Source organism: Thunnus maccoyii, chromosome 17 (assembly GCF_910596095.1).
Source record: "Thunnus maccoyii chromosome 17, fThuMac1.1, whole genome shotgun sequence".
NCBI lineage: Eukaryota > Metazoa > Chordata > Actinopteri > Scombriformes > Scombridae > Thunnus > Thunnus maccoyii.
Window position 1 is genome coordinate 27,632,338 of NC_056549.1, and position 144,179 is coordinate 27,776,516.

Genomic DNA, 144,179 nt, shown 5'->3' on the forward strand with positions numbered 1-144,179 from the left:
TTGAGCTGCATTTGCTTTGACAGCTTGATGGGTCTGCCCACAGGTGACTAAGTGTGAGAGATGTTGGTGGTTTGTGCAAGCTTTGTCAGATTTTGTGTGGTTTTACTCTCTTTTGACAAGGGCACACTGCTCCCTAATGGTATTAAATGCTGGCATTGGATGTGAATCATGTTGCAGAATCGTCCAATATGAATGTAAATCCTAGGAATACTGGGTATGACTGAGACTTATAGAATAACTTATAGAAAAGCAGGGTTTTTGTCCCAATGTTTCAAGTGCCTTAGACACAAAGGGAGCCACAGATCTCAACAACTGGGCCAACAGAACTAATCCCTGCCTGTTGATGTGTGTTGATGTAGTTAATCTTTGCATGGTTTTTGGCCTGGCTGCTAAGGAACAATATAAAGTGGTGAAGGACACGGAGAACCACTTCCATTTCCAGGTTGATGTGGCTTGTCTCCTCTGGAGCCCACATTCCTTCTCGAGCTTTAGCCATGCACAGACACACCTTCAGAAATTGCTGACACAGAGTCTGTGACCACAAATACATGAGGGAGGATCTCCTGATGTTTCATGTCCTAGCCCAGGTGTGTAAACCACCTCTGTGTGCTTTGCACATGTAAGAGTCTCAGAAGTGCTGTCATTAGACTGACAAGAAACATTACAGCTCTTACTGTATACACAGGCGAGGTTCCACCTGCTTTCCTGGCTAGCCCTTGTTCCACTAGCATCTGTCAATGGGGTTTCTTCTCTTTCTTAAAAGCTAAAACATATTTTTGAGGTTTTCAATTCATTTTCCAAGCAAAATGAGTATCCTCTGCTAGCTTGGGAACCAGAAGAATATGCCGAGCTCTTGTTTTATTTGCTCTGGCAGATACATGGAAATGGGTGAAAATCTGTCTGAATGGGATCCCTTCCCATTCAGACAGATTTCCACCAATCCTGGTGCCTGATAAGCCAATCACAACTGTTTATTTACATGCGTGGGGGTGCTCACATGGGGATATCACACTGTGATTGGTCGACGCCGCTAAACTCCATCGGAGCACCCGATTGGTTAGTGCAGGACCCGTGACTGACCGTCTGCAGAGGTCCATCCAGCGCAATGTACCAGGCTCATGATACTCAGATCAAATTGTCAAACTAGGCAGTGCTGATCAAATATGAATCAACATAATGTTACTGCATCGCCTATTTCCCACCTCAAATGTTTTCAGAAACATGTTTTAGTGTACTGTTAAGCCAAATATGAGAACGTTTGTGAGCAGGCTGACATTTTTTCCTTCTTGAAAATGGATGAAGCACCACCCAGCTTGCATGTGTCACTGGTGGTAGGTGTGGTCCAAACTTGAAAAGTCACACATTACACATTTTGTTGCTCTGATTGGTTGTAGGTCTACCCAATTGCGTCCAGAGGCATTTTGGTCTCTTGATATTAGATCGAAAATGAATTTAGGGGTTCCAGACTAATACACATTTGTCAGTTAGTCTGGCGATAATAGGCTAATCCTCTGCTGTAATGGGTACCGACATGTGAATACCTCTGCATTTTAAGTTAAGTTAAACAATTTTATTTCTCTATATAGGATCAGGAACCACATGAAAAGTCTGAAAAAAGTACATGTTAATTTCAGAGCTCTCTTGCTGATAACAGATGCCTGTTGCTGTTGGAAGGTTGATGAGAGCTGAGTCTTTGGGATGTAAAAACCAAAACAATGACCTTAAAGAGGCTAAAACAGCCCAGTAGATCTGAGAGCAGCTGCAGAGTTGGGTGATAATTCTATGTGGGTTTGTTACAAAGTTGACATCAAACACTTTTTAATCCATCATTAAATTAAAAAAATATATATATTAGTGCAGCTGTAAAATAAACGTAAAAGCTCCATACTCAAATATACTAAAATAAATGCAGTTCTGCTTAAAGGCATTGAACAGATAAACATAGATAAAACAGTCACAGTAATGGAACTGGATACTTGCTCCAAGTAGCTAACGTAGTAGTGACCCACAAGTGTCCAGTAGTGATGTAGAGGTTGTGCAAAGGTACTTGTATAAAGGATGGAGGTTTAAACATATCTGTCTGATGAGCCGCTCAATTTGGACAGTATATGTGCATTGAAAATGAAATATACAAATGAATTTTCAATTTTCAAAATTAATTCTATTTCTATTTTATTGTTGCTGTAATGTCAAGGAGGCGAAACTGAAGAATTTTACTCTCTTATACTTGTATCTCTTGTGTCTCTTATTCTTGTACCTTTTAAAACCTGTTAAGGTGCTTACAAGCATCAAGTACTTTATCTATATCAAGACAATTTTTTAGAATTTTGAGCTTGCATTTTGTCAGTGAACTCTTGTATCTCACCTATATTACATGCTGTATGCTATGCTTACATCATGCCTGGTAGATTGCAGTGTTTCTCTGTAGTGCACCTTGATGGAGTTGTGCACTCAAGAGAATTGTCAACATGAGATCAGGGTGAACTACACGTGCTGGAGTATTACTGTAGCAGATGTAAAGATCAAAAGGCCACCGTTCTCTGAGGTCCACAAGAGGAAGTCCACATGTCAGTTTGATTTTCTATGAACATGTCTCTTTTACTGCACTAAGTACTGTACTGTATATCCAACAAAGTAGAAATACATCTGAGCCCCACATGGCTCCAGACACAGAGTTAAATTTACTTGATGGTCTGTTTCCGGGTATGTCACTGATGGGAACTTTTAGGGCTTGTAACTTGTGACACTTGACAAATGAATTGTGGTTTTTGCATTTTAATGTTATGCTTGACATGGTACAGTATGTTAGGTCGGGAAGTTGAGCATACAAGGGAAAAGCAATGGCCTAAAGGTGATCTTGTATTATGTATTATGTATATTTTTGAAACAAAAATCTTGTTTTCAGTTTACTGAATATAAAAAAAAGGAATAACTGAAACTGAATGACACTAACCCAAAACTTTAAATTCTTAACCTTTCACAAAATAAACAACTCACAATGTTAAAAACAAATTTATACACCCAAATCATTTCAGCTGAGTCCATGGCCATATTTCCTGTCACACTAAATGACTCAACACATCAATGAAGTCCACACTGCTGTGGACTGTACAAATCCACAATCATTAAATCCACAAGCGTCTCAACCCTTCTTTCTGCAGACTTCTACAGACACAATGTAGAAATACATATAGTATGCGAGGCTTGATATTGAACAAAGAAGTCCGTGTGAATTGCATTCAGAACCATTCAGAAAATGATAGCTCAGCTTGTAGTGCGGAGATGGTTAGCATGATAGATGCTAGCTGCCATGGTTAGCAAATTTTGGTCCCCTTCTTCAGGTGGCTTTCCCATATTGAGGAAATCAGTGTTATTACTAGCTGAATGTACATTTCTATGAGAGCTTATCCCCTCATGTCAACTCAAATTTTACAGTCCAAACTTCTTAACAGTTCTACAGTAAAAGTACTGCACATTTATTTATTACAAACAAGAAAAAGAGCCAAAAACCCTTTATTATAGGTGTGTAAGGGTTGTCTATTTAAAAAAACAAGTATCTAAACGATTATAGATTCACCAGCGAGTACACGTGTACTCGTGTACACGTTCCCATTCCTAATTTGGACAGCCCGTGCTGACACTTTTTTCATTCCAACCCAGAATAAACACACATGCATGCAACTTTTGACAGGATTGGTGTGAGGTAATGTTAACCTTTTGACAGCGTTAGTGTGAGGTAATGTTAATGCAGTGTTACCAGCTGAGCTGAGCTAACGCTAACTTTATACCACGCACACTGGCTATAACTCACTACACTACACCAAAACTAGTCTAACATTGTTCACCCAAATTTAAATTTCATGACACCATGAAAATGACACAAATGTTGTTTAGCTGTTTAGCTTAACTTTTGCTTTATACGTTTTGCTCCAAATAACCTCATGACAGTTTTGACTGAATGGCAATGACGTTTATTTTGTTAGCTATGCTATCTTTTTTTTTTCCTGGGCACAACTTTGGCTCCCCCCTCACGGTAGCACCCTAGGCGACCGAGGCACCCCCCTTGAACTCAGCCCAGAAGCCTAGAACAAATATACTGACATCAATTACAGAGTCAGGATCTCAGTACTGGTCATATCCATGGTATCGACTGAGGTCTGAAGTCTTGTCAAATGAGGCTTTGCCATTCACAGGCTCTGCTGCTAGTGGGGCAACAAAGTCTTTAGAATAATTATTACTTTTGTGACCAGGCAACCTGCTGTAATCATGCCCAGCTTTCATCAGCGCAGCACTGTGAAGAGAGATCTATTTTTGTATTAAGCGTGTATGGGCCACCTGCATTCACTGGACTCTGTGTATCCGGGCTTCAAGGGCAGAGGCCTTCACTAATAGATTTACTTCTTTTATCCCTTTATATTTGTCATCCAGTGCAGCACTTTTTCATTTGAGGATGCTGTTAAATCAGTGTCATCCTGGGATGGGGCCAGTAGGTCTTTCATCAGCACAGGTCTGCCTGAGGAAGCGGTGACAGATTTTTTCTGTAAACTGTATCTGAAAAGTCAGAGACTGGCTTCATTGCTGCGGGATGTGCTGCTGACCAACTCAAGCACAACTATGTGCTGCCAGCTCGGCTGAGGTGCTGATGGCGGCGCTCATCCAAAACTCTTTACATAACTGGGGCTTGTTCCAAAAGTCACTCTACTGTTTTTTGCCCAGTGTCCTAGCAGGTTGATCCTGGCGATGACAAATACAGGCTAAAAACATTCATAGGCTTATATAATGTACCAAACAAGACAAATGCAAATAAATCTAGGCTATTCCAGGAGCACATAACCTCCTTAATCCAAAATATTTGGCTGGATTTTCTTTGACAGTTAATAATGAGGAGGACTTCATTACCACCACTGAGTTATGTTGTAGAAGTTTAAGCTCAATCTTCTGTTCCTACAAGGTTTCCTGACTCAGGTTGTCTGCTCATGCTATTGCATTTGTAACTGTTACCTGCCATGATGCCTGCCGTGATGCACAGCTCTCTACCTTCCAATCCTGTCGCCACACTTCAACTGCAAATCCAGGCAAACTATCTGCAGAGTGACTTTGGCAAGAAAACACTGTTTTGAACCATTGATGTAAGACACTTGGCTTATATAAGTACTGAAATACCTGTTATAGGTTATGCTTGCATATTTATGCTTGACCACATGTTTATCTGAGGTCACTTTTACCATTTTCTACATCATCTTCATGTTAAACACTCATCATTCAATGAGATATTACAAGAATACAGTATATTTTGATGTGTATGTTGTACTGTTTGTCTGTTTGTAGCCTGTCCTTAAAGAACATATTTACCACTGCACAAGAATGCATGTTCTCAACCCCTTCAGAAAAGAGCTTCCACTGTCATTGCCATCAACTATTTATTGGTCTCAGCCAATAAAAATACAAAATATTTAAAATTTGAATTTTTTTTTAAAAACTTTGTGTTTCTTTCAACTAGTTGTTTTTGTTTCTGGCCTGCTAATTTATGTTTTAGTTGAGTCAAACTGCTCTCATCACCCTTGTTTCCAGCCACAGCAGGCAGTTGCTATCAGCAAGAAAGCTCAGATAAGCCCACTGTACAGTACTGGCCCAGCGCAAAATGGTAGATATACAAACTTATTTACTAGCTGGTGAATATAGTGTTGCATTTAGCAGCTAAAGAACCATGTATTTCCCCAAGGAACTGGTGGAGACCAAACCTGATCTAAAAGGAGAGTGAATATCGGTGGTCAGAAACACAAGTCTAAATAATCACTAAACATTGTTCCTTTCTGCTGGATGAGTGAATAGATAGTAGTATTCTGCCACATTAACCATATCAGCTTTATAAGGCCATAATATTTCATGCGTGATTTTCAGCCCTGCCCCCAAGTGGCCAAAAGAAAAAATGATTGATGCAGCTTAAGGCTTCAGTTTAGGTGACTTTAGTTTTAAGTGATTTGTGTGTACAGATCACGCAAAGAATTAATTTACATTTAAGAAAAATACATCCGAACATTTTGATGTCATTATCAAACTAAAAAGAGAGATCAAGGGACAAAGCTAATTTAAACAGGGCCACATGTGAAGCACACAAGAGATGCTCGGTATTTACCTGGCAAAAGCGTTGGGGAGCTATGTTTACAGTAATAAACTGATTGACACTGGTGCAGAGCAGCTGTTTGGTCAAACATGAGAACAATCAATAGGGACTCTTTGTTTTGCTCAGCAAACTGAGCCCCGGAGTGGTCCTGTAAAATTTGGTACAATATTTGACATGCTAATATTGTTTTGAGTGATCATCATTTCCCAGTAGGACCACATAAGAGGGTAAACAAATATGAATTATGTGAGCGGTACAAACACTTTGGAGAGCCCTCGGGAGATTCCAGTGACACTTTATGCATGTACATGCTGCAGCTCAGCTTCTGTCTCTTTAGTTGCATTTTAGACCGACCTTTGTGAAACCTGGAATTATTACAAGTTTATTTTACATTTTTGTTTGGTATGGGTATTCTAGTGGAATGCCAGTAATATTTAGCATTGGCTCATTCAGATTCAGCTGCATGGTGACCTCTCTCTGCTGATGTCTTACAAACCTGAAACACCAGTTCAGTATTGTCAGAGTTCCAAAGAGTGTCACAAGGTTCAGCCAAAGTGGGTATGTGAAGGCCAGTAGCAATATATTTATGGCTCCAAGCTGCTGAGAGTCAACATTTTGTGCCAGTATGGAGAATGTCTGAATTTGAACATATTCATTCCAAGTATGTTTTAATAATGATAAAATAAAAAATAATAAAAGCACATTGTTTTTCATGTTGAAAGAGACTCTGAAAAGACTCAAAGTCCAAGCATAAGACCCAAGAAGCTGCAACGCTCATTACACACCACAATACAAAATCGTGATGATTGCATTTTCTACCAATATTGAGTCTAAAATGATAGGATTTGCAACCTGTCACTGAACCCACAGTTACCAACTGTATCACTGTGACTCTGCCAGTCATCTGCAAAAGAGAATATAGCCACTGCATTGCATTAGCCTGGTGAGCTAACGCTTAGTAATTAGTGTAATATAGCAAAATATAGTCTGGTCTTAAAGATACAGGAACTGGATGGGTTTGGTCTCGGCTTTCGGTCATTCGGAAAGCCTCAGGGTGGTTCTTGAGGAATGCCTATGGGGTCATTTCAATCCCAGGGGTATATCCCTTCAGAGTGTAAATGTGTTTAATAAATTTCATGCCGATCTGTTAAAGTTGACATTTTCGCCTGATGAGGACAGCTCATTGGAAGAGTTTATTCTCTGGGGACTATGAACGGGTGGTGGTTCTCGAAATATCTTGCTCCGAACTGAAGTATTTGACCAGACAGAAGGACCAACAGACGACAAACATCACCATGCTTAGTCATCACCACCAGTATGTCATTACACATTGTGAATACTGTTTATTTGTTGCCCATTTTAGGGAGGTACCGCCATCTTATCAAGGTTGGATAGGAAGCAGTGTTTAGTTAAAGGCCAGTATTGGCAAACCATCATAGCAGTGGTTTGTGTCTGGAGCAGCACTGGTGCAATGGGAAGCTAGCATTTGATGAGTGGACTGCAGAGAGTCAAGTTGCCAGAGGGCTTGAAAGCCCAGGATAGTGGCACACATCAAATTTAATATCCGTTCTCTGTGTGGATATCACAGTGACGAAAGATGAAGCAGACTCAGTCACATCGAACTAATGGACAGGCCGGGCTGAGAGCGGGAAGCTCCCAGTCCAACCCCCCAAAAACACAGCTCATCACATCAACGCATACATAGAAAAACCCCACTCCCCAACACAACCCCAGGAAAAAAAAAAAAAAAGTAGGAATAAGAGGTGAGCCAGTAATCAGAGAACACTTCAGAAACTTAATCAGCATCGCTTGTCTGATGAGGAAGAACACTTCTGGTTTTTGTGGGCAGGAGCCTTCATTAATCATCCTCAAAAGAAACACCACTCCACTGCAACTTGAGTTGAGGACCCTCTTTTCCGCCACAGACTATATAGAGCAAAGCTGAAAAAAAAATTGGAAGAAGAATGAGGGGAAAAAAGCTATTCATGCTCTTTCCAATCAGTCCAATCAGCTTTGGTCAGCTTCAATGTCCAGAGGTTTAATGTTTCAAATGAACACCAGACATCTACATGTGGTGGTTTGATTGTTTTGTGCACATTCCCATGCCATATTTCTGAAGAAAGGACTTTCCATTACAATGTTGACAGTTACAGACACATTACCTTAGATCCTCAGGCTGTACTTTTTCTTGAAGTAAACTTACAAAATAACTCACAACATGCACTGTGGCAGGATATCTGTACCTATCACGCCACTGAGGGTCAAAACTCTGAGTGTAATTCATTTTGCTTTTTTTTTTTTTAGGAATGAGATTTCAAAACAAATTACATCCTCTACAACATGAAGTGGCCTTTAGAGAGTAAACACATTCAGATGACTCAGAGAGGAAGTTTGGCAGTTCATCCATGACCCAGTAGTCTGAAGAGTGTTATATTTCCAGGACACGCACTCATGAAGAGATGCAATAATCTGATTTAACCCGGGAGTAGGATATAATTAATATCACACTGTTATTTAATTAAAACCTGAGCATGAATAAAATAAAGCCACTGATGATTATTATTTGCAAATTATCACACAGCCAAATTTCAATATAACCTGAACTTAGATTGATTATCTCAAAGAATGAACGGGTATTAACTCTGATTATTATTTACATTGTTGTTTTTTTCTCATCTGTACACATGTATGAATTTCTGTTACCTATACCTAAGATTAGAGAATTCATCCTCATTTACAATTTGTATATATTCCTGCAGATACAGTATTTTAACCTTTTAAATGGATGGCACTCTGGTAGAGGAGGTGAATGATGTCTGTCCTTCCTTTGTGAGGAACATCAAGGTGTCCTTGAGCAAATCACCCCCCCAGTTCCTGCAGTAGCGCTGCTCATTGGCCAACACAAGAAAAATGTCATAATGTGAAAATGATTTCTGATCTAATGTGAAAAAATTTGATTGGTAAAAATAAACACCCCCAACCCCCCATTCCCTACACATTACATGGTGTGCTGACTCTGTGTTATGGGTGTATAAATAGGTAGAAGTCTGTCTGCAATGAGGTGATGAGTACAGTTTTAGTTCAATAGTCAGCGCAGTCGTCTGTGATCTGGGAGACTCCAGTTCGAGACCCAGTGAGAGTACCTCCTTCGTAAGGTAGTTTATTCATGAACACTTATTGTAACACTTTAATTTTCTAAAATTAAATGCGTAATACAAACAAAAACAGGATTTTAAAGCCTCTTTCCACTTTTATTCAAATACAAATACAAATAATTTGCTGCCTCCACAAATACAGATACAAATACTGGGCTCCCCACACATCCCTAATATCCACTTGATATGACTAACTCAGACTGCTGAAGCCTCATGTAAGCGTCAGATCAACATTTAAATGTATTTTTGCATAAACTGACTGTGTGGACACACTGTGGATTTTTGCCCCCCATCAATTACACCTGTATTACATCTGTATTTGCCTCCACAAATACAGATACAAATACAAATACCGGGCTCTCTGCACATCCCTAGTGTAAATGTATAAACTGTATATATACATGCATGTTCTATGTATGTATGTGTGTATGTATATAAGGATATACATATATGTGTTGGTCTTTGCGATGTACACTATTCCTTTATCAGAGAAGAGACTCATTTCTCATGATTATTTCTGGAACACCTCAGATTTGTCATGTCCGGAAAACCAAAATATATTTTCAGTGCACTAGCAGATATAAATATAACACTGAAGGCAATTAAAGGTCAGCCATCTTGTGTAATCTTTAAAAGGCACCACTTCATTTAATGGCCCATTTAAGATAATTGAGGATCCTGACAGGATAATTGACAGCATGCATCAGTATTGGTATCCTGGTTCCAGACCTCTGAATTACCTCCCACATATTTCATTTAAATAGGTCTGGCATTATGTTCACTAACAGCTGTTCCCCCAGGTTGAAGAAACAATCTACACAATCAGAATTTTGTAGGCTGGATTAAGAATGGGTACATCATTTACATACAGTTAGCCATCTACCAAGCTACATCAAAAAGCAGCAGAAAAATGGCAATTAACAGGAAGCTGTACAGGTTGCTGAATGTCAATTTACATAAAGTTACATCTTTCTTTAGAAAAACTTTAACTGCTTCCACAGCTTATGTTTTTTACTGAAAATGATAGTGGTGGGACAGATATGAATCACTCATAAGCCCTGTTAGACTGTTTTCAGGGTGGCCAGTGAAGAAAATCTAGCATCTTTTCTCAGTAGTTGGTGGATGAAATCTTGAAAAGGATGGCAGAAAATACTCTACTCAAATGAGATGCACATGTTGCATAGCATAGCAAGCAAACATCAGATTTCTGAGTCATCTCCTCAGAATCAGATGTTAAAGGCTTCTTTCTAAACTCAACATACTGGACAATTAGACAGGGAGATGTCCAGGCCCAGATAAACATCCACATGTTGCATTTGTTTGGCCACTGATTCATTGTTTACTGATCAGTTTTGAAGTGGGGTGTGGGGGGGGGGACTCAAAGGTCACACGACAGACAGAGACAGCTATAACTGTTTGTTGGTAGTCTTGCTAACTCCTCCACTTGTACTGTAAGAAGGTAATAAGTGATCATTATTGCAGTATTGTTGTCTTTATTGCATCTTTTTGTCTCTTGTCTGCAAATCTTAATGATGTTGGTTTCAGATCGTGTTTCCAAAGGACCGCAGTTGAAAATTAGCTGGCTGGCTAACACTAGCACATTTACAAAAATGTTGATTAATGTGTGTTATTAATAAATTAATTCAATTATAAATTTAATAATAAATGAAATGGAAATGAAAAATAAAATGAAAATTAAATGAAAAAGCACATAACAACTGCTTTTGAAAAACGTAACTCATTACAGAACATTACAAAAAGAAAAGTGCAGTGTGTCAGTCGACCTTCCGAATTTCTTAAGTTTTCACAAAGCAGTATCTTACCACTGTGATTAGACTCTTATGAATGAAAGAAAAGCTATAAATATAAACATGTTCATTATGATCATTCTTTAATGTTTGGTTTTGTCACCTAGTAAAGGAATGTCTAAGAAATAATGAGGGGAACACAGCTCAGTGTCAATGTAGGAAAAAAAGATAACAAACATCATTTTCAATAATAATTCAGACTGAAATGTGACTTTTTATTTAAACTTCTAAAACAAGTTCGTCAAACCCACCGTCAGTGTGATGTATTGTTGTTGTTGACGGTGACAGTGGGATCAATAGCGGGGCATGATTTGCACGGGGGAGGACTTGTCAAGACTCAGCTTTAGGTAATGGGGGCGACGCTGATCTGAAGACGAGGCAGACATGCATATCAGACACACATGCATAAAAGATTGAATAATGAGTTTGTCTTTGTACAGTACATCAGAGGCATGTCAAACGCTCTTAATAAGACCTGATATGAGTCTCTTTTATATGTTGCCCTGCATCGCATGTCAGTCTGACGTGACATCCTGGCATGTTTCTCATACCCCATTATGTAACAAAATCCATATTCTCTCTAAAAGCCATGTCCTTTTCTATTGATTGCACTGTGCTCTATGAGGACTAGTTAAAATGGTAATCATCAGTTAAACAGAGGCCTGAGGGCCCCTGAATAAAATAGAGCCTTCAGCTATACTTTCTCAGCCTGTGGACAGCACAGGGGACCAGCAAAATATTGATCTACAAAATATCAGCGCGTCCACAAATTCAGTGGACTCACTTGAAAGACTTTAGCGTGAATCTACAGCGCAGGTTTGTTTCTTTATCGTTCTGCAGATGCTTATTAATTTCCCGGAGAGATTTTCAATGAGGCAAAATTTAATTAAAAATCTGATTAAAATTTCACCTCAACACACCACTGAATCTTATAAAGGGAGAAGCAGCGCAGCCATATTGACCATAACACTTTCTCTCTGATGCCCTATAAAAGAGTTTGCCCTCTCATGAAGGGAAGTCAAGTCTGAGAAGTCTTCGAGGAACCTCTCATGTCTGAGGTTGAGTCATTCTGGTACTCTTCGCCCTCTTCATTTTTAGTTCTCTTTTTTTTTTATCAGAGAGGCTGTCTGCTGAATACTGGTGCAATCACCAAGCCACCACTGACCTTCAGTTCAGCTTTTACCACTTCCTCCTAGCCCCTATATAACCCACATTTATCAGACCATAGCTACTTCATATTCATGACACGGAGCAATCCTCAGCACATAAATAAGGCATTCCTATAAAACACTGCAACAATAACTGACTTCCATTTTGGCCAAACCTCAACCCATGTGACCTCTCTGAAGGGCTCAACTTGTTTGTCAGTGGTTTTTATGCATAAAAAGGACTAGAAGTGTACCACTGAGCCAGCACCTCCTCAAGCTTGCAGTTTCCATGACACCCAACAATACTAATGTTGAATGGAAAGTTGATGAAATGAACAAAGAACGGATGATTTTGCTATTCTTAGAGCATTACTTATGTTTAAACATCTGCCATGAGGGTGACCCTTGAGGCCATGTGGTTATTAAAGATGAAAGGATTCATCCTCTTGCGATAATGAGAATGTCTAGTGAATCATGGCAAAATGTATCTTGTATGCACAATTGTCATTTTGGTGTCATGGGGGCACCAGAAGGAAGTCTATGGAGTGGAATATCCTCTTGGGACCATGAATATCCACAGTAAAGTTCCTTTAAAATTTGGTGATTCATTTTTGGATGGATTAACCCCATAAACTTCACAACATTTTCTTCAAACTAAACAACAATAAAATATGTTGTTTCCCATTACCTTCAAAAATGACACGTTAGAGTTAAATGATCTAATGCTCAATTCATCAGGATGTGCCACTCTCCTATTTTACCAGTGTTGACACTCATCAATTCTCATGGTGACTCCCAGGATTGGAACATCCTAGCCACTGTAATGTACTTGGACTACTTCTTCTGTTTGTATGGCGCATCCAGCTACAGGCTACAGGTATCCGTTCACACACATCAAATGACACAACACTACATGATGCTGCATACAAGTATTATAAAAATGATTTGTTTTCGAGGAGAAACAAAAACACATGTCAAATATTGCACAGGTCAGTTACATCACTATCTCAGTCTCTCTCCTCTGCTCCGCTGTTACATCTATCAGCAGGTCTCAACAAGGGGAGTCACATCCACCTGCTACATGATGCACATTTCCTTATTTGGACATCACTCCCGGAGTTGGGGGTGTTACCCAGAGATAAAGCTGAGTTACTGACACACGCAAAGTGCTTTTAAGGGACTCTCCATAACCTGTTGTTGCCCTTCTCCTTTCCACAAAGTTAGGTTGTAAAAAAAGGCAATAAATGAAAAGTGCAAAGCAATAATTGCCTTTGAAGTTCCTCCCTACACATAACACAGTGTGCTGTCTCTGTGTTATGAGTGTATAAATAGGTAGAGGTCTGTCTTCAATGAGGTGATGAGTACAGTTTCAACTCAGTAGTCAGCGTAGTCCTCTATGATCTGGGAGACTCCAGTTCGAGACCTGGTGTGGGGACCTCCTTCATAAGGTAGTTTATTCATGAACGCTTATTGTAACACTTTAATTTTCTAAAATTAAAAGTATAATAAAAACAAAAACAGGATTTTAAAGCCTCTTTACACTTTTATTTGAAAACAAATACAAATCATTTTGCTGCTTCAACAAATACAGATACAAATACAAATACTGGTCTCTCTGCACATCCCTAATATACACTTGATATGACTAACTCAGAATGTTGAAGCCTCATATAAGCTTCAGATCAACTTTTAAATGCATTTTTGCATAAATTGACTGTGTGGACACACTGTGGATTTTTGCCCCCCATAAATTACACTGAAAGTGCATTTGAAGGCTATCTCTTAATAGCCAATACGAACAGGAGGAATGATTACAGCAAGGAATACTTCTTTCACTATTCATATGAGCACCTGACTGTTGTTTTAAGATATACTTTTTTTCCTTTAAGATTTGGTCAGGTTTAAACCAATAATTACTTCTATAGGGAAAGATCATGGTTTGGATTAAAGCAACTACTTCGATGAGCACCCTCATGGTTAAGTAGTTAAGATACTGAACAGCAGCATCAGCAGTTAGAGCCTGGCCGGTGACCTTTGTTGCATCTCTCTCCAGCTCATTTTCTGTCATCTCCAATACTGTGCTATGTAATAAGGGCAATGCCCAAAAGCTATATTTTTTTAAAGTAACTATGTCATTAAGGTTAGAGAACCTTCACCATCATGGTTAAAAGAAAAACTACAGTACAGTTCTTGATCTAGGAAAGATAAGGGTCATGATGAAAAAAAAAAAAAGAACATTGACTGTTGGAAGGAACAGCAGCCTCCAATGTCAAATCATACACAGTGCAAGTCTGCATAAATTCTGTGCAAACATATACTGTTCAAACCCACAGAACCTGTTTTTATACCAAATATGTCAGACTGAAGAGTAGGAGGAATGTGTATGAACACAAAACATGCTGAATAATTAGAATTGATAGAATGATGCAGCCATAAAAAGAAGTCTTAGGGATTCAACACTATAAAAAGGCTTCAATGGTGAGTTTGAAAAGCTGATACAGAGTTGTATTGTATATGATACGGTCAGACAGAGAGGAATCATTTTAACAACCTTAAAGTATTCACTATATGTTAAGTGGTTAACTATGGTGACTATGGTAAAGGGTTCAGACAAATCCTCACAAATCCTCAAATATCCATATCAAATTTCACTGCAATCCAGCCAGTAGCTTTCTCTGGACTAAAGTGTTGCATGGACAGATGGTCCATTATGGTATGAAGACTGAATGTGAAGGAATAATTAGAGGTCATGTGAATGCTTACAAAGCAAAGGTAAAGATGCAAACAGATTCATTCTTTGATGTGTTACCTGAGTAAAAGTTGCATCTGCTGAAAAACAAGACTGCAGTATAGGCATCATAATGTAGCTGTACTCTCTCAAACATTAAAAGAATTACAAGCCTTAAGCTCCTATTATAGCACACAGGATGAGAGGAAAGTGCCAAAAGGGATCATTTCAAATTTCACATCAACATTACAATGCATTTGACTAGTATGACATTGATTAAAGTAATGCTCTATCAGAATTTCCTGACTTTGCAGGGTGATAAACTGCACTCTCAGCAGAGTACACCTGTTTCTCATGCAGAAAAAAAACATTTAAGAAGCTTGTGTTGAGAGGTGGTAATATATCTGTCACATTACAAGATGCTATTGTTTTTCTAGTGACCTCATTGACATCAATAACTGTCTTCAAGACATAAAATCTTGGAAAAACTTTTTTCAGCTCAATGAGAATAAATCTCTTTGGACCACAGTATTTAACCAACATTGTTTCTCCTAATCTTGGCCCATTGTTCTATTTTGTTAAGTCACATACAAAAAATCTTGGAGTCATATTCAATTCAACATTAAAGTTTGACAAACAAATCAATTCAGATGTCATTCAGCTCTGCATATATATATATATATATATATATATATATATATATATATATATATATATATATATATATATATATATATATATTTTTATTCTTACTTTTCTTCTAATCTTTTTTTGTCTCCTTTCTTTTGTTTCCCTCTCTGTGCTGTACAGCACTTTGGATCAACTGTGTTGAGTGTTAAGTTCTATATAAATAAAGTTGAGTTGAGTTGTGAGAACACTTCCGCAATGAATGTACAATTTGCACTGTACAGTCTAATTAACCTGTTAACTTGCTATATTTGTAATGATTTAACGAACTTTTAATGCAATAACATTTTTCCATATTCTGTATGAAGCTTTTGTGTTTTCACTTCATTTATTAATTTGATTTGTACTGAGGAAATGCACTAAATGTAATCACCATTGCTTTATATAAATGTTTTTATGGATATTCATTATATGATACTTGTGTCCAGGTAATATTGGTTCACTTGTTTTGTTCTAAAGCAACGACAGAGCAATTTATAAAGTTTACCTGACACATGTTATTGGGTCAAACTGTTGAAATGAAAGTATGTATAGACTATGAGTAAAATTCAACCACTGTTCTTTAGTACAAGCAAAAACTATTGTCCTAATTGATCATTCTACATGTACAACACTGGACTTTACAATCCAGCTATTATCATAATGGGTACTTAATGGACTCAAATGGTTTGAAAATGAAAAATGCAATGCATGTAGGTGTAATGTATAATTTTACTCTAGATTTTTAGATTATATTGAGAAACATTTCCAAACAGTACTATCAGAGAAATGTTGAAAATGTTAATTTCATGCAGTGCATTGTTTGGAGACGACTTTCTGACTTGACTGTTTTCGGTTTAACAGGAACAGCTTGTCTTTTGTCAAACTGAACGCATCAAATATCACATAGTGCCTGGCTGGCATGCTGCCTTGTTACAAGAACATTTTAGGTTTCCAGCCCATAACAAATAGTCCCTGTGTAACCATGTAAACACGGCTACTGCTAATACTTTCAAGTAATTTGTCTTAAAACAAATAAGCAAAATAATTGCCAAATAAATTCTGGTGAGCATATTGCTAATTATAATGGTGACATTTTCTGCAGGATATTATTATTTGCTTGTTTTTCAAGGGTTTTACTACTTCAGATCCTTCTGAACTCTATATAGCCTGAGGACAACCAGCAACCCGCCCTCACTATCTCCCCTAAAGCTTGACCCTCCTGCCTGTACATTAGTGATAATCCATCACTCTCCAAAGTATCTAGCAAAACACTAAGTGTGCTATTTCAAAAGCACAACTGGACATTGTTAGGAGCTGGCAGGGGAGATAACGCTCTACTGCATTCCAGGAGTCGGATACATTTTATACTTATTTAGTCTTATGACAATTTTTGGTAATTCTCTAGAACTATCCAGTTATTTATCAAAAAATATTATCATTAAAAGGTATCCAAATGTATGTTTTAGTTTGGATGTGAGTGGATTTGAGTAATCTCCACCCAAATTTCAACCTTTGTATCAGCAGCCAGACCACATTGGTTTCTGAGCTACTGCATTAATCCATGTTCCATAAGGCTTGTACATAGTATGGTCTGTGTGTTTTCCTGAGCATAAGAGTGAGGGGCAGACAGAGGAGAAGACACTGAGGGAAAATTCATGAATAATAATGCATAGTAGGGCCCTGAACACTGGCTATGAGACTTTTATTAGTGTGGGATAAATCCATACGTAAGCCTTCTCTGCTGGGAGCCTTGCTCTCCAAAGCCGGTGTCATCTCCTTGCTAACAGAGCTGGATCTAAAGATGGGCCTGGATGTGCGCAGGCCCACTCAGATTGACAGCTTGCCCACCCTATCAGATTCATGATAATAATAATAATAATGGCTTTAAATGTTTGTTTTGTTTTATCTTGAGAAATTTTAGAATTTAATATATGTAGCTGCTAAAAAATGAATAATATTAAGACCTTCCTCTTTTATGTGACTGATGTTACGCTACATAGCGTTACGCCTTGTCAGAAGGCGGTTTCGTGTAGCTAGCAGCTAGATGGAGCTACATCTAAACAACTATCTTTGAGCTGCTTAAAAAAAAACAAAAAAAAACACACATCTAGAGGATGAAGCATGTGTGGACCAGGCCGTGCCTAAAGAGGAGTTGTGGGATTGACTTTGCTGATGCTGAACACTGTGTTCATCCAGCACATCAGACGGAAAATGGAACAGGAGAACTTCCCCACACTAATGGAAGTACTGGATAACTGCCCTGCGGACATTTTTCTCCAATATGAACAGTCTATTAAGGGCTATCATAACCCATCCTCTGACATCCTGAGAGACTTTTCTCCACAACAAACCGGATCCAGACATGCCTGAGATCATCCACTGGATACCTGCTTTTGTCTTTTGAAAGAGAACGAATTGACACTTTGGATTACAACAACATAATAACATTTTCAACTTAAAGCCCAGAAGGCTTCACCTTGTGTAGGCATACAGTATCAGGCCACAGGTAAGCCAGTGTTTTTTTTATTCTGGACCGCCGTGGCATGTTATGACTGCGGTTTTTGTGAGGAAGTTCTGAATTGTGCAATTTGTGTTAGTAGCTCCTCTCTTAACAAAGGTTATGCAGTGTTGGATTTGTCATTATCGTGTTATTTCTTCTTATATGTACAGATAGTCATTCATCTGACTGGCTCATTGATATGTCTGTGGCATTCTGACACATGAGTACTAGGCATACTAAAATTCACCACTGGTCCACCAGTTTTTTTTTCCCCATATCATTTTTATGCATATCTAAGCTTTAAAAAAAACTCAGGGTCTTCCAGATGTTTCCAGGTGCAGTCATTAGCCATTTTCTGTATGCTTTGGTTTTAACAGACACAAAGAACATACAAAGAAAATACCCCGCAGAGAAACAAGACATCTCTCTGCTCTAACTTTTTATTATTGTTTCTTAAAGCTTTAGTCCAATCTCTGATGCAACACTAATGCCCCCTTTCCTGGCACTGTTCAAGCTTGGCTACAGTGAAATAAAGATATTTTTTCACTCTGAAACTGATTGATAAACCTCTGATATAAATGGTTGCCAGAGCATATCAGACAACCATGAGTTTTATATGCATTTTCAGCCTGTCAAAGGCTGGTACATCTTTGCATTTTTTGTTGACACTGAACAGAACAGACAGTATTTTTGACTCATGCCACCCTGTGAATGGACATAAAAGCATATTTTTCATGCTCAAGTCAAAAGCTTCAAGAATCTTTGAGGAAACACTTCAGCATATCCATGGACAAAATACACATGAAGAAATAAAAACTTGTAGCTTGTGGCTTCAAGAGCATTGAAAGTATCCATGCTTCCAGCAAATAATCAGAATTAGAATTCACCTTCAGACTTAATGTGTTTCACCTTTATTTAGCCATGGACGATGTGCTGAGCACGTCTGCTCTTTTGCAGTAATGTCCTGCCTCACATTCAAACACTTACACACATTCACACCGGGGAGTTACAAAATGCAATCAGGGTTTCCTGCTGATGACAGTTGAACACGTTCACCAAACCAGGTGGAGGTTAAATGCCTTGCTCAAGGGCATCTTTGCTAAGGTGCCTTTAAGCAAGGAATGATGAACTCTCAAATACTAAGTAGCAGATGTCTTTCATTAAGTGTAGTAATTTCCTTTTCCAGTCCCTCCAGGAAATTGCAATTTTGTGATCTCAATAATTAACGCAAATTCAAGAAATCTCCATAATATTTGTGAGAGCTTTCAATTTTCTTAAAGTGCAGCAACTTTTCCGCATGAAATGGCCACATCAACAGACCACTTGTGATTTGGATTTGTTGCATTTCGTGTTGTGGTAACTTATGTCATCAAATGACATTTAGCAAGAGTTCAGGTGCATTCAGGTGGAAGATGGACAAATCTCACCTGCCAACAAAAATTACTGCTACAGACCGTGCAAAGCATTTCGGAATTATTTTGTGGAGGGAAACTGTACTCCTTGTAACATTGTGGTAGACCACAAGCGGAAATCTTCACTGGGCAATCACTTTTCTACTGCAAACTGTCTGCAATGAATAAACAACATAAGCAAATCACTGTCACACATCCAAAGTCGATGCATCAAGGCCTGTGGCAAGTGTTTCTAGAAGCAAGGTGAGTGCAAAATTCAAACTCTTGGAAGAATTAATAGCGTGTGTGTGTGTGTGAGAGAGAGAGAGAGAGAGAGAGAGAGAGAGAGAGAGAGAGAGAGAGAGAGAGAGAGAGAGAGAGAGAGAGAGAGAAAAGAGAGAGAATAAAAGAAAGCTCGGTTTAAAAACTACTAAACTGAACAATTTTACTTAATTCCATCTGTTATTTTTGTTTTTAGAAGTGTGATGAATGGATCCTCATCTGCACTGCACTTAACATTCCCTCCCTAAGAAAAATTTCTGAAATTTTAGCTTCAAAGGGATATTTAGGAGCAGTATATCAAAAGGAAAAAGAAGAACTAAAGATCACATCTTGCAGGAAAACCTGTGAAACCAGTGATATTTGATGAGACTCCAGATGTAGAAGGGAGGTGTGTGCTAAACACACAATCTGATATCACTGTGTTGGTGTTGTTCCTACGACATCATAATTAATGTTATTCCAGGACCATCATTGCCACTGACCAATCACATTGTTTTGATGTCATAGCCTTGCAAAAGACTGGAAAAGGCGTGACTCCTTGCCCGCTCACACACACACACTGTATACAGTGGGGAACAGAGGGTAAGCATTAAAAAATAAATCCAACTCATTTATCTTTATTTAACAGTGTTGTGGCACAATTTACTGTGTTGCTGCTCTTGCTGCTGTCAGACTGTTTGTTCTGGCAGTTTGAGCTGCTTAAGGCTACTGTGTGGATACCACAACATGGCTAACCAAGCTAACGGCTAATAAAAAGTACATTAATACAACTGCTTTGGGGTTGATTCTTACTATAAACATTGATATTTTTAATAATGCACCAGGTTAGAGGGTTTCTTGTACAATTTACACCACTAGTTATCTGAGAAAACTTTTTTTTTTTCTACCTACACATGTGCAGCTATGATGCACCAGCTCAACAAGGGTCGAGTCCTTCTGCCCCACCTGTGGAAAAGAAAAACAAAATGCTTGTTCTTTTCTTTTCTGTTCAGTTTGCTTTGTATTAATTCTATCCAGGTAAAATTTTGGTTTGATAACATTGTGCTATTTTAAGGAGTAGATCGGTTTTTGTTATAGTAGTGAAGTTATACTTAATACGTCTTATATGATGGCCCAGGACAAACTTTAATATGATGGCCCAGGACAAACTTTAATATGATGGCCCAGGACAAACTTTAATATGATGGCCCTGGACAAACATGTAAGGTAATCCTGGGCAAATACTGCTAGCTACATAGGTCAATTTAAGCCAAATTCCACATCCATGGGCCAGTTATTATATTTAAAATAATTATTTTCATTTTCTCATTCAACCCAATGTCCCAATTCCATTTGATTTGATAGGGATATTTCAGTTGTAATACCAAGTTTGCTTGGATATGAAACAGATTCTCAGATGACTAGTGCTGTAAATTGCAAAAGGAAGCCACTAACCTGGTGCATTATTAAAAAAATATTAATGTTTACATTAAGAATTGTCCCCAAAGCAGTTACATTAATGTATTTGTTAGCTCCGTTAGCTGTTAGCTCCATTAGCTGTGTTGTAGCGTCCACGTGGTGGCTGTCAGCGGCTCAAACTGCTGGAACAAACAGTCTGACAGCAGCGGGAGCAGCAACGCAGTAAATTACTGTTAAATAAAGATAAATGAGTTGGTCTTATTTTTAATGTTTACCTTCTGTTCCCCACTGTACATGGTATTCATGTGAGTGGACAAGGAGCCACACTTTTTCTGGTCTTCTTCACTGAGTCGCAAAGCTATGACATCACAACAATGTAATAGGTCAGTTGCAATGATGGACCTGGAACAACATTAATTATGATGTCGTAGGAACAACACCAACATGGCGATGTCATGCTGCGATATGGTGCTGTGCTAAACATCCTCCTGCACCACTACAGAAGACTGAATCCGGAAATATCTTGACCTACCTTGCAGACACCATATTCCTCAAGCAGTAACAGAGCAGAACACTCTTATATGAATGTTTTTGTAACAGAAGGCACTGTTAAACAATCAATTGCCAATAAAGGCACCAGATCAGAAAACGTGGGTGCTTTTGTACAACAATGACAGTTTTGACTGTTTTGTCGCAGGTATGTGGAGACTTGTTGGATTTTTCCTTTAAAGAACAAAAGTCAGGCTCATTCATTCCACCCTGCAAGACAACCCTAGCTGCCATTTCAACTCATCACCCTCCTTGTTTCTTTAACTGGACTCCAGCTTCCTATAAAATCATCTGACTGTTGCTGTTACACACACCCTGCAGATGTGGCACGCAATGTCCGATTCAATATTTCTTGCAAGAAAACGTGCTTCGGCCGTTGTGTACATTCACAGTTATACCTGCGTTATATTTTATGAAGACAGCCTTATTGCTTTTCTTCACTGGAGGCGGTGCAGGCAGCATGTGCAGTGTGTGTGGGCCTTTACACCGAGAGCCATTCAGACAGGGGGGCCTGATGGATGCTGGGGGTGTTAATGATCTTCCCCACATTGTGTGTGACCGGGGCACAGCTGGGAGACTGAGAGGAGTGCTGAGGCTGTTTTGGGGTCTGGCCAAGCACAGGTGATCCAAGCACAGGTGACAGCTCCCGACTGCATATGCAACGCTCCGAGTTAGCCGCTAAGTTCAGTGCAAGCAGCCTCATTTTTTGAAAGGCCTCTTTTCAAAAACCTTACCATAAAATAGAACTGGACTTGTAATCATTTAAATTAGCCCCAGTGTATAGAATAACTGCAGCAAAATATGGAAATAGAGCTGGTCAGTTTTCAAAAATAAAAGTAAGATTTTCTGGCATTTATTGACGTTATGTATACCCAAAGAGGAAAAAAAAGTCATGACCCCTCTGCCAGGAAGTTCATGCAGAGTCATGGTGTGAGGTAAAAAGGGAGGAATTCTAATATGACATCTTGCACAGGCCTGCCTTCACAAAATCCAGTGTACGACCCCTCTTGACCTCCAGGAGATCACCCACTGGCCTCTGTCAGTTCCAGCCACAGTGATTTATGCAGCATCAAAATAATGTGAAGTGTGACGCCTCTGAGTGTCAGGGTTGGACGGTGTTGCTGATGGGTGAAACAGATACCCCCGCTTAGAAATTTCTCCACATCTCAAAGAGGCCATTAGTATTGTTTTGAACTCTTAGCCCAAACATGTTAAATGATACAAGGCTTTAAGGGAGACGGGCAGCTACAGTGAAGGTAGTGACAGGACATCCTTTCCTCTGGATGGACTGACCTGCGTGTCTGTGCTAGCGTAATCTTGACAGATGGTGAAAGGAACAATAGAGTTAGTGTTGAACGGGTACACCGGTTTTGTCTGCCTGAGGCTGTTGTTGGCTTGTGGATATGTCGAATTCCCCAAAGCTTTCAGTTTTCATGACCATTTCACCTTGAATCTTGGAAAAGATGCAGAAAATCATGGCACATTAACGTGACTCCATATGGCTAGATAGCTGAGATTTAAATGAAAGGTTTAAAATATAATATGAGTTTGATATCCAGTGTTGGGGAAGCTACTTTGAAACTGTGGCTAGTGAACCTACAAGCTACTCTTCAATGGAAGTATTTAAGCTACAGTAACACTAAACTTGTTGAAACTAGCAAGATACACTTCACACTAAAAAGTAGCTTAATACACTGAAGCTATTTCACATCAACAAATAGGCCTATACACTGTTAAGCAATATTATAAGCAAATGCACTAGTTATTCTGTGGCCTAATTTATTCATTTATTTTGTCATGCCACATTGTGGAAAACATAGTATGGTGCTAGATATGTCACATGATCTTGAAAAAAGCTACTGGGAAATGTAGTTAACTGAAACCAGTCTGCTAAAGTTGCATTAATTCATTTTTTGGCCATAGAGGCAGTCAAACAACAGCCTGAAAAACACAACCTTTTGCTTTATAAACGTTTTAATTAACTGGTTGGGGATGGAAGTAACAACTCTGGAGCGTACTTGTACTTTTACAGCTCAACAAGAGGTTGAGTGGACTGGTTTTAATATGCACTGAGGATGAACGAGCAAAGAAGTTGAACCTGAGCAGATTGTGGAGGACTTTACGGTCCTATATTTTCTCAACCATAGAACTTCCCTATTCCTGTTCTGACCCAAACAGCTGATCTGTGGCGTAATACAGTGCATGGCGTGCGTAGGAATATGGATGTTCTACAGTTTAGAAAATGTAGTGAAAAAGGAAAGGGCTGTCTGACGGCAAGGTACAGCGATGAAAATATAGTGTACACTTAAACTGATACTGATTTTCTTTAGGTGGCTAAAATACGTTTTTCTGCCGTCCCCGTACACAGCGGTACAGTGCTTAGCTTCCGTGCTGGTACTCCTGTTAGCTTCTCCAAACTAGGAGCTTGTCGACCCAAAGAACCTCATACAACCCCACTTCAAAAAATATGAGCTATCCCTTTAAGAAGTTTATATAAATTTATCTATCTTAATAATGCACCTGCTACATGACAGCACCCATTGAACGGTGGGGTGAACTGGAGAAAGAGAGACCGTAGCCAATTCACATAGAAAACGTTTGCTCACGGAACAGATACACTTCCATTTAATTAAATGTATCAATCCACATTGAGACAGTCTCACCAAGACCCCTCACCTTTTTTTATGCTCTAAGTCTCTTTCTGTCGCGTTTAATGAAGGGTAATGTGAGCAGGCAGCTGTTTAAATCACACAAATATCCTGCTCTAAATGTGTTAAATGTATTAATGAATCAATAACTACAAACACTGTTGATTTCTTCCCATTGAAGCTCACATGCTAACTCCCAACTTCCCAGGAGCTGCAGCTGACAGACGGCTGCTTCTGTGGACAGAGACGCTGAACGCAGGTCGAGTGAGGAGAGGCCGCGGAGAGGCGCAGAGTGTGGATGGACTGTTGTGCTCACATCAGACGAAATATTTTTCTGCTCATGATAATGTGTGAGAGGGACAGAAGTGACTCTACAGCTGACGCATCCGAAGTATTTCTATTTTGGTAGTTGCCTTGACAATGCATGCCCATGAATTTGGGGGAGGCGGAGGTTCTGAAGGAGCATGAAGAGAGGGGGGGTATTTGTTTGGGTGTTTAGTTCAAATATCAATCTTTCTCTAGAATGACTGACTCTACCTTCAATCAGTAAGAGCACACTGTTACGCTAAAGTTCCAGTGTAGCAATACTGGCTGGGACTGTAGGAAAAATGGGTATAAAAAGGACTAAATGTGGAAGGCCTCAGTAGGGGGCCTACATCTCATTTTTGCCCCTGCTGCTACTGGTGAAAATGGAAATCAAAGTGATGAGAGCAGAAAACAATGAGCTGAAAGAGGCTAAAAAGCTCTGTGGAGCCGAGAGGAAATGCAGAGCTTATTGTAATTCTTGTAGGTTCAACAACAAGCAACATCTTTCACATTACATGTAGCCTTTTGATAAATTATTAATATCATTAGTGGAGCTTTAAGGTCTTTGCGTCAAAACATCTACAGTACAATTCCTGTTTACAGAAGACAATAAGTGCTGTGGACCACGCGCTATCGAGGACCTCTCCAAACCATGCAAAATTAATGAATAGCCCAGCAGAGATAACAGCGCTACATTTTTAATGCACCTTGTCACCAGTGGGGCTACCACAGCATTCTCCAGAGACATCGATTAGCAGGAGATGGAGTGACAGATGACGCCCCCAGGGAGCGGAGGAAAAAAAAAGAGAAGAGCGCTGTTGTGGCTGTTGTCCACTGAACACACTCATCGATATGTCATTAAACAATGACAGCACCTCAGGCTGTTTAATGAAGTGTTTGCAATGTGATTTGGTTCTTAATAGCAGAGGCATTAAGGAGTATCAGGTCCTGGCTATGGCTCCTGTATACTAAACAGCAACCCATGCCAAAGCCTTATAATGCACAATTACCAATACTGTCAGATTGGATGGGGAAGATGAAGCACTGAGTAGGCAAAGCGGAGTGCTACGCAGTCAGAAAAAGAAGACACTCTGCATAACTGTTTCACCTTCAACTGTTATGATATTAATTATAGCCAGACAGCAGGTATTAGATGCTAACCTGTTGGGAAAAAAAAAGAATAAATAAGCAAAGCAGTCCTCTGGTATTATGCTGGTCACACACACAGCAGGACTTGACTTTGGGCCAAAAATTTCAAGGTCCACCAAAAGGGCACCATGAACAATGGTATGTGTTTTGTGGAATAGAGGATGTATCAAGATAATGTTTGTGTTCCGGGAGCTGAAAGATTAGTTTTTTTTCTTGTGCAAAAAGCCGAACACTACTCTGTGCACCAGGTGAAGTAATGGAAAAAGCAAAACAAAAGAGTGGAATAAGGTGTTTCTTTGGAGATAAGGAACTGTTTAGCTGAAACTGCATGTGTGGATTTCTGTGCTGATGAGTGATGTGTGTTTTTCATGCTGCTTCATTAGTCTTTCTGCATGGGGCATAGCATTCACATGGTCCGGGAGCATTGCATTAATTAAATGTAAGGAAAACCCACAATGAAACATACTTAAGAGTTGAAGTGATAACAGGATAAGACTTTTATATTGCATTAGTACTGATTGAGTATTAAATAGCTGTCAGTTTTTCTTCTGCAGCTACATAAAAATGTCTATAAAAGTGATTGAATGCATCTCTGATTTTTTAATGTCCTGAGGGGTATGCCCTGTGCTCTGAGTCTAGTTCTTACAGTGTGTTGCTTTTATTTCTTTTTTTGCATTGTTATTCAAGGTAACATAATTTAAAATTAACAGATCAATCCTGTAAATGCATCTAAATACCAAAACTAGCTGGATGGGAATTAACAGCATTTTAGCCTTGATTATTGAAAAAGAAGAAGACCCTGGCTATTGGTTCAGTCCATTATCATAACACTGAACTCACCAAAGTAAATTACTGAGATCTCAGAATGCAGCAATTTTGCAAAATATGTCCAACAGGGCATGGAACTGTTGGTTATGTTGGTAATAATCCATCCTTTAACTTCTGTTTCCAGTAACTTTGACTAACCTGGTTACTTGCAACATGAGATAATTTATTCTCTCCATAATTTTGACATATTTAATAAATCCAAAGGAACACCATACTTGTAGCCCATGTGACCAGCGAAGGTACTGTAGGACAGAAAGTTTAGTACATTTAAAGGAAGGAAATGTATCTGCAATTTGCCATTGACAATCATCTGTGAAATGGGACAGTAACACCATTTGCAATCCACGTGTCAGCAGTGCTCTCAAATTGTTTTTGTGAAATCAGTCTGGTTGTCTGACTGCTCGGCCAACCCGATTTTTGTGATGTTGCATTCTAAGATGTCATTTTTGGTGAGAACAGTCACGCAATATCTGTACAGCTGTTTGTATAGGCTACACAACGAATGTATAAAAAAAAAATGCAATTAAATTTATAGTGACTGTTCATGGTCTCCAAAGGATGATTCTAAACATTTTTGGTGACCCCTTGACCTTTCTCCTAGCACCACCATTAGGCCAAAATCTGAAGTACTCTAGAAAAGTCAAATATCTTACCATGAAGTGCGGAACACATGCATGCTCCCATGAGGACGAACCTTTTTCACCTTTCTTGCACCACCAATTCTATTTTTATCCACCATTTTGTTCAGACAGAGCCAGGCTGGCAGTTCACTCTTGATTCCAGTCCTTATGCTAGGCTAAGCTAATCAGCTCCTGGCTACATATTAACCATACAGAGAGAGTGGTATCAATCATCTCGTCTTATTCTTGACTAGAAAGCGATTAAGTACATCTCCCAAAATGTAGTATACATTCTGCCTCCAATATTTTAAATTAGCAATAATATCAACATGTTCTTCTCATTATGATGATGAGGATTATCTATAGTTTTACCACCATCGTTGCCACCCTCATCATAATTAGTAGTAGCAACAGTTCTAGCTATCTATGTGCTCATACACAATGAAAAATATTACCATCAGGTATTATTAACCAGAGCAGAAGCCATCTGAGACCAGACACAGTTCTCTGTCTGGTCATCCTAAATAAAAACCTGTCAAACTATTAAGTGAAATATAGTAAAGTATTTTGTACGGCTGCACAAACCCATTCCCAGAGCTCCTCATGATCCACCTTTCTCTTTGCACAGTCTGGCTGAACAATCATTTGCCAGAGATGATAAAATGCACATTGCTCACTCAGATAAAACACTTGTCATATAATTGTAAATCATAAAAGAAGAATGCATAGGCCCAGACTGGTTACACAGTCTATACACACAAATAAAATTCAACTGATTATGACTTATATTGCCTATTAAAACATTAACTGCGGCATATAGTGATATAACACATGATAGGATATATCCAACGTTTACTGCAACACTTTAACAAGACAATATGAATATCAGATGATCGACATGAACAGGCACAGCCCTGTTGTAGACTTTTATTATGTATATATCAGCTCTGACAGTATGAAATCAACAAGATGATGTACTGTAGCAGAGCTTCTACTCTACTCTCTGCTTTAAAATAGCTGTTGTACCATATGGTTTTCATGTTTAAATAGAGATAATGCTTATACCTCATCTATTGGATGCATTCACAGGCATTCCATGGTCCCCAGAGGATGTATCCTACTGACTTTATAGAGATTTACATATTGACTTTTGCTCCAGCGCCACCATGAGGTTCTGAGATGTGTAAGTAACTATTGAATGGGTTGCCATGACATTTTGACATTCATGTCCCCCACAGGATGAACGGTAGTAACTTTTGTGTTTCATTACGTTGTTAAAATTTTATCAGTGAAAACATCACATGGACAACTGCTGGTGACATTTTTATGTTAAAATACCATAAATTCTCATGAATACTAGCAGAGTTAAAAAAAAGAAACAAAACAAACAACAACAAAAAAGGCTGATAAAAAACACTGAGATGTGGTGGACTCACATGGAACATCTGCAGCCCTGAGTTTCTTTTTTTAATGTTTTCACTAATTAATTCCTGTTACTTCTACTCTGATGGGTTTTTTTTTTCCAAACAGTTATTTTTTTTTATGAAACTCAACACTTCCTGCACATATTGCAAATTAAAGCCTACCAGCAATGGCACGTATTATGCTCTTTGAGCAGCTTTTTTTTTGAGAATTTATGTTATGAATTCTATGGTTGTAATGTTTGGTTAAAAGTTTTGCTAAGACAAAGTCAAATGTGACACAGTCAATAACTGTAAGCTGTATATTAGCTTTTATCAGCAGAGACTGTGAGGCTGTAGGCAGGCAGATTGTGAACGCGCCACTTGCTGTATGATTAACTGGGGTTTTCTTTCTCAGCACTACATCAGGACACAGACGCAGTTCATCAATTTTCTGTAGGAAGAAGCTGTCAGCATAATTAACCACTTCCTTTTTCTCCACAAATAAACAATCATTACTCATGTTTTCATCTGGATGTACATGTGGTGTTCTTCAGCCGAAAATAGAAATAAAGAAAAATAACATTTTAAGAAGTTGGACAGAAATTTAACTCGACTGTTCACATGATATCAGAACTTCTTAAATCTATTTAGTCTGGATGATGGTGCCTGTGTGGGGAAAAAAAAAACGTCCCTCTTGCTTCCCACTCCAGCCACACGATAATTGTGCAACCGTCTAGCGTTCTGCCAAGTTACACAAAAGCAAACACTAAGTAAGCAGATTCAGTCTGGGAAGGCTGCATTCAATTTGTCCTGCGATAACTGGACATGTTATCATTTGCGGTACAAGCTCGCATTTCTTTATAAATCTCTTGTCTCTATTAGCGAACGCTGACAAGCTGTGCGACTCTCCGACAGAATCGTGTGGTTTGTCCTCATTGTCATAAATTACAATAAACAGGCAGGTGTGAAGAATGAAACACCTGCTGGGGATTTTTTATACATACATAATATATGCAGTGACCATACACTGTCAATGTGCCAGCAGCAAAGTCTGTGTGTATGATAGAGACATTAAATTACAAGCAGTCAGCCTGTTGCTTGCATGACATTGTCCAGCAGCTTCAACACGTGTACAGTACGGCAATGGCCCATATATTTAGTAAGACCCCGAATGTGTGGTTTAATCAGATTTCTCCAAAACCACAAACTCACATTTCCAAACCAATGGCAATCATCTGTGTGATTTAATTATAGCAGCTGTTGGTTTAATGTAATATGGCATTTGGTACATTAGGTACAGGAAATGACCAGCACCACAGAACAAATAGATGGATAATGAGGGGGGATTATGAATGTGTGCTGTAACTACAACAAATGAAAAACATGATGGAGGAAATATCAACTACCGTACATTCTGAAGCCTCAGCAGCAGAGAGAACCAGGCCTTTATTTGAAACTAACTGACAGCTACTAGTACGTCTCCCTGCCCATTATTAGCAGGCATTTCATGTGAAAAATCTAAACAGGAAGCGTTGGTGGATGAAAAAGGCATGTCTGTTAAAAAGAACTCAGAGTAGTAAAAGAGTATACCATGATTGTTGTTGAACTGATGGAATCAGTGCTGTGGAAATGTACCTTATGCTGATTTTATCATGTGAGTCATTGTTGTAGGCTATAGGTAATTCCACCTCCCTCGTTGCGTTTTATCACGTGGCCTTTATTTGTTTGTGCTCACAGCTATTATTTGAGACTCAGCTATTCTTTGAATGCTGGCTTTTATGTGAGAAATGATGGTAATCATACCTGCCGTATGTACCTGTAAGTATTATTAATTTTTGTGAATAAGTACTCCCTCCTTGGATCTTTTGACTTTCACACCATTTTGAGCACAATACACCTAAAAACACTTTGCATAACATTATAAAGAAAGTAATACGGTAAAGACAGCAAATAAAAGAACCTCACAGAGTACTAATTTCTGTATGTTGTACAGAACTTCAAAATATAAAAAGTATATGATGTAATAAACAACATACTGATGATCTGGAACACACAGAGCTGTATTTGTCAGATATAGTCACTTCAAAGATTTTAAAATCTTATAATAAGCATATAAAAGATAGAATGCATCATACAGCAGTATGGTTAAAATGAATTTCACCTTGACTGCAATAAAAAGTGTCTTATAATCCCATAAGGGATAGGGCATGAGATAGCAAGACACTCATTTCAATTCATTCATTCTTTCATTTATATTCAATAAATTACAAAGATGGGGGTCATTCTGCATAATGAGTACTTTTACTTGTGATACTTTAAGTACATTTAGCTGATAATACTTCCATAATTTCACCTTTAACATATCATATTTTTGGATTGTTATTTCAGCTTTTACCTCCACCACTACTTCCTGTAAATCTAGCCAACAGGTGTTGATATAACTTGCTTTGGAACAAACTAAAGGCAGAGTGACTAACTAACAGAATAAAAACATTGTTCATATTTCAGTATGGATGCAGACCATTAAGGCTCACTTTATATTGCAATAGTTACAACAGCATATCTAGCTGTACACTATTAGCATAACTGTCACTTTTGCACCGATTTTAGTCCCCATTCTCTCACAGACTTGTCCCACCAGGAAGCTCCACAGTAGACAGATGTCTCTTGTGAATAAAAACGATTGGTTCAGTTCTTTTCTTTTTTTTATAAAGAATACTCATATGCTTTCTGTACAAGGAGGGAGTTACTGGTCTCTGTAATCATTCCTACTGAAAAAGACCATAAGTTTGGAGGATGCCTACTTAATTTTGCTATATAGCTGAAGCCTAGTATTAGCTTTGGCTGGACTTTGGAATGTGCTTTTGCTCGGAATAAGGACTATAGATTTTGTCCCCCATCTTAGACAGACTGAGATAGACTGGGAAAAAAAAGAGCAAATGTATACTTTAAATGCTTCAATACAGAATGCATACTTTTTAAAGAGCCTACACTGCATTCAGTAAAGTACATCTGTTGTTGTTTTCCGGTACCACAAATTCCTCCTAAAAACCACATTTTTTGTTTGATCTAACAGGGTGCCCTCGCTACCAGTAAAACATTTTGCAGAGAACTGTTTATTTTAGGTAAATTAAAGACATGGAGGAGTTGCACGACATAAATTGCTTTGCTTTGAGCATTCTGAGCTATTCAGCCTCTCTTTTGAGTTAGATGTGACCAAATGCTCATCAACCACCACATTCATACCCTTCATGTCCTTTGACAAATAGCACTGATCACATCGCGAAAGGTCTCATTTGGCAATCTGGTGCATCTGGATGATTGATTATAATGATAGCTAAATTGCAAAGCATAAGTTGCTCCCCTCCATTGCAATCCTCCATATGCAATGAATGAGATGTGATGTAACCTTTTGTGCCAAATATAACTTCCTTAGAGGTTGCCCACGGGGAAAAATGAAACACTTTCAGAAATGTGCTTCCAACTTGTGAGCCTTTCAAATAAAGAGAATGGAAGTGAATACAGTGTGGAGGATAGCAACGGCATTTGGTGGATGCGTCTCAGCTGTTTTTTTTTTTCCCCCTCTTTTTTTCCATTAACAACTCCTAAGAAAAGAGCAGAAGTTTTTGAGATTCAGTCCAGGTCAGTGGCTTTGCGTGCATTGTCTTCAGCATAACACTCCCTGATTGTTCAACTTCTGGGCTGTTTTCTCAGCCTGACCGCTTACGCTTGTGTTCATTTTTTATAAGACTAATGGACTCCTACACTGCCTCTTCCTTGTCAATATTACCTTCCGTGCTTCCTGCCTTATTTATAGACATATGTTGCCTCCGGTAATGTCCATTGTCTTTTCGGGAGAAGCACGCAAACAGCATAACGTGAATGTCGGCTGTGGGCCAATTACCCCTTTTTTCCTCCGACCACTGATTCAGCTTTTCCATCTCCCGGTCACAGCCGCACAGCTCTTGGCTCCTCCTGACGAAACACCCACAAGTGACCCAAAAGTCACTGGCCTGGCTTTCCATCATGGCTTGACCATATGAAAACACATTTAAGACTTGTAAACTGACCTCAGCTGGGCTTTTAGAACACATGGAAGCTAGATTGGGTGCTGTATTTTTATCCATATATCACTGCTGCTGTTGGTTCAGTGGTTTCACAGTTGTTTTTTCTGCACAGTTTTAGAAAGAACATGTATTTCGTCTATTTCAATCCAATTAATCTTTAGCAGGGAATGTTCCTCGCTTTGTTTACTTCCAGTTTTGATTCTTTTTTTTTTTTACTGTTTTGTTGACTTCAGAGGTATTTCGATACACCAGCCAAGCAGCCTAACTTCCTCTTTTAAGTACTTTATGAAAGGCCTTGCCTATTTTCCACAACAAACCCAGAAGAAATGTTAATGCAGTTTCCTTTTCATTCCTCCTCCCTCACCTTCTGTCAGCCTTCTACTTCCTCTTTCACTTTTAAACACATCCTCGAAGATTTCCTTGGACATTATCTCTCTTTTTTTTTTTTTGCTTGCTGCCATCTTTCTCATGGACTGTTTTGATATGTGTTCCTCTCTTCTCCTCCCAGAACCTACGAGGGCACAGACTGTCTGCTGCCTTCTGGGGCCCAGCCTTGGGCTTTCTTTATCCTGGCTCCATACCCTGCTTCTCCTCCTCATCAAGGATTCTGTCCACATCCAGGCCTGCCCTTGCCCTCCCTCGTTCCTTTAACCCTTCTAGCTCAGGTTCAGCGGCTATAAAGGAGGCGCACTTCACCGGGGCCCGCTATCGATCCATATCACACAGGACACACCACTCTCTTTGCTCAGCAGCAAGGGCTTTTTAAACTGTTTGTGTTCGGCAGCAAGGTCGTCAAAGCAGACTTGTCAAGGAGGGAGCCATGATACCTTGACTGGTGTGTGTAATTGTTGTACGCAGCTGTGTAGAACTGTATGTGTGTACACTGTCCTGAGTGCCTGTGTGCCTATTTTAATGTATGCGCATGAGGATGAGAAAAGATGGAGCCATCATCGGTGATGTTATACACCTTGTGTCATATCATGACATAAATGTCTACATGCTCTAAGAACCAAGTGGCAACCACAGTGACTGGATGTTGGAACCTATTCTGAGGGCCTTAAACCTGAGATACAAACATACATTAAAGTACATTTTGCTGAGATTTTCAGTGCATGACTTTTATTTGTAATTGGGTATTTTTATACTGCAGTACTTTAGACTCTAGAGTTATCATAATTACCATTATCTGACTTGTAAAAAGTGTTCATGTTAACATTCAAGTCATAACTAAAACTGGGTAATTCAGATACATCCAACTTGGCTGCTAATAAGAAATATCATCAGCCCAAGTCTATTATTAGTTAAGCCAACATTTAATGGCAGCCTGCTCTCACAAGAAAAACAACAGTATAGGTTGTAAATTCAGTCAGCAAAAATGATCTTTAGTTATGTAGTATGTATAGACACTAGGGATGCGCAGAGGGCCCATTATTTGTATTTGTATCTGTATTTGTTGAGGCAGCAAAATTATTTGTATTTGTATTCGAATAAAGATGGAGAGAGGCTTAAACATCCTGTTTTTGTTTTAATTAGGCTTTTAATTTTAGAAAATTTAAGTGTTACATAAAGTCTTCATGAAGCTTGTTCATGAAGCTTGTTCATGAAGCTTGTTCATGAAGCGTATGTCAGAAGGCTCAGCTTTATCTCTGGGGAACATAGATAGATGGTAAAAAGTGGACTTAGCTCCAGGAGACCGCTGTTTGCTTCCCGTTTCCAACCGTCATGTTCTTAAGAAACCATAACCATGATTGTCATAGTGTTTTCTGTTGCCATGACAACAAAGGTTGCCTAACTTGAAGGTAGTAGAAACTTAAACCAAAACCACATTTAAAGTGTTCATTTTAACCCAAACCATGATCTTTCCCTAACCCTAACCAAGTGGTTTTCGTGCCTAAACCTAACCAGACCTTAACCACAGCATTGTCATATCATAAAACTAATAATTATTTTCTAAAAGCGACCATTTTCTGAAGTCTTACAAATATGCACAAAGAGAGATAAATAAAAGTATGTTTTACTTCCTAATTTGCCTTAACTCCAGTGACCAAGTCTATTCCATTCAGACAGAAACTTTTCTGCTGTAAGTTAAGTTTGCATTTCATGCTTAAGTCAAATTCTTTCCATTGTCACATAATCCTCTCACAGTGGAGCAACGTAATCTTCACATTGTGTCCACTAAACATAATCTGTTCCTCAGAGTTTGTCTCATTTGAACACAATTTGCGAGGCTGCTGTTTTACCAAGCGATGATTGTGATCACCTCAAGAGTTCCATGAACTCTGGTTCACCTTATAATGCTTTGTCAGTGCAACGCTAAGTGCTATAGAAAGACATTGGTGATTTAGAACACGGTGAAAATTATCATTTCTAGCAGCTGTTGAACGATTTGTTTGGTTTGTATACAAGGAGATGAATTCCCAAAAGGCAACTATAAAACACAGTAATCATTTCCCAACTCATGTCTACTGAATGTCTTGAAACCTTTTGTTCAGATTTCTCCCTGTAGTTAAAAAAAATAGCCGGACACCCATAAACCTCACACATTACAGCGCCTGCAGCCTTTGAGGACATACCAATGTTGCACTTCCTGTAACGTGTGGTAAATCACATCTTCTTCTCTTGAGTCGGGGTAAAGTAATGACAGGGTTCCACCCAAGGTGAAGGACATACTAATTCACTCTGGCACGGCATTGTTTTGATGTAGAGATAGCTGCAGTCAGAGGTGAGTGATGGAGCTGTCCGGCGGGAATGAGAGGAGGCCGGGCCCTCTGTCACAGCGGGACAGACAGATGGGGCATCATGGGAAACATGCCTGAGATCATAAAGGACTCTACGGGACATAATGAGAGACTTCGGGGTGGGGGGAAAAAAACTCCCAGGAAGGCATCATTTAACGGCTGTTAAAAAACAACTCCTGGTGAGTGAGTGATTTCCACTTTACACCGTGATCTCTCTATCTGCTGCCCTGTTGCACCATCTCTGACAAGACGTGCACTCGAGAAGACCTTCCATCTGCCGGTAAGCAAAGCAGTCTCCTTTTTGTCTTTGATTTGGGTAAATGACATCTTTACGAGGTTGCATCACAGACGGATGGTCCACCTCTGCACATCCATCAGCGCCAGAGCAAAGGGGGGATTGAGTTTCCAGACTCTCCCAGCGTGTCTTGCTCTCTGTCTGTAACACCCCTTTATGAGTCACCTTGTCAAAGCCTCTGAAGCCAGACAACCTTATTTTACTGTATGGACATGTCTTTGTTTCCATACTCACTGGAGAGGAAGATTTTCAAGGTCTAAGGTGGAAAAAAAAAAAGATAACACCTTTGTAGGAAAAAGCACATCTGTGGCATTCTAGGTCAGCAGAAAAGAAGAAAAGGGAAATCAAGAGTGTATATTGTCTGCGTAAAGAATCTGAGGCGTAGAATGTGGCTTGCATGGCCTCTTATCTTGAATACACTTTTGCCGTTTTTATATAGACATCCAGCATTTATCAAGATTAATTCCCACTCTGCGCTGAGTCCTGCGGAGAAGCTTAACTTCTCCCCCAATTCTGATTTCTCTAAATGATAGACCTTTTTCAAAGCCCGCCTGAAGAATTCAGTGGCACACTGGATTTCAGCGATGGGGACTTGCTGTCACATATTGATGTGATCATTATCAAATTAAGCACATCTCTTGTGATATAGATTCATACCACCCTAACAGGAGCAGCAGCCACAGGGCACTGCTCACCCCCCTCTGAACCCCTATCACTCTCGCTTCCATCTGCCTTTCGCATTACCGCCGCTCATGCTGAAGACTGGAAAGGTCATCCATGAAATGCTCGGTGTGGGATTATTCAGCTCGCTGTTCCCTGTCATCTGAAATTGGAATTTACATTACTCACTCACCGGCCTTCAGTGCAACAGCAGAGGATATGGTGCTATGTTGTAAATGTGGCACTCACCGTTTCACCGTTCAAATCCAGCTATAAGCACTCGAGCACTTCTACAAAAGCTTTGTGTTTAATACATGAATTAAGTGTCTTCAGACTTATCAGTAAGCCAACTCACCTTACACCTCGTCTACACCGGCCCTGGAGCGAAACCTGCTCGACGGTATCAACTTCAGGCTTCAGTTAGTGTCTACACTGGCGTCCGTCTGGAGTACTTTTGTGAACTCAGCTGTGTTTTGACAGCGCTCACAGTCCATTACACCATCAGTCTAGATAGACTAGAAGCCTTAAAAGATGCCTCAGGTCACAGTTACTCATGTAAAGCATGAGTGAAGACATTATATGGCATATTGATTCAATCTGAAGTGCATCCTGGTGGCATGAGGGTTCATTGTAATGTTCCTGGTTTGAATCTGACTGGGAACTTCGTTACTTGTCATCTTGCTTTTCCCTCCCTGAGTTTCCCATCTACTCTCTAATGAAGCTTTTAGTGCAACTTGTCTCCTTGATATAATGTTTATATATATAAATTGTTTTCCCAATTAGGCTGCGGTGGCAAACGTTATCGCTGCCTGGATTATGTTCACAGGCAATGTTTTTTCAAATGAATGAATCGCTGCATTTATGTACCACACTGAAGTCATAGAGAGGTGGTTGAAGTGGATGGTGGAAGTACAAAGTTCTGGGCATCACATCTGTGTTTAGACAACAAAGCACTTTGGTTAAGGTTAGTGAAAGATGGTGGTTTCAGTGAAATCTTTTGTGCTTCAAGTCACTGCAGACTTTTTTCTGTATTAAACTAAGCCAAGTCAAGTCTTTGATCTAACCCTAACTTTAACCATAACCAAGTGCTGCCTAAACATAACCATAAAAAAGCTTCATAATGCTGTAGTTACTAACAGTGAATGCTGTATTGCAAGATTGGATAATTAACAACATTTTCTCATTATGATGATCCAGCCAGCATTATCTTTCCTTCAAAACATTAGGCTTTTGAAAATTAGTTGTAAATATAATTTCTATTATCCAATCATTTTACCCAGGTTTGTTTGAAGGGAAGGCCTATCATCCAATGACCATCTTAACTGTATTTATTTTGAATATATTTAAACCAACTCATCTGCATCATCTCCCTGCTGTCACTGCAGCTTCTCTCCTCCACTGCCCCTTTACCACCGGTGTCAAGGCCTCTATGGATCCTTAAGGTCATCTCTGTTCAGTCGCCATATACACAGCTCTTTCCCCAAAAATCCATCTTATCGACAGGTCAAAAACAAAGTCTAATCAAAAAACACCTCTGCTTTCTTATTCATTTGTGTTGTTTTTTCCTGATTGGACTGCACGCTGTCCAATAAAAACAATGAACCCCTTGCCAAAGAGCTGAAGTGCATCTGCTGCATGTGAAAGACGACTGAAAAAAAGACAAGCATCTGGCGTAGACACACCATGAAAGTATGGAGGAGCGTGTGATACCACAAGGCGCTGTCATATTTATTATTCTTGCTTTTATTTTCAAGAGTCTAACCACTGGACTGTTCATTCATGACAAACCATCAATGTAATGTATCTAGCAATGTATATACTGTGTGTGTGTGTGTGTGTGTGTGTCTGTTTTAAGTCTTTCTCTTATTTTCTTCCAGGCCCCTCTGTTTTCTGTTTCTATGCTTTCATGAAGAGAAGTTGTAAAGCCTCAATTGCAAATTTTTCATTCAAGTTGAAACATTTTCAACTTTCAAACATTGAGCAAATTCACATATATATGAGTGTGCGTCTACTGACTACATAGAGAGTATAGAGTCATGCATCACATTCAGTCACAACATAATGTAAGAATAAATCTTATTTCTTCTTCACATTGACATCTGAAACACGAGCACCTCGCGGGTCAATAATAAAGATGCATCATCCCTCCAGACTTCATTAAAATCACTTCAGTGATGTGACAGTTATTGCTTTTGAAAGTTTGCAATTAAATTAACCTTTAATTGTAGTGCCCCCAGTTGGCCAATCACTGTCACTTTAAAGGATAATGTGTTAGGGTGTGTAGCACTTTTCACATCAGGACGTACAATGCAAAGTAGTTTAAAAATGTTTTCTTGTATATGTTGCAGCACGGAAATGTATCTGTGTCTGTCAAACGCTCCAGTTAAACGCTTTGATTTTTTTCTATTTATTCCTGACAACAAAAGCAAATCTCAACACCCGACCGGTGGTGTTGATGTCACATTTGACAGACTGACAGATACAGCTTGATCTTAAGTCCCCATCTGAGCCATTCTGTGAGGGTTACAAGGGTCAGAGCTTTAAGACCCTGTCAGTATTTCTGTTACTCTAGAATGGAAAGTGTCTGAGAAAGAGATAAGAGAAGTGCGAGCAAAGAAGTGAGGTAAGGATGTTATTTTTTTTTTACATCTAGATAAGCGCATATTGGATTGAGCAGAGGAGGAAGGTATGGGAGACACGATATGATTCAGAGGGGAAGAGGACGATAAAAACCACCGGAGCAGTTTAGGGATTGTGGGCCTCGCTCAGGTGCACACTGGGAAGTTGTTGTGCTGACAGCGATGATCGGGAACTGTTATGACATCTCATCTTGGTGATCACAGTCAACTCTGTAGTAGCACAGCACTGAGTCGTTGTAGCGTTTTCTCCACAGAGAATCCAGCGACTCCAAATCCAAAAATCCTGCAACGTCGCCACTAGTGCCACTGCTCATCTGTGAAGCTCTGTGTGGAAAACTCACAACAGCTGCAGTACACGGGGAAGAAAATCTGTCTTAAGTAAGAGTTTCTTAACATACATCTGTTCACACAGTTTCATAGCATACACAGGTTTCTATAGTGAAATCATTTTGAACTGATAAAATAAACAAACATTCAGTAATTAATTGCATTTTTTATATGAGGTAACTTCAATTTCCAACTGTTACTGGCTGAAAAGCAGCGTTTTACTGCCCTCTGTGGTTAAAAGTTTCAAGTTTTTATTCTGACCAAGAAGTAAGAATGTCTGATACCAATCTGATACTTATGTTAACACAGCAGCAGAAGATATGACATGTTTTAATATGTATCTGTCACATTGAAATATCAGCTATAGCCTTCTGACTTTGGCACATTTTTCACAGGCTACAGAGATGTATCACTCACAGTGGTGTTATAGAGAGGAGGTTGTTCCCTTGATCTTTGGTTGAGTACAGACACAAACACACAGCGACGAGTTTAATTTTCTCTCAAATTTTCATTGTCATACGCAGTGAAATGCTGCACTGAAGGCTGTCGTAAAGAAGAGCCACTTTGCAATTCCAGCAGGCTGAGTAAAGAAAGGATCAGCATTTCATCAGATTTATTTTAGCTATCCTTTAATATATACCAGGATCAGCCCTGATACTGATCCTTATGATCAGCCTGAGACATCTCTAGTAGGGATGTGCAGAGGGCCCACTATTTGTATTTGTATCTGTATTTGTTGAGGCAGCAAAATTATTTGTATTCAAATAAAAGTGTAAAGAGGTTTAAAAATCCTGTGTTTGTTTTTATTACGCTTTTAATTTTAGAAAATTAAAGTGTTACAATAAGTGTTCATGAAGTGTTCCCTTGGGAGCACTTCATTTGTGTCAGTAGTTCAGCTTTATCTCTGGGGAACACCCCCAACTCCGGGAGTGATGTCCAAATTAGGAAGTGTGCGTCATGTAGCAGGTGGATGTGACTCCCCTCGTTGAGATCTGCTGACAGACGTAACAGCAGAGCAGAGGAGAGACACTGAGATAGTGATGTAACTGACCTGTGCGCTGCTATTTAACATGGTTTTTTTTCCTCCCGAAAACAAATAATTTTTAAAATATTTGTATGAAACAAATATTCGTAAAAAAAAACACTATTTGTGCTTTGCCGAGTAACGTATTTGTATTCGGGCACACCCCTAATCTCTAGTCAGAGGTGTGCTTTTTTGCTCCTGTAACCACACCCAACAGTGATATCAGGGGTACTAGAGTACACCTGTACATCACTGCAGTTTAAACCACTAGAGGTCAGCAAAATCAAGATTTACAGGTGTTAAGTTACTCTTTAAAGCTGCGCTAATTGATTGTTTTGTGCCTTTTATTCAATTATATGCTGAATAGTAAACATTTTTGACACAGCCCATGACTTTCCTGTCAGTTACGCTTCACCTATCAGCACAAGAAAACAGAAGCTTGAAGAGCTATTGTGAAGAATTAGCGCTAGCATGTTCTAGGCTCACTAATGTGTTAACAGTTAGCTCGGCAGCTACAGCAGTTCACCGGCTAGTGCTGCAAGTACGTCAGCAAGCTTCTAGAATCACGTATTTCGTGAAGCCGTGGATTAATTCTCCTGTACCACCTGTGACCAGGCCGAACCTGAGCAGAATATCTGAAAACAGCGATATGGTTTTGCAGGGCCTTTAAGGTTTATGAAGCTAACAATGGTAGTATATATTTATGATCCACTACTCTCTCTTGTAAGGATACAAGCTACCCCAACCTCTCCACTAGCAGACCATATTGAAAGACTTGGATTATAGCCCCTGAATTAGAATAATTACAAAATGAATGCTTTGAATTATTATTTTTTTCCCATTGTGACATCACGCTAGGGCCTAGCTGAGAGTGGCTCATTCAAATAGTGCAGTTTTATGACATCAAAAAGTTGATGAAACAGTATTACTCGGTTCGTGCTTTAAAACTGTTAAATAACATGTGTGACACCAAAATCCATCCCAAGACTTGGCTATTTTTTAATCCTCGCTCTCTAACTGTAAAAGCATTCTGTGCACTAAAACTTCAAAAATATTTATCATTGAACACAGTCAAGCAGAAAGACGGAAAGGGACTTCGCATCTGAAATCCACGCAGGATCTCGTGCCAGAGTAATTACAGTCAAAGTGGGCACTCTTCCTCCAAGTGCAATGCATTAGCTCCCCAATAAATAATTCATAAATATGCAACCCACTCGCCCCTGCGATTACAGTACAATGAAGAAAAAAGTAAAAGTAGAGATAGAGAAGCATACCTCTCTAGCTTTTTCCCTCTGTGTTTTTCACCAAATGGAGTAAGATGGACATGTTTAGCTCTCTGTCTTGACAGGTGGGATACAGGGCTGAACTCAGGCCTGTAAATGTACAAGGGAAGGCTGTACTGCAGGGATTTCTGCGATGATGGAGTAAGTGGCTTCTCTTGGCGGTAAAGCATACGGATCAGCTGTCCCTTAGACAATACTCCCAGCTCTTGAGCAGAAAAGTTGTTTTTTTTTTCCACCCTCCTCTCCAGATAGAAACTGATAAAAATAGCTCAATTCATTCTAACAGGAGGGTTTTTTTCTCTAACACAAGACCATTTTCTGGGATAATCCATTGCCTCTACGTATTATTCTGGAGTACCTAAACGGACATAAATTACCTTCAACAAAGCATAGTTTTGTTTTAAACTTTGAATCACTTTGAATTCACTTTCCTACATTCTGTAAATTTAATACAGAACCTTTCTCTGTGATGCTGATGTTCTATTGCTCATCTCTCTGCCTCAATATTCAGTATTTCACTCCACACAATGACAGAATATTTGTTATAACAGCAACCACTTTTACGAGCAATCCATCTTTATGATAATATCACACAAAGTAAATGATCTGGAAAATCATAATGTTTTTTTAGGAACAAAGGACAGGGCTGATACTGTTTATTCCTTCATCTCTTGTGCATTTTACTTGAGGTATGTATCTAATAGGGATGTGCAGAAAGCCAAGTATTTGTATTTGTATCTGTATTTGTTGAGGCAGCAAAATTATTTGTATTTGTATTCGAATAAAAGTGGAAAGAGACTTAAAAATCCTGTTTTTGTTTTTATTTCGCTTTTAATTTTATAAAATTAAAGTGTTACAATAAGTGTTCATAAATAAACTACATGATGAAGGAGGTCCCCACACTGGGTTTTGAACTGGAGTCTCCCAGATCATAGACGACTGCGCTGAATACTGAGATAAAACTAGGGGCCACTAGCAGGGCTTTTTATTGTACTTTAACCTGTTAGTGCAAACACTCTTGTTTTGTATTGTATTGCACTCAGATATGGACCAAAAAACCTGCACTAAGACCCTTTGAATGAATTGATCTTGGTGTAGTTCTGGAGCAGTTCATTTGTGGTGAAAATGTGATCCGATCTCAATTTGACCCAACTGAAAGGCATCCTCTGCAATCTTGAGCTAATTGGCTTCCATAGCCAGGTGCACTGTGCATGCTGGGATGTGGATGAAGAAAATCAGCAGTTGCTCTCAGCTAGCCATGGAATGAATCAAGGTCCATGAATTCAAAAGCTAAACTACAATTCAAACAATCTCGTGGTCTGTGTATGCGCTTTATATAATTATGCAGTATTTTCTGATAAGTTTGGTAACCATGGTAATAAGTATGTTTGTCTGACACATCAGGTATATTCAGGTATTTCTTTGAAGGCTTTTTATGACACCAGAATTTGATTTCCTCCTCCAGGTCCATGTAGCACTGACAATGTTGGATGACGTCACATAAACTGTCCAATGAATGAGTTACCTGTCAGTCCATGTGACTTCATATTTATATCTCTTGGTTTTCTTTGTAATATTTGGACCAGAACTAAAAAGTAACAATGTTGTTGTTTTTTTCTTTGATCCAGACCAAATAAGATGAGCCACAGGTATGTATGAATGTGACCTTTGACATTTAGGTGATGTACAGATCAGATTTAGTAAATCATTAGAAAAATACAGCCATGTCATTTCTTTCTTTCTGGGGTCTAGAGAGATTTGTCAACAAAATGCACTGTTACCAAAAAAAGTTGAAGTGTACATTCCCGATTGTCAAGATTTAGCAGAAAATGTGTTGCTCTGATAACTTGCCAAAGTTAAAAAGCCCCTAATTAAAGCTTTGGCATCTGATAAGACTACAAACCCATTGATGTATTCATTTCAACTAGAATTCCAGGATAATGGTTGATCATCTGTCGGTACCTGAATAAACACACCCACTCTTTTTAGTCTTTATTGCTGCCATAATCTTGTTTAAAGTTGTTGCAAGAAGAATACTTGATTCATATTTTCTTGTTTTCTTGTTAGAGGCTTGAATTTAGGTTTGATCAGTTTTTTCAAGACTTGAGAAATTTTTGTGTACGAAATAGATTGATGAGAAGAAGAGTGATGCCTTGTGATTGATCATAGTCATCATTATTAGATATTATAAATCCTCCCTTCATTAAATAGAGTAATACATTTCAGGGCAGAGGCAATATGAGCCTGCTTGGAGGCCATGAGGTTTAAAGCAGAGGCCACTGGATTGGTTTCACGAGTTTGCTCGTTATGTGTCTGCCTCATGTAAACCGCTCCACTGAACACAGCTCTCAGTACTCTTTCCTCTCCCATCATTCTCATAATAAAGACCCTGACTGCGCTATCAGAGCCTACCAGATCTTTATTGAGCCTTTATTGAACTGTCTAACACAGGGAGCTGCATTTGGACAGAGCGGTTGCTATGTCGCCCCAAGGAAAAACCCGCATGTCCTTGCTTCCCAGCGCCAAGGCTGACCTTGATACAACTGGGTTAAGGTGAAGAATGAAGACATGCAGGATCTTCCTCTCTGTCCAAGCAGTGAGGTGCGGCTGAATGATTTGATTTTACTTTCATGGTCATTGTCCACCCATGTGTGAAACTTGGCTGCAGCTGCAGAGCCTTCAAGGCAAAACAAGCTTCAGACCTCTCAGCAAGGCCGCAGTATGCTTTCTGTCAAAGCCTGGGGCCTTTTCCTGCTGCTTGTCTGGAAATTCTATTAAAACAAGACAAACTCCTGTTTGCTCACCATTGCAGAGAGAGATATCTAATGAAACACTTGTGGAATGGACTGTTTCTATATTTTCTTTCCCAGGTGCACCAGGCACAAATAATCACCACCATAAAGAGCGACTGAACACCCCATTTCAGCTTGAACAGCCAGCTACAGACTTTATTGGTCTGGTATGACCAGTAGCTTACGGTGGCTAGTGTTAGCTAATGTTAGATAGATATTGCTGTGTATCCAACATTACTGAGTCAGTTTGCTGATTTGACTCGACTTGTGCTACTGTTACACAATGTTACAACATGGCACAGATCAATATTTCAAGTTTCAAGCTTTTTTTTTCGCCTCACCAGACGTTTGTTTCCTCATTGTGGTCCCATTCCACTCACTCTCAGTCAAGCCAGCTGACTGACTTCATGTCCCACAAGAATCTTGGTACCACTAGGCTATAATTGTCACTTGTGGCTACAGTATCTGCTGCTCAGCGTAAGTTACATATTCTCATTTCCTTCTGCATGGCACTTACAGAACATTTGTACACTAAGTTCACAGACACATTATATGTTCTTATATTTACACTATCTTGCAAGAAACTTGCCATTGCAGGGAGGATCAACCCAGATTTTGGGACAGGCAGCGGGACCGAAGCTGAATTGACAGCAGAGACCCCCTTTTTTTTAACTCTTGCAGAGAGAGCTGTATTGATTGGCAGCGCTGCACATGATAGTACATTTGGAGAAGATTTCCTATCACAGCGCAGATGGGGGAAAAAAAAAAAAGATAATCCTAACAGCAGCCTCACAAGCTGTGCTGAACACATCCTTCTTAAACCTGCAGGAGCTGCCCCCTTTAGTTCCAGTGGCAGCTTCAGGAGAATGGTAAAGTGCACCGCAATGTGACAGCCACTCACAATCGGACACGCTTAGGGACAGTTGCAATGCTGGCGACAAGGTTATCAACATCTTGTGCAGATTGCCGCTGGCACTCTGCCTCCCTAAAAGGCCGCTGCGCTGACCTTGCACTGACCACAATCCGAGGGGGTTTTTAGTCGATCAGAAAGGAGGAAACAGGCTAATGGGCGCTGCACAGTGGCGAGATGTCTCCCTGTCACACTTCATCTAGACTGATGCATCAGGATTGTTTCACCGCTCAGACCGGGCAATTACTGTCCAATTCCAATCTACTCCTCAGCCCCACTGTAATGAAAAAATAATTAAGAGGCTGAAAATGAGTTTTCTCATGAAATGGTTTCAGTGGTTGAACACAATCGTACTTGGCAGATGGCTACGCGGGTGTGTTTTAATACAGCAAAGATAGTTAATCATGCACAAGGTGCATTTGGCAACAAACTTAATGCCATTCCTGTCAGCAAGAGAGATAGCAAACAGTAGATATATTGTTATCCTCAATGTTCAGTCAGCAAACATCCATCTGTAATGCTATGGTTTAAAAAAAGGCTAAGTCACGGTGCTGTCAAGTTGAGGTTATTTATACAGAACATTTTTAACAAGCAGGGGTGTCATTAAGTGCTTTAGAAAAAAAACGGGACATAAACAGAGACAAGGAGAGCCAATGCAAGAATCTTAACAAGTATAGCACAAAGTCAAAGAAACAGAACCTGAATTTGGATTCTTTTTTTCATTTTCATTTAGTCAGTTTCCATTCACTTCATAGGCCAGTTCAAGGTCAGAGAGGGTCAGGTTACATCAGTTATCAGTGGAACACCATTAACACCTTTGAGGAGTGACTGCCTCAAAGTGTGCATCATCATCCCCCATTTGAATAATTATCACAATGCCTTCAAGTGTAGCTATTTGGACCAGCTATAAACACTTTTGCCTTTAGACGTGTTCAGATGACACTTTGTACAAACTAGTTGGTTCAAGCCAAGCGGCATCCTCTGGGGTTGAAAAATGAAGCCAATGTGGAAGTGCCAAATACTGCAGTTCCTTGAATGGCCACTTGAGGCTCCAAAAGCGAGTCAATCCCCGTAGACCCCCATGTTAAAATGCCCAACTTTACAACAGAAATAAACATGTGTACAGCCTGGTACAAAAAACAGTTTTGGTCTCTGTAGCTAATTTCCTCTTTCATGACAACTGTACGGGGGGTGAATTTTTTTATAACTCACCCGTTTAAATTTTATTAAGCCGTAAAGTTATGCATAATGAAGGACATGGCTGCTTCGAGTGACAGGGCTGCCAGCCGCTAGGAGGCTTGTTTCAGCCATTCGGCCCGCCTCTTTGCCCATTTTTGATTGGCTGGGAGTTAGGCAGAGTCACGTACTGCCAAGATGGCGACGGCCGGAGCGGCTCACTTTGAGCTTCAAAACCGCTCTTCAGAAACCAACGGGTGATGTCACGGTAAATACGTCCATATTTTTATACAGTCTATGATTCCAACACAAGTAGAATACCATGTAGGCTATATTATAAAAGTTTTACATTGCAAGCATTGAGACGGGAGAAAATATCACTGGGGTATTAACTTTCTAGGAATGTAAAATCCTGCCTCATTGGAGTATAAAACTGTTGTACTATGATTTGGGATCTTCTTGGATACCTCACGTTCTCAACAGTACCTGTAGCAAAAGGCCCACACAAACACAGCCTCTTGTGTTTTTAGTGCTGTTGGGCAATGAGAAGGAAGAAATGACCATCTACACCCTAGCAAGGTCATCAGTGGAAGAGAACAGTGACAAGGACCACAGTCCATGTGGAAAGTGGGAGTAAAAAGGAATACTGACGAGAAATCCCGAAGGAACAGAATGTGTAAAGCTCTCATTAGCTAGTTCTAGTTTGATCAATGAAGTTGCACGTTAAGGTTTGTTTTTTGATTTTGATTTATGGTTATAATTACATTTGGGCTTGTCTATGGGTATATGTTAAGCAGCAGCCATGCCACACATAGGGATGATATCCAGGGGAATTTGACAAAATAATTTTCTTTCTTTTTCCCTCATCGTCTTTAAAAAAAAGAGTTTGGTTTTCTGATTGTTTTGGAGAATAAATGTGATTTTTCATATTTACAACAGTGTACGATAGTACTATTGAAACTAATAGGCTATCCCTGAAAAGTCAAACATATTCTGTAGATTTCTATGATGTTTCAGACTGTAACATGAAAATCCAGTTTGAATATTATGAGCGCCACAATATTTCCTGTATTGGACAGTATTGAACTATACAGGTGTTCATATATTATGTCCATCTCGTGAACATGCCACAGTAATTTGAAAGACTGACAGCTAATCTTGGTGTGTTAATCAGGTTATGTACACTCAATTTCAACCTTTATATGACTAACATAACCTTGTTAAGGTGTTTACATAGCACTTGCAATAATGGCAGTATTGGCTTAATGTGGATTTAATTAAATTATCAACCTCAGTGTAAATACAGTGTTTGTTGCAGTTCACTCTGCAGGTTGCAGGTACACCTCTGGCCAAATCTGTGATGTCAAACATGCAGGAAGGGTTCAACCCACTGAAAGCAGTGCAGCACTGATTTTCTACCCCATGTGATTGGATGTTAAATGACTTTTTAAGCTGGGTTAGTCATGCATACTGTCTGAAAGATCTTCTGCTCAACCAAGAAGAGAATTCCACTGGAAGCACAAAATCTTTGCAGCCTAATTCTTTATGAAAACTGTCAGGTTTGAATTATTGCATATTGGCATTAAGTATCAGCTGACAGGATCTTTAAAATATAAATCAGTGAAAGTATTATTCCTCAAACTTTACTCTGGAATACAGTATTTACAGCATATGTGGTATTCTGTTTGATATTCTCCTGAGCATTTTAAAATAACCATAGTTCCTCACACAATTTGTTAGAATTGGATTTTACTTTAATAGCCCTGGATTGTAGAAAAAGCAGTTGTTTTTCAAGCGAGGAAGTTCATTCTTGACCTTGGAAATAGTAGTTACAAAATAATCTTAACTCAAGGTCCACTTCCTCATGTTTTAGGGAGCTAAACATCTTAAAAACTTCATCAGCAAATGGAGCTTTTGGCTCAGTTGTCATCACTTGAGAATGAAATTCCAGTCAGTCAATGCTGTTTTGGTCAGGTGTCCTTGCCATTACACCAATGTAGTGTTCCCCACAGCTCTTGCATATGATGTCATAAGACTGGAGTGGTGTGTATCATAGTATGCAAGAGCGGTGAAGGAGGTTGAAGTCAGGGGGTTGGGGTTTACATGGGGTTTAATTAGCATATTCTAAGACAAATAGACATCCACAGCAGCTGCTATTAGAAGTTGAAACTTTGTGACTCTAAAAAAGTTAAATAATTACTTTGTGAGCATACTAAAAAACTACAACTCCCATGAAATAATACCTGCACAGCAGCTTGGGTACTTGTGTCACAGTGGCGGTTGGTGACTCAAAATATTGGGGAGGACAGGAGGAAAACCAACATGGAATCTTACAATAAACCGCATCAAACTATATCACTGTCCCCCACCTGATGAAAAAATTCACAGATCTAAAAGTGTAGGTTCACATCAGAAAGTATTAATGCATGTATCAAATACATGACTTACACACTCTTATCTATATGCACAACATACAAAATATAGTCTACAAAGCTGACATGTTAACACTTGTTATTCTAGCTACTTTAAGCTTATTACTCAATATATGACTCAGCTTTAAAAAAAACTGAAGAAATTGTCACAAACAAGTAACCAGACCTCCTGCACACTGATTCACTAACCACACAACATCAACAGGTGACTGAACAACCACTCAATTAAAAATTGGATCAATTCCAAATGAATGAGTGAGTCCAGACAGCTCACTGTAACTTCAACAAGCAAACTACCTACAACACATTATATGATCTCTGCTGCATTCTTGTTAAGGAGATAAATTCACACAACAGCCACACAGAGAGACAGTTAACCATCTGAGATGAAATTAGCGACGATAGAGACAGAGAGAGAAAAGCTGTATCTGACTCACGTTATCTGATGTCTTCTTCTTTCTTTCATGGAGTATGAAGTATTCATGTCATAACGTCCATTTGTGGCTGTTGGTCATCTTGTTTGTTGGTTAACAGAACTTTGTGGCTGCTGGTTAACCAGTCCGATAGCATTAGCAACAATGACAAGCTAGCTCTCCCGGTTGTTTCTCCGGTTGCTTCTCTCTCCAGCCTCCCCGGCGACGTCAGGAGGAGGACAGCAGGCACCCGTCCTCCTCATAGACTGTATATAAAAATGGACAACGCGTTACCACTTCCTACCATGGATGTATAAAGAGAACTTCCCACCGCGATGCAAAGGTGAAGCCGAAATATCTCCCTTCCGGGAGCTGCCATCTTGTTATGTGACGTCATTTGCAGCCAGAGTTTGCGCAGTAGAGTCGGGCGGCGGGATGACGCCCCCTCAGCCGTCCCACTGCCTGACCGACGTTTGAGAGCGGCTGTCACCGCTGTCAATCATGACGTCAGACCTCCTTTCTATATCGTCAAATAACTAATTAAAAACAAACTTACAAGAAAAATGAGCACTTCAGCATGATAAGAACTACCTGAAATGACAGAACCAGTCTTTGAGAAAAATTTATTTGACGTGTACTTTGATTTTTTAGTTTGGCTCATGTCCCATCCACTAACATGGACGGGACTTTTGACCTATACTGCAGCCAGCCACCAGGGGGCGGTCGAGATGTTTTGGCTTCACTTTTGGGGAGCTGTCATGACGTCCATCTTTATATACAGTCTATGGTCCTCCTCCATGGATGTATAATAAGAGCTGGATAGGGCGCCGCCGCTCAGCCTTGCAGCCAATTTTTCCCAGTGGCCACTCGGTATTGCAGCGAAAAATCCCCCTGCGGCCCAAAAAGGATTTTCCCCATAGACCACCATTGTAAAAGAGACGCCTGTAGAACTGTTGACAGGACACCTCGAACTGCAAACAATGTCAAATATGACTCTTTCTATTATGAACTTTTGATCCATGGAGATTTTATGTTTGTAAAACTTTCCTCAAGCCGAGAAAAGCAATTTAAAAAACCTTGACGTCATCACAATGTAAAGTCTATGGGCCGAGCAGGAGCTCGCGGGCGGGGCCAGCGGCGGAAACACTACTGCACATATTCAGTGGGCCGCACAACACGGAAGCAGACCCGGAAGCTGGAATTTTTTTTTGTTATACGCCAGGCGAGCAATTCCTATAAAACTGGATGGGCGCAATTTTTAGTCCGGTATCCAGCTCTTATAATACATCCATGTCCTCCTCTGCCCCCCACTGCCCCCCACCACCACTTCACACATGCTGCTCTTTCTCCTCCCGCCCTGCAGGTGTCGCTGTTGAGGCATTTTAACCATAATTTCAATAATGGATTTTTTCCAAAGAAGAGAGAAAAATTATTTTATAAATAATACTGAGATTTGGTAATGGTTTATTTCAACCAAATATTCTTTTTTATATTTTGATCTTCCTCTTGCCTCTCAAAAAATAGAGGAGGAGCAACCTCCTCTGCCTCTATGAACCAGCCTCCACTATCATGTCATCATAACTTGGTTTTGTCCATGTCCATAAAATTCACAAACAATTTTTTTAGCTGTAATCTCTGTGACCCCTTGATTCACTCATGGTCTTGGTGCATCTATTGAGCTGTGATGTTTAACCTGCGATGTTCAAGGGCTTATGGAAAATGTTGTTTGTCAAAGGACATGAAAAAACAGAAACATTGAGTAAACAACGACGTTAGATCCTTTTTAAAGAATTGTTGTCCTTGTCTAATTGTATGGATTGAACAACATAACACTGTTGAATAAGATTCTGTTCCAAGGTTTGATATTTGTGATTTATGTTACAAAAAATGTTAATGGGATTTTGAATGAGGTTTTCTAACTAGTGCAACAGAATCAGCTTTGGCTCTCTACATGTACTGACAGTTTGACCTGTATGTAGATGTTGTTTAATGGTCCATCATTGTTTATTCAAATATATATAAATATGTTTTCTTTCTCCAGATACTTTCCTGTGTAATTAGCTGTATATTTGTTTCTAACTCTATTTAGCTTGCTGTGTTAGCTGTATGTCCTCTGTATGTGTATCTTCCTGTATATTTGTATGTAGAGTTAAATTCCTTGGGTCACAAAAGCTGATTCTGATTCTGAACTCCATTAACTGATGAGGACCAGAAGATGTGGATGAAACCCCCGAAAAACGCTAGTAAGAAGACTTTGAGTCTAGATTATTTTGTCAAAGTTAAAATAAATGTGGCCAAGGGATGTATTTTGCCTGAATTTGGAGGGCTAAACTGGTGTGACCCCTGTAGGCTTCACCCTCCCAAAATCAATCTCACACTAGTCATTTATGTTCTCTGAGAGGCTGTGAGGAACATGTGAAGATACAGTGATGAATCCTCTGCAGACCGTCTCATTTGGGAAAAAGAAACATCTTGTTTATGCCATCTGCCATTGAACAGATTAAATCCAAATAGGTGGGTATGGGTGTAAGAGCTTAAAATTGAAGTTTTTATTGTAACAGAATACCAGCTGGACAGTGAGTTCTGAAAGCCAGAACTCTCAGCACCTGACATTTCTGGCACCAGAGCAGATGTTGAGTCACTGGTATTGATCATTAACTTCAAATGAGAAAGAAAAACAGCCTCGGCCTGATGCAGGGCTCCTGAACACACAACTCCCCAGAGTGAGAGTGCTGTGTGTTGTTTACTTTGTTTTACTTACTAGCATTCAGCAACCCCTGCTGATATTTATTTGTCATAGTATTGGTCAGGAAAACAGAACAAACTGTACAACCTGCTAAATGCCTTTTGCAGCTGCAGAAGTGAAACACTTGAATTCACTATCAGATCATTTTGATTTGTACCTGCATGTTTACTCTCTACAAAAAAATCCAAAGGAGATGATATATGGGTGACCTTTTGGGATGAGGTAATAGTGTTGTCATAAGGAATGAGGCCTTAAAAAACATGCAAAATAATTTTTGAAGATTGCACAGCCCACAATTAAAATACGACTCCAGCTACAGTGCAGAACTTTCATCCTGCAGTGAGTTATGGCTGCAGCACCTGTGAAAACCTCGCCTGGGGAACTTTGTCCTCTCACATATTTTATGTGTGTATTTTTAAGTCAAAGTTTGTTTTTGATTTGTTGTGATTGATTTTGATTTGTGTGTTCTTAGAAACGTTTTGCTCTCCTGCAGTGGCATTGATTTAGTTTTAGTTCAGAACTTGAAACCCCATGAGACATGGATCTTTAAGATTTCAGCCCACTGTATGTCTTTCTATCCATCTCTCCAACACTTTGTTTCAGAGCATGATACTGTCTTTTGATAACTATTGGCCAGACTTCCTTGAAATTTTCTGAGGATATTAATATATTTGTTAATGTTTTGGGTGACCCTTTCTGCCACTGTTATTTTGCATGTATTTCAAGTGCAAGAGCCAGAAAACAAAAACATGTGTATATGTATTTATGTATTTACAATAAAACAGCATCTTGGCAGTGATTTTATAGCTTGCCACTTTACTCTTTTAGTTCAGGCCCTGTTTACACCTGGCATTAACATGCATCTTGGGTGATCTGATCACAAGTGGACAGCTCTAAGTACGTCAGTCCGCACCTGGCATTAGAAAGCATCTCCACATGTGTCTCGAGTGACCACTTGTCATCAGATCTCACTTCCCCGCTCTACATGCAAATAAATATGTACATCATTTCTGTTTGCAACGCAGCAGAGACTCTCACACTGACCTGAAATGAAATGAGTGCACATAAATTAGGTAAATAACATAGATAAACATAGTCTCTACTGCGTTTTGCTGTCATTTACAGGTTTCTCTCCTCTCCTCTACTCTCTGTGTGTCACTGAGGGCGGGGCTACACACACACAGAGCGGAGCAGAGGACAGCAACAACTACACGCAGGTCCCACACTCCCAGTGCTCCTCCTAGTGCTCCCCAACACCGCTATCTACTGCTGCTCCTCCTCACACACATACACACACGCACACACACACACTCATGAGTGTGCACCACCAGCAGCTGCAAGCTGCCGGCTTCACCTGGATGAGCAGAGAACAGAAACACTAAATAATGTGTGCATTTTGCATTATGCAATATCGCAGGTTAATACTATTTTTTGCACTCTTTTAGGAGGTAACATAAGAGTTGCATGAAGTTGCATGCCGTCATCATTAGGAGCGCTACTCCAGATCAATGCGTTAAAAGACACAGGGAAATGAAACTTTTAAATCACAATGTCACAAACGTAGAGGGCTCAGTGATCAATGACTGCCAGCCATCTGCGATGCAACCCTATTCTGCACTTTAATATGACACCATTGGCAAATGAATACGTACTATCACTTCCGCAGAGGACGTCAGTTGAATAGGCAGTCCTTCAGTGTGGCCTAGGGACATATTTGCATACACACTGCTAAAAGAATGTGGCCATATGCGGCCACATTGTGATCGGATCTCAATGTTTTCTCATTCACACCTGTGCTCAGCTGTTCACTTGTGATCAGATCACCCAAGACGCATGTTAATGCCAGGTGTGACCAGGGCCTCAGTGCTTTCATCAGCAATTATTACTTTATTATGATAATTGTTATGGACTTCTGCCCCCAAGTGGCCAAAAGAAAACTGATAAATGCAGCTTTAATGTTCAGGCAGCAGAATGATTCTGCAGCTCGATATACGGAGCCAGAGAAGTGATTTTCTGTTCTCTTTGTCCCTTCCGTGGGACAGTTTTATGGAAGTGTTTATCTCTGTTCCCCATTGCTACAACAAGAGACAGGGTTTCTCATGTAATCTGTTATGTCATATCAGAGGATAGCAGGATAGTAAAAACATCAGAAAAGACAGTTAACATGACTGGAACATGCAGTGCAAATAAAAAGGTTCCAGGGATATGGCTTGTTTTGCATGTTTTAGAGAAGGATCAGTCTGCTGTTCATGTCAGTGAAGCAGGTCCAAGCTGTGCATTAGTTCTGTATGAAATCACAGATTAAACTCTCTGGTTCTCTGGTTTCAGCCTTTTGGACTGAGCTGTTTATTGTTAAATATTTGCTGAGTCATCCTGTACTACAAAAAAACCCACAATTTTTTAATTTTCCAGTGTACACAGGGGACTTTATGTTGTTTTTCTTGCTGCACTTATATGTGATCCTATGGATTTTTTTATGAATCCAAATTCCTTTTAGCAGCTGAAGTATATGCTGTTGGAAAAACATTTCAGCTATTATTTTTTCATGTTTGGAGTGTTAATTCTTTTTTGATTCCATATCATTTTGCATATTATAGTTATACAAACATTTATGAAAGGTGGAGCTGCTCTGTGTAAAAATGACATCATGAACAGCCTTAAATCTCTTTGGTTTGGTGTTTTTCCAAGTCAGTAGTCATCATAACATTAAGGGTTATACAGGTTTACTCTAGCATTTTCCTTTCGCCTTCAATATTGTCAACATTCTCTCAAGGCATATAGCTATTGGTTGCTAAAACAGGTTCTGTAAGTAACCAGATGATGTCATAAACTAATTTACATATGGAGAAGGCTTTTGTGAGAGATATATGATCAATCTTTTAGCTTGACAGAAAATAGAGAAAAAAGGCCATCACAAGTTTCCAGACCCGAAGTGATGTCTTAAAATGTCGTCATGTTGTTTTGTCCAACCAATAGGCCACAACCTAAAGATTTTCATTATTTAAGAGGTTAAAGCTTCCCAGTTTTTCTTCTGAAGGCCTTAATTGTTAGCCATGCTAGCTGCATGGCTCTGTGGATGACAATGTTGGTCTGTTGGCAAGCTAAACTAAGATGCCTCTAGCATGGCTGTATACTCTTAGTCATGTTACTCGACTTGAATGATGAATGATGGGCCATTAAATTGATAATTTACGGTCAATTGGCTGATTATTTAGGCTCTAGAGAGGACTATTAAACCATCTTTAAGTGGATGATGCAGTGGCATCATCATCATGATACAGTAAGTATAATTGAGCCAAAAGCAGGCCAAATTTGCTGCTTTTTGGACCAGAAAAGCTGATAAATGTAGCAACAATATTGCCAAGTTGGCAACAGCATTTAGCCAAAAATGCAGTTCCTGCTCCAGGCATCAAGTTATAAATCAACTAATGACACTGTTTCTGCTGAGAGAGATACTCTCTCTCAGAGGCGTTACAACAAAAAATTTATTTGGTTTTACAGTATGTTTTAATTGTGCTAAATCCAAAGAATTTACCACCATGTTGGAGACTGTACTATTATAAAATGTCAAACAGACATTTTAGTTCTATATGAATTAACTCTGACCAGTGAGCTTAAAGCTGCATTACCTGATTTTTTTTGCCACTTGGGGAAAGCAGGACGAGCTCACAACAAAACAACCTTCATCAGTATAATACTGATATTGTGAATGTGTTAGCAACCTGTTGCTAAGTTATTGCTATTTACACATCTGGCAGTCACAGAGCAACACTAGCATTCATTCAGAGTAATGTTTCAGTCAACCTGACCTTTTCACTCAGTTTTGGTCTCCATTAACTCCTGAGAAATACCTGGTTCTTTAGCTGCTAAATGCTCCACTATGTTGACCAGCTAGTTGCTACCTTCGTCTCCATTGTTAGGTACTGGCAGGTAGTGTACAGTGGGGTTTTTGCTGAAAACAGCTGGCTGCTGCTGGAAACGGGTTTGACAAGACCAGAGTCAAAGAGGCTAAAAAAATTCTTCAGAGTTGAAAGAGAATACTCTGTGGGTTTGTCAACACAAGCAACCCATTGATTAGTGCAGCTTTATATTTCAAGTGAATACGTGCAAGCCATTTCTCTTGGTTTTTGGTTTTATCATTCTCTGGGCAACAGTGTGAAGACGAAGTACTCATCTACTGATATTTATATAAAAACATTTCATTTAGCATAAGATAAAAGCTGCATTTTCATGCAGTTAGCAGACTTGTAGTGATGCAGTAATGAAAATGTAATGTAATGTAAATCCCAGTATAGCATTGGGGAATAGTTGCAACACTGAAGGGTTGATTACCAATGTTGATGTTTTTTTTTCTAAATAACTTAGTTTTATTGGTTCTGCAATAAAACTATAAAAGTAATAACAGGTTTGAGAATGCAATTGGCAGACATAAACTCAGCATAATGGAAACATGGAGGATGTGGACAGAACAGTTAGTGTATGTGGTGGCTGACTGGGCATCAGCTAAAGGAAATATTAGGTCCTTTTCTCAATCTGTCACACCTTTGACATCTCTCCTTGAGATAAATGGACACCTCGACTTGAGAGAGAGTAAATCGTGTGCTGTTCTCAGTGGGCAGTGAGTGTGAGACAAACAGGAAGCAGTCTGCTGACAGACCCGACAGCCACATCACTCCTCATCCCCCGCTCTCCCCGCGGCCCACAGGTGAAGATGTAATAGCCTTTTTCTTAAAATGGCACACAATAACCAGCCATTGAGGCAGCCGGGCTGTTTGCTGTAGCCACTCGCGGGACAGAAGCTGTTTGAAGAATTGTGTCATTTCATTGGCTCCTCGGTGGCTTCGGAACGCCAGACATAAATACTGTATTGGTGGAGAATTCAAGATAATGCTGTCTCCAAAACAGTTAAGCGGCAAAGAATGCATGCCTTTATATGATACAAATCCACACCATATGTGTTTATGTTTGAGAGAAAGGTTGGTCTGCTTTGCTTCAGAATGCAGTAATCAGTCAGGAAGCTACAGCTCAGCACCGAGAAGAAAATCCATCCCAAAGCTGCTGGGTCAATGTTTCCTCCACTTCCAGCAAATCAGTAGAATGCTGCCTCGCCGCCCTCATTCTGGACCTAATGCTCAGAGGTCAGGGGTCAAACAAACCTGTGTGTGGCCTCCTATCTGCTGTCTGGACAGACGTTAACCCAGTTTGACTCTGACACACAAAACCTGCTCCTTGTCAGACCTAGTGCAGCTACATGAATATGGTGCTCAACAGCAGGGTGTCGGGTGTTTGAGAGTTGGAACATACAACAAATATACAAGAACAATGCAAATTAGGGAGAGGTGATAAATGTTGACAGTTACAACATATTTCAGTGAATGTAAGGAAATATAATTCGCAATTTATAGTGAAATTAAATAAATACAAATACAAATAAATAAATGCATATTACATATACATATGAAAAAAGTGTGATTTGGTGATGCAAAATTAGAATAATATCATGTAATTTTTCTTTCAGGCAATACTAAGCAGGTCAAGTGAACATGCAAAAGTATGAAATGTGTCTTCAGGTAAGTGTACAATTCAACATATATGAAGAAAAAAGTTTCCAACTATAAATTTACTTTAAATGGACAGTTTTTTAAAGTTCTTTCAAGTTCTTTTATTTGCTTAATTTATGTGCACATATTTTAATTCATGTTACATCACATGTGTATTTGTTTAAATTGGTGTGAGGTGACAGCACATAAAGATAGACAGAGGTAGAGACATCAAATACACAAAAATTGATTAAAAGATAAGATTTACAAAGAACAACATACAGTATAAAGTAATAGGAATTTTCAAACTGAAGAGATATGACCAAACAAATATATATATATATATATATATATATATATATATATATATATATATATGTGTGTGTGTGTGTGTGTGTGTGTGTGTGTGTGTGAGAGTGAACAAAATTGAAAAATAAGCAAATAAACTACAAAGAAAAATGTAATTAAATTTAAAATATTAATAGCAGAAGAAAAAAGAGATTAAAAAGATTAAAAATGTACATATACATTAAAATACAGTTCAATTCCTACAGATTGTGGTAAAATGTAACTTGACTTTTCATATTGAATTGATTAAATGCTCCTTATTTTCTTTACATGATTTATCATGGACGCAGAGCATTATGGGATATAAAACCATTATTTTACATTTGTTTATTACATTGTTTTCAAACATTCTTTTGAATTTCTGAATTGTAAAACACATTCAATCATCATCAAGCTAGTACAATAAATTCACCTCCTTTACCTGAAATGCTTTTTTTTTTTTTTAATTTGTCCTCTAAGATAATACTTTGTGCATAGTTTGTACTTTTGTAAATAAAGAATTTATAGCCTCCTGATTTGTAATTAATTTCTGTGGCTCTCTTTTGCTGCGTGAAAACTGGGTTTGTATGAGTTTTACTATATATGCATTTTCCCATATCTCTACACAATAGGCCGTGTAGAAACAATAACCGAGCAGTACAGTACAGACAGGAAAAGCTCAACTACTTATGTTACTAAAAAAAATTCCCACATTATTCTTTTCCATCACTGACAAAATGATGCAGAATATAAAGTATGAGTCAGTGCCATTCTCAGTTTGAATTTGCAGTCACAAACCCTCCGCAGTTTTGCTGTTATTAATTTTTCCGACTTCATTTGATGGATTCATTACATAATGTAATTGAAAGTAAAGCCACTTGGGAAAGTTGACCTAAAGCAGATGCATGTGTGCAGCACATATCAAGCTTCATTTGCATCATTTTAATTGAAAACACACAGTTCACTTTTATCCTTCGCAGTCGAACACAGGTTGAACAGCATGCTGTTTCATGCTGCATATGAATCTAATGGTGGTTTTCTGCTTCCCACTAAGGACAGATGTGGTATTTCCACTTGTGTCACAACAAGCTCAGCACTTCAAAGAGCTCACAAGAGGAAATTGCTCTGACATTAGTTGGTTATTTCCTGGTTTTATTGCAGAGTATTTACACAAAAAGGAAGATTTTCCTTTAATTTCATAGCAAAATGTGCCACAGTTTATCAGTTCTGTTTTTGCCGCTGTTGTTTTCATTTGTCACAGTGCAGAAATTTCGCAGAAATATACCACTAGTTAAACCACTGAACTTTCCTTTTCTGTGTTGTAAGTGTCCTAGCAGGAGTAATAAAAGACAGAGCTGTAGTTCAGTTTATTAATGGCACCAGTGGTGGGTTTTAATGGAAAGCTGCAGGTGGAGATCTTCCTGCAACACCGAAAGGTTCCTTTGTCGTATTTCACACTAACAAAGCTTTCAGATTGTTTGAAGGGGGGTTGATCATTTGCAGTGATGGAGGTGTATCTCTCATATAGCGGATGGAAATATGTCTTCAAACTTTGGCTGTATTTCATCATGAGTGAAGTGCATTTTCGAACAGCTTCTCCCTCCTCTGCAGGGAGCAGGTTCTGCTTCATTAATTTTTAAGCCAAATTCCATGCAGCTACGAGTCAAGCCACTATTTCTGCCTGGCTGAAGCCCACCTGCCCTGTAATTATAAAGACCTGCCATTTAGTACAGCACTCCATCTTGATCTTTGATTTCCCTGTCAGAAACTATTAAAGCAGCCCCTGGTCTTTGCCACAGACTCGGCATGGGGCTGCTTCTCAATTGAATCAACCAGATTTCATTGGCATATTAAAAATAACCCCAACACGATGCTCAGAACAATGGATCACACTGATGGAATTCTGAAGGCTTGGACAACCACATGCAGCGCTTCAGTTCTTAAACATCACTGTGGATTTTTCCCTCCTGATACATATACTGTACATCTACAACTATTCCATCCTGCTAACTTGAACTACTTTGTTTCAATATTTGACTGTCTGCAAGTTACACTGGAAACCAGACAGAGAAACCATGTACAATTACTCCCCATTAATAAATTCTGCTCCTACATTGATTAGCTTTCACAGTGAAATAAAGTGCTGAACATAGAAATTCTGGATCCTCTATTGAAAGTCATTACTTTTCCCAGGAACCATAATTCATTTATGTTATGATGAAAGGGGGGAGTCCAGGTTATTGGCATCATAAGTGCATGTAATTAAAAAGCAACATGTAATAGCGCTCTATATGGTACATCATTTGGATTATTGATTAGGCTATGGTATAGAGTATAGCTATATAATCCTCAAGTGATTTGGGGAGAAAACAACACTGAGTCAGCACTGGGAATATACTGTATACCTCATAAATATCACAGTTTACCAAAGTCAGTGTTAAAGAGTGTTTCTTGAAATAAAAAGATGATAGCCACACATGATTATGTTTGCTTGTGTAAGTCTCTATCGCCCATAAATCTCCCAAGTGTGCACATGTTTCATAGAGTTACAGTAAAAAACAGCAGTGGTAGGTGTCTATTAAAGGGGAACTTTACTGATTTTACACATTAATGTGTGTTTCCAGGTGTTGGGGAGTACTACTGTATATGTGAAAAAAGTGGTATAAAGCCTTTTGTGTCTCCAGAGAGAGATGTATGAAAACTGATCAATTGCCTCACGTGATGTCACTTGAGTCAGCATCAGTTGGGACTGAAGACTACAAGTATGGATGGTAAAAAAAATGTGGGGGTGTGGAGTTAGAAAGAAATGAGGTTAGCAGATCTCTGTGGCTGCTCCTTATCTCTGCTGGAGGCTGCTAATGGCATATCATACCTGAATCTACTGTTGAGTCAACCAAGTTCAGTTGCATTGTGGGTAATGTAGGTGGCAAGAAGAATGCATGGACTGTCCATCATGAGTGGGATATTATTATAATGCAATGCTAAATTGGCAGAGCACTCTTCATGTCTTCTAATGTACAATGAAACCGTGCATCTCTAATGCAGGCGTTTGGTGGCTGTTGTAGCAATAAGACTGAAGAAGAAAATAGACAAACGAATAGAACCACACACATTTAATTTGAAAACTGGATTTTAATGCAAATGATCAGTGAATATTTTTATGGGATTACACCTGATTTGTGTGTGTGATATTCTTTCCTATCATCAGTAGTTTGGTGTTTAACCAGGCTAAGAAACAGTATGTACTATATTTCACTGTATATATATACAAAAAAGTGAGATAAAAGATGAAGTATGTTAAGTAACTGAATGACTGATAATGTTCATTTGATGACATATTGTGGTTTGCTGGAAAGTGGCCATCCTATAAGAAGGATCATAAAACGGGCAGTTAAAGTCTCACAGTCTGATTGGTTGATAGCCAGGGTATAACGAACCTATACTACGGCTTCTGTTAGTGTCTTCCATCCCAGCATATTTTCAAAAATGTGCAGCAGAGGACTGCACAGGACAACAACTGTCATGGGTGTTGCCTCATGGCTACGTAGTGTCTGACACAAGAGGTAAGGGGACCCCCGGCCAGAGTGACATACTGACACAGACTGGCCACCTCTTGGTGTAATATAAATAGACCTAGAGCTGGTGGTCAGAGATAACCAGCCATGAGCAGCTGCTGTCAGACTCACACACAGAGAAACACAGAGAGTCCGCTGGAGCTTTGACAGTCACTGGAATCAAATTCATGGCCCTCTGTAAAGGTTTCTATATGGTACCTGAGTTATAGCTGAGCTAGCGGTGATTAGTAGGCCTAACATTATTGCAAACATTTTGCAATGTGACCCCAGTGATGTTGGACAGTTCCATGGCTGTACAATTAATGAGAATGTTCAAATTAATGTGAATAAATAAACTAGTAACCACAGGCAGCCAGGAACTACTTTCTTGCAAAAGACCCTTATAATGTAATTGTTATTTAATAAAACTGTTTTTATTGGACAGTCTATTATATTTTATAAAGTAATATTTGGTAGCTGTTTTATAAAAGCAATATCTCCTTCCTGGTCATGAGATATTGTGATTAAGGGGATTGTCAGAGCAACACCCCTTAGCTATGATATAATCACAATATACCACAGCCAGGAGTGAGACATTGCTTAAAAATACTGTCCAAATTCTAAATTCCACTGGATTCCAAAGAGGCCTATCTTAGTTAGAGATAATACCTAGCCTAGAGTTAGCCAAGTGAAACAGTGTCTACACAGTTTGTTTAGGTATTGGCTCCAAAAACTAGTAACAACGATCGTGTTTTCAGTCTCTAGAGAGTGGTTCTGTGTAAGGCAGTCGCCACTGTGGAATGCAGTTCTGTTAACAGTGCTTTGTTGTGTTACATATCACAATCTTTTGACATGGTACACGTTGTAAATTTCTCAAAGAAATTTAGTACCAGCAAAAAAATCCAAAACCCAGCATGAGTACTCGCTAGCTCATGATTAAAATCATCAAACTCTATGAGTGATCAGCGGGGTGGCGGCTCACTATTGGCTCTGTGTCCTTTGTCGGCATGTTGCTCAGAATGCAATTGAAACATGAGGATTTAATGGAGATTTATGAAAGTAAAATTGATTTCATGGAGCAGAGGCTTGTGACTTTTACTTCCCATTTTTTTCCAAAGTTGAGGTTTATTGTTAGAACAGCTGATAACAGCAGAGAACAGAAAAGACAATTAACCATTTTATACATTAGTGTTATATACAGGTTTACAAAGTGAGGTGCCAACAGTAATGGTGGCTTGTCTACTTCTCCCTACTATCTGGATTTGTCTGTAGCCCATTGGCTGGTCAGAGGGCAACCACAATGAGTGTGAAGTGGGTTGAATGGGGAGATTCTACACCCCACTACAACACTACATTTCATTCATGACAGTCTTTCCTCAAATAACCACAGCAAACCATGAAAATAAAATGAAAAACATCATATTTTTGAGGATAAGAGAGAATGACTGCATTCTTTAGTGTTTGCTTGGTATACTTACTAGTATACTGTCCCAAGAGGTTTAGATCAAGTGTTCATGCATGTAAATGTGAAAAAGTAGACACAGCTACACTATGTGTGTGAACTGCATGTAAATAAAAGACAGCTGAAGCTCATCCTGTGTAGACAACAGCTAACAGTGTGTTAGCTATTATGCTGGATGTCTGTGATTTTGAACCATTATCTTATAATAGCAAATAACAGAAACAAAAATGAATGAATTAAAAAAAAAATAACAACAAAACATGTGCAGCAAATCCTCTTCATCACTAAAATGTTGAATAATGGGAATAGTCTTTCTACAAGAACGCAGACTCAAAACAAACAACAAACATATAATGAAATATGTATCCAGAATGTAGCAGGTATGGAAGTAATGTGCCAGTTCTGATCAAATGACATCTAACACATTTAATCCAGGCCTATAAATACAAATGTATTCAACAGAAGACAGATAAAGGCTGCTGGTCACAAATATTCCAGGTCCTTAGATGAAAGACCACCTGCTCCTCTCCCACCTGTCCATCAAAACTACCTGCTGATTTTGCACTAAAAGCTCATTATAGACTCTTTGTAGTTGACTTCAGGGTGCATTTCAAAGTCAGCTCCTATACATCAATATTTTTGCATCTTATATTTTATTCTCCAGTGTATGCTTCCTCGCTTAGATGACATCATTGTGGACGGCCTTCACTACAGAAGACTCTCCCCGCATGTTTACCTTCACATCTTCACACCGTGCCCATCCAAGTGCTCATGCTTGTGATCCAATAGCCAAGAGCCTTTGCTTTGTTGTTCGTCAACTCTTTTTTTTTCCTTTTTCCAGAGCAGTTACTGGCTCTTTTGTTGGCCATTTTGATATGTTTATTTACCGTGTGGATGGCTTTGATCCGTGTAGGGACAGGGAGAGTGCTGTTGGAAATGTGTGTGTGTGTGTGTGTGAGTGGGTAAATGTCCCTGTGGAGGAAAATGCATGTGAGCAGGCTGCCATGTCCACTAAGGCTGAGCAGAGACAGCTGAGGGGGTCTGGGACTGATGCATAGCAGGTTGTGTGTCTCTCTGGGGCTTAACAGTGTGCCGCTGCAACACACTCAGGAAAAACCCTGGTCACCTACCCACACCCACACACACACACACACACACACACACACCGACTGACCACTTCTGAGGCAGCTGTGTGGGGTCCAGCCTGGAATATTTACCATGAATGTACAGGCTTTACACAAAGCCTCAGCCTGCACGAACCAAAAAACAGTCAAGATGCTGCAGCTTATGTGATTCAGGCTGATATATTGGTTTGTCAATACTGGACTTTTATTAAGATCAGCTATCGACCTGTAAATGTCATCCACACACCTAAATGATGGAGGTTTCTCCCTGACCACATAAAAACAGCCTGTAAAACCTGCAATAAAATTTTATTTTCTATGCACATTTTATACATTTAACAGCTCGAAATTATTTTTTAATTCTCAAGGCCATTTCCACCTTTGAGTTTAAAGGGAAGAAATACACCATCTAATAAAGAGCGTGATGAATGGATAGACCAGTCTCACACCACTTGATCTTAAAGCCTTTGTGATCACTTATTGTGTGGCACACAGAGCATGATGTAGGTTTGCACGATTAGATTATTATTTTTTTAAATCCACATATTTAGTCAGCCGTAACTTCTGAACACCGCTTGTTGCAATTAAGAGTGCCTAAAATTATTTACCAAGTGGGAAGAAAAGTCTTAGATGCTAAAAGTAATGGATAACTGGGATTATCCTGAAGGAGAGTAATTATACACATCATGTAAGTGTAAGGCTATTAGAAAGCAGTATCAATGAAAAAAAGGTAACACCTGCACACTTACTGCAAGCCACGAAGTTTAATCTGGACAATGTTTCAATCCTACTTGGATCTTCATCAGGTCAGAATGTTGGAAAACATTCATCATGCACACCAATAAGCTCCACAATGACAGGTGTGGCCAAAGGAGACGGTCCTCCCAAGAAAAATGACAGTAATACTCCCATGGTTATGATTGTTGCCATGAGCACAAAGGTCGCCTAACTTTAAAGAAGTAGTAACTTTAACCCCCACCACATGCTTCTCTAACCTTTTAACTCAAACCATGATCTTTCTCTAATCCTAACCAAGTGGGTTTTTGTGCCTAAACCTAACCAGACCTTAACCACGGCGCTGTCACACCATAAAACATCATTATTTTTTAACAGTGGTATGTAACAGTTTTGGAAAGCACAGACAAATGATGCTGTCCTGCCGATTACTGCCAATAGAGGTGCTAGATAAGAAAACGCTTCTATTTGTCGTTCTGGAATCACATGTTCAAACCATGTATTTGGTTGTTTAATTTGGAGGACTTGTTGGGATAAATAGTTGAAAAGTCCAGCTTCTGCCACACCTAGTGGTACCAACACAACCTTTACTAAACTGATCTAAACAATGATTGTATAAACTTCCATGTCCACTTTTATATCATTAATATCCCTTTTAAAATCAATTAAATGAGCATGTTTAGAACGTGACAGTTCGTCTACTGTAACAGGGCTGTGGATGAACATCAGACAACCACTGCTGTAAACAAAGCATGGTTTATAAGGCAGGAAAGCCTTAGGGATACATACTATTTTCATGTGAAATGTTGAATATAAATAAAACCATGTTTGCTTACAATGAGAACTCCTCAGGGTACATATAAACTGAATTTGGTGTTTCAGTTTAGTCCAGGACCGGGGTTCAGTTACATCTGAAGAACCAGTGTTTGGTGTTTAAAAAAGTTTTTCAAACTGACTGTTAGCTATTGTGGATCAATCTGCAGTGAAGTGCATGAAGTGTAGCATAACGGGCATGTATTGATATCACAAAACTGCAGATTATCACTGTAATTCCTCTTGATTGATCCGGCAGTACAGATTCACTGCTGTGTTTTTTGCCACTGCGGCAGTCTGTGTATGTGTGTGTTATCAGTCTCACTAATGGCCTAATCTGCTTTATTTCAACAAATCAGCCTCTGCAGCATACAGCATAACACACTAACATCAAGACACACTGTCTGTTCTCCCTGTTTACTAAACACACATGTAGGAGGAGGTGTTTGAATGAATTTGTCATCTCCATCTAATGCTAATCTGTAAAGCTCCGTTGAACTGCTGAGACAAGCTCTACTTTTATCCCTGATCCCAGCACCATTCAAGCCTGGACTGAACAAACCGCAATGGCGTGTTGACTTGGGGCGAAACATGACACACATCGACACACACTCTGTTAGTGACTGAGTTCAGCAATCAGCTATGCAACTTCGTAATTGCTATTGATCGCAGAGCTGTGTACCCCCGCACATACACAGTCTGGCCTGTCTGCCATGACCAATTACAGGACATAGGAGGATATAGTACAGCAGTCACTTTTATCAGTCAGCGGACATTCCAGTCTTCAATCCCTCCTCTGACGGGAGGATCCTCATATCAGGAGTTTGGCTAATGTTTGTCGATACCCCATGAATTTCCAGGAGCTGTCTGATGCATGTCTCCAGAGCTAAACACTGATAATAAAAAATATTATATAGTGAATCATGCAGATTTCCCTGTGCAAGCCTCATATTGACATCAGCCCTGCATTAATCATTTTAAAAACTAATATTCATCCAGGAAAATTTTAATAAACAAAAGCTGGACCAAGCTGATTAATTTTAAAAGATCAGGGAAGTAGTTTGCTGAATGTCACATCAAGTAACTGTCTAAATCCAACTGAAATGGTTGTTTTTCTTTCTGCTACAGCATATGCAAAGAAGAGAAATTATTATGTTTGATGATGGTACCCACTGTCTGGGCATTAACTGGTTGGAAATCCTTTCGTTCTCCATCTACATAGTGAAATTCTGGTAATGCTTTTTTAGGAGTCTGTAGGCTCCTAATAATTTCATAGTCATTTTTAATAAAGTTTATTAGAAAATTTCCTGGAAAGTACTGTGCTCATTTTGATCTAATTATAGGATGTTATATACAAGAAAAGTGACCTTTGCACACCTGTCTTCATATAGGCTCTGAGTGATGTGTCAGAGGAACAGAAATCAGTTCCTGAGCACTGTCGGCACCTCGGGTGAATTTATTGAATAGCTGCGTTTCTGTACAGCAACAGCAATGAAAAACCTGACGAAGGAAGCTGTACTGAAACATAGCTATCATAATAAACTCACTAAATCTAACCTTTGTGTTTATTTTCCTATAATTACTACCAAATTTAAGTTCTTTTCAGGACAATTCCACGGATGAGGAAATGATGGACATGTAAAATTAACACAAGATCTCAATTGCAGCTCACATTAGCTTTTCAAGCTTTTCTCTCCATCTTCTCTACAAGCATGGACACATCATGCCTTATAATGTATCTGGGTTTATACTGAACAAACAAGCTAATGATCATCCATTGGTAGAAAGGTGTACTGCTAAGATAAGATCAGATAAGATAAGATAACTTTACCGTCTGTCACAAAGTAACGATGTTACGTAATGTTAAGTAATGCCAACATCATTTTGCTGGCTAGATGGAGAGCCATTGCACTTTGAACAGCTTTCTTTACCTGCAAATGTCTAGATCAGTTACAGCTGCTAAATGGGTTCATTCTTATATTGGTTATTCCAAATAATTACATGTGATCGAGTCTGAAAAAACATCCATGCTAGCCTCCTAGATAATATTCTGAGTCTGAGATATCAGTTAGCAACTGCTACATTAGCTCCCACTTGGCCAAAAGATGTACAGAAGTGTCATCACATTAGTGCCAAAATGGCTGCAAAGCCAACATTGTTATGGAAATGAATTCTGTGTTGCTGAATTGCTAGAAAAATGGAAAAAAATGGAAAACCTCCAGTTTACCGACTTGGAGTGTTAATTTGCATAATTCACAGTTGGTTGCCCCACTTCTAGCCTTGTAGTTTCACCATTTTAATAACCTCAGTTGGCTACTTTTGTTGTATTTAGTATTTGTTGCAGTTTGTTAAAACATGAAACCAGGTACAAAAAATGGAGTCTGTTGTTCCTTTTAAATCACCTGAATTGATTGTATTAGCATTAATATTGGATTTTGTTTCAGTGTAATTGGCAGGGAGGGTGTGCAATTCTTTCCTATTCAAAGAGGAGAGATCATAACTATCAGAATATCTGTTGTAAATGCAGGCTGACTGATATGGTGTGAACATGGCATAATGGTAATTACAACCAATTTAGCTAATTAAAAAGGATAGACACTGTTTTTCCACTTTTTAAGGAACCGCTAAAAAATGAAAATAATAAAAATAGCTTAATTAAGCTAATTAAGACTCAGTTTCCATTTGTCTGGTGTGACAAGCAGTGGCCATGAACTCCCAAGTCAGAATAACAGGAGGTTTCTGGGTCTGCTGACTTTGCATGAATGCAGCATCATTATTCAGTGACACTAACAGTTCACTGTCTGTCCTTAGTTTGCTTGTAAGGTACAGTTAGCACAGGTTTGTTTATATTGTGTTTCTGCACCCTTATCAGCTCAGCTGTCAATCAAACGTGTTCACCAGCCCACCCACTCAGAACCTTGGTGGGCAAAGAAGTATTTTTTCTTCTTCCTTTCAGTATTAAAAACTGTCAATTTGAAAATCACTTTGACAAAAAAAGGAATGACTTGTGTCTGGACTTCAGCACAGCAGTTACCAGGAGTAACATGAAAGCTCATGTCTTGTTAAAGGAGTGGCCTTGGCAACATGAGTGCATGATGTGTTTCTGAGAGAAACTGTTGCAAGAAGGTTAAGCTGGGTTTTGCAGAGCGCCAGAGCCCAGATCAAAGGCATCTTGTATCATGAATAATAACAGTCAAACACTGGTCCTGCTGCCTGGCTGGGTGATAAGCATGTATACAAACTGAGCCATCTTGTTAAAACAGATTGCTTTTGGATGTTCCACACAGCCCTTGTGTCTCCATCCTAGCAGACACAAAGGACTAAACAGGAAGATAACACACTGAATAACAGCATAGTCTGTGTACAATATCATGCTGCTCTCCAGACAGTCAAATGCAGGTGGGATCCCTAAGAAGTCTGCTCAAAAGACCACAAAAGACTACACTCAAAATGCACATTTTAAAACCCAATTAATAATATCTTCATTACAGTTGGAGCCAGTAAGCATTTTTCTACTGAAGACATAGTTGTTTTCCATTTATACCATTCCACAGCCAATCAGCCCGTTCCCTTTCTTGTGAATTGAAATCACAAAGCACCAGCCGATCACACATCCTTTGACATTTACGCAACAATTTAACGGATTCTTGTTATGCATTTATTCATCAATTCATTCATTTAACTACTCATGAATACAAATGTGATGGGTGACCTGTCATATCAGACCTTAGTCCTCTATGCGTAATTTTGCCACTGAGGTTGATGCAATGCTTCCTCATGCATATACATCAGTCCAATAAAGAAATAAGAAGGAACACCAGAGGAAAGCAGTGCTATGAAATTAAAGAGACAACTTTCTTCTTCTTGTTAGAATCCACACTGCAATGTCCAGCGTTTAAATGGGGAGATCAGGAGGTGGGTGGACTCCTAAGCAAAGGTGGATGTACTGTTATATGATCTTCCTGTGTAGTTCTGTATTAATTAGACTTGAATTATACTGTGAGTGGTCACAGGATCTCGCAACTGGTACTTACAACCAAGTAGACAAATTTAGTCTTTCTATGGATGTGGCCAACATTTTATGCACGCTATCTTTTCCCACATGTCCTTTTGTATTACATCTTGGGGTCAGGCTGAGGAAACAGTCATTAAACCACTAGAGCGTTTGTGCAAAGGAGTCTTAAACAGTCCGAATAAGAAGACAATTCAACATGATCACTGCAGGGAACTGGGGCAACAGAATCTTTTGAGCTTTGAGAATTTTTGATTGTGTTAAAATGTCTGTTTTTCACAAGAGAACACAAGAAAACAACAGGGAACATGAAAGATTCTTCTATAGTGGTGTTGTACCTTTTGTTGCAGTGCATTTGGACAGTCTGCTTTTTCTAATAAATTGTCTACCAGATGACAGAGACTAATAATAATAATAATGATAATAATACATCAAACAGAAACATTTATGTTTATTATTGTATGTTTATTATACTTGGTCCCTTACAAAGAAATAAATTCTTCTTTTTTTGGTAAAGATTTGCAATTAATGTGGTATTTAATGTGGTATTCATAGCCAGTCATTGGCTACTTTTGTTGTATTTAGTATTTGTTGCAGTTTGTTAAAACATGAAACCAGGTGCAAAAAAAGAGAGTGTTGTTCCTTTTAAATCACTTGAATTGATTGTATTAGCATTAATATTGGATTTTGTTTCAGTCAGGGATGGTGTACAATTCTTTCCTACTCAAATAGGAGAGATCATAACTATCAGAATATCTGTTGCAGGCTGACTGATATGGTGTGAATATGGCATAATGCTAATTACAACCAATTTAGCTAATTAAAAAGGACAGACACTGTTTTTCCACTTTTTCAGGAACCAAAAAAATGAAAATAATAAAAATAGCTAAATTAAGCTAATTAAGACTCAGTTTCCATTTGTCTGGTGTGACAAGCAATGGCCATGAGCTCCAAAGATTTGCAATTAATGTGGTATTTTAAACCAATAATCCACTATGTTTTGTCAAAAAACAGCCTGGTAGAAGTAGATTATTGCTGAAAGCTAATAGGTTTGTAGTAATATTCCCTCCTATCTGGGAAACTTTTGTTCTGCTTCATGCGAGGTGCATAGATGGTTTCGGTTCATGTCCTTATGTTCAACACTTTGACCAGACAAAGATCTCTAAACAACTACTTGCTAGATTAGCATTAAATGCGGTATAGATATTTATTTTGAACTTTCCTCTTGATCAAAGAAAGGGTCTTGGAAACAATGCACCACTGTCTGCACAATTTTGACTTTTATTTTTGTTAAGAAAATACTGGCTGCTGATTGTTAGTTGATACTGAAAATAATATATATAGATAAATGTTTTAATGCTTGACTATACAGTACTACTGGACAGAAAACTGGTTTGGACTGTTAGACACAGTCCAGAAGGAGTCTTCAACTTTCAAGTCAACCTCCCAGACCAACATAATGTGTGGAGTTCCCCAAGGCTAAACCCTTGGACCTCTTGACATGCATACATTATGCAATTTACGTACATCAGAGTAAATTATACAATTTAATTTGTTTAATGTTTCATGCTCTGTCTCCTTTTTAATTATTTTTATGCATTATTTTTCAATTACTTTTGTGTACAATATAAAATGTGCTGTATAAATATACTTCATTCACCTTATCTGAGTATGCTTTTTAGCTAGGAAGAAACTTTTAGCTGTGTTTGTTTAACTGTTTGAGGTAAGTTTCCACACAGTTGCCAACATTTTTTTTCCTGATAACAGGCAACATCTTATCTAAATGCTCGCTGTAATCATTCCTCTTGTTCAAACTGGCCATCAAGAAATTCCTTCCTAATGTGCTTCCGATGTAAGTGATAGGGAACAAAATCTACAGTCCTTGTTCTGTGCTAAAATCAAATTTTATCTTAAGCTATCATGAGGCTTTAGCAGTCTGATTTAGTCAAATTAAGTAGATATCTTTCAAAGTTAGCCTTTTCAGTACCAAATTCCCTCTTTGTGTTACTATCCCTGCCTTGCCGCTCAACAATGAAACACTGTCTGAGGAAACACAAAGAGAGCATTTTGTACTTAAAAGACTGAAACATTGGAAACTTCATTAATGTAACATTTGCTGTTCTAAATTTCTGATGTCCACTCAATCTCAAAGGGACAGGTTTGGATTTTTAAAGTCTATCTTAATACAACCCTCACATAGGTATGCTGAAAGAGTTATTGGTGTTTGTAACAATTCCTCCTCTCAATGCTGGATGTGAAGTGATCCCTTCAGAGCAGGACTACACTGTAAGAACTGGAGGACAAAATCCAGCTACCATGAGGCTTCAGCAGTCTAGACTTACTGTATTAAGATAGACTTAAAAAAATCCAAACCTATCCTTTAAGCTTCCCATCGAAAAGAAACTGATGTCACAATTCCAGTGCAGTGCAAGAACACCACAACTATGACCACTGAGCAGCAGAGATGTTTTGTAAGTAGATGGATGGATGAGTGAGCATGGTGGTAATTAGCCCCTGTGTGTTTGTTGGATTGCGTATATAATGAAGCCATCCAATGAAGCCATGAGTCAAGGTGCTGATTGCATCTCTCCTCATCCTCACCCCTGCACTTCTTTTACAACATTAGTTTGAACAGTGTTTGCTTCTACTGGCAGAGGAAACTAAACATGACCCATTTGAGGCCTTTGTATGGATGCAAAGAATAAACAAATCATTCTATTTTTTTGCTCAGTGGAGACACATATGTTGGGGATGCAAAGGTTTTGGGAAACTCATTTCATGCTTATTGTTTACCTAATCAGAAATTCTAATTGCTTAGGGGGACTAATTAACTCATGAAAAAGTAACAAGAGTATTGTGTACCCCGTGTCATGCTGTTTGTATACATCTATGAAATATTCATGCCATGACAAGGCAGTTTGGCAACTACTACTTTGCTGGGTTATGAATTTGTTTGGTCTCAAGTCTCCTGACACTGTCACCATCAATTACTCTGACAGGGAACGTGAAACAACGTCAAAGGCGCACATCAACAACTGCATAACAACACAGAGTTTATACAACAGGAGAGAGACAGACGGAACAACCTCCAGCTGAGCTAGACTCAGTGCCTTGTGGCAAATTATGAAGAGCTAAATTCCAAATCAATTAATTCATTCTCCGCAAAATAGCATAATGCAGTGAGAATAAAACATTTGATAAATCATTAAAATTTGTCATGATAAGGCTGGTGTTCTATATTTTTCTTATTGTCAACAAATCTCAAGAAAAGACCATAACCAACAATGCATCAATCTGTCTCTCAGCACCTTCTGACTTCCCTACCCTGTATGTAGCACTCAGCTCCAAACCCATTGGTTTACGACATACATCTTTAAAAACAGCCCATGATTAGTTTCATTTTTTATGAAAAAGGCTTAGCAATTTTCCCAGCCATTCTTAGGAAACATCAATCAACCAGGAGGAAACTGTGCATTCGTTAGGGACTATTTTCCGCGTGAGTATTTGTGGCAGCAGGACAGTGTGTGTGTGATTGAGTCAAATTAAACTACAGTGTGTGTGCTCATGGTAATGAAGGAACATGTCACCCAGTGCAACAGTGTGGCTTCCTTTTCCAATTCTACCAATTAAAGGTTCTATTTGTAAGAATCAGAAATTTCTTCTCCTTAGTGACACCTGTGGCTGTTAAATGACCTGCAGTCAACATCTTGTTGCTCGTGCCTGCATGCTCACACGTGTGCAAAACTTTTGCAGGTGATGTCTTTTTCCTTGCTTACACTTCTCATAAATACATAAAAGATCTCTAATGTTGTGTTTTGCACCGTGTTTCAGCAAAGCATCTCTCACTCCCAGTCAGCTAATATCTGCAGGGTGTTTCTACTCAGATAGCACCCTTTTTGTTGTGTTGTTGTGTTGTTATGCTGGTCATTTGTTGACGTTAGTGGGAGAGAGGCAAGGCACTCAGGAATGCAAAAAAAGTCACATCCTTTGGGAAAATCTGGCCCAGGTCCTTCACATAGAAATCAGTCCACAGGCTGTTTCAGACAACCAAGAAAGTTGGGGAAGGTTTCATTTTTTAAGTTACGTTACTACCTGTTCACTCATTGGCAATAAAAAATGATTAATACATGTAAATTGCTTCACAATTCTTAATTCATTGCTACACAATTCTAATTCCTTCAAATGGAATTAGAAAGAAAAACAGTTATATTAATATCTATTTATGATTTTTATAGCCATTTAATGAATTTTCATTGTTACTAGTGATTCAAGTTGTGGACTCACTCACAAGAGATTCACAGGAAACAATCCATGCACTGATGGACTTAAAGACAAAAGCCAGTGCATGCAAACCTTTTATTGAAGTGTGGAAGAAAACATTAGATCATGGATTCAGTATGACCATACTTTGTCATTTTGTCTTATTTATTATAACAATGTGACATGACAAATCCACTCAGCCCACACTTCTTTTGGCTGCACTGTAAAGTAATAACACGGTGGATAACTACGAAGTCGCTCAAGGTGTGTTTGCTGCCTTTTGTGCCCCTTGCATTAATTATTATTTTAACACTTGGTTCTGCCAAGTAAGCTGTAAAAACATTTGCACTGATGCATTAGCAAATGGTTGATCGATTCATTTGGAGTTGTGTTCCTGTGTTTTCACTGAAAACAGCTGCCTGCTGCTGCTGGAAAAAAGGTGGATGAGAGCAGTGAGAGTGAACAAAAATAGCAAAGTTGCCAGCTGTAAAGCCAAAACAGTTAGCTGAAAGACATCAAAATGCTTCATAGAGTTGAGCAGAACTCAGTAAATAATTGAAAGTTTGTCCCTTCCAGTGACCCTTTTCACAACCCAAATACAAATTTGATCCAATATATTAATATATAATAATATAAAGAACACTGCAATTCAATGTGATAAAACTGAGGATTCAGATCTAACATTTAGATGCGTACAGATGGTGTTTACTACATTTCATGAGTGCAGAGTGAAAATTCACTGTGAAAGTTCACTGACAACCAGCCCATGCTTACTGAAGTTATAAAAAAAGGTGGCAACCTGGCTCTCGGGTACCCAAGAGGAAAAAGAAATGAGACAAAATGAAAAATAATACTGTCATTAAAACTGACATTTCTCTTTTCATCATATCACAGGTGTTTGGAATAAGATGGTCACTGCTGGATTTCATCCTGCTCCAGATGTGACCTCTCCAGACCTCCTGGCATCCCCAGACTACCAGCCTCCCAGCAGGTGTGTGTTTTACTTTGTAGCATCATCACTGCTTCCACTATAAATTACAGGCCTGGACCCTCAGACCAAAGTGCCATAGTAACTGGAGAGTGTCTTTGTATCTTTGTTGTTATTTCTCCCTCCCCTGCACTGTTCACCCCTATTCCAGGCTATAAAGCAACACACAGTTGAGGACTCCATGCAAATCTGCAATGACATTGTGTGTGACTTTAAATTCAACTCACAGTGCCTAGAGGAAGGACAGTGATCTGCAGACTCAGGGAGATGAACATTTTAGAAAAAAGAGGTCATATAAATAATGATAGAATCACACAGTGAAATAGGTATTATGCAAAACCGTCATGATTCATAGAACACATACTGTAGGAGCTGGAACACAGAAGCCTTGCAGCCACTTTTTTGTTTTCAGCTCCTGAGAAGACAAAACACCCTCTGAGCGAACTTTAAGCACACATGCATTTGCTGATGGGGTGTTTACTTACTTCCCTTTTTGAGGCCCATCCTTCATTGTTGGGAGACAAATGTCACCTCCCTCCCTCCTCACCCTCAACACTGTCTAGTAGCTGACAGATGTCTCGTATTCATGAATATTCTGTGCACCACCAGGCCCCGACGCTGCCAATGTAGCTTTGATCTTCATTTCAAAAGAAAGTTCTGTCTGTTCCCCTGCCAGAGACTTTGTGTGACTCACAGTGCATTTGCTGTTGTAACCTGTTTGTTTGAGTGCAGTAATAGAGCAGCGACTCGGTGATCGTCAGGGGTGACAGTCCGAGGCGTGAGGGCTGCTCTTCAAATCAGGATGAGGAGAGAGAGCTTATTTGGCGATTATGATCCACTGAGCATGGCTGGCAGCGTCCCCTGGATAAACACTTGGTCTCTGATTTGGTCACTGTTATATTCAGGATTCTCCTCAGGTATCATCACAATTCCATTTATATAATATATCTACAGTTCATTTTTAGAAGTTGAAACAAAGATATTTTCAGATTCAGGTCACTGAAGAAATTTTGAACCAATATTAAAGCTGCACTAATTAATATTTTTATATGAACAATCGATCAAATGACTATATGTAATGTGAAAGGTGTCTCTCGTAATGATGAACCGACAGAAAATTATCACCCAACTTTGCAGTTTCCTTCAGCTCTACTGAGCAATTTTCCACATCTTTTAAATAATTGTTTCGGTTTTTTAGCCAACAACTTACTGTTTTGGTTCACACTCACTGATCTCATCAACCCTGTTTCTGGCTAAAGCAAGCAGCTGTTTTCAGTGAAAAAACTCTGATAGATTCTGTACACTATCTGACCAGCACCAAACAGCAGACAGGCAAATTTATCAACTAGCTGGTGAACATAGTGGAGCATTTAGCAGCTAAAGAGCCAAATATTTTTTCTCAGGAATTGGTAGAGACCAAACCAGAGCTTAACAGAGAGTGAACATTGGACTTACATTCATCAGGTCACCAGGAACATGACTCCAAATGAATGCTAACATTCCATATCTGCAGGGTGTGTAAATAGGAAACTGTTAGCATTTTAGCCATATCAACTTTGTAGTGTGTGTTGTGGAGTTCTGCCCCATGTGGTCCAAAAAACAGATTAAAGCTACTTTAATTAACCTTAAATCTTTCATGCAGACTATTGCAAGGAGTTGGTGCTTCCACAGACCCACGCTCCACTTTACAATAGAATAAGCCTGTGAATTAGCATGGATGAAGCTGCTTGGGTGTCCAAGGAATAAAATAAAGATTGTTGGGCCCTTTAAGATTTTATACAGGGATCAAAGAAATGTGACAATTTTAAAAGTTATTTCTGTAGGGCGACTTACTGTACAACCTGTACAAACGTGTTGTTCTGATCCACGTTGTCACATTTTTGTGGCCTTTTTTTCTGTTGCTATTTTATGCTACATAGTTAGATGACATCTTAATGTTTGATCTTTCCTACAAAGTTTTGATAGGTTGGTTGTTTCTCCAACCCAGGGAAAAGGCGATCAATTAACACAACACCAGAATTATTTGAATGACTGAACAAATGTAGGCAGTGATCCGAAAATCTGGAACTAGGCTTGATGACAGGGACCCTTTAGTTGAAAAAAATCCCTGAAATGAATATTCAGTAGTACAAACATCCTTAAAGAGCATAACAGTACAGTACTCAAGTCAAGTCAAGTCACTTTTATTTATATAGTGCCAAATTACAACAGAAGTTATCTCAGGGCACTTTTCAAATAGAGCAGGTCTAGACTATAGTCTTTATTTTACAAAGACCCAACATTCCCTCATGAGCACGCACTTGGCGACAGCAGCAAGGAAAAACTGAGATGTTAGAATGGATTGAGAGAGAAAGAAGGCAGGGGAGAGAGGAGAGAGAGACACAGAGAAGCACAACAACAACAATGATAATAATAATAATTATAAACACATTAATAATAATAATAATAATAATAATAATAATAAGACTAATAATAATAATAATAATAGCAGGTGTGGGCATCAGGCAGCACGGGGTCCGCAACTACAACCCACCAAAGCTCGCGATCCATAACCAGGCGATGCACAACCATGATCCATAGGAACCTGTGGGACAAGAAAGCACAGAAACTACGGGGAAGAAGCCAAGTTAGTAACATACATTAATGATACATGGATGTGTACAAATAGAGAGGGATCAGAGGAGAGAGGAGCTCAGTACATCATGGAAGGTCCCCAAGCAGTCTATGCCTATAGCAGCATAACTAGCTTTATCAACTAGCTTTCAGCTTTATCAAAAAAAGGAAAGCTTTAAGCCTACTCATAAACATAGAGGGTGTCTGCCCCTGGACTGAAACTGGAAGATGGTTTTACAGGAGAGGAGCCTGATAGCTGAAGGCTCTCTCAGAGAATCTAGGAACCACAAGTGAGCCTTCATTTTGGAAGCGCAGTGTTCCAGTGGGGTAATAGGGTACTATGAGCTCTCTAAGGTATGATGGTGCCTGACCATTAAGGGCTTTGTAGGTGAGGAGAGGGATTTTAAATTCTATTCTGGATTTTACAGGAAGCCAGTGCAGAGAAGCTAAAATTGGAGAAATATGATTTATTTTTCTAGTTTTTGTCTGTACATATGCAGCTGCATTCTGGACCAGCTGGAGAGTCTTTAGAGACTTGTTAGGGCAGCCTGATAATAAGGCATTGCAATAATCCAGCCTAGAAGTAACACATGTGTGGACTAGTTTTTCTGCATCTTTTTGAGACAGGATGTGAAAGGCAGTCCTTGAAATTTCTTTTATGTAGGACTTGAAGGACATATCCTGATCAAAGATGACTCCAAGATTCCTCACAGTGGTGCTGGAGGCCAGGGTAATGCCATCCAGGGTAGCTATATCATTAGATAATGTGTTTCTGTGGTGTTTGGGGCCAAGCAGGATAACTTCAGTTTTGTCTGAGTTTAGTAGCAGAAAATTGCAGGTCTTTATGTCCTTAAGGGATGCTTGGAATTTATTTAACTGATTAGTTTGATCTGGCTTCACTGATAAATATAATTGGGTATCATCTGCAATTACATTCTTCATCTCACCATTTTTTTTAAAAATAAACAGATAGGTTTCTGGATTTTTTTTTCTTCTGAAAAAAGAATAACAATATTAGCTGAATATTCCAAGTCATCAATTTGTATATTTTTCTAGATTAACACAAATATGTTGTAAAGTTTTAAATCAAAAATGTACCACTGTTGACTAGCATTCAAAACTGTGATACACTTTATGTGGGAGCATAAGGACTGTAAGTACACTTCTTTCAGCCAGGTATTCATCTAGGTGAACAGCTTTGTGGAAAAGAGAACCTTCATTCACACGCTGTTATGAGAGTCTGGCTAAAACAAAGAGACGCCACCATCTGCAGTCTGCCAGCATAGTTACAGTGCTGCCCCTCTTGACCTCAGTGAAAACCCATCAGCCTCCATTCACTGGCTGGCCTTTTCAGCACGCATACTCTTGCATTGCCAGTAATGATATTGGTTTCTCTCAACACGCCTTTTGAGTGGTGGCTGGGTCTCAGGACTCTTTTGTTGCATGCCCTGGATGAAGAAGTATCTTTTTCCCAGTCTCTAGCCACATACATAGGAAGAGTGCAGAGAGTGCAGAGCCCCCTGTAGACTCCACCGTTCTCTTTATAGCCCACTGCAGCTCCACTTCCTCCAGAGACAGGGGCAGTAGGCATGCTCTTTCGAGCAGATGATTAATCTTCTCATTATCTGACATCACACTTAAAGCAGCACTCTACTTCCAAACAGGATGCTTCTCCTGCTGGTGGTGTGTTAAAAAATTGGGGATGGCTGAATATAAAGAGCATCTGGGAATTTGTGAACATGAAGTTAGTTTGCTTAACTAAACCCCAGTTGATTCAGAGAGCACTGGATTTCATCCATGCACATATAATGTGAAAAGAGTACATGCAGCATTTAAGCACCAAAAGCAATCTACATTGAAATGAAATTTGTCTTGACAGTCATCTCAATTCAAGGTCTAGATTTTTCAGAGCTTTCAACCATAACACAGTCTTCATCACAAGTGGCTTATCACATGCCCTTAGTGTGGAGCATAGGCCATATTGATAATATCACACTGCTGAATGAGCCTTGTTACTATGTTGTAACAAAACAAAAGACCACAGCTTTGTCATTGTGTAATCAGTAAAGTGAACTGAGTGAGCTCAAAGATGGTTCTGACATTGAATGCGAGCGGCCTATTTGATCTTGCTCCGGCTGTCCACTGACTTCCACCGAGTGACTTTGAAGGCCTCAGCATGCTCAAAAATAACTAGTAATAATAATAATAACAATAATAACCTGTGTTTATACAGCACTTTTAAAACAAAGCAGGATTAAAACATTTCAGGACTGAGGAAAATAAAATCAGGCAATTAAAATAATACAAAAATAAAATTGATAAGATAAAAAAAAGATAAAAAGAAGAAAAAATACAGCAACAATAATAAAACAGGTGAGACATGTAAATAAAAATGGTGTGCTAGAATGAATAAAAGCCTTTTTTTAAAAGATACATTTTAAGAAGTGATTTAAAAGATTTCACTGATCCTGCAAGCCTCAGATTCTGAGGCAAGGAGTTCGTTCCAGAGCTGAGGGGCCCTGACTGCAAAAGCTTGGTCACCTTTAGTCTTGAGTCAGGACTTAGGGACAGCCAGCAGAGCCCTGCTCAACAATCTGAGGCTGTGCTCTGGCTCATAGGGGAGCAGCAATTCAGCAATGTAGCTGGGAGCTGAACCATGAAGTGCTTTAAATGTGATCAGTAAAATCCAGTAACCAGTAAATAGAGGCTTATTTGATCTTACCTTCTAGTATTTGTTAAAAGCTGTGCAGCTGTGTTTTGTACCAGCTGAAGGCGTGAGATCATTTTTTGGCTTTACCCTGAATACACTGAACTACAGGATATGATATTTGATAAAAACATGATTAAACAACATTTGTAATTTGTTTTTCAAATGAAAGGTCATTATCAAATATTACACCTAGGCTTGTGGCTGCAGGTTTGATATTTTTAATCAGGGATCCAAAATGTTTCTGTGTAGTAGGGATGGACTTTGGGGGACGGAAGAGAATTATGTCAGATTTGTTTGGAGAAGATTTTGGGACATCCAGCACTTTCTTTCTGCCAGACAAGGTAAAAGATGATTAAAATTGCCTTCTTCACTGGTTTTAGTGGGACCTAAATTTGTGTGTCATCTGCATAACAATGGTACTGGATTTTGTGTTTATGTATGATATGTCCTTGTGGCAGCATATATATACAGAACAACAAGAGGCCTGGGATGGAGTCTTGGGGAACACCACAGGTCAGAGAGGCCACAAAAGAGGAGGCATTTCCTAAGACAACTGAGAAAATCCAGTTTGATAAACAGGATTTAAACCAGTCTAGAGCAGTGTCCCTGATGCCAACCCACTTTTCAAGGCAATCCAATAAGATAGAGTGATCCATAGTGTCAAATGCAGAGCTCAGATCAAAAATTAAAATTGAACAATCACCAGCATCAGCTATAAGTTAAAGGTTGTTTGTAACTTGATGACAGCAGTTTTTGCGTTAAGACATGCATGGAAACCTGATTGAAATTTGTCTAAAATATTATGATTATTCATAAAAGAAATGGACAATCTTCTCTAAGAGTTTTCATAAAAATTTTAATTTAGAAATGGATTTAAAAAAATTTTTTTTAATAGGGTAGGGTTGACGTTTGGTTTCTTGAGAAGTGGGTGTACTACTGCATGCTTAAGGCAGGAAGGAACACAGCCAATAGATAGAGAGCTATATACTATAGATAAAATAGTGGGTCCAACACTGTTAAATACCTCTAAAACTTGCTCATAGATCATGGGTGTGGCTTCAGTTTGTTGACTAGGAGGTTAATTACGGAATCAATGGCTTTGAAAAGAATTCTGGGGTTATGACGGCTTCTTGTAATAATGTTGGTAAAATAGAAGGACCTGGCTTCTTTTATTGATTTTTGATAGGCAGACATTAGTTCTTTCATAATTTGATATTACACCACCAGTAAGTGAGTGGGACCCTCAACTGACTGAGTGAGATTAAATTAATGCACAATGTCAATTGTCACAAACCGGCTCAATGAATGTGAGAAAGAGAGGAAGCAAGTCAAGTTCATGTGCCAATTATTTGTTTTATTTGAAACTAAAACAAACATAACAAACTATATACAAAAGGCATGAGGTGTGGAGAGTAACTGCATCAGTCGTGAATGTAGTGTGTGTGGATGTATGAGATGCGTATACACTTCTGTTGAATGCAAAAGAAAAATACCAAAACAAACCAAAGCCAGGAGAGACGTGGATCCTAGGAGAGAGAGAGAGAGAGAGACAATGGATCAGAGTGGTATTTATAGCCTTGGTGGAGGCATATCCAGGTGTCCCTGCATTACCCTAACGACCCTCCCTGACTGCCAGCTCCTGCATGAAGTGGCCAGGTAAACCACTGCGGGCAGAAAGGGAGGGGTCATAACACTATAAAATCCATTTTAAAAGAGGAACCAGAGGGGCAGCATACATGTTTATTAAAATCACTTTAAATAAAGACTGACAAAGGGAGGCATAATAAAAGCCAAAAAATCAGAGAATTCCTGAATAAAACCAGAGTTAGATTTTGGGGGTCTTTAGATTAAAACACAAAGTAGTGGGGCCTTGCCATTTATCATAAAACCAAGTGATTCAAATGGGGAAAAGTTTCCAAGTGAGCAGGGGAACATTTAAAATTCTCTCTGTGAATGACAGCCAGTCCAACTCCACGACCTGAAATCCTAGGCTGCTTAAAATAATTAAAACCAGGAGGATGTGCTTCATTCAGTATAACAGTCACTTGGACTTAACCAAGTCTCAGTAAGCATAAATAGATCGAACTGCTTTGATACTATGAAATAATAGCAGAAAAATGATTTATTTGCCAGTGATCTGATATTCAACAACCAAAACTCTAGTGAGTTGGGGGATGGAGAGCAGGAGGAGGAGTGATAGGACTGGCCAAGGAGGCATGATATTTTAGTGATGAAGGAGCTGGCTTAGGCGATTTTGAGGCCAAACATTAACAGTGATGAGGTTCCTGGGACATGCACCAGATTGTTTGACTGTAAAACACAAAGGGCATCTATAGGTGGTTATCACAGGGATGTTGAAAATGTCAGCATCTGGTCCGAGTCCAACAGAAAAGTTGCCGGTGTTAGATGTGGAACCAAACAAATAGCCTGGGACCCAAGGAGCATCAATCTCTGACAGACCAGTCATTTCCGGTCATGAAAGTTGCGGGATGGCATGGTGGATTTCTGTGAGGAGTACCTGAACAGAGGACTCCATATGGTAAAGTAGCATCTAAGTATCTGAACTCCAGCCTTGTTTGGGTGGAGACCATCTGGACCAAAAAGTTCTCCCCGTTCCAAGAAGATTTTAAAATTACTGATAAAATCCACACTGAGAGTATCACAAGTAGGGGGCAACCAGGTGTTCAAGCTAATCAGCTTGCTGACAAGCCCCATTTCACAGCTATATATGGGAATTGGTCCTGAAATATAGATTTTACTTTCAAATTATTTGATTATGTGTAACAGGTGTTCGGGCTGCTGCTTGGGAGTGTCATTTGTGCCGACATGGATGATAATGTTATCTACTTCAGGGTGGGATTTTATTATGTCTGGAACTTTGTCTGCAATGTCAAGCACTTTTCACCTGGGAAACAGAGAGTATGAGCCTTTCTAACTCACATTTCTAATAATTGAGTCTCCGATTTTGGGCATGACATATGATCCACACAATTCTAAAGGCAAATTATTTTACATCTCTTCCTAATAGCCATGCTCAATGATGAGACAGAAAACCTCCCATCACACAGAGGGCTGAGTTATGATGAAGCACCAATATGATACCAGTGCTGTCTTTTTCCTGAATTTAAAACAATATACCTCACAGGTTGGAACTCATTACAGTCATTACATGTAAAGTAACATGATGCCAGGGCTCTGGAACTGAGTTGGCAATCTGTTGTGACTGATTAAATGCAACTGACATTGGATACACTAAATGTTATACTGACATTGACAATAAACTGATTGGTCACATCATAGCTGATACCCGATACACTTTATTAGGTCAGTATTAGTGCATCTCCAATTACTGTCTGTTTTGAAAAGGTACAGTTGTCAGATGCAGCAGCCTCCAAACCAGTTGGCGGAAAGAGAGTTTCAGATGCTGTTTGATGACTTGACAGGCACTTTGTTTGAAGAATATGGAGGCCCTGACCCAGCCCAGTCCGTGCCGGATACATTCACTGATGAAGACTATGAACTGTAGTTGGAAGCCTCAAAAGCTAGTAAGTTGATCTTGAGATCCAAACATCCATGTTCAAGACTCTTTTATGTGTTGCTGATATTCTGTCGAGCTTTATTGTGGTGTCACTTTGAAAAATGGAAAGCTATAAATGACAAATGGAATGCTTTAAATTGTTTTTTCCTGAGCTGATATATGGAGTCCTTGGTCAACCATGCAGCAGATGTCCAAGTGGAATCAATGGATGTCTGAGCTGATGCTTTTCATCCCCTCCACTGACTGGCAACGGGGTGTCTGATTCAGCCAGTGTGAAAAGATCTAAATGTTGTTAAAAAGTTCAAATCAAACTTCACTTTTAGCCCTGTACTCCAAGTGCATGCACAGATGCAGAGGTAGAGGACCATGGCTTCGCTGTTACTTAGTTCCTGATAAAATGTCATGAAATGAATCTCTCTATGTGTTAAATTTTGGTAAAACCTGTTATAAAACATTATATTAACACCTGAACCTGCATGTTTTCAATAAAGGGAATTTCTATGACTCCATATTATGAAGAATTGAACATAATTTTAACTGTTCATTTTAATGACAAGTGAGTCTTATTTTGGTGGAGGCCCTCAGTGTAATTTCCATGATGATGTAAAATATATTAAACTGCTCAGTAAGTAATATTAACCACTTATTGGTGTTGTTTTATTTATTACATTATTGCAAAGTATTATATGAACATTATTTTCACAGCTGCAACGATTATTTTCATCATTGATTAATATGTCAGTTACTTTCTGGATTAATCGATTAGTCATTTGGTCTTTGCAGCCTAAAATGACTAAATGTTTTGTCCCGACCAACAGTCCACAACACCAGTTTACTATCATCAACGACTAAAGAAACAAGAAAATATACGTATTTAAGAAGTTGGAACCAAAGAATTTTAGCAGTTACCAATTAACTCTCTGTTAATTGACTAATCATTTCATCTACTAATTGTTGCAGCTCTAATTACATTTGAGCCAGTTATCAACTTATTTGGAAGTACAGACCTAACATTTTTAGCTGCTACAAGCCATATATTTTCTATCAGGTAACATGCTAAACAGGGATATGACGTGTCTCCCCAGGAAAGACTTATAATGATATTAATGGTAAAAGACTCCAGGAAGTCGCTGTACCCAGCTGATGTTCACTTAGAAATAGTTCCAGCACATGGCTCCCTCACAAATTTTCTGACCCTGAAAATAACCAGGAAGATACAGAAAATACATGGAGAAAATTTATAGCAGCCTATGACAACATATATGAGGGACCTTCAGTGAAATTTCAACAAGTAGGATTAAAATCAAGCAGCACAGACATGATTTTCATGTTTTCCAATTCAGTTCTATGGCAACTGGATACAAGAGGAAAGAACTGAGACAAATTCCTTCCCCTTGTTACTGGCAATGTCAGACAATATGAGACAATGTCAGCATAGTAGTAGTAGTAGTAGGTCAGTTCTTCTGGAGAAACTTAACAAATCCAAAATTTGGAACTCAAAATTTGGAAATCCAAGTACTCATCGATTAAAATGCATACTATGCAGGTGGCGCAGAGCTATCCAGGCGCCACTCCACTAGCTCCACTAAATTGATGTAAATGTATGCAAATGTATGCTCTTTACATGCATTTTTACAATATTAGTCATGATATTAGTTGTACTTTTTGTGAATAATATTTGACAATGATAACATATGACTATAAGTCACTCATCAGGATAGAGAAATTGTCAACTCATGACTTTGTAAACTCTCCTCCTATCTGGCTGGTCGAGATTTTCAAATGTAAGTTTGTTAAGGATTAAACACCGGCTGCGATTCCAGCCACATGAGTCTTCTCTGTCAAGCATCCTACTAGCCAATGTACAGGCGTTGGACAATAAACTGGACAACCTCTGTGCCTGCATCAGTTTCCAACGGGGTATCAGGAACTGCAATGTCCTTTGTTTCACCGAAACTTGGCTAAATCTTGGAATACTGGGCAATGCCATTCAACCAGGTGACTCTTTTTCTGTATACCGATCTGACAGAACAAAGGACCCTGGCAAGAAAAAAGGAGGAGGCGTGTGCTTTATGGTGAATAAGGACTGGTGTGACAGTAGGAATGTTAAAGTGCTATCCCATTCATGCTCACCTGATCTGGAGTTACTGTCGGTAATTATCATACATCCCATTACACATTATCTACATCCCACTACATGTGAGTACAGAGACTGCCCTGTCGGATCTTTGCAAAGACTTGAGCTGCTAACAGACTGGTAATCCTGATGCTGCGCTCATTGTAGCTGGAGACTTCAATCAGGCTAACATTCCATCAACATACTGACTGTGCCACAAGGGGAATAAACACTCTGGATCACTCCTACATGCCATTCAAAAACAGCTGCAGAGCGGAATAGATATCCGCATTCAGGAGGGGTTACCATACGGCCATCTTGCTGAGGTCAATGTATGTAAACAAACTACAATGCATGCCCCCAGTAACACGGGAGGTCAGGAAATAGTCAGGCCAATCAGAGGCCACCCTACAGTCTGTAGTATATGACATAGTCTGATGTTCCAAGACACCACCGTCGACATCAATGATGACGTCAATGGATTCACTGAGTCTGGAGGATATTCTGGGTATCCCCTCAAATACTGAAGAATTTTTACTCCTGCACCATTAAGAGTGTCCTGATGGTTAACATCACTGCCTGGTATGGAACCAGCACCTTGCAAGACCCTGCATTTGGCTGAACATACAATAAGAAGTCCTCTATCCTGCCTAAAGGATATTTACACTATCCACTGCAAGAATAAGGCTAGGAGAATCATTAAGGATCCTAACCAGCGGCCTTTTCTCCCTGCTGTGGTCAGAAAGTAGATAATGGATACACCAGGTGAGCACTAAGATCAAGAAAAACTTATACCCTTATACCCTCAGGCCACTAGGATCCCCCCACCTCCCCGCTCCACCCCCAAATGAACAGCATAGATTTAATTTTTGAACAGAGACCTGATCCAGAAGAAACCTGAGGACAGTGACAGCTGGTCTGAAATAAACCAGAGGATATAATGTGGCAATATGTCATCAGTCATTTTTCCAGCACTTGACAGTTCACAAATAGTGAGTCCACTTAGAGCCTCCCAGGTATTAGACATAATGGCACACAGACCTGAGAACTGAACAATGGGACCCTACCAGAACAGAAAATTAGGACCCAGAAAAACATGGTGATGATGCACGAAAATACATTTAAAGATGCAACCCGCTGCTGGATAACAGGTAAAAATGTTATTTTTTTCACAGAATGCTATGTGACCAAACCACCGAGTAATGTCATACACTGACTTTTTATAACGAAATGGAACACAATACAATCTAGGTTCAGTCAGTCAAGTGTTGTCACAGAGGATTGACAGGTTTTTGCTCACCCAAAGTTCAGTGAAGAGATTTCTATCAGTGATACATTTGCAAGAATGATTCCAATACGGTGGAAGCCAAGTGCAGGATGTGGGGAAAAAATAAATCTAAATTCCACAAGGGAAATGCTGGACCACATGAGCTATGGCAAGAATTAATGATAAAGAATGAAGCCTGATTATTGCATCTGTTGCATCAAGGCCGTGTCTTTAAATTAATCCTAAAATTTCAGAAGATTGATGATTCTTTGGATCAACATACCATACTTCACAGCAGTGAAAACTTTAATACACATCACTTTAAAATAACTTTTTGGTCCACAGCAGCAAAGTTGATCATATCCAGTCATACACTTATCCAATCAGGGGGCTTCCTGTTTGGGTACATCACCAACTGTGCACCTCTCCACCTCCATTTGCTCACTTTTTGCTGCCTGTTACCTCCCTGTTCCCCTCCCTAGTCAAATCAATATCACTTTCACTGTCTTCTTTTGGAATATAAAGTCTGGTGGGAGCGCTTCAGCACAACCTTGAAACCCACTGTGCTGTGTCAGCAATGCATTTCACAATACCTTACTGTCAGGGGTGGAAAGAATATCCAACTATCCTACTGAAATAGTGGTACTTTACTATAGTTTTGTGTACAGTAGAAGTTAAGTAAAGGCGGTATAAAACCAGTTTTTACTTGTTTTTAATCCAGAAATTTGCTTCTCTTGGTCTTTCACGGTGAATTCTGATCATAGGTATGACATTTAAACTCTCTCAATGCAGTGTAAGTGCGACCAGAACTTTGATTTGAAAGCACACTTAGAGTTCTGTACTTTTCCACACTTTGATTTGCAGTCACTCATGTAATTACTCATGATGATGTACTGTACTGCAAGTAGTCACTCTGCCTGTACATTAAGCTAATGCTCTTATTCAGTGTGACCTAGAATTAATGCAGCTGCAAATAAAGTTGAAATACACCAACATACAAGCACCCAAGACTATAGCCTCCACAGGAAGAAATCAATGCACAAGTTTGTTCCTGTCCCTTCATCTTTATATTAGTCCAGTAATAGTTGGATATTCGTTGGGTGTCCTCCCTGAAAGCATGATGAAATTGCTCCCTGAGCAAAGTGCAAAAAAATGACAAGCTCTTTGACATAAGCCTCAAAAATGAAGCTTATATAATTAGGTTTGGCAGAACCCCAGCCATCAAAGCGAAGGATGGTGCTGACTAATTGAGCAGACAGATTAGTGGTGGTCTGACACGGCCAAAGAGTACTAAAGGAGGAATGAGGAAAGACTCATTGGAGGACAGCTGCCTGGCACAGACCTTAAAAGGAAAAAGCCATCCTGATGTATTATTGCATGTTATATACCACCAAGTTTTAATGTGTCATACATTCCATGAGTTATTTCCCAGTGACATTTGTGTAGTTTTCTGTCTTGTAACATAGCTTTTCTTGTACATTTATTGAATCCTGTACCACTGGGGCAACTTTTAGTTTAGAAAAGAGTCTATAAAGAAACTCTTGTTCAATGATGTATTGTTCAAGATCACTTGAAAAATCTGTATTAATATATATTAGTAACAATAAAGCCAGAAGTCCCTGCTTTGAAGATCAAAGGTTCCTCCCAGTGACCAGAGGGAACAACTCTTAACGATTTAAGGCCTTGTGTGTCAAGAGCAAAAACTTAAAATCAGCCCTAAAAAGTGACTGAGACCCAGTGCATAGAAGCTAAAATTGGTGTAATGTGTGTGTTCGGTTAAGCCTTGTTGTGGTGCACTGGATCAGTTGGGGTCAAGCTAAATTTTAGAGGCAGGGTAGTCGAAATGTGATGTCATGAAAGTATGGATGATTACAATATCTTTGGAAGTCATCCATACTTTCATGACATCACACTTCGGAGGAGCCAGTATACTCTGTCTTGTTGGACAATAGCTTTGGAAACCCCCTTCCCTCATACATTTCCAACATTGGATAGGGGGATGTGTATAGCCATTTCTTTAACTTTTAGAAACTGATGATCTGACATTCACACCCACTTCACACCATGAAATTCTTTCTCTAGCTCCATTTTTTCAGTCTTGACACAACTTTTCATTCCCCCTTCAAGTGTGGCTGAACAACTCTAAACACTTGATTTCTGAGTTGTCTGACTCTTGCAATGTTCCTTAGTTGACAAAAGGAACCCCAAGATTCTTCACACATATTTTGGGCAAGTACACTCATTGAAATTAAATGTGTGGAACAGTATCTGGACCAATAAGATTTTTTGTTTTGTCAGAGTTATACTGTAGGAAATTTTGAGACATCCATTATTTTATTGCAGCAAGGCAGGTTGTGTCCAGATTCATAGTGGTATTATGATGCATTACTCTACAAAAAGAGATATAGAGCAGTGTGTCATCAGCATACCAATGGTAAGAAATATCAAAACAACTAATTTTATGACCAAAGGGCAACATGTACACAGAGGACCAAGAATTGGCTCTTGTAGCACACCACATATTAAATGGGGCTGATAACAAAACATGATGATCTACTGATCAGTAACGCTGGTTATGAATATTGATGGTCCCCAGATGATCAACCCTAATGTTTCCTCTAGCACTACCATCAGATAATAATGCCACCTTGACCAAAACTGTGGTCCATGACAAGGCCTCACAATAACGAATGGCTAGTTTTACATGAGAGTTGCTGCCTTTTATTACTCAGGCCAAGAATTTCCTTTCATACGTAATTAAACATCAGAGCAAATTTATGCCTCCTACATGGGGAACCTATTTCATTTGGACACTGTGAGATTACCACCTATCTTACGCCACCTGCAGGACTAAATGCTCTCAAAATGTTTTATGATCAAACAGTCTGATTGTAATAAAATTTTATCATTATATGGTCTTTCCTCTAGCGCCACTTTCAGGACAAACTTTATTTTTAGCCCTACTATTGGGAAGGCTGTAAGAAAAGGAAAATGATTAGTATGTTGTTTCCACCCAACTGTTTTGTACTGTAAGGTGTAATCAATGAACAATGTAGCCTCCAGGGGCCGCTAGTGAGGCTGTAACTCTTTACTCTTGTTCCTGTACCTACTCTTCCTCTCTTAAAAGTACCATAACACACTCAGATTTATACACATACACACTCCCACACATATATGCAAGCATGTTCTCACACAGGCACACTTTCATGTATACAAAGATGCAAAGACTATATTCTATAGGGAACCATTGATTCCCATGCTTTCACAGTATAGGCAGTATTTCCTTCAGTGTAGCCATATTTGAAGACAGGTACTTTACATATCACAAGAACAGATTTGATGCTTTGAATACATTCCTTGTTTTCAATCATTTTTTCCCATGAAAATATCTGTACATGAAACAATGCAATGTTTCCCCCAGAACTAGAAAAATATTTTATTCAGTGAGTTCACATACCTGTGCAGGACAGATATCTTCCCTAAAACAATTTAAAAGGGGCAATTTCTGAACCGGGGACTGCATGAATAATAGAGGGTATGCTAATATGATGCTTGGAAATGAGGGGTTATCTTGTTTTATCCACACTGTTGAAGTGCCTCTGCCACTGCTCCTGGCTGTTTGTGCTTTGCCAGAGGGGATCGCCTTTGAAACTCTTAATGAAGATCTTCTACTGACAGGAAGGACTGAAAGAGTGACATCTGTTGCACAGCAAACATGACCGTGCTCACAGATGTGTTAAAGGGAATACATTATGCTGCTTGTGTGTCTAGGTTAGGGCCCCCTTACGAAATCCACCATGCCTGCCTCTCGCTGTCTCCTGTTCCCACTCATTAATCTAATGAATAGCAAGCAGCTACAATCAATCGTGTGGTCGTTTGGGATGAGCAGAACAGGCACGCTCTGATACATCAGCACTGAGACCTGATTGACAGCAGCACAGGCATCAATATCATGGCTAATAAGGATGATCGGCTCTTAATGAAGATGTCCTGAGCAGGTACAGTGTTTAATGCAGTGCAGCAGGGAGTCTTTTCACGCAGAATTACAACTACTGAAACAACTAGGGGATTTATGATCTTTGTTCCTGGATAAATAATTTGTCATGTAGGCCCATACTGTATGTGCTGGTAAGTCTCGAAATCACATCAGTCACGCTCTGAGCATTTTCCATTTTCACCATCTATTATTAACCATTTCTCCGAATTGCTTTTCAAGTGCTGATTTACAGGCAGACAGTGTGAAAATAAATATCTGTGGCAATAAATATCTTAAGCATTCTCTTTTTCTTTGCCTTCATTCACCCAAATGCTGCCCATAATGGTTTCAGTACAACACATCAAGGTACTGAAGGCAGATCAACCCACTTAGGTGCCCCATGACATTTTGAATCATTTATAGATGAGCTGTTTGTCTCATCACAGAGAATATACTGATTCAGTATGCTGGGAACTGGAAGAAAAATATCTCTAAAAGCAGAGTAGACTTTACACTGCTGAAATATCTGAACTCTTCTGACCAAAAAAGAGAGTTGTAAAAGGATTCCTAAACATTGTGGTGACCCCTGACTTTTTCTCCATCACTATCAAGTCAAATTTAAATAAGAAAAAAAATCTAATGGGTTATGACATTTACTAAGGACATTTATGCTTTCCACAGATTGAACCCTTTTCACTATGGACACTATGAGCTTTCCCTCTATCACCACAACAGGTCAAAATGTCAACTGTGCACACAAATGCACAGATTACTATGAAATGTCATGATCCCAGGGGGATAAATCCATTTACTTTCAATTATTCTGTGGTCTTTCCTCTAGCACCCACACACAGCAATCCTTACATTTTTAACCCATTATTGGTCAGGCTGTTAATGATCTAGTGAAATAAAAAAAAGAGGATCGTAGGACTCAAAAATTTATCTTGAATTTGTGAGTGAAAGTAATTTGTGAAACGCAAATCACTTTGTGAAACAGGTGTCAGGTCTTTATGCCTTCGCGTTTCTCGTCTAACTCTTTAGCTGCTAAATGTTTTGCTATGTCCACCAGCTAGTCGCTAACTTTGTCTGTCTGCTGTTTGGTGCTGGGCAAGTGGTAAACAGTGGGTTTATCACTAGGTTGATGTTGTAAAACCAAGGCAATGAGCAAAAACAGGATAAAAAGATCAAGAGAGGTGATAGAATATATATGTTCTCCCTGATGAAGCTGGTAAAGATATTGCCAGTACTGTGCAAACACTGGCTACTTTGAGGAGTCTAAAATTTGGAACACATTTTGGTTTGTTTAACCATTTTTTTTGTCACATAATTGTGTGTGTTTGTTGGCGTGCATGCGTGTAATGTATATATAGTTGTATGCTGTAAATTCTAAGCAGTTATCACATGACAATCCATGAAAAAAACATACAGAAGTTATATCAATGTCACTGTATTCCAAATGTAACAATCATGGAAATATAAAGCATAACTGCAGAAATAAAAGTTCATAATAATCACATAAGAATAAATAGAATTTGAAATGCATAAGAAGAAAATAGATTTAACTATAAAATGCCTTATATTTAACAGTTCACATTCAATACACATGCTTTTCAAGGACCAGAAAAAAGGGAATAATTGTGTCAAGTTATGTGCAGATGAAAACTTTTCTTCATTTTATTAGAGCTGTCTGCATCATTCAAATTCAACATCCTTCCTGCAATACTTCATCAGGAATATGAAACCACTGCTGAACCTGAGTGAGGAGGAGGAACAGCAGCAGCTAGTAATGAATAGAGCAATTGTGGACATTTTAATGGCTGCCATGGCTTGTGCAACTCATATTGAGGACAGCGGGTGAGGAAGAGGTCAGAGCCGCTGAGTTGCCCAGGTAATCCCAAAATCTGTGCAGCTCAGATACACTGTCACGCAGTAATCATGAAGTTAGATGGAGAAAAAAAATGGGAAACTCTTTCTTCTTCTTCTATTTCAAAAATGTTTTTGAGCATTTCTTTCTTGCGGCATGTTCCACCACAACAAGCGCACAGATAGCGTCGTTATCCAGAAGCAGGTTTGCCGAGTTGTCATTGGGACAGGAGGTGGAAAGACAGGAGCTAGCTCTTATCCTGTACTCTGCAGTTTGAGCTACCAGAGAGGCTTAATAATATCCCAGAGGCACAGATGAAACACTTTCTCCACAGTGACTGTTTACTGAGGAGTGTGTTTGAAGTTGAGCTCAAGATGTCTTCATTTCTGTACCAGAGGAATGTTCCAAGGGGAAAAATTGTAATTCAGATAGGGAGCAAGGGGAGAAAAAAAAAGAGGAAAGAGGGGGGTGGGGAGCAGACAGACAGAATCCAAGCAGTGCTTTCTGCTCCTGTTATAATTCAAGACAGGATATTGCAAGTGCCAATTTCATATTTTCATGGTGTGATATCTTAAAAATCTACTGAACTGCAATGAACAGGGGCTTAGAAACCCCTTCAAATTAAGAAATGCCTGCTGTTGGCACCAGCAGGACCATTATTTATTCATATCACTCAGCCTGCTCTTGCAGAACTGCATTACAAAAATCCTACAGTTTAGAAGTGAGCCTTTAAATGTCCAGTCCTTTTTTACTACCAGTCTTTCTAGATGTTTGCTGTTGATGCCAAAACGACAAAAAGGATTATTGATCTCTCTTTGCAAAGAGAGATAACATTTCAGTTTTCTAGTTTGAAAAAACTGAACAAAAAGTGACAAGCGTTTGCTAATCCCCCTGATCATCCTCCATACACACCAAATGATGAAAATTAAAAGCACTGATACTTTGAAGGCTTTTTTTAATATTAAGAGTGATTAATGTCAATTTAGCACATTGCATTAAAAAAAAGTCATGCCATTATTTGAGAAGACAAGACCAGAAGAACCCTTTTCTGATTGAATTTGCTTCATTGATGTCACTCAGTAATGTACAGAACTGTAGATAGCATTCTCTTTAGTATGTCAGTACTGTGTAGACCACCTACATGACCGTCACACCACAAACTGATATTTGCTCATCCATAATAGGAGGGTCTGGAAGCTTAGTGACGTAGTGACTCGCAGGGCTAGTTGATGAACTGTTGAAGCTGATAGCGTATTCGTTAGCTCATTAGCTTAGTTTGGTCACTAATGGGACAATGACTTAGCACGATGTACTCCAAATATAAATATTTGTACCATAGAGTCCTGTGTCTAACTGTCTACAAACCATTTCTCTTTTGTGAAACAGTTTTTACTTTGATAGAGTACGTTCAATAAAAGAGGATGGTGCAACACAGCTAATAAGCTAAGATATCTTCCTGCATTTTGGACTCCAGCTGTCCATTAACCTGACACACCAGATGGTTTGTTACTGTGATAACCCCTGGTGTCATCTTGTGTTTGCTGTGTGGTTCAGCTGTCTGTCTGCTTTCTGCAGGTGATTGTTTGAGCAACTGGGAGTAACACCAGTTACCCTCAGGTGTTCCCAGCCACTCTGCTGTTGCAGCTGTTGCTGCATCCCTTCTCCCATCAGGCACCCCTTGGTTTCGGTTATTTTACTTTAGTTATTTGCTTTATGTTCATGCATCTTACCATACCAACATCTACACACACACACTCCTATTCACACTGCTGATATCACTGATTTCTACACCACATACTTTAAACATTTAGTTAACTCTTTAATTTGGTTTATTTTGATTTAATAAAATCCCTTTTGTTAAATTTTGATATGGTGTGTCCCTTTTGCTGGGGCAACATGAGACGGGTCATAACAGTTACACAGAACCATCAGAGAAGTTGTCCTTGGAAACTGGAAAGGGGCAGGTCATTGGATGAACCATCTGTCATCATCCATCAGGGGCTAACTTCAACCAATCAGATCAACAAACCATGTGACGCAGTGGGACAGCGCATAAGAGGAAACATAACAAGCTGTAGTCTGATTAACTTTAAAAGCTAGCAAGCAAGTCAGTATGTAGTTCTATAAATACTCTCCAGTTCTGATATAACTGATGCTACAGCAGCATTTACACTAACCTCTTTAGGAGCCGCCATAGGTGTTTTTAAATGAACAGTCACTGCTCGCTGTCGTCACACCTAAACCATGCCCGTAGCTGCCAGTAGGTCCTCATAGGTTGCTGATTGGTCCGAACCACTGTGGATGGATTCTTGTGTGATTTCATGTTCTTCCTCAGCACTGTCAACACAGTGGTTGGTCAGTGGTGCAAATTCCCAGGTCAAAGTTCACCAAAGTTGAACTTCATGTGAAAAATCTACACAAATTTACTTTCCCCTATTCATTCTCCTTATTCATGGGAAATTATTGATGTGTCTAAGCTTCAATGCCTTGAGTGGTTCCACACAGTAAAAAGGAATTAATTAATTTACTTAATTCTATTTTTGCATTTCTTAACTCCTTCTGGCAATAACAACAAAGAGCATTTGTTTCCAACTTACCACATAGTTTTTAAATCATAAGCATCTACCAAATGGTTCTATTTTTGACAAATAAAAAAATGTTCGTATAACAAACAATCTGCAGAACTAGATCTGGACTAGACTTGTCCATCTATGTGGTGGTGCAACAACAGTTTGTTGAGCGATGGATCCTGTTTCTGTGGTGGCTAATTGGTATTCAAACACAAGAAAGCTAATTATTTCTTTTACACTTCAGTGTGGACCCACACTTTGGAGCAGAGTTTGCACTGCCCTCAGTTATCAGAGTGAACTTGAATTTGGCTTTGTTAAATCATTATTACTTTTAATAGCTGTATCTTGCTGGATTGATCTAATTAAGTGATTCATTTATGTATCATAGTGAAGATCCAAGGGTGTGGGTTTGCTTACAGAGGTGTGTGTGGATGCATGAATGCATATCAATTTAGAAAAAAATGCCATATAATTTGCAGCATTGTAATGCAGCAACCCTAAAAACACTTCTTTTTTTTTATAAAGACTTGATACTTTATGATAAATAATGTTATATAAAACATCCAAAAACTACTATTTGTAATGTCAGCAATAAACTTGATTAACATTTCCATCTTTACAAAGATCACTGACTGTTAGTACATTATGTTTGATTGATGGTCAGTTGTAGCATCTTCTCAGGAGAATTATCTACAAATAAAAACAGATTAAATTATTTTGTTTGCCTGAAAATGTAGGAGAGTGGGAGGACATTATCTAGGAGGAGGATTGGGCAGCATGTATGCTTCCTGATAGGCTTGGGTTAAGATAAGAAAATAACTTGTCAACAACATATCACAACTCAAAATGTGCTCTGACCAATGGATGAAAAAACCTTGAAAGGGACACGTCCTGAGGAATGTTCAGGTGAAACATTCACACTGATTCACTGATGGTTCCAGCCGCAGCTCACAGTCACCAGCAGCACTTTGATTATCATGATGATCGTGATAATTATACGAAAAGAAGACTTTAAGAGCAAATTCATCAGTTCAGTCATAATTTCATCAACTTTGATTTCATCATTTTTGTCTGTTCCTCCATCATGCATCAAAGCTGCCACAGTGTTATTACAAGCAGCATGCCAAATTTTATTATGATTTTTATATTTTATATAGCGCCAAATCACAACAAAAGTCATCTCAAGGCACTTTTCACATAGAGCAGGTCTTGACCATATTCTTTAAAGAACAGTGATATCACTCCATCGCTGACCTTTGTGACTGCAGATAGACACACATAAGGCTCTGAATGACAAAGAAGGCTTTTGCTCGGTTTCAGGAGAGTGAAGTGGCAAGTGAGGAGCATGTTGGCCATGAGTTGAAATAGATGCAAACAGAGAATATTCAGTGTCTGGGCACCGACAACAAAGCAAAGCGCAGAGAGGCCATCGCCCTCCTTGAGCTCACCTCGAGGGGAGACAGACGGAGAGAGCTGTCAGTGAGTGAGTGGTGTCCTTTGCCACCGCGGTAGCTATTTTACGACCCAACTGACAGTTTGACTGCTTCCCTCATCTCCTCCTGTATCCAGCCTTTCTTGTTGTCTTTAATCAGCAGCCCCCGCCTCCGCACCCCTGGTCCTGTCAAAGAGACTGCCAGGCAGGGGCATTGGCTTGACTTTTAACCATCAGGGGCTGAGCCCAGATTCCTCTCCATCAAAAAACTTTTAAAAACATACTTCTAAATAGATAGTTTGCATGCTTTTTTTTTTCTTGCACATGAGGGCCACACATTGCTTAAAAAATGTGAAAATTGGAGCAGGAAGGAAGGGTTTGGATTTCATTTACTATTTAATCTGCACATGAATATTCCAGCCCCTCAAATTTCTCAAACCAAAATGAGTGTCATATCATATCATATCTAACCACTCAAAGGGACTGAGTAAACCATAATTTGGGTGCAAAATCATTACTGATGGACCTACTTGATATGAACCACAATATATGATTACAGAATAAACTGTATATTACACCTGACACTGACCTACAGTGATGTTTGTGTGACACATCTAAATCATTTAGATTCAGTGTTTATTTCATAGTTTAATCTGACATCTCTCATGAGTGAGCCAACTTTTTAAACTGACTAATGTTATCAGCTCAGCTAGTAGCCTAAAGTTTTGTTCTATGGAAGCTGTGGTAACTTGTGTCAATGTATGACATGATCAGAAAAAAAGTTGGATTGGTCATAAAACTTGCCTCGGGTGTTATTACTGTTTGAAGGACTACCATACTGATACAATATAAAACGTTTTGGCTGTCTAATACAATGCTAGGCTAGTTTGGTATCGCTAATCAAGGGGAGGCACAAAGCTTTAGCTGGCTACAGTGCAATGCAAAGTACATTAGCTGTATATAACTTATGCTCTGCTCATATCATGTTCAGGTAACTTAGACCTCATACAGACATTTATAAACCTTGTTTTCCTGGCTCAGCATGAGAGCATGGCCTGAGCATTCAGGGCTGTAGACCCAAATGCACAGGCCAGGCAACGCCCCATGCTGCCAGGACGTCTCGTGCTCTGAGCAGCACTACACAGGCCTCTGTTGGCAGTGACTTCCATCCCATCCCCTCACTAAAAACCACAGCCCTTCACTGGGCTCTCAGAAGCCCCACACTTGTTAGCACCACATGGCTAATGACGCACAACGCAGTGACACAACACCCTTCTCTGCAGCACAATGCTGATCACATTCAATACCTCCAGAGATAGCGAGAGCACCATGCTTTTTCGCTTTGATGGCCATCTTAATTAGTGCTTATTTGAGCGAAAACGAGGGCTGTTGCTGGAGCAGTCCTGATAACCAGTAGACAGAGCCGGTGAAGCAAACTGAATCAAGGGTTTGTTTTTGGAGGGAAATGTGATGTTTTGTTTTGAATTACATTAAAAGTGTGATGAAAAACACTGTTAGTCTTGAAAACCACTCTTAAAATCCTTCATGTAGTAATTATGTTAATATATTTACTCATTTAAATGTACATTTTGCAGTTAACCCAACCAGTCAAGGCAGATGGTCGCCCACCCAGAGCCCAGTTCTGCTTGAGGTTTCTTCCCATTAATGGGGAGTTTTTTTTTCTTGCCGCTGTCGCCAAGTGCTGCTCATGGGGGAATGTTGAATCTCTGTAAATTAAAGAGTATGGTCTAGACTCTTGCTCTATGTGAAAAGTGCCCTGGATTAACTTCGGTTGTGATTTGGTGCTATATAAATTAAATTAAGTTAAAATAAATTGAATTGAGTGGGGTTTTTTTAGGACAGGTGGACAATAATGCCACTTAGGAAATAACAATTGAGTGGTCAGAATCTAGAGGATCGTATTGTTGTTGAAGTTTCAGTTGGTGAAGGATAAAAGATATGGGTACTCAATAGAGAGGAATGGTATTTGAGTTATATATAATGTATGTGTATGTTTATTTATATTTAACATATTTCATCTAAGTTGATCAGATATGAAGATACTGAGGTTGAGATTGTTTGTTTGACATGTGGGGTAAATGTATGCTACTGTGGTGTGTTATGTTTTGTTTTGTTTTTTTGTTTGTTTTATTATGTCTTGTTTTGCTCTGTCATTATGATTGTGGGTCTTTTTTTTGTTGATGTGGGAGGTGTATATCATATATACTGAGAAATCTAAATAAAATCTTATTTAAAAAAAAGCAACTAGTTTGGAGTCAGTCCTGATCCCATATGCAACGTACACAAGTGTGATGTGGAAACTTGAATCCTCCAGTGCACAAAGACTGAACAATGAACTTTACAGTGAAGTAGGAGACATTTTATGTCCAGCAGGAAAACATTTGAGATGAAATATGTTTGCATATTTATAGATTCTGGAATATTTAATGAGGGACAAGGAGTTGATGCCATTTCAAGGATTTTAACATGGTAATTATACTTTTTTGGGGGAAACCATATCAGACACACATTATTTTTCCAAGCAGAGTATTTTTATTTGTCTTAATACATGTCTGGAGAGGATCTTTAAAAATAGTTGAGGTAAATTCACCCAAACAACAATTTTACACAATCATTTTCTGGCTTCTTGTACTATCTACTCATGGTGATACTTTTTGTTTTATCTATCCAGCATTTGAGATACCCATGCCTCAGAGTCCTGCCTCAACCCCAACACAGTGGAGGTGAATGAAAGTTTATTTGTGCTGCTAACAGGTCAGAAAAAGTTACATTTATAAAACAAGAAGAGAGTTTTCAAACTGCGAGGCGTGGAGGGAGAGATGTGAGTGTGAGCTGTAATTTGCGTCAAGTCATGTTCCTTCTTTGAGTCATAAGTCTCAGTCAAATCTGAACACAAATATATGATACACATACAGTATATTCAGATTCAGTGTGACTTACACTTCCCATCAATATCATAATCCTTGATGTGCATCATGAATATACATCCTCAAAGTTGGAGTGCAGGACTTTTGTCTCCCCGTTCTAGCAGTGAGAGTAAAGCGGGGTGCTCGCGTATCCCGAATGACAGGCACACAGAGAGGCCCAAAAATGTAATTTTTTGATGGCCCACGGTGATTTGGCCCAAAACAGTATGCCCGTTTGCCAGTACATACTGACCATAACCTACTGATGCAACTGTAAAATGGTAGATAAATTATTTTGAGCGTCACACAACCCTGATAAAATGATTCGTTTCACTTAAGTCTAGAAGAGCCGCGCGATTAACGTCCAAACAGCCAGCGCAGGAATTTCGTCCCTGACAACTCCATATGAAATATGCAAAGATTTATCTGGTGGTGATAGGGTTAATCAGGATTGCGTAAACTTGTTTGTTCATAAAAAATATGCAGCATCAAAGTAATTCAGTGATGGTTGTCTATACAGTCACAGCTATGTTGCAAACAGGAACTGATAAAAGCTAATTCAGCATACTTTTAATGATACCAATTTGCCAAAATTTAAACATATATAAACAGTGAACTGAAATTGTGCCCAGGGTTTGATGGTAGCTGGGAAATGTTGGGGGGGGGGGGGGGGGGGGTGCAGTTGTCTCAGTTTTGTCTGAGGAGATGCTCACAGTGTCAGACACTGAAAAGCTGCTGATCCAGTGTAATGGTGACACTGGTTCTTGAGAGATATGCTGATGTTGACAATTTACTAAACGTTTTTTTTTTTTTTTTTAATACTGTGACCTTTGCAAACAAAATTCCATTGGGGTGAAAGCAGAAACATCAGAGACTTCAACTTCACACTTCACAACTTGGGCACATTTACAAACAAACTGCATTGCTTGGTACCAATAGAGATAAGTGAGGAAATATGTGTTTTTGTAATCTGAGTGAATGGACACTTTAAATAATTATCCTTACAAGTATTTCTCATTTAGTAAGCTTAATCCTTCCTGTGTTGCCACACTAAACACGTCATTGTGATCCAGCGAAGTACAACACTAGATCAATGTCCCTTTTTTAACTATCTGTGCACGGTACATACTGTAATTAGTCAGGCCTGATGGCGAACTGGCCATCTGGAGTGGTAGGAGTTTTCCCAGTGGGCTGGTCGACCTGCCGGCCAGCGATAAGTCCAGCAACACCAATGAGATAAAAACAGTCCAATGCAGTTTGCAGTGGGCTGGCCAGTCAGAGGTATGCATGTGCAAGGGGGTCAGAAGTTTATTACATCTAAGAGGCTTTGTTTACTTCATATGCTAATAGCTGTGTAGTGCAGCTGAACTGACCTAACAAACGAATGTGGAAGCAGGTTAACAAAAAACAAAAGTGAGCTGATGAACTGATTGAAAATAGGCCTCAGGGCAGAAAAGACAAAATGCTGCTAATTGTGTTAATTTATTTGGTCAGATCAGGGCTGACGGTGCACTTTGTGTTAATTCTGTTAACAACACTGCAGCAGCATAATGTTGGCGCCATAATGAGTTGGGATTTTCTTTGATTGTGAAGTTACTGAGATTGTCTACAACAGATTATAAAAGTACAAAACACAATGGATTCATCAAACAAAGAAGAATTTGGAGATATTTTCCTCTAATTATGTCTCTTGTATGTTATAATTATGACATAATATCACATAGTTATAGCTTTGTATCTCATAATTATGAGAAAACAATTTAGCAGTTATGAGAGGAGGATCTTTCAATGACGACGCAAGTGACTGAGAGCTGGAACTGGCAGACTAACACCATTCCATAAAATATTTGCCATTATTTAAATCACCCCAGCTATATTAAAAAAAACATATTAAACGTAACCCTCCATATACAACAAAGCCTGTTCCAATAAAGGCTTTATCAAAGGACATTGTCACAGAGCGTGAAGGAGGATGTAGAGCACCTTTTCAGAGACTGTCCTACCAAGAAATATGATCAGTCATTTAAGCAAATGCCCCAAAATGACATATGTCTAGCAGCCGTAGCAATTACAAGAGCAAAGAGGAAACCAGGTGACGTTATATAAGAGTGATGAAGTCCATGAGGAGGTTGGCGTGGACGGATGAGTCAACAAATTATTAAACTTTAACACAGTTTGTTTCCTGTTTCTAACCACAATTCAACATTGATTTTTTAAAAAACCACAACCACGATCATCCCCTAACCTTTCACCATGTACTTTTTAAGAGAAAACCACAAGAAAAACTACATATTTATGTAATTAAGACCAGAGTAAAGGAAGAAATCAGATGACGTAAATATAAAATGACAAATCCTCTTAGGGAGAAGGTCGGGGTAGACTTTGACACAGGAGATCAGTGTTCATTCCCTGTTTCCAAACACAACTTTCATAGTTCCAACTGTAAGTCAACACTGTTTTTTAAACCTCACCTAACCTTAAGAAAGTAGTCATTTTAACCAAAGCCACAATGTTGCCTTAATCTTAACAAAGCACTTATTTAAACCCAAACTATGATCTTTCCCTAAACCTAACCAAGTGCTCATAACCAGATCTTAACCATGGTGTTGTCACATCATAAAACGTCACTATTTTTCAACAGTGATGTGTAACAGCTTTGGAAGGCACTGACAAACTATGTTGTCCTGCTGATAGGGGCACCAGATCAGAAAGAAAATGATATATTTTGTCCTTTAATTTGGAGGACTTGCTGGGTTTTTAACTCTACATTCACAAGCACATGATCGCTGTCAACGTATGCTGTGTTTCTTTGGAATGTTGGTTGTGTGCATGTGCTGAAATTAACATTATGCAACCAGACCAAAGTACAACAACAATGACACAGTTTTTAAGAGAAACTTTTTTGTGATCTCAACATTCATTATTAAGTAACTTCCTTTAGTGTTCTAAAGTTTAGTTATGTTTACATTGTGAAAAATTGGACATTTTTAATGAAGATGCTAAGGGGTACCAGGGCTATAAATGAGCTATGGCCCCCCCTTGAGCTTTTGGGGGCCCTGATGGTCTGGTGCAGTTGCATGCTTTTCCTGATTGGTAATCCAGATTTGTGCCTTTTCAAATAAATTGAAAAAGTGTAGTATATATTGTGTCATCTTTCTAATAAAGTTGCTTTTAATTAAACTAATGCAAACCAGCCCTTAAAATTGGATTTCTAGTATGATTCCAGCATGTAAGTGTAAGTGTGGCAGGTGGGCAGTAGGGGCCAAACAACACTTTTTTTGCCCAGGGGCCTACTAAGCAGCCATGCTTACAGGAGGGTGAAATGTCTTAAAGTTCTTCTGCACTTTGCATTCTTTATATTCATATTTATAGAACATGTTTGCAGGCACACACTCTCATTCTGTAAGCCGGGGTATAAAATGATATTCATATATTTCTGAAATGAAAGCTGTACAAAAACTGTGAAAATAAGAGAGACTGCAGATTTTTCTTTTTAAACATGGCCGCACAGCATGACTTCACTCGAAGCTTCCTAATGGTCCAAACATGTGATATCCTTCTTCAGTAATGAGAGGTTGTCATATTGTTAGAGCACTGACAGATCTTGAAAGCATTCCATGACAGTCATCATTCTTCTCACACCCTCCTCCGTAAAGCTCCTTTCAGCTAGCATCTACTGTAAAATCAACACAGTATGCGTCTTCCATTACACAAGTGAGTATTTATTAAGAATAGCACATATCTTCACTTTTAATTCTGTCCAAGTTGAGGCAGAAGTTTTCAAAGTGCCCCTGTTGCCGGATCCATTTTCTTCTAACAGCTTAATGTCATTCAATCTTAGGGGATTTATCAGCACTCCTCGCCTTTTGTTCTAAGACACGTCCCTTCAATACATATAGAGGGACTCCAGAAAGAGAATAGCTCCTTTTGAGCCTCAGCCAGTGTTAGATGAGATGATTGATGGATGCAGGTCTGTGCTGGGAATACGAATAGCAGGTTTTGATTCTCGCTCCCTTTGGGAAATAGGGGACTTTGGCTTTCATGACAGAGGACTTACAGAGGGAGCTCTAGAGAGAGAAACATAGAGGAAGAGGAAAGGGGTGGAGGATGGAGGATTTCCCTTAGCGCAGCATTGAGATGGACACAGAAGTATAAATGTCAGACGTGAGACTACACACTACACAATCAAGTTGTTTGCATGTATATCTCTATAAATCATATTTTTTTCTGTCAAACAACTTTTCTGCTGTTGCGCTGTGGCGTCAGTACAAAGATAATGTACAACGCAGATCTCAGTGACCTTATTATCATATAAGTGTACAGGGAGAGGGAATGAATTTAATACTAAACTTCATCATGATTTGCATTGTTTTTATTGTTATGAAAAGAAGAAACCATCACCTATCTTCACATGTATTAAAGACACACAGCAACTTTCCATCATGTATGTTTTCTAACATGCTGATAATGTTTGTTTAGAACAGGGGCTCTCAAAGTTCTGATGACTGAGGGCCAATTTAGGGACCCAACACTGGATTGATGGCCGTCCAAGAAAAAACAGAACACAAAATAATTCCAAGACAAATCTTTTCTTTAATAGTCCAATTATACATATCAGTGATCACACCGATACCCTACAGGAGGCCTAAAAATACGTATTTAGAACAGTCCTCCAAGAGTTCATTTTTAGATTATTCAAACGTTCAGTTGTCTCAAAAGTGCCTTGTAGAAAAACTTCTTTAGAACAGAACCAATCCCAGCTGCTCAAGCACCACAGGAAAAACTGCAGAGTGAAAGAGAGAGAGAGAGAGAGAGAAAGAAAGACAGACAGACACACACACACAAACACACACACACACACACACATAAACACACACATACACAATGTAAATGTAAATGGGCATCCATCAGCCTGACTCCCAGCTTGGATTTGTTGATGGCCATGGTGGAAAAGGTTTTCTCACAAACATAGAGGCCATTCTGATGGCATGCCGGCGAAGTGCAGGATATGTAGATGGGGAAAGTCATTTGTAGAACTCGATGAAATTCTTGTCTCAATAGGCTGCTCTGGCCTCGGAGCTCTCTTGCAGGTTGATGAGCTCGAACTGCATTTCTGCTGGCTCTTCCTCAGGTGCACATGTGAAATGATCTTGGAAGAGGTTGGATGATTTCTCGTTGTCCCTGAAGTCCAAGAAGTGGTGGTAGAATTCCTCTTGGAGTTTTTTTAGGAGGTTGTGGTCTCAACGCAGGAGATGTAAAACGTCATGTTAACCTGCGAGCGCCTTGGAGGCAGGAATATGGGTTAGATCCCCTCTTTGAGCTGTCCCTGCTGTAGTTGAAGTTTTCGCTGGAAAGCTTTGATGCTGTCAAACATCATGGGTTAGGGTTAGGGACAACACCCGCCTTTCTGTTGACCATCACTGGTGCTCCATCTGTTGTGACACTGTATGCCATGGAACTTTAATTTTTGTTCAGGGTATACAGTGTCAGCCACTTTCAAAATACAGTCTTGCATGAATTCTCCATCACTGAATGTCTTGCTCCACCTGGTGACTTCTTGAGCTAGCACATAGCTAGCCTATATTACAGATTCACTGGATTTTACCAGGTTTGTGAAAACTGACTGCTGAGTGGTTAAGCCTTGTTGAAACTGTTCAGGCTTATCGTGAATTTACCGTACATTTTATGATTGGTATCATAATGGTGTTTAATGTTAGTCTCCTTGAGGTACAACAAAGTAAGCATTGCTCTATTTCTCCTGAAGCTTCCTTCTCTCCTAATTGACACGTTTTTTGCACAATGGCCCCAGCTTCTCCATCTCTTATCTTCACAATGGAAACTTTAATTAGCGACTCGCAAGATGCCGCCATGCAACCAGTAACATTGGCCTAGAAAGCTTTCAACAGGTGGCTGAAAATAAACAACAACAAACTTCTTCTTTGCATTTTTTAGCGGGTTGCAATATCAATTTAGGTGGATACCACCACCTACCGGAGTGTGTAGTCAACAAGCTGTCATTCCTAACTTGACAGCTTGAGTACTGTGTGATGTAGGTTGGTTTAAAACTGTACTGAATCCAGACTAAATATAACACATGCATTTCATCATGTCACCTTAACTCATCACAGATCGCCAGAAACATTTCCGAGGGCCACCATTGGCCTATGGGCTGCACTTTGAGAATGTATGGTTTAGAAGTCAAATGACAAGTCAGAAGGACTCATAAATATGAAATGGTATTAAAATAATAACTAGAAATGTTAGGTTTGAATTAACTTGAATTATGTTAATGACAAAATATTATTTGATTCCACTAAGTTCCTTTGTGATGTTTTACAGTGTAAATAAGCGATCCATGACAGTAAATGCTGTATATCTGCTTTTATGTGCATCTAATTTCTATCCAAGACTGTAGACTCTTCAATTGCCCACACGTATCAGTTTTGAAGTTCTAGCACCCTTGAACTACACTGTTTTTCTCTTGTATACTGTATTTACATTTACAGTCATTTAAAAAAATGTACAACTGACTTTGTATGTATGGTGAGTTGGCTGGAAATGACAAACAAGAGCTGACTCTAGAACAGCGTTATACTGATGACCTCTGTTGTGGAAAAAAACAAACACAGAAGACACAATAAGAAACTATGGATGTGATAGCTAATATGAATTTAACAACTCCTCACACTGAAAGTGTGGTTGTACTTAATTATTAAAATACAGTAGGTGATTATAGAAAAAGATTTGAATGCATTGATATACCAGGAGTAAGAAAAGTGCCCAATTCAGATGTATCTAAATTAGAATACAAATTTGACAAAATCAAAAAAAAAAAAAATCTCAAATCAAGACACAATTTGTTTCTGAAGCTTTCATCCACATCTCCTCAAAGCTGTTTCCAATGTCAATAAATGAACCTTAAAGCTCAAGAGGAATACACAAGATAGAGTAACAGAGATACTGTTAACTGTTACTATGCTGCTTTTGTCAATTACTCTTTAGATTTTATCAATGACACTTAGCACTTTCTGAAGATTTTCACTTTCTTTTCTTTGCTCTCACAGGGAGAGGAAGGGTTAATGTCCATTGAGCTGTCTTTTAATGTGACACATCTGCAAAGGCAGTGTTTTAAGTTTCATTGATGGCAGCTTAACAGCAATCGAAAAACAGCAAAGGGGATGGCAAAAGGAAATAATTAGTGAATAAAAACAGTATTTCTGTTAAAAAGGGAAACTCAGAGCAGAGTGGTGGGTATGACATGACTGTTGTTTTACTAATGGCATGAGTCCCATGGAAATGTCCAATTTATCAAGACAACAGATAAATAAGGAGCTTATATCACCTTAAATTAAATGAAGAACTAAGACCTGCATCTACTATAAGGCTGCTCTAAATGAAGGCCTGGTTCTCTCTGCCTTTGAGGTTACTATTTGAAAACGTACGGTAAGTTCTTCTGAAAAAAAAAAAAATAGTATTGCTTAAATGCCTTGTAAGTCTTTGTCCTTGCAGACTATGGATCGGCTTGCCAGCAGCATTGTGCGTTCTTGAAGAAATATTGAGGTGCGGACAGACGTTGTCACGCCAGTTCGATGCCTTGATAATTGACTCACAGACACACAAGGTGACAGCAGTGTGTGCAAACGTGTACGCTTCACCGCTGGTGCTGCATTACGAGACAGGGCCCCGTTTTATTTTCATCACAGCCTCCCCCAGCTTTTGTAATCATCCCTCCATTCACCTGCTGTGTCCACGCTCCAGCCCGGGAAGTAGGGGGGTAAAAAATGTGATAGGCTGCTTCCCACTCTGCCCAGCAGCATGGCCAGTGGAGAGACTTCTGGGGCCAGTCAATACTGTGTAAAGGCTCCATTTAGCACTGACGTGCCTGTGAGACAGGGCCTCCGGAGTGAGTGGATGGGGAGGAGGGGAGAAGGGGGTTCCTGAGATGCTTGCCTCTGACAGAGATGGATGGTCTGAGGCTCCACAGCCAGCAAGGACAAAGGGACACCTAGCCTAGTTGGCCTCCTCCGTCCGCCCGCCCAGAACCAGCACTTTCACTCACGGGATCCTGAGTGGAGGTGAAAATGAAATTACTGCAGAGGGGAGAGCTGGTGGAGAAGAAAGAGAAGGAGGAGGAGGAGGAGGAGGAGAAGGAGGAGGAGGGGCGTGAAAAGAAGCTGGAGCATTTTGCTGATGAAGTCGTGTCTGGTTTTCTGACACCGTGCGTTTTGTCACCACATCGGAGCAGCTGAATAATTCATCACGGGAGATCCAGCAGAGCAAGTCTCGAGCTGTCCGTTACACACACACACGTTTCTCCCAATGGCTGATGGGAGAGGAACTGCTGAGTGACACTACCCGCTTTCTTTGATCTTTAACCTAGCAGCACAGGCTTCACCATTAGGAAGGAGCTGCACCAGCAATTACACAGATCCTTATATTTTCATGTAGTACTGCTTATTCATTTTTCAAAGTTTCTCTTCATTCTGGTGAAGAAAACATTATTTAATCATCCCTCAACAAGTACCGATTATCCCATTTATCATTTGATGAAACAATAAATTACCCATAATTCCTCAAACAGCGAGCTGTAAGTTCTTTGAAGTGTTCTCCTTTAGAAGAATATACTTTTTTCAATACAAAGTCTCCTGGCACTGTGCTGAACCTCTCTTTTACAGACAGATTCTTTAGAGTATGTAGGTTGGCTCCAGCTAATAATCACCATCACCTCCCACTAAAGTTGTGGCACTTTTCAAAGTCTCAGGAAAAAAAAACCCAACAGCACGTAGAATCTTTTGAAAGGATGCAAACAACAGTTTGGCACATTTTATCACAGCATCCTACCAGTGTTAGATGGAACAAATGTCATCAGACTTTTGCAAAGAAATCTCAAAGACAGACTGCCAAGGCACTCCTCCTCTCCTCTTCCTGCATGAGTCTTTGTCTTTAAATAACAATAAGACTTCTTTAAAAACACGACATGTATTATGTGTGGTGCTTGGTGTTATGGTTAACAGTCTTTGGAAGATTTTTTAGCTAAAGCACATACAGTAAGTGTGTCTTTGTTTGAAATATCCGCTTTGATAAGCCACCTTAATAAAGGCATTTCAATATGTGATGAATTATGAATAGCACTTTGGTTTTGTTTCATCATTATTTAAATTCTGACTTCTAATGAGTGCATTTTAATTGCTTTTTATCGTCTGGTCTCTAGCAGCCATTTTCCTAAATTACTGTAGTCTCCATTCCACAATATTTCTTCAAGGTAATGTTGAATGCACAAATTATAATACAGAGTTAACAGAATATTTCTGAGAATATTAGGCAGAGAGCAGTAACTACAGTAACAATGAATTTAAGAATATGAAACAGATTTAAAAGCTACCTGGGCAAACTGCAAAACGAATACACAGGCTGTAATGCCTTCATTTTATGACTTTTGCACCCCCAAGTAATGATTTATATAAGCCATAAAAATACCTAAAAATTCAGACACTCTGCCTTTAGACAGTCTTTAGGGAATGCACATGAGAACTGCAAATTTCAAATTTAAAGGTAACAGCCACACCAAACTGGTGAATTTCTCTGAGGTCAGAAGCTAAGATGGTATTTACTGCTACACTGCTAAGCTAGCTGTTTTTAAATATTTTTTGATTTAATTACTGTCATTTATTTATTACAGATTGGAAAAAAAGAAAGGAAGAAGATGTTCAAAGTACCTTGTGGAGTTCTGATCACCAGTAGCAAGATGGAGCAATGTTTTTATGAGTGGATGTTTGTATTGTGTACATCATGAATATAAAGATGGACGTCACGACAGCTCCCCAAAACTGAAGCCAAAATATCTATATCGCCCCCTGGTGACTGGCTGCAGTATAGGTCATAAGTCCCGCCCCCTCCATGTTAGCAGATGGAACATGAGCCAAACTAAAAAATCAAAGTACATGTCAAATAAATTTTTCTGAAAGATGGTTTCTGTCATTTTAGGTTGTACTTATCAATCAATCAATTTTTATTTATATAGCGCCAAATCACAACAAAAGTCATCTCAGGGCACTTTTCACATAGAGCAGGTTATCACACTGATGCTTGTCCAAGTGCTCATTTTTCTGATAAGTTGGTTTTTAATGAGTTTTTTGATGATATAAAAAGGGGGTGTGACCTCATGATTGACAGCTGTGACAGCCACTTTCAAACCTCCGTCAGGTAGAGGAACGGCTGAGGGTGCGTGTCCACCCAAATCTACTGCACAGACTCTGGCTCCGAATGACATCACATAAGCAAGATGGCTGCTTTTGCATAGCAATAGGAATTGGAGACATGTCGTCCATATTTATATACAGTTGCAGGCAGAGCAATTCACATCCTGCAGTTGGTTTCATGCTATTACATTGCTACAACAAAAGTAATTAAGAACAAGACAGCTAGCAAACCAACATGGATATAAACAAGAAAAGTCACTCACAAGATGATATTTACTACTCTGCTAAGCTAGGGTAGTTACCATTTAGCATCACTAGTTGTTGTTTTTTTTCTCCAGTATGATTTGATCTAGTTATTGCATCATTTATGTCAGAGAAACTGATTATAAAGATGCCAGTTCATAAAATTTGATATTCTTCCTTGACAGATAGGGTACAAAAAAGCTAGTTCACTTGGCTTTAGCTAGGCTCAACCTGGCTGTCTCACTAGCTAGCTTTATCTTGATAGCAAGTTGGTTATGTTTCTTGTGACAGTTCTAGAGAGCAGAAATGACCAAGCTAGAGCACAGTAACTTTGATTTGGCATAAGGTTAAAAAAAAGAAATGTATAAAAGTCAATTTCTGGTTTTATCTCAATTTTGACCAAACATGTAATGTCTGCATTGTGGCTTTATAAGGCAATGTAGGTATGTTTAGACCAAAATGCATAACAGTGTACTACTAGGCTATATTTTTCCAGTCACATCCCCCCTGTGTGTTCTTGTGCTTATCTCCCTTTGAACATTGTCTTTTATTCACAAAACCTGTTACACTGTCAGTGTTGGACCTAAAAAGAATAAAGGTAATGTCACCTTGAGACCCAGCCTTATTAAAAAATAATGATAATCACCCAGAGACACAAAGAAACAAGCTTGTGACCCCTCTGGATCCTGACTCATCGTTAAATGCTGCTCGGCAGATGCCTTAATTAGCCGCTTGCCTTTAGAAAATATTAAGATGGGTCTCCACATGGGTGTTGCTGTTCTCTTGTGGCTGTCCATATGAGGCCTTAATTTAGCAAAAGATGGCAAGTAAAGTAAGAGCACAAAAGAACTGAAGTAATCTTCAGACTGCTCTTGATTTAGTGTGTTCACATTTGAGATGTAATTTAAGCAAGCTTACATATCTGCCGTCTCAATTAAGTTGAAATAGAGCTTATATTTTCCAATGAGCACCACATGATAAATCTAACCATGTCAGACATGTAATGGCTTTGAAAAAGAGAGTGAAGACTTGGTCTGGAAAGCGGAGCAGACATGCACTTTTATATCACTTTCCCATAATTTGGGAACGAGCACACCCATAAAATTGTGAATAATGTGAGATGTGATTTTCCTCACTATTAGACATTTCACATTGCACGGCCTGTTAAAGCCAATGGCTTGTGGAGGAGTAAATGTACTGTACTCCACCATGTGTCATCCATCTCCTCCAGGCTTTGCAAGTTTGTATGCCAGCTGTCCACAAATCTCCCCATATTACACTCCATCATTTGTCATTTCTCCCCAGTAAAGGAAGTTGAATGGCACCACGCAGCCCACAGTGTCAGCCAACAGCACGTTGTATGAAGTGTTGCTACGCACAACAGGTCACCCACCGGAGGCATCTCATTTCCCAGCAGCACGTTTCGGAGTTGCGCGCGTGGTTCTCTGCCACTGTGGGCCATTCCATAGAGGCCAGACAATATGACCTCACAGTGGACGGCCGGGGCGTCTCGATAAAGCCTGCAGGGGATGAGAATCTTCCCCTCCACGCCTCCGCTGTGGATACGGGTTTTACCGCATGCTTTCCTCTCCCTGAGGCGAATGCACGTCTGCTGCAGGTCACATGAGTGATCAAAGACACAGCAGGGCGGCCCGGAGCCACCGGTGTCTCCTGACTGCAGGCTGGGTGATGGAAAGCAGAGCCAACAGGTGGGCACCAGACAGAGCAGGGATAAAAGGAGCTTTGTCTGAAAAACAAGATGGAGGCACGCAAAGGGGCTCGAGGGAAAAAGGAAAGGATAGGAAGGGAGGGAAAAAGGAGACACAGCAGCAAATGTTGAAGGTAAAGATAATCCATAAGTACACTTTTTTTTTTTACAGAGCAAAGCACTCAAGATGACAAGCATGTATCTTTGTAAATGATACAGTAAACATCTGTATGAGAGGCATATGGCTAGAATAAGCCTGTCCAAACAAAGCCAGGCCAACATGGAGCGTCTACACACAGACAGAAACAAAAGCCAGGTATTTCATGTTGAGAAATTCCATAGCAGGGTAAATTGGATAAATAGGATAACTAGTTTAAATCACTGTATGTCTGCTGGATATCAGGAGGAGGAAGGAGGAGGGGGAGACGCTCTATCAGCTACATGGAAGAAACTCATCAAAGTGTATGTGAGAATAATTTTGCCGCAATGCAAAGGTAAAATTATTTGACCTAATTGATCATATGGAAGTGATTAGCATTCGCCTTTCATATGGCCGCAGCACACCCAGTCCCTGATGTGATGCACGCAGACAAATGAAGAAACACTTCACGCAAATTATTCCAATTTTCCTCATTCTGGAGGTGTTGGCTAAGACGGAAACGGAGCACACAGCACATAGAGGAAATATGAGACACTTCCACAGTGAATCTTCTCTTTAATGTCATGTTTTAAGAGCTGATGAAGCTGTTTCAGCAACTGTTCTTGAGCAAAAAGAGGAGGACATTAGAGCACAGAGGAGTAAAAAAGAAAACCCTTAAAATTAGATCAATTTTTCATTTCTTTCATTTAATATTTATTTAAATAAAGATTAACACTGAGATGAACATTCACCTTGCTCATGATAGTGATGATAGCTTGCAGTGCTACCATTGAGGATACTGTATTCCAAATGATGTGTTCAAATACATGATGGAATTTAGGTCATGTTTTATATAATATTTAGACATGACATATGGCGGATATTATGCAGCCAAATATGTATAAATCGACATGACAAATGGTATGAAATACTAAACACATGTTGAGATTTGGGTCAACAGCAATTTGTTGTGTCTGTTTATCCTTCTGTCTGTGTGAATTTACATGAGCCAAGATGGAGGAAAAACAGTGCAATGTGATATCATTTTGAAGGATGTTTCCATATTCAGAGCGTTAAACAGACAAATAACGTGGTCAATAAAAATCATTAGATGTGTTTTGATCAAACATTTCCTGATGTCAGTCGATATTCTACTCGGTGAAATGAGTCTGTCTGGTGGCATTTTCTCACATACTGCAGTGTTGTGTGTGTCAGAGAGCAGGCCTGTTAGTGTTACAGTATCATTGTTCCGCTCAGCCTGGGAAATGAAGAGCAGGCTCCAGTTGTTCCGAGGGGAAAAAGGTCAGCCTTCCACGTGATTAATGGCTTATATCAGAGTAATCAATAAATGTAAATCAAATGTGTAAAACTCCCACAGGGTGTCAAGATTGTTCACAGCGGTGGTAGTGTACATACACCAACGGGGCCGGACCTGCACATGCTGCCACTCTGAATATATCCATTCTTATTTAGAGCTGAGCTGGAACTGCTCGTGGGCGGGAGCAGGTGGAGAGAGGCAACGCTGAAGCTGACAGACAGCTGAGCGGGCTCATGTGTTATAAAGCAAAGCATGACCTCGCTGTTGTTGGGCCACAATTGAAAAAGAAATATTTTCATAGCTGTTTAGAAAAATAAATAATTGCATTGTAGGACAGATTGGTTTGAGCAAATCTGTTCCAAATCATTATCTCGCTGAATGTCGCGAAAATCTTTAAAATCTGCAAATTGGTTTGCTTTAATGCCAGCTGGAGAGATGCGGCTCCAGCTGACTGGTGCAATCAGTGGAAGTGAGAGGGACACTAGCCACATATAGACTAATGAACATCTCTGCTGTATAAAAGTACTTGAACTATCACTGCTTCGATTGCAGCTCCAGACAAAGTGCTTCTGGCTAACACTAAAGATGTTCAGCCTTTCTAGGGCTCTTCACAGTTGCCCCTGCAGTCCCAGAATATGAACTGAGTACAGTAAGTTACATGAGGGGCTTTTTACAAAGCAAGATTAACTTTCCTTAAACCGGGCTGTATACTATGCATATTCAATGGGCTGCACAACACCGAAGCAAACCAGGAAGCTCGAAACTTTTTTTGGCGTATGTGCCAGCCGAGCAACTCTTATTGGACTGAATGGGTGCCATTTTCAGTCCTGTATCAAGCTCTTATAATACATCCAAGGTATGGCCACTGGTTCTGACGGTGAGAACATTTATCAAGAATCTTATATTGTTTTGGGATTATTTTGCACAATGCTGTAAAGTAGTGGTTTAATGTTGTTGGATGCACTTAAAAGACTACATTTTGATTGTTTTGGTGGGATTGCAGATGGTTGTGGACTGAAAACCTCACACATGCAGAGCACAGTGTGCGTTTGATGATTATTTCTGTTTTGCTGTTCTGTATTTTGTCAAATGTATAAATGATGAACTGTACTGACATAGTACCGAGTTTCTTTTTTTGTTTATTATTTTTTGCTAAATGTTTCTTTTGTAAATTTGATAGCCTGGCCTTCAGTGGAAGCCAAGATTTCTTATAAGCTACTTTCCATTATTGGAGAAAACTGAAGATCCCATAAACTAACAGAAAAGAAAAGAAAGTCCCCATGAAATAGCATTTGAAGTTGTGTGTTCAATTTATCCCGGCTTCACTAATATCACTAGAGTGGCCATAAGTGATTTAAATTAAGACAAAAATGTACAGACGACCTTACACTTGACACTAGCTCAGGGCCCCTAAGCTCCTGGCAGCCACTTTTTTTTTTAATGCCTGCAGCCAGCTGTTGACTAGCAGGGTTTCTAGGCCCCATGAAATGAAAAATACATTTTTCCAGTTCCTGTGTGTCTATGTTAATTGTTCATTTATCTCCTGTTATATGCCAAATATCTAATTTATTCATCTTTCCCTCAGCCTCCTCCTGATCTAACAACAGGTGAGGAGGTGTGGAGCCGACACTCCTCTGTAGCTCAGTTTCTCTCTGCAGGTCCGCATCACACTAAACTTTAAGCCCCGCCCAGTTTTTAGTAGTCCAATCAAATGCCAAGGATTTGATTTAAATCCCTCTTTTAACTGTACACCACTCAAATATTATGTTTCACTGGGAAATATGTCACAGTACAGAAGCTAAAGATGCTCTAACTTCCGTTTCATGGGGCCTTTAAGGTTGCATTTACTTTGAATATAGCACAAACACTGCTGGGGTTAAGGGGCTGATTCCCTGTAGAGCCACAGATTCTTGGAAAATGGATGCATTCATGCTACTGCAACAAACCCAATGTATACCAGAAATCCCCTGCTGCTGTAAATTATGTTTTATGTTTAAAAAAAACCTATCAAAAGCCTCTCAGGAGGAGACTCCCAGACATGTTATCTGCAGGCGACAAATGGATCACACGGCTATTGCGAGGTCACGTGCAGGCAGCGGCAGCTGATGGATGGAGAGTCGGGTCTGTATGACACCAGCCCTGCTGGGGACCCTGAGATCAGGGCATCTGCTGTGGCAAAAAACAAGGCTGGCACACAGCATTCCCCTCCTCCAGCTCTCTGGAGGAGACCGCGAGAGCCAGACACTGGCTCATGATGAATGTGAGCCATGACTGAGAGGCGAAGTCAAACTGCATCTGCCCCCAAGCCGCGCTCTTCTTTCACCATCATAACAATACAACACCCACCTCCTCTCACTGCAGTCCTACAGGGGCTACAGTGAAGAGTACAGTGCTGAATGCTGGTGTCCAAATGTGTGGACAACCAACAGAAATACCAAAGAGCTCAGTGTTAAAATACACTCGCAAACCGAAAATCAGTTCAAATCACTCTAACGATACCTGACATCTGTTTAATATTTAGTACAGTTTATTGCATTTTGTGAAGATAAGTCCACTTACATTCACTGTGAATGTGACTTCATTTTAAAATCTCACTTTTTCATTATTCTACCCATGATAATGAGAACAATGTACATTCTGGCACTGTGCACACATGGTGCTAGTTTTACTGTCTTGTTGAGGGAGGAGACCGGGCATCTTATGTGCTTCTTGCCTTCACCTGAATTCACTGACAATCGCTTGTTGATTGGCTGCAGGTCTGAATATCCAACCTAGACTGTTTGGACATGCTGGGATATCACTGAAGTCATCTGGACTGTCAAACTGGAATTATACTTCTGTAAAGACGTATGTCAACAACCCCCCCCCCACCACCACCACACACACACACACACACACACACACACATTTTATAATGAGCGCACTGTTTCCCTTCATTTGTTTTATTAAAACTATAACATCTGGATTTTGATGTATGAATTATAATGTTTCACCATTGTATTTAATGACACAGATTTTAAGTTTATGACATATAATACAATTTAATGATAATGAACATGTCCCAAGGCACACACAGAAAAAGTCCAGAGCCGCTCGCTGATACTGAGATGGGAATAGGAGATTGCTGTTGTGTGAGGTTATCACTTTTAAAAAACTGAGCTGAAAAATAAGCTTCCTACTTTGAAAGTAATAAGTGCTTTCGGAGTGATCCTTTAATTGGCCTTTGATCCACACGATTCTTTGCCTCAGATAACTGTGAGCAGCTTTGAACGCATCTGTCCAATCTGATCATTGTTGCATAGTTTGTGAGTGGAAATTGTGAGGGAGATAATAAAAGGTTATTGTTGAGGAGAGCAGGGAATAGCCTAACCTAACCCTCACAGTCATTTTGTACTGATTAGAGCAGATGATAGTATGCATTTCATGAAAATACACATAACCAAAACAAAAGTTATTTGGTCTCTGCCTGAGGCCAATTTCTTTATGTGTTGCTCTCACGATGGCTCATATCTTTTACTGGCTTTAACTGAAACTAGTATCTATAATGGTAACTATAATGAATCTGATGTAGAGTACTGTATGTACATCGAGATGGTGAAAGCTAGAAGGACATAGGTTCCATTCCCACTGTTACTACATGTAGCCTGCAGAGAGTACAATAGCATGCTCATACACACATCATCTTGCCCTGTGAAAACCATGTATCTTCAAAACATCAACTTAACATGAGTTAATACAAGCAGGTCTGTTTTCAGTTTTGTGAATTTTTCTGAAAAATACTGAAGTTACCAAATTTGGAGATACATGTTTTTCATTACATAGCAATGACATGCAGATCCTTTTGCAATGTATTTTAAAATAAAGCATAAGTAATACATTAGCTGGCTACTTAAGCTAACCTGGTGACCAGTATCATTCATCTGTGGCCATCTGTCATCCATAAGGCTACATTCCAAGAAATCTTCCTGAAAAGCATAAACATGTGCTTATGAAATATGTTCCTATGTGCATAGATGCACTTGTGGACACCCGTGTGTTGTAATTTGCAATACTGAATCACAAAATAAGTAATCATAAAACAAAGTGTTGTGACTTGTAAGCACATCGGCCAAAATGGTGGACAGAAATACAATTCACCCAAAAGAAAGTAACAAACACATATAGAAACAAGGTGCCCATCAAAACATGCTCATACTCTTTATCCTAGCAGCACAACTCTGTCTGGCTGCTTGTTCTGTGAAGGCCATGTGCGGCAAATAAACACAAAAGTGAATGCTCACTTTATCTTGTAAAATACACCAAACGACACGTACATCATTTCACTGCAAACCTCACTTACCAGCAGTTCTTCCTTTTTAGAGTGTAATTCCATTGATTATCTTTTTTTCTCCCAGCAAGTTCTCCTGCCAGTCGCCTTCCTCCTACTCACCTATATATTTTTTACAGATCTGCATGATTCACATAGGTCACATTTTCAAGTCGGAAAATCTGGAATTCTGGATTAACCTGGAAAAATCACATCCCTGAGACATCAAGCAGAAGTTATATGAATTGTACATTTCACAATTACAACCAAGCAAAAATCTCCAAACATCCCCAATACATGAGAAGCATGTTTCAGCCTTAAGTCTTTTACAGCTCAGTTTTCAGCGTCTGTCTTTGGGGAAGCTCATTTTTACCCTGACAGGTCAATCAGAACCAGTCAACACAATGAAAACAGTCATAAAAACAATATACATCAAAGACATTTTTATTTTGTTTCTGTATAACTATTAAGGAAAGCATCTGACGTGCAAACTCATCCCCAATTTACACATAAAGTCGTGATTCTAAATGACAAGAAGTCAAAGGATGTCACAGAGGAAGTGAGAGAGAGTACTCTAAAGGTGTGTTTGTTGTGTTTATTGACCCCAAACAGCCAGTGTACTGACTGTACAAAGGTAAGCTAACTAGCTACGGACACACTGACTATGTGTGGGAGTGCACCTGAGTGTGTGTTTTTATGTTCAGCTCTGCATCTGACTAATCTCTGGACTCAGTCCACCTCTTTATTTCCTCCAGTCACTCATCTTTTCTTTCTAACGCATAATACTAAAAAACAGCACATCTTTTTTTGCTCCAAATAAAAGATTTTGCAGATGCATCTTTGCATCATGCTGCACCTGCCTGGGCATATTTGTGTCTTTCCATTGACTTTATTTGCAATCCCTGCCTTTAAAATTGGCTGTATGTTCTGTCTGAACATATGGTAGGAAGATGGCGTGCAATCTTTGAAGCAAAATGTGTCACCAAGGTGCTAGACATCATTGCAATTTAAGCAAGGTTCGATTCAACCTCTTCATATCTTATTTCACTGTTTATTATTAGAGTCATCAGAATCAGACAGCCGCTCTCTTCACCTTTACATACAGTATCTGCAGTGCAGCAGGCACTTAGGCTGCATTCACAATAATACGACAATGTGGCGCTTCCCCACAGGGTTGTGTGGAGGTGTGGGCATGTCATTACATGGCCGATTTGTGTGACGTCATGTTGTGAACTTTAACCTCCGACCCGGGCTTTTTCCTCCATTTCCTGTCCGTGAACTCAAGCAATCAACACAAATCAAAGGAAGCTTCTTGCTATTGTTATTTTGCAGTGTAGACTGCAAGCCAGACACAGACGTCAAAGCTGGGTACATGAAATAATCACATAATAATAGTATACACAATCAGTCTCTCTTCCATCTTCACAGTTACTCAATAAACAGCAGAATGCTACAATGCTACATCGAAAACAAGGTTCTTCTTCCCATGGGCGTCTTCAATCTGATCGCTGGCTTACGTGATTGGCCACCACATCAGGTTGCGTTTCCACAAAAGTAGATTCCAGTTCAACTTCTTGCCGGACAGCCGCTGTGGTTTTTTGCTGAGCCCTACGCAGTTCCAACTCCCACAGAGTAAACGCACTGCCCCCATTCAAATGAATGAGAGGACTGCTGTTTTTGCCGCATTGCTGGATTTAGTGTGAGTGCAGCCTTAGACAAGCTAAAATGACTAACTAGAGCCTCTCGAGCTATAATGACAAAATAGCATATAATTGATGCTTCAAAGCAAGAAAAGTGTTGAGTTGCAATAAATTCACACTTCTGCTGAAAGCTTGATGGAGGAGATGCTCTGCGGGCTACTTCCATTTCCATTTTTCAAGAGAGAAGTGGTGCGAGGCACGGAGCCTTGAACAAGATCCACAAGGAACACGGCAGGTCAGTTGATTTGTTCCCTACTTCTTCAAAAGCTGCTGCTATAGATTCACCTTGCATGTACCATGTTTTCCCTGAGCAACAGCTGTGTGTGGGAGTCTACTCAGTCCTATCTACATTGTTTAGCTGCTCCTCCAAAACTCCAGGCTCTACAGTGTTGTCTCCTTAGCAACAATGCAAAGTACACAACCAGAAATCTATTGAATTTCTTCCAATGTAAGACAGAAGGTGGGGGGAGGGGGGTTGGGAGTTGGTGGTGGTGTCCAAAGTGCAAGGAACATGAAATCAATATTCTACTTGGCAGAGAACTTCAGACGCTGTGTTGTTTGCCCGTTGGCTCATCAGTCATGGGGTCAAATCTTTGAGCATCCATCATGGGTGTCTGCATCCAGCCGTGAGCCAAGCCGTGCCCAAGACGAGCTCCAGCCGAGAGGGTCGGCCCAGAGAGATGGGCGCAAAGGGAGGGAGGGAGGTGGGGGAGGGAGGCAAATGAGCTCACTGGAGAGATGGGTCGCCTATGTTAAATAATCACTCTTCTTCCGCTCAGTCGGGTGGGTGGAGGAACTGTTTGAATGCCGCGTTCAAAGGCGTGATTTCCATTCCAGTTGAAAAGCTGTGCTTGATTTCTTTATCCTCCCTCCTCGGGCCTCCTCTCTGAGCTCTAATTGCCTGCTCCTAAACATACACCTTTTGTTGTGCACTGATAAAACTACCGCTCTCCATACAAATTGGTTGTAGGGAGCAATAACACAGACGCACTCCAAACCACCCTATTAATTGCCTCATTCTGTAATGGACGTAATTGTTGTCTCTACACAACAAACCCTTGGACATACATTTGATAATGAGTTGTGTTATAATTCATTAATGGAAGGGAGGATAAGGATGTGGGAAGCGTAATTTCATTAACACTGTACTAAACAGTGCGCTAAATAATTTGCCAAATCAGCTTCATTATGTATAGCTAATTGTGTCTTTCTCATAAACACAGTACCAATCAGGAAGGCAATACAGGCGTAGCAGCATAAATGGCAGCGTCTTCTTAACTGTTTACAAATGCAGCTAATTATGATGTCATGTTCATATCCCCATGCTTTTTCCTTTTAAAGCACGCAAGGTATTTTCTTCAAAATGGTATGGCATTGTGCAGCAATGTCAGAAGTGAGTGGCCTGAGACTTAATCATTTGGAGATTGTGTGGCGATTGCTCTGAGGCTAATTTCTTTTTTTGCAGTTGGTGATTAATGCCTGGTCTGCGAGGTCACTGGAGATAAGGCCCCGGCCGCTCCCAGTGAAGATAATGCAGAGCAGACTTTATCAAGAGCACAGAGGCAAGGGGAGCACAGAATACTGGGGGGACTCTCCATGCATATGGCCATAACAAGATATTATCGCCCATCAAGCAGCACAATCAATTACTTCATCCCTGTAGGACTCCTCATGGTTGGAGAGGAAAGACAGAGGGCATGATATGACACAGGAAATCTTTTTTTCTCATGCCGGTTACCTGCTTTTCCTATGGGGTTTGTAGAAAGTCTGAATAATGCAGTAATGAAGTAAAGGTCTCAGTATACTTACAATGAAGCGCTCATTGTATCATGGTTAAAAGAGAACGATGTTGACTATTGGTAGGAAGCGGGATCTGAGGAGAAATCTTCCATTTCAAAAGTCACATTTTGCACACTGATTTGCCAAGATTTGTTTAGGTTTTGGCACAAAAACGAGCTGGGTTAAAGCCACTGGAGACCCAAATCCACAATAGCCCACTAATTGTAATTTAGGGTCTTATGTATATAATAGTATGCTTCTAAAAAGTATTATAAATTAGTTTCAATCCAAATTTAAAATGTTGTCATTTAAGTTTTTGTAAACTTTCCTGATATTGGTTTTTAATTGGGCGTGGTTATGCTCAGACATTTATCATGAAAATTATGCAATTAATTCCGCAAACCAATCATGAACAACATAACATGCTACAGTAAGTATATTGTGTCATTTCCAGTCGCCAGAGTTTCTGTGTTACCGGTAGTGTTACATTTCTGCCAAGTTAATTTTGCTATATTCTTCATTACTGCGGCTAATTACCTGCTGTATGTTTAAACTAACACTAGTATTGCTCAAGCACTCTTAGCTCTCTCCTTCTAGCATCTTTCTCACTAATCCCACAGTTGTTTATACACTTTTCAGATCTGCTAGTTACTCTAGCTTAGCTGCTAGCGATGGCTTCCCTCTCTCCCTCTCACTCTCCTGCTCTCTCTTGCCTGGTGTGTCTTATGTTTAGCTATTCTCCTGCATCCTTTAGTAACAGTACATGTAATAAAGAAAGGTATATTTACCGTGTTGGAGATGAGGCTCAGTGAATTAGAAGTGTGGATCTGCACCATGGAAACCCAGTTGTTAGCTCCTGTAATTAGGCAGCCCCCAGTAGCTGTTGCGGGTGTCAATCAAAACGTGATCCACCATGCCTGAACAGTCTTGAGAAATGGCCTGAACAGCAAGATGAGCTGTTTTTTTTTAACTAGGTTTTCTAATAGTGTTTATTTTCACTCAGATTTTTGTGGATGCTTGATGAGACATTCAGCTTTGATATATATGCAAACTTACAATTTCAAGTCAAATTGCCAGAGGCTCTAAAAATCCAGATGAAACGGCATTTAGAGAGTATGTAACCTCCGTATCGTGACGTATTTCAGAGTGAAACAGGATAGACAGGCAGTTGGGAGAAATTTGATTTGAACGTTGAAAAGTGGATGTGTCATAATGAATCTTAGCTCTGTCTGCTCAAATTTGAAGATTGATTGATGGGTGGATGTCAAGCCTATATAATGACACATCATATTTTGTTTTACAGGAAGAAAACATGATTGGATTTTGATATGAGAATACAAAAAACTTTACTTTTGGGGGCAGTTGGCATATATTGTCAAATGGGTGCACAGTGTGACCGGAGATGTGATCTAAAAGGTTAAAAAGGCATTTTTCATTTCATCAACTTTAAGATAAGGGAAAGATTGCGGCCATGGGCACATTAGGGTTAGGGTGGCTGCTGACCTGCTTTTCCTGTGAAAAAATGTGGGTGAAAAAACACTAAGAGAAACATTTACTCTTCCTAAGTAAAGGCTTCAGTGCACTTAAAACAAAGTGCTTGTTGGATCGTCTAAAAACATCTGAAACCACCTTTCCTTTGGGTTTAGCCATAAAATCAGTGCGGTTAAGGATTGATTGAAGGATTGTTAAAAGAAAACATGCTGACTGCTGGCAAGTAATAGGACGTGAACAGCGGTCTTTCATGTCAAAGTCAAACAATTCGTATTTTGATCTGCAAAGTTTTGGTTAGGTTTTGGCTCAAAAAAGGGGTTAATTGCTGATCTGTTCTTTCTATGCAGCATTTTTGTACAAAGTGGGAAAAATACTGACGAACATTAGCTTTTCTTGAGTAAAGGCCTCAGTATGCTTAAAATAAATTGCTTGTCAGGTCATCTAACTGTTTCAATCTCTGTTCTGATTTACACATGAAGACTCCTTGGTTAATGAACAAGTCTGATTATGGTTAAAAGAAGACAGTGTTGATTATTGTTAAGAAACAAGATGTCGACAGAAATTTCCCACGTCAAAGCCACATCTTCGTGCGCTGATCTGCCAAGGTGTCAGTTTAGGGACAAAAAAACAACTTTCTAACTGTTAGGGAAAGATCATGGTCATGGTCAAAAGAAAACAACAAATGATATTGGTTGGAGAGGAGGTGCAGGTGCAAGAGCAGCTTCTGGCATCAAGGTTTTTACACCCAACCACACACTGCAACTTCCTCCATAAAGGTCTGAGAATGCTTCACCGTGCTTGTCAGATTGACGAACTGCAGCTGTTTCAAAACAGACAATCCAACAATCACACCCAATTTATGCAGCAGTCAGGTGTGACAGTAGGCAGGGTTTGAAATCCTCTCTCAGTCTGTCTTTTTTCATTCACTACACAACTGCATCACTTTTTGTGTATAAAAAATGAAAAGTTTTGTGGAGAGACTTGCCTCTTTTGCCTGTAGATGTGACCTGACAGCAGGTCATACAACTTAGTTTGTTTCAAGCATAGTGAACCCTCAAGGAATGTCTTTAACACCCTGCAGCACATTGTACACCTAATTATACAGCTAGATGTAAAATTAACACAGAAATGCCTTAAAATTAATCAGCATGACAAAAACCTATCTCACCTACACCTGATTTGTCTCACTGTTGAGGAATGACGCTTCAGAGCTGCACAGTGGTTGTGAGTGAAGCACCCTCCAACCCAAACCCTTATCCTCAGCCTTTCCTCTCTGTGCAGCCTGCCAGCTAGTTGCTGACATCTGATGGTTAAATGGGGTAAATTAATTTACCAGGGCTCTCCTTACACAAATGCTGTGGACTGATGCAGGGCCACTCATTGAGTTGAGAAGGGAGCAATCAGTCCCTGTGCTTGGTTCTTTTAGGGTGAGCGATTGCATGCGTGCGTACCCGCCCCAACCCAAATACCACTTGGAGGTTATTCACTGCTTCAAGCCAGAGCACACTTTGAGATATGGCTTCCAGCAGTGAAAACAAAATAGCCCTCCTCCTCCTCCTCTGCAAAGGCTTGTAAAAGTACCAAGGTTTTCTGGATAGTATTCAGATTATTTCATGAAGACAACATTCTTTTATAACCTCCTATCTTTTACTGAATTGCAAACATATATGTCACATCTGACATGACACATTCAAGGTATGCACGCCTGAGGTAAACAGTTGAGAAGGAAGCAGCTTGACAGTCTCAAAGGATAAGTGTGGTGGTCAGCTTTTCTTTAACATTTGATTAGCATAATGTTCCCTTTGCCTCATAATCATCATGTTCAGACATTTTCTTCAGTATTTTCTACAGTGATACATGCTTGCAGTGCAAACAGGAACTTCCGGCAGCTAATGCAAATGGCTTTTCATTTCACAGATTTACCAAAATGTAAACAAATATAGACAAAAAAACAGGGCTATGGTAAAGCTTACAGCTAATTCAATCCATCGCAACATTATAGAAACAACCAACACATGATGGCAACTGTAGTGCCAAAACTCAGGACATGTTTCACCCAAACACAAATAAGAAAAAGAAAAACAATAGGAGTGACAAAATCCACTAGTATCAGCTTTTTTCACAACACATTTTTATGGAAGAACATAGGTTCAGTTTCCCAAAAACATGGTCCTCATATACCTTGAATGGGGACACTGTTCTCTATCCATTCATACGCACATATTTTTATACACACAAAGAGGCACATATGTTATTGCCACTGTAATGCTACACACCAATTTTTGGCATCTCTGAGTAGCCATACATGACATGTATCGCCTACATGTGGTGACTATGCCAAAAGCCTGTAAATAAAGGGAATGAAAGTGTTAATCCGCTGCAGACAATAGTCCCCAATCAATGCACCGTTTACTCCTGTTTGAGTAACCTACTGTTTGCTAAAACAAATTACTTTGAATAATGAAACAATATATTCATGTTTTTAAAATGTACATCTTCAGTAGGAACCACTGAGCTGCCACAGACAGGGTAGTGGAAGTCACAGAGACAGTCCAACACATTACAGATCCCTCTCTCTTGTATTTCTTTTATTTTCAAAAGATCATTTGTGCTTCTGGAAAACATGAGAAATAGTGAAGACACACTGGGAAAAGAGAAGTGTCTCCTCTTAAAAACATAACAAGAACTCCTGAGTGTTCCTCCTCTTCACAGTATGTGCATGATTCCAAACATATTTCTCTAAAGTGATAGAGATGCTCTAGCACATCATGCAAATTAGTTTTGATTGCGTCTGTAAAACTGCCATAGGGACGTCTCTTGCAAGTGGATATGATTGGAATCAAACTGGTGTTTGATATTTGTTAGAAACCGGCAGGAATTAAAGTCGCACCATATGAAGCAATTTTAATTACTTTACCCAAACACGGGGGCAGTGGGACTCCCGCATCCTCTCTGAATGGCAGCGCAGGATGGAGATTATTTCAAGCCCACAGCACATCAAATTAATGACAATTATGAAGAATCTTGTGGTCAGCGCTTACACGTCACGTCAGTAGCTCCAGGCACCTCTGAGTGGCCAGCATGCGTGTGTGTGTGTGAGCGGTGTGTGTTTGCTTATGTGTATATGGCCGGAATGCGCAGTGAATCCCTTCAAGTGTCTCCTAATTAGACCCAGCACGCCCTTCCCGCTCTCATGCAGTGTACTGTTTCACTCCACACCCAATTATTTTAATCCTCTGATTGCTCAGAGAGCGCCCGGCCTGAGTGTCTACAGAGACAGATACTGCTGGGGAGATGAGTGTGTCTGGAAATGTGGACACATCAGCTGCCACTGGGGCCTCATCACCGGGCCCTCTGCCCCCGGGGCTCTGCAGCTCTGGCCTGCTGTGGGCTCCTCTGGGGTTACTCTGCCTAAAATAAGATGTCAAGGGATTTTCTGTGCTCTTATCAGCATTCCTAACCGCCTGCCAGACTCCTCACTCGGACTCCTTGGTGGATTAAAAGAAGGTATCATCTATTTACCAAGACAGTCCACTTAAAATGTGGCTAACTTAAACATCAAATCCCCTTTGTTTAAAAATAACCTCCATTATAACCAGTAAAGTAGATAACAGATTTTATGCATTTAATAGTCATAGTCATCAGGACGTCTATATAATGAAATACAATGAATGATTCCCTCTTGGTCAATTATGATGACCATGCTGTATAAGGCAGCAGAGAGAGTGAGCGTTGGGAATCTGATCCCTCTTTGAAGCTGCATATACAGACGCAATGAAAGACGTCTCACTTCTTCACTGTCACTCAAACGCTGCCGGAACCGAGCACAGTTAAAGTGTCTGTCCACATTTCCTTTGTTATTGTTTCTGCTGTGGACCTCAGCACAATGGCTACCGTTTAATGCCGTCACATCACAGAGGATACTGTGTCATTTTTCAGAGTCTGAAGTCGGAGGGTGAGTAATGTGATAAAGCATTTGTGTTTTGTGAACACAGTGGTGTGTGGTGGTGGTGGTGGTGTGGGGGGGGTTACACAATACCCACCTTAAATTCCCACAGAGGTTCATTTAATTGATGTAATAGCATTACACCCTGAGGTTAATAATCCATCTGCAACTGGTGACAGTGTCATTTTCATCCCAGTTTACCTCCCATTCATCCAGACTCACTGCGCCACAGCGGCTTCAAAAATGAAGAAAAGTTGGAAAATAATGTCATCATACCTTATTAGGCTGCTGCGCTGAGATGTATTTTTTGGTAATTGAGCAGCTAGTTGTGGATTATCTTTTACTTTTATGATCACTTCCATTACATTTTAAACATTGTTTCAACTCCGATTAATACAAAGTATACTCAATCATGTTGGCTCAGTTTAAAGCTAAACTAATCAATGTTTTTATGTTAACAGTGGGTTAAATGACTATGTGAATGTGAAAGGTGTCATTTACAGCCAATGTGGACAGGATCCGGCTCTGTTGCAGCTCCCAGAGAAGATCTGCAGCCATTCTGGCCAGTATGTGTGTCCACTGGCTCAAACACAGCTTTTAGCTGTCTGTTTTTCACAGTCTAATTTTGCCAGAGCAGCACACATCCCTGCACTGTGAAAATCACTTGTAAATGTATATAAATGCTTGTATTTATTGGCAGTTTAGTTTAAATCTTAGTTGTTTTTTTTTTTGCTATCACATTTTGCTCATTTTGTTTCTGACTGTGTCTTTACATATAAACAGGAAAACTTTGATCGCAGTTCATAAATACTACCTTTGCCAGCAGTCATTACCAAGCTGTTGAGCTGCAGATAAACTCATTATTCTATGATCATGACACAATATCAAACAACATAAACTTAAAAACAGGCTAATGACAGCAGCTGTACTGTGAGATTGGCTACACTGACATTTAAAATGAGGGATTTCAGAGAAAGTTGGAAGCAACAAGCGGTTGTCACATTAAAGTCAAAAAAGCTTATTTAGACGAGCTGCAAACATTTATTAATGCTTGTGAAACACAAAAAATATCAGCAAAACAACTCTGAACTATTTTAGAAATGTGGCTGGCGAAGAACAGATGCTCTGTTTCTGAAACATTTCCAGTGGACATTGAAACTCCAACTCAGCCATGACTGAGCCAGAGCACAGCCGGAACAGACAGATCCTTTGGACATTCAGCACTAGAGTGATGAAACCGTAGAGAATTATCACCCAGTTCCACTAAGATCTGCAAAGCTTTTTATCCTTTTTTTTTCAGCTGGGTTCAGTCTCACTGCTGTCATCAACCTGGTATCCAGCTGTTTACAGTGAAAAAACTCTGATAAACCCACTGTACACTACCTGTACAGCACCACACAGCTGACAGACAAAGTTTGTGACTAGCTAGTGAACATACTGAAGCATTTAGACGCTAAAGAGACAAATATTTTTCTCAGGAATTGGTGGAGACCAAAGCAGAGCTAAAAAGAGAGTGAATAAAAAGAAAAGTAAAATAAAGTGACTCCAAAAGAATGATAATGTTTCTGATAGTGTGTCTGATGAATATGTAAATAACAAACTGCTAACACACTGCAATATCAACTTTATAAAGTGATGTGGTGAAAGCTTGTCCAATTAATGCAGCTTGAAGAGATCGGAGATTGGAATTTGTGTATGGAGGGTTTTAAGATCCAAAACTAAATATATAAATACATAAATATATTATAAAATTAGATGTGTAAATAAATGTTATATAATTTAATGCTTAATAAATATATAATTATATAATAAAATGCTTAAGTAAATGAATAAATAAATAATACTATAATTTAATGCATAATTGTCACCATACATAAATAAATCACAAATTCAATGAGATATTAAATATATAAATGTTAAGTTTATTTATTTATTAATTTATATATGTTTAAATATTTACATGTTATATATTTATCTATTCATTCATATATTCATTTATTTATTTACTTATTCATTTATTCACACATTTATTTATCTATTTATAATTTATTTAATTAATCTATGTATATATCCTTTTATTTATCCATAGTGTAACTTGCTGCAGTGAAATAAATAAATGTGTCAACTTCATCCATCAAAAGTCAAGGGGCAGGTTACAGCTTCTGATTGGTGAATGAACAGTATTACAGATGCAGCAGGATCTGGGTTCGTGAATATAGCTTCATTAATTTCTGTGTCAGTCAGGGCTGATATCATTCCAATTCATTCAGCAAAGTCCTCAATCTGATCTAAAAAAGCATAGGAATTGGCATTTGCCTCCATCCGTTCAGCTACAGCGAACATATCTACCATTGTAGCACAGCAAGATTTCATTAAGATCCGCACCCGGTGTTGCCATCTTGAATTAGGCTAAAGCAGTAGATTCATGTTCAACCATCAGTCGCAGGACAGAGTCTGCCCCCACACTTTTGAAGGATGAAGTTGACAGATTTATTTATTTACCTGCAGCAAGTTACACTATGGATAAATGAAAGCATATATAAACAACTAAAATAAATTATAAATACATAAATAAATGAATAAGTAAATTAGTTAATTAATATATGAATGAATGAATAAATATGTGTGTATATTGCAGATGAAAATTAGCTATCAGCTAACTCTGGTGCAGTACATCAAATGTTAACATTTATGTTTAACACTGTACATGGTCCTAATAAATACATTTCAATCAATATATATATATGTTAATCTGGATAATCTACAGAACATACTGTAATCAGTCTTCACCTGGAATGTTTTTTCCGGTAGAAAGTAGTCCCCATAAAAGAAAAAACCTTCATGTATGTTAATGAAATGGACAAAATATAAGGAACACCATTCAATATAATGCACTCCAGTACACCACCACCACCCACTACCACCTCAGTAATAAACATAAAGTAGAATTATCACCTTTCTGACAATGTCAACAAAAACTGAAAATGTATAAGCTTCATAAATGTAGAATTTATGGCAGAGCTGTTGGATTGGATTGCATTAGATTGCACAGGTGTTCCTAATAAAGTGGCTGGTAATATATATATATATATATATATATATATATATATATATAGAGAGAGAGAGAGAGAGAGAGAGAGAGACAGAGAGAGAGATAGAAAGAGAGAGAGAACTTGTCTTTCCCACATTCTTCATATAATCCTCAGCACCTCAAGCCTCATACAACACAAACAGGGACATAAATGGTGGCTTTAAGTGTTATCAATAAGACAGCTGTGAAACATTGATCGCTGGGTTGACTGCAGCAGTTTGAGGAGAAAAGGTGGGATAAATGGAAGACATTCTGAACCTCCCAGACAAGGTGAATAATAAGAGGTAAGGATTTGTGAGAGTGACATGGGGCCACTGCTCTCTGTCTGCACATACAGGGGAAAGCAGGCTTTTCTCTTCCCCAAATGTTATTATCCCTTCTCTGCAGCCAAAGCCATCAGCAACAAATACAATGAAAATTATGCGACCATAAACAGCATCTTGACAGCAGCGGAGAGCGTTGCCACAGTGTTCTGTCTCTCGCAGGGATAGTCACATTAATCTTAAAGTTTCCGCACTATGTGTGAATTCATGTGAGATTCCATTTTGCCATGGGAGATTGACTAAGGAAAAAAAGCTCATCTGAGTCACCTGGCCTGCTTTGTCTTACCTTATGTCAGATGAAGGGAAAAACATTATCACACCGTACTGATTAGATCTGAATTGCTTCGCCCCATCTGATAACATGCTACTATGATTATCAGAGACATCTCGCCATCTTGGCTGAAAAAAATAAGGGTGACCTTGAACATCATGCATCCTATGAAAGCATCTAGTGGTTAAAACTGTTGTCCTTCAAACTAAATGACAAAGTAAGTTGTCATTGCCTTCAAAAATAACCAATATGAGCATTTTCTGACCCGGCGCCCTCGCAGGACAATAACCTTTGTCAGGTTTTGTAAGGTTCAATCACATAAGCTACTTGGTTTAAGAACAATTATGGTGTTTGTTAAGACTCAAAGCAGGGGGTTTATACAAAGTGTCATCTTGCCACATCTTAAAACAAAATCGTTTACACTATATGACTACACTCGGTGGAGTGAAAAGCCTGATGTTAATGAGAGGTGCAACATGCGATGAATTCTACAAAGGGGGATACGACACACAATTTTGGATAGCCTCTCCTCAAAGACATGCATGGTGTTGTACTTGGTTGAACAAACTTGAAGGAAGTAGTTAGTACATCTGCCTAATTGCTGCACGAAGTGGGAATGCTTGTCAGATTCTCAGTTTTGGAAAGTTTCAAAAGTTGTCGGACACAGTCACCCCAAATGCCAATGTGGGAAGGATGTGAGGGGAGGCTGTTTGAGCACTTCCTCTGAAGTATACTGATGCCTCCAGACTGTTGGTAGGAGATGAGTTTCAGACAGCGGTTCTTAACTTATCAAAGGTGTGTATACACAGGATGGATGACAAATTAAAGGAAAAACTGGTCCAGGTCTGGATGCTTGACCCCTACAGTGAAGGGTTCTGGTGGCTCTGTTATGCTGTGCCCGCCATTTTGCTGGCATGGCTTGGGTCCACTTGTTCCCTTAGAGGGAAGGGTCACTGCAAATCAATACAAAGTTGTTCTGAGTCATCAACTTTATCCTATGATGAAACATTTCTATCCTGATGGGAGTGGTCTCTTCCAGGATGACAATGCCCCAATTCACAGGACAAGAGGGGTCATTGAATGATTTGATGAGTATGAAAATTATGTGAATCATATAATATGGACTTCACAGTCACCAGATCTCAACTCAGTTGAACGCCTATGGGAGATTTTGGACCAATATGTTAGGCAGCGCTCTCCACCGCCATCATCAAAACACAAAGTGAGGGAATATCTTTTTGAAGAATGGTGTTCCTCAGCCTTGGCATTGATTCCCAATAAGTCATACTCTTTGTATGTTCATCTGCCATCATTATGGCTAAGGTTTGGTTAGGTTTAGATACAAAAATTACTTGGATATGGGAACGATTGTGGTCATGGTTCAAAGTAAGCAGTATTTACTGTTGGTCGGATATGAGATGCAAACAACAGTCTGCTGTGTCAATGTCAGGCGGCTTTTTATGGCCAACCACCCATCCAGACATACACCCAGCCACACACTGCAACTTCTCCCCTAAAGTCTTAGTATGCTTACATCAAAGTGCTTGTTGGATTGTCTAACAGCGTCTGAAATCCCCTTTGCAATGGCAGAACTGGAGGGGGCTGTGTCCAACAATTTTTGTGAATTTCTGATACAGACAACACAAATACAAATTACAAATACAATACAAATAAAAAGCATACCCACATTACGCAGACCAGGTGTGCGGAGGTCAGGAAATAGGGAGGGTCTTTCTCAGCTTCTCTTTTTTTAAATTTTTCAGCCAGCTACTTGTGTCACGTTCTATAGATACATCCAAGTGCAACACATGAATGATTTCATGGAGAAACTATCCAAAATTGAGCACCATTATTCCACCATTTGCGCAATTAATCGCTTGAGACTTCTTTGAGAAAGACCAGGTGATGCATCCAGGAGGAGGCTATGATACCAGACTTTCCAAGTATGGCCATTTGAAACAGGCATAAACACATTTAATCATAAACCTACAGTAGGTCGTTTTAGGCATTTCAACAAACTACCTATGCCATCATTTTTCTAGTGAGCAGTCACAGGAATAATTATTTCAGGTTCAGGCTAACAAGTTAGAACTTATGAATAAAGAGTTTTCTCTGCAGTTTGACTGAACCTCTATAACCTTCTATAGAGCCATTTTCATTTGCAAATTGAGAACTCAATCCATGCAGCTTCTGTATCTGGTTCCAGCCATTTGTTTTACCAATTAAAACATTCTAATCCCTTAAGCTATTTGCCACTTCTCACAGACTGAATTTGTTTAGAATTATATTAATTTCAAAGGTTTTAAGCCACTCAGCAAATTTATCCCACTGGCCTTGAGTGGAAGGGTAAGAAAGTTGTCAACATGGCATGTCTCTGTTCCCTCTCTTTTTTCTTTCTCAATTTCTCATACCTCTCCAGCCCAAGGTAAAGCTGCCCCCCTTCCCAAAAAAAAATCACATCAAAGCAGTACAATACATGTGTGCCTTTGAAGAGAATGTAATGTTTTTAGGTTTTTTTCCCACGAGACTGTGAAGTGTGCCTATGGACCCTTGCGGGTAGAGTGATGATTGTGGAGCAGGTAGCCACAGCCAGTCCAACTCAATAATTCAGCGTCAGTGCAGAGGAGCAGGGGCCCCCTCACCGCTCTCTCCCCCGGTGATGCGACCTCACTTTGACTCAGGGGCCCCTGCCACTGTCGGCTGATAAGCACCCAAGGTGGTGTCTGACCTCATGGCACTGAGGATGTGGGAAGTCAAGTAGCTGGGAACTGTCAGAAATAAGGTCTGAGAGTGCACATCCGACACAGAAGGGGAAAATATAACACTCACCCATAGCAGTCTGTCTTTACAAGACTAAAAAGGCAGAAGTCGCAGCGGGAGCTAGGCATACCGGTGTGAACAGGCTCGCGTTTGACCTCAGTGTCATGAGCATTACCATTACTGCATGGCTTTAACTGAACCTGAAATTATATAGGTGTAAAGGAAAAAAGCTGTTTTCATAATGTGAGCTGGTCTATATTTATATGAATACATAAAATATGTTAAAGCCATCAGACTGAGGAAATGATATGTTGAATACTGAACACAAATCTGTACAAATCGAGATTAAGAATGACTGACATCTAAAGATGTTCAATCTCCTAAGTGTGGCGATAGGATTTCCTTTCAACTACGTCCTAGAAATCCATTAGCTCACTTATAAAAATAATCAGCTTATACATGGAGAGCAATGAAATCTTGAGTTCGAAATTATGATAATATGACATTCATCTATGTTATTGTGCATGAATACAGTATATGCATGCATTCAGGCATGTACATATGTACAAGAATGAACAATCATGTATGCATGGACACCTAAACATTACATCCATTTGTAATAGTTGAACATGGCATTCCATCCAACACCACGTTCCTTAACCTGCAGCTACAACAGCCTCCACTCTTCTTGTTACAGATGTTGGAGCCTGGCTGCAGGGATTTGCTCCCATTCAGCCACGATGCTAGTGAAAACCAGACCAAACCCTGTCTCCTCCTCCTATTATATTTATATGCTACTAAATTGTTTTCCCAAATATGTTGTGTCTACAAACGTTTTTTCTAATGAATGAGGTGCTAAAGCTTTCATTTTGCAGTGGAGATCCTCAGTCTGATTGAGTGTCTTGGCCTGAAGCAGCATGTTGATGTCCCTATTCACACCAGAGGGCACACACTTGACCTGGTCATCACTGACTCCACCCCCATCAGTAACCCGCAGGTCTATGATCTGGGTGTTTCCACTTACAAAACTTACAAGGTGGTCTCAATGGATTTGACATACCTGTCACCCCCTACTAAACCTAAGCGTCAAACGCTTTTTCGGAACTGGAAAAGCATGGACCCAGCCATCATGACTATGGACCTCCAGCACATCACCTGCCCAGCTTCTGCATCAGTGGATGAACTAGTGGCACTCTTCAATACATCTCAGAGCAGTGTTGTTGATCTTCATGCCCCTGTCAAGAGGCGTGAGGTCAATTTTTCATGCTGTGCTGCCTGGTTTACTCATGACCTGGGTAAAACAGCTGGATAAGTCCTGGAATGATGCTTCAGACGCTCTGGGTTCACTGTCCATAAACTGGCCTTCCATGAACTTCAAAGGACTTATTAAAAGTCCCCTAAAGATGCTTGGTCACAGTTCTACTCCAGCCTAATTAATAACAATCCTGGCAACCCTAAGCATCTTTTTTTCCACCATAAATCATATCCTGAAGCCACAATCATCTTCCCCAATTCAGGCTACAGATGAGCGATGTAATAGCTTCACTGACTTTTTCAGAGCCAAGGTCAACAACATCCTCTCTGTGATATCCAAATATTCCTCTCTGCCTCCTCCTGTCATTGACCCTCTGTCTGGGAGCTCACTGTCTCTCAGGAAACCCTGTACTTGTGCCCTGGACCCCATTCCCACAGCTATGCTCAAACCATACATCCCCATTCTCAGTCTCCTGATCACCCAAGCTGTCAATCTCTCCCTTCAAACTGGTAGTGTTCCATCTGCCCTCAAGGTTGCAGTCATCCACCCCCCTCCTCAAGATGCCCACCCTGGACCCAGAAGTTCTTGCCTGTTACAGACCTATCTCCAATCTCCTTATCCTGTCCAAGGTGTTGGAGAAGGTGGTTGCTTCTGAGCTTCAGGACCACGTTCAACACAACATCCTATTTGAAAAATTTCAGTGAGGTTTTTTGTTCAGCACACAGCACTGAAACAGCTCTTCTCAGGGTTGTGAATGACATGCTGATGGCAGCTGAGCAGGCGCCCCTTCTCTCCTGATTCTCCTCAACCTGAGCACTGCATTTGACACTGTGGATCACACTATCCTTTTAGAGCACCTCCACACCAACATTGGACTGTCAAACTCTGCACTAATGTGGTTTCAATCCTACTGGAAAGGTAGGACTAAGTATATTTCACTGGGAGGATGCAGGTCTAGATCACTCACTGTCGCCTGTTGTGGTCCGCAAGGATTGGTACTTGGCCCCATCCAAAACTGAAACTCTCTTTATTGGCACTCAACACCAGATTCAGTCATCCCCCATACCTCATCTCACTTTTGACGGCCAGGACATCCCCCTTTCCTTCTCAGTCACTAATCTGGGTGTTAGGGTTGACCCTTAGCTGACTTTTGATGACCCTAGACTCTTTTAAAAAAAAAAAAGGCCTAAAAACCATTCTATTCAGGAAGGCTTTTTCATCTTAACTCAAACTGTTCATCTGATCTACTTCATACCTGGCAGGTGGATTGCTGGGGAATCAAGGAAGTGCAATGTTGACGTGTGAAGTTGTTTGGACGAGCGGTTCTCGAGAAAATATAAAAATATCTCATAAATAACATTGATTTGCTTCTTCTTCTGCCCATGGTGTCAATGAACAGAAATATGGACAGCACCACTCTGCCATTGCAATCCACATTGTGGTTGGAGGTGGGATTGTATCTGTAGTGTTAATGACTTGAAAAAGTTTGAGACTTAAGCTCTACTATTGAACTGTGTACTGTGAACGAAATTTGTTTATTTAAATGTGTATTATTATTTTATTTATTATTGAATATCACACTGAGGTTGCAGGGAGGAGGTGGGGGTGGATGGGGCTCTTACAGAATGTATGACTGACACCAGAGACTGGGATTTGTATCCTGGGTCCTGTGTATGGTTAGGTTTAGGCAACAAAAGCGCTTTGGTTAAGGTTAGTGACAGATCGGAATGTTAATAAACACACATTTATTTACTTCCCTCTAGTGATAAAAAATCAATTAACACATTACACAGTTGCTCAATGTCACTGAGCAAATCAAATTCCAAGTGACCAAGTGCACATACATGTATTTCATTCCAATAACTTCATGAGCATATGGCTTGAGGACAGTATTAGCATATTTTTTGTGCAGTGCAGTCAGTTATAGGAGCTCTGTCTTGACATTATCCCACCATTCTCATGTAACAAGTGTAATTACCTCACAAGACAGCAGTGTGTAAAAGCATGATAGGCAGCTTGGGAGAAATAAACACACTGACCTGAGGATTTAAGGTGACCCACGTCTGGGCAGATGATCCCCACAGTCCCTCAGGCTCGGCTCACTCCCCTTAAGGTCATAAACTATGCATTAGCTGGCAACCATAAGTTCAAATCCCAACAGGGACATTAATGCAGCAATGGAGAAGTTTCCACTCCAAAAACACACTCTGTGTATCAAGCTTTACATGCAGAAATGGTATATGTTGGAGGAATATTGTGTCTGAGCAGGATGCATTGTTTGGTTCCATTTTATTTTCATTTGGATTGGTTTTGATCCAAGCAAGGAAAGCACTCCAGTGGGAAAACGCTGTTTGTTTCTCGGGCCAAAGGGAGACAATACGGCAGCATGTGAAGAATCAGCCATCGGGCACCAGATGGGGTCTGAATGTACAGTGTGCTCAGCAAGAGGGAGTGGGAGGAGGTGGTTCTGGGGAGTGTTCGGCACACAGATAACCTGCTAGTGAAAGTGAAAGTTGATGGCTTATTTCCTCTCCATCCAGCTCACCCAGCAGGCTTCTGAATGCAATGGGCTGTGCTCTGTCTTGCCCCTGTAAACATCTGTCTTTAGGGCTCAAAAGAGAAATCATCTCCCAGTGTTGCTGGCGTCAGGCTGCTTCCAAACTTTACATATTGGTGATTTTTCCCCAATACTGTATGCATGTTACAATATATGTTGGTTTGGGTCAAAGTCAGGAAAATGATGGGATTCAAGAGGACGAGGATAAGTCTGTTGTGAAATGAATTGTCTGAGTGCACCTGGCAGACACATGTGGCCCTCAGCTCTCCCTCTATTTAATATGAACTCCACATTCCTGTTCAGTTAGTTTTAGCAATTTCCCTTCATATAAAAACAGCGCAATGTCTGTATTGTACCTGAAACCCTCCGGAGACTGTGTTAACTAGTTTGTTTGTAGTTCTATGAACCTTATAAGACATGCCGGTATCAAGACAATTAGGCCAATTTTCATAATCATTATTCACCGGTCCTCAGGGAGAGCTTAGGTTATAGTAAGCTTATGGCTGCAGTAGTGATTTGTCTGGTGTCCGCTCAGTAATTCTTCTATTTATAGAGGGTCATTAAGTTGTGAAAATCTCTCTTCACTGCTAACCCATCTACGCTATGTCATTTCTTACTGTAAAATTAAAGCAGAGATCCAGCTCAATCTGAATGTCCAGACCACTTAAAAGTCCATTATATTCTCCCGGTGTCATTACTTCTTGTGAGCCAGCACTGAAATAGTCATTTAAAAAGAGATAGGAGTTAATAAGCACTTTGGATAGTTCCCTTTCTCAAATCTGAAACTACCTTATTCAAACAAATCTCTTGTTAGGAATTAACATACTGTAGATGATACAGATTTCCTGTATCCTGTATTTCAACAGCATTTGTATTCTTCAGGCTTTATATGGATTTCATAGAGGTCTTTCACTTTCAGGAACACATTTCCATATGGGAGGTCACAGCTAGAAAAGGCAGCCAACATCAGCAGGACCCCACATTGCTCACTGTCCTTCAGGTTATTCTTCCTTCTCCTATTAAATGCAAACAAAGAGAATTTATTTGCATTAAAAATCAAAACTGTACATTTCTCTGGGTTTTAACTCAGCAACAGTAGCACATTACATAGACACACTACTAACACCAATGGAGAAAACTAACTTTGAATCAGCATGTAGTTACTACCCGGAGGTATGGGGAGGCTAAGATTTCCATACCATTTTTCTTAGCTCACTGCTGCATGCAACACTGAACAAACTAGTTTGCTAAAAATCAAGGTGAGTAAATACCAGCTTTGACACCATCTGAAACTTCTAGCACGATTGAGTATTGCTATCATCATTCATCTCCTGTGGGCTAAATGCTGCTAAAACAAAATCATCATCTTCAAATTCAATCTCCAATCACAGTTATAGCTACGGTCAAGACCATAAGAACTAGAAATATCATGACCTGAGTACACACTCTAGCACATGCTGTGAATGAAGATTACAGGTCAGGTTGTTTAAAATTTACCATCACATTTTATAAGATTGGCTAACAGGCTTTGGAAGCTCAGGGTATGTGCTGTTGTTTAGTGCTTGGGTTAAGTTTAAGGTCAAGTTTAGGACTGACTATTCTGTTGGTATGAAGTACAACAGCCATTGTCTCTGGTGTTTTCTATTCAACTTTTTTTGTGTAAATTCTTAATTATTATCAAAAGAATTATGTTAGTTTGATGAGATGTTTTCATCAAAAGGGTCAATCTGACATTGAGATGAATGGGTGGATAAAAACACAAAGACTGCACCAGTTTCCACTGGAATTGTGTGATTTTTCTTTCATTTCATTTATTTATTTACGTGACTCAAGACCATGATCACATGGTATGGAGCACAAACAGAACATACAATAACAACAAAACCATAGCACACAGCATGGCTAAAGTACAAAAAATGTGTACAACAAAACTCAAACAAAGGAAGGACATTCTTCAAAAAGGCACCTAATTTACAAATAACTTTTGGCTAATCTGATTGTAATTTTAAAAAAAGTTCATTTAAACATAGCTGGGTGGTAATACTTCAATAATACAAATACAATACAATAATACAAATACCTTTTTCTATAATTCATTATGCTTACATTTTTACATTTAAACAAAATATGATAGTTTTAGTTTGGTAATATCAGCTTTTCTGCAAACAAAAACTGACTTTAGTGTTATCACTATTAACCTTTAATTTCCATTTCTCACAGAAATCATACATTTGGTCTATTGCTTTCTTTAGCCCTTCTTTTTGTAGACATGATAATTGCATCATCCAGGTACATCAGTACCATAAGTTGGATATTACCATCTATCACAGTGTCATCAAAATGATTAGGCTGACAGCCATTCTGTAGTAGATAGTCTTCTAGGTCATTGATAAATAATGCAAAGAACAATGGCAATAAATTTTCACCCTAACTCTTGCTATGCTTACAAAAATCTCATATTTAATACCATTAACAAATACACATGATTTGATGTTTTTGTACATATTCATTACTACATCCACGTGTTTTCCATTAATACCTGCTTTTAACAGTTTGTACCAGAGTGCATCCCTCCAAACTGTATCAAACACCTTACTGTAATCAATGAAAGAACAAAAAAAAGACTTTTTACCACAGCTATTCAGCATCTTCCAACAGAGCTTTGGGTTTTCAGTGTTTATACTCATCAACTCTCCACTAAATTTCTTCCTATAGGCCTGATCTTTATACAACTCTTTCTTACACTCTTTATTTTTTGTCCTTACATATTCAGCACCAACCACATTTCTATGTTTATTATGCATTTTCTTTACTTTAAGGTTGTCTTTTTTGTCTGCATCACTTATTAAACCACATTGTTTTTTGACAGGATGTCAGGATTTTTCTCTGCTTTATCATTTTTGTAGGAAATATAATCTTCACACAATTAATCATAATACCGCAAACCTCCTTTGTTATTTCATCCACTGACAGGTTGTCTAGGTCACACAATAATTTATCCACCTTATCAAGCTGTATGTTTCCTAGAAACATATCTATTTTTTCTTTATCCCATTTACCAGTTTGTACCTGTTATTCAGTGTTTGTGACTGTAAGGTTTAGCTGCTCCATTGCTGGACTATCTGCCCAATAATAATCCCTTCCAGGATTTACATCCAAAAGCACTTCAACAATACAGTGCTTATCAGAGAGCATAGAATCAAACCCATGTACATAGAAACTTCTTACCTTGCTTAAAATATATGGTAACCCTATTCAGTATCCACCATGATTACTGAAGTCTCTAAGTACATCAGTCTTTAATGGTATGTTAAACATTTCTAATTGCTCCACAGTACACAATTTCCCCCCCATTGTTTTCATCTAGGTTCAGGTTATCACCAACAACATCATCTCATTCTTGGGTGTGGGCATTCATTACACCACAGATTAAAACATGGTGGCTTTCAATACTAATATCAAAAATAATCTGTTAGTTCATCACACCTACATTAGACTATCTGGTTTTGTAGCCAGGAGCACAACATCTTTATCATATTTCAGTAGATGTCTATTTTTTTTTTAAATCACTATTTATCAATGTTTGGACACATCTATAATTTTGTTACTCACAGCAATTATCACTTTGCCTGGCCACCAGTTTGTACACTTATGTCAGCTACTAACAAACATTTGGGAACCCACTGCTTTAATATTTTCCAGCATCTCTTGTGTTTCTGTTTCATGTTTTAGTCTCATTGAAACATAGTACATCATATTTTTTTTACATTTTTCAATAATGTCAGGGGTCTCTATTTTACTTCTCATTCCACAGACATTCAGAGAAAAAAGACTGGGTGACGTCTCCTCTGTCTGTGCCCCATGTCTGTCCTAGATGTCGATGCCAAAGGATTTGTAATCCACATTGTCATATCCAGTGATAAACAGGTCATCTGGAGTGTTAAAGTTGTCTCGCAGACAACTTTGCCATCTCTAATGAACGTGTGTTGACATTTCTCCTTGGTGTACTTGAAGAGTCTGTATCTCAGATTTATCAGGTCCTCACTGATGAAGATATTCTCCTGATATTTGTTTGTTATTTCTCAGCATTATTTTATTCCTCAATAAGTCTGATTTTTTTCTTCTCACAAATCTAATTATTCTGAGTCAGGTCTTGCCCTGCTACCTTGCACTTCCCCAAACGGTGCACTATGGAGTTATTGTTTTCCTTGACAGTTGTACCTGCAGCTGCAGCAAGTTTACACACCTTCTCCACAAGTGGATCCTCAGTCTCTTCATCAGTCTGCTCTTCCTCGATCCTGCTGATGCAGATGTTTTCTTTCTGGCTATACTGTTCCAGTTCATCCTCCTTGTATCTGCTCTTCAGAATGTTTTTGTCAAGTTTGTTTCTATCCACCGATGCCATCACCTGTTTCTGCACCACTCTGACTATTGTCAGTACCACTGCTTTGATAGTGATCAGCACAATTTTGGTTAGACCTTTGATACCAAAGTCAGCCATGATTGAGTTCATTTCTGCTTTGACTGCTGCCAATATATCTGTACTCATAGTTTCCTCTTGTCACTTGTCTCATATCTGTTGGAAGGAAACACTCCAGGCCTCGGAGCCTTGGGCCTTTTCCAATTTCATGGTCCTTGGGCTCCACTTTCAAGACTGACACTGGGCCTTGCACGCCCGGAGTTATCCTTTGTGTGGTCACGTGCGTCAGACAGGTGTCCTCCATTCATGCTTTCTTTGCCCTTGGCCCCACAGCTCTCTGTCTGGACACTGTTCTCAATTGGTATCCCCCTTTCCCAGGATTCTTTTGTACACAAGACACCATCATCCTTGAGTTGTCTTGCTTTAGGGCACTGTTTACTAGTTTTGTTATACACTGATGAGGACGCCATTCCTCAACCTACTTCTTCATTCAGGATACACTCAAACTTAAATACAACACTGATTAACAGTTACACCAAAAGTGTTTGCCTGCCCTCCAACGTGCCTTGAGTGCAATACAGTCTCCTATAATGAGGTATTATCTTGAGATTTTTCAGATATTCTGTTGCACTCAACTCACAATTTCAGAACAGCTGCCACCATCTTTACAAACAAAAGAACCAATGCCACCAGAATCATTTGAAAGATGCTGAAATACACATGTGATGGCTTCCATGGTAAATGTAAATATACTCTGAATTTCTATAGCGGGTTTAAAATGCCAGGTGATTTAATTTTATATCACTGCATGCATTTTGCCTTGCCCTCCGTCCTACACCTTACTTTGCATTGAATTAGGGATGCAAAATGCAAATGAACACAAACAGTGTAAAAGTCAATGAACCATAAACAATAGCAGGACAGAATCTGCCTGCAAATGCTCATGCCTCTGTCAAGGTAAAGGTAGCTCAGCTCTCTGCTGCACACAGGCTGCGGTTCACTTTGTCTGCCTTCTGAGATGCAACTTCCCAGCATCTGTTCTTTCCATGGAGACATCTCTTAGCTCTGTGACATATATATATATATATATATATATATATATATATATATATATATATATATATATATATATATATATATATATATTTGACTACACTTTTACACGCATATGATGGCTGCCCAGCATATCTTTTATTTCTCCAGAGTATTGTTTTTTGCATGTCTTCAGAAGTTTAAAAGAAAACTATGGTTTATTTCAACAGATTTTATTTTTGTTGCTCCAACCATTAGTTCTATTGATAATGATAACATTCTACTCACCAAAGTCATTGCAGTTTAGACATAAGAGTTTTTAAGGCTTTGGGGCTTGTAGAGTGCTGAATAGTTTGTATGTATTGTTGCATTTCATTTATAAAAACTTTAAATAAAGGCTTGCCGTTATACAATGTACTTTTGTGAATGTGAAATTTAAGATAAAAAGAATTGATATAATACTATTTTTATTCTGAACTGCAATCATCATAAAAACCAAACAGCACATCTTTGTCGGTTACAACGTGTATACTGGGCAAATTCTTTCCGAAAAACAACAGTATAAGGACAGCAAACATCTGTTTTAAATACTGTAAATCAGCAGCTTAATCTGTAGCACTGATTGACCATTGTTTATCATTGGCTTCCTCAGCCCTCAAAGGGTCGATCTCAGAGAAATGGAACGACACTTGCCATGGTGGCGAGGATTCCCTTGAGGCAAGTGCCAGGGAGAAGTCAACCAGGGCATGTTGAATGACTTATGAATTAAACGCAGCCTTACTGTACGTGCCTTAGTTGTATGCACTCTTTTTTTTAGTTTTCTTATACAGTGAGGGATTATTAACAACATTATGGGAGTACTCACTTTCAGTTTTATGACCAAATGGTTTAGAAATTCTACATAAAATAATGATTCGTTTACAACCTTGCTGATTGTCTGGCTGTTCATGTTTCTTGGACCTATTTTTAGCTTCTTCTGAGATCTCAATAATTACTTGGTGAACACACTGTGATCAGAACCAGTAGAGCCAATGGTTGTCACTAAGTATATAAAACCCAAGTTGTAATAAACTGTAATTTCCCTGTAAACTGATGTAAAATGAGCGTGAAAGATGCAATTAAGCCCATGAATAATGGTGGTAGTGTATCAGGATGCAGGAAACACTAAAAACAACTGACAGAACAATGGTGGAAAGTTTTGAAGAGAAACTAAAAGAGCTTGTCACAGCTACTGCTTATCCTGCACACACTGATACTTTCCCTCTAATAATGTTGTGGCCAAAATATCTTATATCACATTTAAAATATAAACCTGCCCCTTCTGAGATACATTCTAACTTGTCTGATTAGTGGGCCAGCAAATCTGTTGTTGAGACTGTCCAGACATGCCAGTTTCCCTTCATGTTTGTCAGCATGTTCCAAAAAAAAAAACAAAAAAAAAATTACACTGAAACAGCTGCTGTAATCATAACCACCCGCCTCAAGTCTGTTCCTCTTTTTTTTTGTAGCTTTTAGTCTTCTAGTTCAATGAATTAATGCTGTAATCCTCTTTCAAAGTTGCATCAAAGATCTCAACAGGAAAAAAAAAAGCCAGATGGGCAAATT